The sequence below is a fragment of the Somniosus microcephalus genome, chromosome 20, assembly GCF_052327205.1.
Source record: "Somniosus microcephalus isolate GS21.2 chromosome 20, FLI_Smic_1.0, whole genome shotgun sequence".
In the NCBI taxonomy this organism is placed as follows: Eukaryota; Metazoa; Chordata; class Chondrichthyes; order Squaliformes; family Somniosidae; genus Somniosus; species Somniosus microcephalus.
Window position 1 is genome coordinate 39,916,441 of NC_141006.1, and position 144,179 is coordinate 40,060,619.

At 45.2% G+C, this 144,179-nt stretch overlaps 1 protein-coding gene across 4 annotated transcripts; it reads right to left on the reverse strand.

The window, feature by feature from the left end:
- Nucleotides 1–1,282: 1,282 nt before the first annotated feature.
- On the reverse strand, nucleotides 1,283–107,504 carry LOC147103139 (uncharacterized). Of its 4 annotated transcripts, none has more exons than XM_085962474.1 (9): nucleotides 107,329–107,504; nucleotides 80,519–80,600; nucleotides 73,960–74,040; nucleotides 71,643–71,752; nucleotides 69,732–69,824; nucleotides 67,669–67,834; nucleotides 60,775–60,956; nucleotides 14,029–14,127; nucleotides 1,283–6,714 (listed from the first exon to the last, which is right to left on the reverse strand). In XM_085962474.1, the coding sequence occupies exons 2-9, from the start codon at nucleotides 80,553–80,555 to the stop codon at nucleotides 6,454–6,456; spliced, it is 1,029 nt and encodes a 342-aa protein (XP_085818600.1). In that variant the 5' UTR covers nucleotides 80,556–80,600; nucleotides 107,329–107,504; the 3' UTR covers nucleotides 1,283–6,453. The 4 variants fall into 4 exon arrangements, with proteins under 4 accessions (XP_085818600.1, XP_085818601.1, XP_085818602.1 ...); XM_085962475.1 differs by lacking the exon at nucleotides 107,329–107,504 and adding an exon at nucleotides 81,705–81,793; XM_085962476.1 differs by lacking the exon at nucleotides 107,329–107,504 and adding an exon at nucleotides 81,681–81,768.
- Nucleotides 107,505–144,179: the final 36,675 nt, after the last annotated feature.

Genomic DNA, 144,179 nt, shown 5'->3' on the forward strand with positions numbered 1-144,179 from the left:
GAAATTTCTTCCTTTTTTTTGATAAAAGTGAAAAATTTAGCTCTGAGAAAGATCTTAACCCTGGGACAACCACATGGCATACTTATTCAGTATGTCAGACTTAAATACACAGTTTCGTGTCAGTCATCATATAATCATACTGTTAATGCCAAATATTCCAATGTTCTGGATCTAAACTTATATCTGGCAGTCAGTTAAGACATCTAGTTGGCTGTTAGTTGTCAATATAACTTATGGAAATGAGAGAATTGGCCTATGCAGATGATTATAATGTATTAACGTTATACTGGAAGTAATGAGTGGGAAATGGCAGCTATGAGGAAGGGACACAGGAAACCATGGAGGACAACCTGTTCTGGTTATATGTGCAGTGACCTCATGAATGCTTTCCTGGTGGTTTACTCTGGGCTGTGTTTCGAGCAATATCATAAACGTGTTTTTTTTATAATTAACACACTTACAATGTCGCTCCATATCAGAACAAATGCAATTCTCCTCCCACGTTTCAGTGAAGCAGGATTTTTTTTAATGAAAAAAATCCATCAAATTCAATGTAGCATTTTGTACAGTTTACTGTACGATAAATAGCTGGCCAATCGTTGTCAGTAATGGCAACAGTTACATTTCTAAAGTTATCAGAAATACAGAGAGGGCAGCAGAAGACACAGCATTTTAAATGTGTGTCTACATTTAAAATAATACACAATAAAAAGATGCAAACACAGTTCTATCACTAAGAAGATCCTTAATTTGGCCAAAAATGAATAGTAAACTCTACAGTCTTCAGGGGGAGGAAGTAAGCCAGCCCTGAGTGAGGAGACTTCATGAGAATGACCATCAAGGCAGAGATGCATGAGAAAGACACTTTTCAAGTAGAATGCTCTCCTATTTTTAAACGTACTTATTTGCATGTATAATACCCTGTGTCAGTAATCATTTGTTGTGCTTGGAATACCTAAACTGTGAAAACCTCCAATTTGTGCATAACCCAGCGTCAAATTTATTGAAATATTTTTGTTGGGCGCAAACAACTTTATCACATCTATTTCCTCAGTCACACCCATTACCCGGGGCCAAGTCCATTATGACCAATATGCTACCCAGACCAACTGAACCCCAGTGGACATGAACACACAAATTGCCCTATATGCACACCAAAATCAACAACAAGTATGATTATATATGACTCCCCAAAATAAAGGTATTTTTTTCTTTCTTTAAAAGACAAAATAATTTAAAAGTTCTGTAAAGTCAAGGCAGCAAAGTTAAACAGCACAGACCATTTGTATTTGAATTTAACTTTATTAAAGCTCATTTGATAAAACATAGATGCCACACAGAGTCGTACATCTGATAGTCATTATCTGAAACAAAAAGAATGACTTTATCCTAACAATAACACAGTTAAACAATTGCAGCCGCATTAAGTAAAACAATGTTCAACTGTGATTTCATTAGAAACTAATTAAAAAATATTCTATGGAAAATGAGAGTTAGCCAGTTCAATGTCGTATGGATATTGTGAATTTCTCTTCCTGTATTGACGTCAAAACTCAAAAATGACAGGAGGCCTTTTACCTGTTGTTGCTTTAAAAGACAGACCCAAGAAGTATTGAATATAGTTAAGTGCTGTGTTCACATAAATTCTGCATTCAAAATGTCATCAGCTTCCCTCCTTGATGATCTACCAGTCAAGTTGCACTGTTACAGCAACATGTACAGTAACATGATGTGAAACTGTATATTATTGGTCAACTATAGGCTGGGAATTACTACTGGTGATTTCAGCGTATGAACCCAGTGCATTTAATAGAGGCATGAACCTGTTTAATTTCATTTCTGTCCATAATCTCAAAAAAATTAACTAATAATCTACTAGTCAGAAAGAAAAATTATTTGTAGCCAAACTTGGTTATAACAGGCTAGGCTGGGTCTATATATTGCAATTAGTAATCGAATCCGGAACAAACTAGGGTTTTATTATTTCTTTGGATCTATAATTTTCAAATTGGAAGCTAGAATATAAGTGGTTTTCATTCTACAACACAATGGCTGTCATCACAAGAATCAATGGTAGGTTAACTAATTAATCAATGGTAAATCAAATTGAAATGTAATTAGATTTCCATTATCCACTCCCTCTTATTAAATGACCTCCGGTCCCCCACTGCCTGAAATTTAAAATTCTCATCCTCGTGTTTAAATCTTTTCCTGGCCTCACCTTTTCCTCCTATCACTGTAACCTTCTCCAGCCCTACAAACTCTGTGTTCCTCCAACTCTGGCCTCCTGTGCATTCCCCACTGCTTTCATCCCACCATTGGCGGCTGTGCCTTCAGTTGTCCAGGTCCTAAGCTTTGGAATCGCCTCCCTAATCCTCTCTGGCTCTCCACCTCCCTCTCCTTCTTTAAGACCCTCCTTAAAACTTGCTCTTTGAACTAAGATTTTAGTCAACCCTCCTTCTTTGGATCATCGTCGATTTTTGTCTGGTTATGCTTCTGTGGAACACCTTGTGTTTTTGTTATTGCTTCTTAAGTATGTTTTTCTTCTAATTGCATTCCCTGACAGTTCAGAGTGATCTGTTTTCTTAACTTCCGCCTCCCTTCTACCCCCAACCTGGGCAGGTCTTTTGTGAATTGATGCAAATTCCCAACCTTCTGGATCTGACACAAGTTATACCTTCCGAAGAACCTCTGACTTAATCCAGTCCCATTTATATATATATTGACCGTACAAATCTGACAGATATTTCACCAGTTAATGGAGAATGGAGATGATGGTAACTATAAGGCAGTAGTTGCAAGCAATTAAAAAGACAGGGAAATTTAGGAATCACCACAGTTAACTCCTTGGACTGTAAGTAAGGAGCAGTTCACTCCAATGTTTAGCTTTTTAAAAAGGCGAATTAGCTGGAAAATGATTGTAATAAAATAAAAGCTAACAGGGAGGTGTCTCAATGGGAATGATTTAGAATTTGGGCGATAGCGATATCGGATTGTTATACATTTCCCCGATTGAAATGAAAATCGGGAGGGATGTATAACGCGTGGTTGATTCAAATCGCCCGTTTTACACTATCGACCAAAGCCAAAGTTATTCCCAATGAGTCAGCATCTGTAATTAGTCATTTTAAAAGCTAATAATCATAAATCACAACTGAGGTTTCTGAAGCTCCTTACAATTGGTACTCCTCCATTTCATTTTCAGTATCTGTTTAAATTATGGTAAGCTTATTTTGATGTCTGTGGCTATTCAATCAAATGGAAAATAGCAAATTGTAATTTTAAAAAGTCAACCAATCTATTGGATATACCTACTCAATATAGATCAGAGGCCAGCTCTGAGACTCTAGGGCCAAGTGAAGAAAATCCTTCCACAGTGTGCCTGAAATCCCAAAACAAAATCCTTTCTAGTCATATTTCGTGTTGTAATTTTTTTTCCTATCGCTACTTTCTAAGGAGCTCACTTCCCATTGATGTGATCAGGGAGCAGTTTCTTACTGAATTGGAATACACCAGCACAACAAAGCCCCCAGCTACTAGTACCTGGTGCAAGGCTGATGTTTCTACTGTTGGTGCGGACTTGGTAAGATCAGAGTTACAAAGCCCCGAGTGAGGAGGCTTCATAAGAATGACCATTAAGGAAGAGAAGCATGAGAATGACACTTTTCAAGCAGAACACACTCCTATTTTCAAACGTTCTTATTTGGGGATGAGCCTCTCACAATGGAAACAGTAAAATGGTGAATGCTTGCAATGCTCACAGCGATATCTCCTGCTGTTTTCAGTTATTTCTCTATGAAAGGTGAAATTCCCCCTTTAACAAAAGCAGGAGAAAGTCTGCATTTCTTCTTAATTAGCAAAATCATGAAAGCATGCATCTTCTGAGAATGCAACATCGTTGTTTATGGAGAAAAGCAGGCTTTCTCTTGCTTTCATTAGAAGAGGAATATAATCCTTCTTATACTCTTTATTCATATTCCATACATTACTCTAAAGTTATACAAATATAATTCTGTTTTAATTTTATTACAGTCCAGTCAAACAAATATTTTATGGTTGAAGCAAACGTCACAAGACATGGGTTTAAACTGCATATTCACATATAAGCAGGGTGACCAGACCTTGCCAGAATCCGAATTCGCAGTGTGCTCTGCAATGACAGGGCTGGCAGTGGATACGACAGCAGCTACAACCGTTCAGAAATACATTCAACTTTGTTCATACAATTCTTAAAGGGCCTGCTCAGGAGTGAGTGTGCGCAGATTGAACGTGAAAGACAATGCCAGGTAGTTGAAATCACTTTTAGATAAGGACAGGAAACAAAAACGCTGCACTGACTAAATCATTCCATCTTGGATGTGGAGAGATGTTTGAACTGGGAAAAACATTCCTGAAGCAGGGGTGGGGTAGGAGTGGAATGTGGTCTTTCTTGCATTTACAGACAGATTTCTTTCCCTCAACATTTATGGAAAAACAGAAGGCTAAATAAAACTCTGAGGGCTTCCAATGCCAACATAACCACATGATAACATCTCTTCCATTCTCTGTGGAATTCACTTCCACTGTTAGTGGTTGAAGTAGAAACTCTATCAACATTGAAGATTGGATTGGAGAGGTAGGTGAAGACAAGAGGTTGAAAGGCTATGGGAACAGGGTGGGTAAATCTGATTAGGACTGTTTACTTATATGGAGGGTAAATATCAACATGGACTGGTTGGGCCGATGGCCTAGTTTCATGTTATGACTTCTATGTTTGTCTGTGTACATTTTCACTGCAAGACTTGACCCTCCCATTCCTTCTACTTTCCTTAATGGGAATATATGCCTTCATATTGCTTATTCTTTTTGTACTCACATGGTAGCTATTTGGATAAACCACATATGAGTATAAATATATGAAATTGATTCACATCTGTTGTGTTCAAACATGAATGTTATTCCTGTACACTTCTAATATTGCCTCCTTCAGGTGGAGAGAAACACAAAGTAATCAGTTTACCACCCTGCAGTTTGAAGTAGAGTGCCCTTTACCTATAACATACAGAAGAACGAGACAGAGCTCTCAAACTGATGGTGCTGAGTTTTACAAAGAAAATTATACCTCCTGTTTTTATTTTAAACCTCTAAGCCAACTAAAGAGGCTTTGTCTGTACATTGCTGACTGGAAAGTCCTATTCCATTATTACTTAGCCGCTGTGCATCAACTGAAATGAACTGTATCTGCCTTTGGTTCAGCACTATCTGCAGCATAAAAGTGATATTAGAGCAGAGAACATCAGCTGTTAGATGCTGGTCCTTCACATAGCAAAACTGGGACCCTCAGAGGACAATACTTTGTACTCTTTGAGATAGCACGCATATTCCACTTTCACACTTCCTTCCCCACCTCCCGTATTTTAATAATGAAGTGTAAGACCCAACAGACGTTTTTTTCTGCCATAGGAGCAACATTTTTTAAATCAAAAAAATTGTTGTTATTTACAATAACCCAAAAAGATTTCAACTCTGCGAACTCACAGCGCTGAACAGACCCTTTAACTAAATGTATCACTTTACATTACAATGATTTATGTCTATTTAGAACTGTTATGTACACTGCATAAGCCTTTTCTGTATAGTTCTTCAAGCATTCTATAATGCAGGGCTGTGGAGATGCAAATTTGAGAAAAAGGGAATAAGTTTCATATCACACCATCCGCAGTCTACACTTGAGGTTTCAAACTATTGATATCCACTTCGATGTTAAATATCAATGAACAAACACTGCTTTCTCTACTAGATTTGGCCTATGTTTGATTGTATCCATTTCAGATTGGCAAGAAGACAGTGTCCATTTTCTCACTCATTTTGTATCACAAGTTGAGAGGACCAAAATGTTACTCTTTGTTAGAACAGACTTAAACATTGGAGAAAATGGCTTAATTTTTCCACACTGTTAGAATGTATGTGGTGGTTATTTTCAATATACTTTGTTAAAGACACTACATAAATTGAAGATATATATACACGCCCAAAATGGTTTGTGACGATACCATTTATTGTTGCAAAATTCCATTGGAGACCTCAGGAGTGTTTGCAGTAGTAAGACATTCGTGGGACTTTTAAAATTCGGATTCTTCAGCTACAGAGAAACGTTTTTCTGCCTGTTCTCTTCTCAGACTTTGTATTTGAAACCCTTGATCTTATTGGTGATGATGCTCATAGACAGAGAGAGCTATTACCCCCATCTCAGAATTGTTACAGGGTCCCCTTAGGCCATCTCCTATTCTGAGACCCAATTGGTAGATGAAGAAAACAATTGCTTTAGCTATATTAAGGGTGATTATTCTCTTGGAAAAACTGCTCAGATTGAATACTGACATAAAAAGGCTTATGCAGTTTTATGCTGATGTCTGAATAAAAATTGACATAATTGAACATTCAAAGTCCGGTGTGAATTCTTGGCTCCCGCATTTAAAAACTAAAGGGTGCAAAGTGATTAGTCAAGACAAACATAGCAATCGTATACACCATCAGCTTCATGGACTGTGTCATACTTGCGGATCCAATTAAGTTTTCATCTCCATCTAATTTCAGACAGGACTCCGTGGTGGCCTGGCAACACTCCTGAATACATGTTGTCGAACTGCTACTGGATGAACAGCCAGAGGACACAGTGTTGCAACTGTTGTCACAGCTACTTGTCCATGTAGTGGATCCTGTATTCTTTTCCAGCTGGGCAAAAGAAGCAGAAACAACCAAGGATGGATGTCAGCATGGAGTGTAGCCATTCAAAACAGGACGACCGTTCTTTAACTTAACCGACAGAAGATTCATTTAACGCTTTGAATGCAAAGTTCAAAATATTTGCTCATTCTTTATCAGATATTGGCCTCGAAATTCGATAAGGCCCGATAACGGGCGGTGGCACTGTGGGGCAAGATTTGCTCGCACCCGTTTAGAAAGCGCAGGCAGCATGTTATTTTGGTGCTGCCTGCTGATTGGAATGATTTTAGTGCACAGCCCAGCAACGAACGTGCTGCCTCCGGCTGTGCGTTCAGTAGCAGGGTCAATGCCACGTCACTGTAGCATTGCTGGAGTGAGCCTGCATGCTCTTAAAGCAGGGCTGTCATTTTTGAAAGCAATCTTGAACCCTTAAAGCTCAACTGCCTTCTAAAAAAAAAGTAAAATCATTCCAAACTAGGCAGTCTCCAGCTCTTAAAACTGAACTGCCTTCTATTTGTAAAAAATGGTAAAAATGCTTCAGCACCAACACAAATGGCTCAACAGGCCAGGGAAAGGGCACCCAGGGTCTCAAAAGCAGGACTCGAGCTTTGTTCAGTGGTTCAACACTGGAAGTGAGGTCCTCTACCCACAGGGGGCCCGGAGGCCCTACAGAAAGAAGGATGTGGGACCAGATCGCCGAGGCGGTCACTGCCAGCAATATCGCCCCCAGCACCTGGCTCCACTGCCCAAAGAAGTGTCATGACCTCAGACGAGTGGTCAAGGCCAGTGAATGCATCTTTAAAAGCCATCTCCTACTAACTGCACCACTAGCCTCACACACTGCTCAATGCATGACCACCTCCCGCCCCCATCACTCACCTACCAACAATCTCTACCAAACATAAGGCACACCTTATATTCCTAGCTTCACCTCACCCACTTGGAGGAGACGGTGCTGGCCATTCTTGGCAGGGGCATGGCTGCGCCCTTGGCCAGCGATGGGGCTGAATGGATACATATGTTATCCTCCTTTTCACATCCCACTTCCCCCTCATCCCACTTTAGCTTCTGATGTACAAGCTGCACCTGGAGTAAGCATGCACCTCTTGCTTTCCCACCCTCCCCTTTGCACAACCCTGCCTTTCTCATTAAACACCCAAGAAATACAGTCTGCTCAGCCAGTGGTTGACTAAAAGAGGGAGTGGCGAGTGAAGAAGAAGAAGAAGAAGAAGAAGAAACACCATCACTCAATTTCACACTCCCAGGCACCAGCTCCTCAAGGTCATCCTGCAAGGCCATCTGCAGTCTCCCCCACTGAAAGTCAGCAGCCTTCCACCAGCCATGCTGCAGCCACTGGGGTAGCACTGTGTGACATCAGTAGGATAGGCAAAGGCACACAAAATTCAAGGGTGATTTGTTGATTTTTTTGATGTAATATTGGATGCATATATGGATAAAGTTGGATTGGAAAGTTTGCTTTTATTTCAGCATTGTGGCCAAGAGGATGCCATGATGGTCAGTAACAGTGGGAAGGTAAGGTGTGGGACAAATGTTGAAAGGGGAGTTGGGGTTGTGATCACTGGTACTGCAGGCAGATATCCTGGCCAGAAAGGGGCTGTCTGGGTTGCCTCCTTCCTTCCGCTTTCTCCTCTTCTGCTTTTCTCTCTTCTACTGCTTCCTCTCTGCTTTCTCCTCTTCTGCTTCTTCCTCTTCTGCTTCCTATTCCTCCCTCTCCATTCCCTCTTTTGGTCAACTATTGGCTGAGCATGTGATGTTGCAGCCCAAGGAGGATTGTAACTAGAGCCCCCAGGACTGTGAGCAAGTGATCTTCTCAGATGCCTTCCTTTAACATCCAAAGCATTGCAAGCATCCAGCAGCACTCCCTGCACACTTTAACACATTTTTTAATGTATTGCACCAAGCCACTACTCCAATAAAAATATCAAAGAAACACTCCAAAAGCTGAAATTGAAACTTACCTGAAAGATGTGTATGTCCCTTTAAGAAGTGCTGACAGCATTTCTATACAACTGCTGCACGCACGTTCTTCCGTGCATGGTTCGGAGAGGGCGATATGGAATGTGGCAATGTCCAAAATCGCAGTCGTGTGGCAATTCAGGCATTGCACGGCGATTGACTTCATGATTTGCACATTTACATGGGAGAGGCGAATGCAGACAACAGCAGCACTGCCTACCTCTCCAAAATGGTGGGCGGCATGTCCTGTGCAGGAAGCAGGTGGAAGCGAGGCGGCCGCCATTTTTTAAAAAATGGCCTTAACGGCCAACGCTACAACATCGAATTTCGCGGCCAATACCTATAAAATTACTTCCTATAAATTTCTAATGCTGCAACTCATAAAGTAGAATTGGATGATGGGCTGGTCACCACAACAACTTGCATTTATGTAGCATCTTTAATGTAGTGAAATGTCCCAAGGTGCTTCACAGGAGCGTGATCAGACAAAAGTTGACACCGATCCAAAGAAGGTGACATTAGGACAGGTGACCAAAAACTTAGTCGATGAGATAGGTTTTAAGGAGTCATATTGGTACATTAAAGTACTGTACTACAGAGAGGTAGGGCATTCATTTTTTGCTCCAACAATTTTTCCAAGGGAAGAGCTCCATATCTCACTTTAGTTATTGGGGGAGACATAGGGTTGTCACCTTGTTTGGACATATTCCTCGAGGCTTCATCACATGACCTCCTACCTCCAGCCGCCCCACCCCACACTCTCGCCATTGGTCGCCCGACATGTCCATTCTCATGGGCATCACCGTCCTACGCCAAACGCAATGTGAATAGACTCTTCAATGCACAACTAGATGATCCTTGAATGTCAATCAAACATCCTTTTCCCCATGCCCAACATTTTTATAACTAGTAAACCAAATTGTTCGGAGATCACAATTTTTTTTTATTGCCCCCTATGATTTTACTCTTGGGTTGCTCGCAGCAGTGCCCTGGAGGTTATTCTTTCACTCCTGGAGACTCCAGGGCAATCCTGGATGGTTGGCAACCCTAGGGAGACAGCAAGCAGATTGTGGGGGGGGGGGGGAGCTAATGGTACAATGATTAGCATTTAACTGGTCCCCTCACATGGTGGATGATATAGTGGCCTTGGAAAAGGTCTACGAGAATGATTCATAGCTTAAAGAACTGTAGCTACTTGGATAGGCTTAAGGAGCTGGGCCTATTTACTTTAGAGCAGCGTAGATTTAGAGGCGGCCTGATAGAGGTTTATAAAATAATGAGAGGGCTGGATTGCGTGCCTGTTGATAGATTATTCCAGTTTGACAGATTGGGGAAGATCAGGGACATGCGTTTAAACTATGCAAAAGTAGGAATAGACTGGATGTTGGGCAGTTTTTCTTATCCCAGGGAGTAGTGAGCCCCTGGAACGTATTACTGGCTGGTGTGGTAGGTGCTGACTCTCTGCGTGCCTTCAAGAGGGGATGGTAGGAGTGTCTAGTCATGATGCTCCAGGCATCGCAGCGTTCTTCTCAGTTTAAATGAATAGCCAGAAAGGAAGAGGCAATCAACACCTGAGGGCCCACTATATACAGGAAACTCTCTTTTAACCAGCAAAATTCAGGAGTAGGTTCAGGTAAGTTTTACTTCATATTAGTGGCAGTTCCTGGATCTGTGGCTGTGTAACTGGGGTTCGTGCACTTGTTGCTAAGCAACAGGGACGCTTGGTCTGTGGCCGGAGTTCCTGCACATGTTGCTAAGCAACAGGGAAGCCTGGATTTGTTGCTGTGTACGGAGCTCTCGTACCTTTTAACTATACCTCTCTGTAATCCGGACTTTTTGATAAACTGGCACCACGCCGGTCCCGTCGGTGCCGGATAATAAAGAGTTTCCTGTACAACTATTAGCAATTTTGAATTATACAGCAGCATTTCAACCCCTTTCAACAACCGCTTAGAGATTCCCACATTCTAATTTGTCACTAATGGTGCTCACTTTTCAATTGAAAAATCAGTTTGGTCACATGGGGTGCCTATAACTTTTCAAATCACACATCAAACTATTCCCGATCAGTGAAACCTTTCCAAACCCTCACATCCAAAACATGAAGTCACAAAAGCTGTCCATATCAAAAACCTTAGATATTTAACTCAGATTTCATGTTGAAAGTATGATTATTTCAAAGTCTTCTTCCACTCCATTTATTTCCAAGGCTTCATGCTAAATTTAGTTCCTCACCTCTCTTTAGGTAGCTATAAAGCACACCATTTCCTAGCCAACAAATCTGACCTTCGCCCAAGCCTTTCCCAATGTTGCTCCTGAGATGGATGCAAGGTGATGCACAGGATTGGTGTGGGCTAATTCTTCCTCTATCCCAATCTGGGGGTAGCTCACCTCCACTGTGAAGTTGTGACAGTGTGATCAGCAATTCTTTATGTGGAGATGAAACATTCATCATTCATCATCACCATGAACCATCATTCTATTATTCTTGGCAGAGTAAGGACTTCTTCTGTTTGACAACCAAAAAGGAAATGAATGCTGGGTCATAAGAACATAAGAATTAGGAGCAGGAGTAGGTCATACGGTCCTTTGAGCCTACTCCGCCATTCAATAAGACCATGGCTGACCTTTGACCACAACTCCACTTTCCCACCTGATCCCCGTATCCCTTGATTCCCCTGGAGTCCAAAAATCTATCTATCTCAGCCTTGAATATACTCAATGAATCAATTGAAATTTCCAAGACTGAGATCAACAGGATTTTATTAGGCAAGGGTATCAAGGGAATATGAATCAAAAGCAGGAAGTGGATTTGAGGTATAGATCAGTCATGATCCAATTAAATGGTGGAATAGGCTCGAGGGGCTGAATGGTCCAATCCTGTTCTAAAGGCCACAATTTTGCTGACCGAGGTGGGTCCAGTGTGGCCGGAGTTGGTGGTCGGGTGCGAGCCCACTGCTGGCTCCAGCCCACTCTGTGGAGTGATCTTATGTTGATTGTTAAGCCCACCCAGCGTGCTTCCCGGCCAATTGAAGGAAGCGGGTCTGATGATGTCATTTGATGATGTGTCATCAGCCAGTTTCCTTAAAGGAACCATGTGCAAATTGATTTTGACAGTTGTGCTGTCAGTGTTCTACAGCATTGAGGTGCTGCAAACACTGACAAGCACTGCACAGGAGTGCAGGGTTGCACCCAGACTCTCGCATGACTCGAGTCACAGTACACAGGGAGGTTCTCTTCCCTTCCCATGGAACAGACCTCCCCAGGAGATCAACACAGTCTGGTTGCACATTGCACAGGAGGACACAAGCAGGGATGTTGTCAGGAGGACCAGACTGCAGTGGCGCAAACCTTTCAATGATCTCAGCAAATCATCAAATGTTACTTCAAAGCCACACTCAACCTCATCCTCCTGTGCCACTCATCACATCCACATCACTCTGCCTTCCCTACCCTACTCCTGCACATCCTTACTCACACCAACTTACCTTGCACCTCCACCCATCCCTCTCTATCTACATTATCACTTCTCATCTCACTAGCCACCCCTCACATTCACCATCATCCTAGTTCAATCATACCAACTAACAACACACAAGGGTAGGCACTTGGGTGGTTTAGCCAATGTTCATGTCCATTCATGTGCTGTCAAACATTGAAATCTTTATTTTCAACACTTTGTGTTCTTGGACAGATCTGTGTGCACCTTTGGAAGTGTCGTAGTGAGCTGCAGTGAATGGTGAGACATAATGGAATCCCCTGCAATGGTGATGAGTGTGAAAGAAATGGCTTGGTCATTGTAGGGATGCTTTATGGTGTTGGTGTGGGGTGGTGCCAACCTGGCACATCATGTGGCAGCCAGGGTGTACAGCGTCAAGTGAAGTAAATCTGGCCATCGTGAAGCCATCCCTGGCATCCCGGGCAGCAATGTGGTCGGGTACTGATGCCTTGGGTCCTGTGCAACATCAGTTGATTGCGGAGAAGGTTGGTGTTGTTGGTGCTGCTGGTTTGCCTGGTGCTGCTGGCGTGCCTGGTGCTGCTGGTGTTGGGGCTGATCTGAGGATTCTGAGGACCAAGGTGAGAGAGTTTCACGGGCACCGATGCTGATGTAATAGATGGCTGGTGAAGTTGAGATGACAGAAGCAAATCTGCCAATGAGGTGGCACTGGATAGAGAGTTGGCTCCAAACACTTGCAAGCTGCATAAAGCTCAATCTGTCTTCCAAATGCAGTAAACAGCAGTTTCTGAGCTTGGAAAGTGAACAGCTGTGAGATGGGAGCTTTTATACCACTTTTGCAGCTGACAATTAATCAGATAATTCAATGCTGAATCCACTCACGACCTGTGGAGTGGACGTGATCCCCGAGTAGCGTATAACCCATGGGGGAACTCGTAAAATTGAAAGGTAAGCTTAAAATAGTATTTGTGCCTCTTAACAATATCTTAATGATCTTAATTGCCTCTCTGGCCGCTTGGTGTCAGGCCTGTTCAATGCTGACAGACCCGACATCTGGGAGACTAGCGTGGAGATGGGTTGACAGCGGGTTCCCTACCCGCTGCCAAAGAAAAGATTTTTCCCCACGACCCGCCACTGATCGTGCCTGCTGACCCCCCGAAAAATTCCCCCCTATATTCCTGACATGGCATCCAGTAGAAAACGTAGCTGATTGACGGCTTTATGTATACATACAAATGTGCTTCTGCTTGTAAAGTTTTACAATTCTGAAAATCTCCATTTCAACAGATAAGATCGCTCCCTATTTTGAAGTGAATATAACCAAATAATAAGGGTCGTGGAGTTGTATACTGAGGACATAGCACATCAAGTGGCAGGGCAATCCAGCAGACATAAGATTTGATTAAGCTCCACATCCATGGTTTACAAAGATTAAGGCTCATGGAATGAATGAAAAATTAGTTAATGGGATTGAAAATTAACTTGGTAATAGGAAACAAAGTTCTGGCTGGGAGCCAATGACTAGTGGGGTTAATCCTCAATCCCATTTCTAACCAGATATTCATCCAAATCTGCTTAAAGTGTTAACACAGGATAAATACAAATAGAGTTGATTTAAGACTGCATGCAGTATGCTAGTCCTGGGAGATCTGTCTATGGGAAGGTCTTGCTTTTTATGTACATTGGGGTCTCACGTTTGGGCCTCTCACTTTCTGTGTGTATGGGAGCTCCCATGCCCACTATTGTCATTCAGGATTAAGCTGTTTAAATCGGTTAATGTCTCCACTAAAAGAGTGGATAGAGGAATGCCATCCAAACATGTAAAGTATTTGCTCACTGATGTCACCAATTTTATTATAATATGAATAAATCTATTAGATAGAGCTCACCTTGCAGTAGTCCTGGCCGACAGGACAGTACATGTCTCCCGCATTTTGGTTTTTGTAGCAGTCATGTCCAGCACAGCTGATCACAGCGCACTTGTTTCCCTGCAGATTTTTAAAAAAAAGATCTCAGCTTGGCTCAATTATTTGCAGGACATTTTCATGAGCAGTTGTGAATATTTTCGACCCGCACTAAAGCAAAAAGCTTGTGTCAGAAAACACTTTTGCGGTTTTATTTTATGGCCTTTTAAATATATAAACAAATATGTAACACAGCTTTCTCATTTGCCAGGCCTGTTTCTGAACTAATTATGTAATAAAAGTGTCATCTGTAAATTTTCTATAGGTTTGTTTTTATTAATCTAATTATCCGGCTTTCTTTCACCAAAGTGTGTTGGGGTAAATGGCTCCACAGTCATTGGGAGCCCACTTGTACTGCACTGAGACTCTGCACTCCACCGAGGTTTTGTGTTCTGCTGCGTTTCTGGGGTAGAAGTTGCTGCAAGTGTGCGCAGAATGGGCGACATGCTCGGAGTGGCACCTGATCACGTGGATGCAAAGAAGGCCCCAATTTCATGCCCCTCATTAATTTAAATAAAGCAGATGGGCTGCCTGTGTTACTGACGCCCTTCATTGGCAGCTGGCCTAATCGGGGGCATCAATCCTGCATGTGCTGACGCCAATTAAAGGCAGCCTGTGCCTCTTAAAGGGGAGGGGCACTTTGGCTGCAGGCAACAGTGCACTGCACACTTCACTCCACCTCCTTCTGCTCCTACTGCGGCACTCTGCACCTGCTACTCTCCTCAATATTACTTCCTTCACCTCCTCGCACCTCTGCCATCTTTCACACGCCAGCAACACTATTCTACCCTCACTGGCACGTCCTCAAAAACCTCTCGTTACTCTAACGCTGACACACTTTCCTGCTTTGTTACAGGCCAAGCTCGCACACAACAGCCGGGAGCAGGCAGCCACAGCAGGAGGGCCGCCAGTCATCCGTGTGCTGTCCCCACTTGAAGAGCGAATGAGGGACATTGCGGGCAGGGAGCGTGTCAGCGGCGTGATGTCTGGCGAGGCTGGAGGAGAAGTCCTGCAGGGTTTAAACCATCTTTCCCTCATTTCCTTCTCACTTAAATGCCATCCATACACATGGCAAATTGCTGCTGCTTTCAAAAGCCAACCAATCTGACTATGCTTAGCCATGTCACTAAATGTTAACTCTTGTCCCTTTTTTTCCCCCAATTCTGCTCCAGAAGCTCCACTCAACACTCAGGAAACAGCAGAAGAAGACAAAGACAAATAGGGCAACACTGCACAACAGGAGCCTCCATTCAACCTTATGCTTGCGGACATGAAATAGGAGCAGGAGTAAACCATTCAGCTCTTCGAGCCTGCTCCGCCATTCAATGAGATCATGGCTGATCTTCTACCTCAACTTCACCTTCTCACCTATTCCCTATATCCCTTGATTCACTTAGCATCAGAAAATCTATCGATCTCTGTCTTGAATATATTCAGCTCAGAGCTCAGAGTCTGGCACCGCACATAGTTGAGAGGGTCGGCTAGAGGGGACTGCATGTGGAGATGCACTCATCACGAGTGCACAGGAGCAAGAGCAGGGAGATAGGATGGCCTAAGAAGTAGCTCGTTGGAAGGAGCTGAAGACATTGTGGTTCCACCATAAGAACGTAAGAAATAGGAGCAGGAGTAGGCCATTTGTCCCGTCGAGCCTGCTCTGCCATTCAACAAGATCATGGCTGGTCTTCTACCTCAAATCCACCTTCCCACACTATCCCCATATCCCTTAATTCCCTTCATTCCCAAAAATTTATCAACATTTGTCTTGAATATACTTAGTGACTGAGCATCCACAGCTCTCTGGGGTAGAAAATGCCAAAGATTCACAAACCTTCTCAGTTCTAAATGGCTGACCCCTTATTCTGAGACTGTGACCCCGTGTTCTAGACTCCCCAGCCAGGGGAAACAGTTTCTCAGTGTTAACTCTGTCAAGCCCCTTAAGAATTTTATATGTTCAATTAGATCACCTCTCATTCTTCTAAACTCTAGGGAATATAGGCCTAGTCTACTCAATCTCTCCTCATAGCGCAACCCCTCATCCCAGGAATCATTCTAGTGAACCTTCATTGAACTCCATCTAAGGCAAGTATGTCTTTCCTTAGGTAAGGAGACCAGAACTGTACATAATATTCCAGGTGTGGCCTCACCAATGCCCTGTATAATTGTAGTAAGACTTCTTTACTCTTATACTCTAATCCCTTTGTAACAAAAGCTAAGATACCATTTGCGCACCAGACATAAGAAGACTGGATGGCAATCCACAGAGACCTTCTAAGTGCACTGGGCTGCTTGTCTGCGAGCCTGTGCACAAGGTCGGAGAGCAGAGAGGAGTCCAGATCCAACTTGTGTGCATCAAGACCATGCAGTTAAACATGGGCAAGTGGTTAGCTCTATAAGCACTGCGGGGGGACCCACAGCAATCCAACCTCTGGTAACCGCTTTGATGGAAGCTCAGACTGCTGCCATTTCATTTCCAGCAGTCTGAGCTTCCACCAGAGGGTGTATCACTGTGGCTCCTCCTGCAGTGCATATACAGCATCTCCTCTGGCTTCCAAAGCCTGAAGGAGAGCATGGGTAGAGGCTTCCTGAGCCTCCCAGCACAGCCGTACTCTGTACTCATGCAGAGCAATGGGAGTGCTGAGGCTCAGCCCCCTGAGAGTGGGATTGGCATCTCAAGCAGACAGCCCGCCTGCTCCCCCGCCATCCTTTCAACCAGTGTCCTTGCTGGTGCCAGCCAGCCAGTTGGGCCAGATCGGCCCCAGGCCAAAGTTGAGTCCCAGCCCTCTGCAGCTGGGTCGTCCCACCACGGCCATCTCAAGTGTCCTCAACGGATGTTCAGCAGCCTTCCACCTCACAAGCTGTAGCCAGTGAGGAACCACCTCGTAGGAGCACTAGTATATGTAAAAGAACACACAAGACAGGCACTAGAGCTTTACAGTAGGGTGATTTGTAGATATGTAGCAGTCATGAAACTATTTGTCACATCAAGAATGGAGTCTGTTGGAAGTTAAAATGATTTGTTTTGGTATAGCTGTTCATCTTCATAATTTTAATACTGTAACAGGAACGCCCCCATGAAGGCGCACTGTTTGAAGACATTAATGTGGTGGGTGTCTGGACGGGGTCAAATGTAAGGAGGGAGTGTTGGTGTTCTGGGCAGGGGAGGGATTGTTCAGGAGAATATCTCCTCAATAATTTGCTGCCTTACAGCTCTGGCAGCTCATTGTGCTGCTGGACCAGGCTCTTCTTTTGCTTCCTCCAGCTCCTCATCCCCTATGTCACCTTCCTGCTCCATTTCATCCATCTGAGGCAGCCCCAAGGCAACTCCCCTTTGGATGGCAAGATTGTGGCACTTGCAGCAAATGATAACGAATCGTAACTCTTGGGCTGTACTGAAGGACCCCTCCCGAGCTGTCCAGACAGGATGCCAATGGTCTGACCAATCAGAACCCTTGTTGCTGTATGGCTCTTACTATATTGGCGCTCCGTATTTGTGGCCAGGTTCTTGACAGGTGTCATGAGCCAGTTGGCGAGGGGAATAGCCCTTGTCCACTAGCAGCCAACCTGCCACCCAATGGTCTGGATGGAACAGAGGGGGGTTATTAAGGACTGGCGCGGTATGAAAGCGTCATGACTACAACCAGGAATCTGTGCACAGACTTGCCTGGCTCTCTGCCTGTGGTCACAAACAAGTTGAACATTGAGCAAACGGAAGCCCTTGCTGTAGAGAAACAGAGCGGGTTCCTGACTGGAAGCTCACAGGGCTGAGTGCATGCAGTCTATGGTGCCAGGAATCTGTGGGCAAATCCCAGTGCTCCTTCTTTCTCCTCGTCAGCTTCCATGGGGAAGGTAATGAACTGTTGACCCCTCACAAGCTGTGGCCGTATGCATAGCAAACTGATTAAAGTTGCTGGCCTCACCAGCAGCAGTTTAGAAGGCACCAGAGCCATAAAAATTTAAAGCCACGGGGACCTTCACTGGCACGGGCAGTGCAGTGCTCACCCTGGTATTGGACTCTGAATCTCGCTGCCACAGGTGGCACAGGGAAGTGACAGTCCCCCTGTTGAATCACAGCCACCTTACATAAGAACATAAGAAATAGGAGCAGGAGTCGGCCATTTGGCCCCTCGAGCCTCCTCCGCCATTCAATAAGATCATGGCTGATCTTCTACCTCATCTCCACTTTCCTGCACTATCCCCATATCCCTTGATTCCCTGAATATCCAAAAACTATCGATCTCTGTCTTGAATATACTCAACGACTGAGCCTCCACAGCCCTCTGGGGTAGAGAATTTCAAAGATTCACCACCCTCTGAGTGAAGAAATTTCTCCTCATCTCAGTCCTTAAGGGCCGACCCCTTATTCTGAATCTGTGACCCCTGGTTCTAGTCTCCCCAGCCAGGGAAAACATCCTCCCTGCATCTACCCTGTCAAGCCCTGAAGGAACTTTGTATGTTTCAATGAGATCACCTCTCATTCTTCTAAACTCTAGAGAATATAGGCCTAGTCTACTCAATCTATCCTCATAGGGCAATCCCCCCATCCCAGGAATCAGTCTGGTGAACCATCGTTGCACTCCCTCTATGGCAAGTATATCCTTCCTTAGGTAAGGAGACCAAAACTGTGCACAATACTCCAGGCGTGGTCTCATCAGGGCCCTATATAATTGCAGAAAGACATCTTTACTCTTATACTCAAATCCTCTTGTAATAAAGGCCAACATACCATTTGCTTTCCTAATTGCTTGCTGTACCTGCATGTTAATTTTCAGTGATTTGTGTACAAGGACACCCAGGTCACTCTGAACACCAACGTTTCCCAATCTCTCACCATTTAAAAAATACTCTGCTTTTCTATTTTTCCTACCAAAGTGGATAACTTCACATTTCTCCACATTATATTCCATTTGCCATGATCTTGCCCACTCACTTAGCCTGCCTATATCCCCTTGAAGCCTCTTTGCATCCTGCTCACAACTTACATTCCCACCCAGCTTTGTATCATCAGCAGACTTGGATATATTACATTTGGTCCCCTCATCCAAATCATCGATGTAGATTGTGAATAGCTGAGGCCCAAGCACTGATCCTTGCGGTACCCCACTAGTTACAGCCTACTGTTACACTGCTCCTCTGTGAGGTCCAGGTTTGATGATCGGCTCCTGATTACCACGCATGCTGCAATGCCTCCTACGCCCTCTTCTTGCAGCCTGTGCTGCACTTTGCTGCCTTTCTTGCTGCTGCTTCTCCTCCTGATTTTGGTGCCTCAGCGGAATCCCCATGGTCAATAATTCAGAACAAGCAAAGCCTGTGAAACAGTTCTTGCCCTCCGTAAGCTCACTCTGCAAAAGTATTAAACAGAAAAAATGCGTGCCAAAAACAGCCAAAATCCTGGACCAAAGCAGCCTAGAACGACTAACCAGAGACTTGCCTTGATGGAGGTGAGGATGCCTTTAATATACCGCTTGTGAAAGCTGCCGACCAATTCTTGCCGCCGTCATTTGTAGGGGGGCTAAGAAAGTGACATTTCAGGCGTGCGTGGATGCCAATTTAACAAAAGGGTCCTGATTCAAGCACAGGACCCTCACAATCATATTAAAGTGATGTCTGTGCTTGCTGCAGGCAGCTACACTGGAAACAGCAGGCCAGTGATTTTACCCGACTGTCTGAAGCTTTTAGCCTGGTATTTTCTCCAGCATTGCATCGGTAGTATGGAAATATTTACAAAACTCAAACAAAAAAAAGGGCGAAATCATGCAAACAGTAAATTAATTGTGAGTGGTTTTGCTAGGTTCTTGTTTTCTGAGACTGATGTATTTCAAGCAAAATGTTTTGAATTCTCAGGAAGTTGGAAAAAATGAAAGTGCAAATTTAGAATCCTATTTGTAATATTTACTGGTTAATGACAGGATATTCACACATCCTGCTGCACACTCACTGTCGATTGTACACTCACACTGCCTACTGTATCCCCACACAGCCTACTGTATCGTCACACTGTCGACTGTATCTTCACACTGTCTACTGTATACTCACACTGCCTACTGTATCCCCACACTGCCTACTGTATCCCCACACTGCCTATTGTATACTCACACTGCCTACTGTATCCGCACACTGCCTACTGTATCCCCACACTGCCTACAGTATACTCACACTGTCTAATCTATACTCACTGTCTACTGTACGTTCACAGTGTCTAATCTGTACTCACTCTGCGTACGGTATACTCACTGCCTACTGTATACTCACACTGCCTACTGTACTCGCACACTGTCTACTGTATTCTCACAGCCTACTGTACTCTCACACTGTCTACTGTATCCTCACACTGCCTACTGTATAATCACACTGCCTACTGTATACTCACACTGCCTACTGTACTCTCACACTGTCTACTGTATCCTCACACTGTCTACTGTATACTTACTGCCTACTGTATCCTCACACTGTCTACTCTATCCTCACACTGCCTACTGTATACACATTGTCTACTGTATCCTCACACTGCCTACTGTATAATCACTGCCTACTGTACTCACACTGCCTACTGTATCCTCACACTGTCTACTGTATACTCACACTGACTACTGTATACTCACACTGCCTACTCTATCCTTACACTGCCAACTGTATCCTCACACTGTCTACTGTATACTCACACTGCCTACTGTATACCCACACTGTCTACTGTATCCTCACACTGATTGATGTATAATCACACTGCCTACTGTATACTCACACTGCCTACTGTATCCTCACACTGTCTACGGTATACTCACACTGCCTACTCTATACTCACACTGTTTACTGTATACTCACACTGCCTACTGTATCCTCACACAGTCTACTGAATACTCACACGGTCTACTGTATATTCACGCTGCCTACTGTATACTCACACTGCCTACAGTATACTCACTGCCTACTGTATACTCACACTGTCCACTCTATTTCACACTGTCTACTGTATACTCACACTGCCAACTATATCCTCACACTGTCTACTGTATCCTCACACTGCCTACTGTATACTCACACTGTCTACTGTATCCTCACACTGATTCCTGTATAATCACACTGCCTACTGTATACACACACTGCTAATGTATCCTCACACTGCCTACTCTATACTCACACTGTCTACTGTATACTCACACTGTGTACTGTATCCTCACACTGCCTACTGTATACTCACTGCATACTGTATACTCACACTGCGTACTGTTTTCTCAGTGTCTACTGTATACTCACACTGCCTACTCTATCCTCACACTGCCTACTGCAGCCTCACAATGCCTACTGTATACACAGTGTCTACTGTATACTCACTCTGACTACTGTATACTCACATTGCATACTGTATACTCACTGCCTACTGTATCCTCACACTGCCTACTGTATACTCAAAGTGCATACTGTATACTCACAATGGCTACTGTATCCTCACTGCCTACTGTATGCTCACACTGTCTACTGTATCATCACACTGCCTACTGCATACTCACACTGTCTACTGTATACTCACACTGCCTACTGTATACTCACACTGTCTACTGTTTACTCACACTGCCTAATGTATCCTCACACTGCCTACTGTATCCTCACACTGCCTACTGTATACTCACACTGTCTACTGTATCATCACACTGCCTACTGCATACTCACACTGCCTACTGTATACTCACACTGTCTACTGTTTACTCACACTGCCTAATGTATCCTCACACTGCCTACTGTATCCTCACACTGTTTACTGTATCTCACACTGTCTACTGTATACTCACACTGTCTACTGTACTCACTGCCTGTTGTATACTAACTGCCTACTGTATACTCACACTGTCTAATGTATATTCACTGCCTACTGTATTCTCACACTGTCTACTGTATCCTCACACTGTCTACTGTACTCACACTGCCTACTGTATACTAACTGCCTACTGTATACTCACACTGTCTACTGTACTTACACTGCCTACTGTAAAATCACACTGCAACTGTACTCACGCTGTCTACTGTATCCTCACACTGTGTACTGAATCCTCACACTGCCTACTGTATACTCACAATGCCTACTGTATACTCACACTGCCTAATGTATCCTCACACTGCCTACTATATACTCACACTGCCTACTGTATCCTCACACTGCCTACTCTATACTCACACGGTCTACTGTATACTCACACTGCCTACTGTATCCTCACACTGTCTACTGTATACCCACACTGTCTACTGTATACTCACACTGCCTACTGTATCCTCACACTGCCTACTGTATACTCACTGTCTACTGTATACTCACACTGCCTACTGTATCCTCACACTGTCTACTGTATTCTCACACTGTCTACTGTATACTCACACTGCCTACTGTATACTCACACTGTCTAATGTATACTCACACTGCCTACTGTATCCTGACACTGCCTACTGTATCCTCACAATGTCTATGGTATACTCACTGCCTACTGTATCCTCACACTGCCTACTGTACTCACACTGTCTACTCTATCCTCACACTGCCTTCTGTACTCACACTGCCTACTGTATACTCACACTGCCTACTGTATACTCACACTGCCTACTGTATACTCACACTGCCTACTGTATACTCACACTGATTCCTGTAAACTCACACTGCCTACTGTATCCTCACACTGCCTACAGTACTCACACTGCCTACTGTATCCTCACACTGCCTACTGTATACTCACAATGTCTACTATATCCTCACACTGTCTACTGTATCCTCACACTGCCTACTGTATACTCACACTGCATAATGTATACTCACACTTTGTACTGTATACTCAGTGTCTACTGTATGCTCACACTGCCTACTGTATCCTCACACTGCCTACTGCATCCTCACACTGGCTACTGTATACTCACACTGTCTACTGTATACACAGTGTCTACTGTATACTCACTGTCTCCTGTATACTCACACTGCACACTGTATACTCACACTACCTACTGTATACACAGTGTCTACTCTATACTCACACTGACTACTGTATACTCACATTGCATACTGTATACTCACACTGCCTACTGTATACTCACACTGTCTACTGTATACTCAGTGTCTAATGTATACTCACACTGACTACTGTATACTCACATTGCCTACTGTATACTCACACTGCCTACTGTATCCTCACACTGTCTACTGTATACTCACTGCCTACTGTATACTCACACTGCCTACTGTATTCTCACTGCCCACTGAACTCACACTGCCTACTGTATACTCACACTGCCTACTCTATCCTCACACTGCCTACTGTATACTCACACTGCCTACTGTATACTCATACTGCCTACTGTATTCTCACACTGCCTACTGTATACTCACACTGCCTACTGTATAATCACACTGCCTACTATATTCTCACACTGCCTACTGTATACTCAGTGCCTACTGTATACTCACACTGCCTACTGTATACTCACACTGATTCCTGTATAATCACACTGCCTACTGTATACTCATACTGTCTACTGTATACTCACTGTCTACTGTATACTCACACTGACTACTGTATTCACACACTGTCTACTGTATACTCACATTGCCTACTGTATACTCACAATGCCTAATGTATAGCACACTGCCTACTGTATACTCACACTGCCTACTGTACTCACACTGCCTACTGTATCCTCACACTGTCTACTGTATAGTCACATTGCCGACTCTATACTCACACTGCCTACTGTATCCTCACACTGCCTACTGCATCCTTACACTGCCTACTGTATACTCACACTGACTACTGTATACTCACATTGCCTACTATATACTTACACTGCCTACTGTATACTCACAGTCTCTACTGTATACTCAGTGTCTAATGTATACTCACACTGACTACTATATACTCACATTGCCTACTGTATACTCACACTGCCTACTGTATACTCACACTGTCTACTGTATACCCACACTGCCTACTGTATACTCACACTGTCTACTGTACTCACACTGCCATCTGTATACTCACACTGTCTACTGTATACTCACTGCCTACTGCATCCTCACACTGTCTACTGTATACTCACACTGCCTACTGTACTCACACTGCCTACTGTATCCTCACACTGTCTAATCTATACTCACACTGCCTACTGTACTCACACTGCCTACTGTATACTCACACTGCCTGCTGTATACTCACATTGCCTACTGTATCCTCACACTGCCTACTGTATACTCACTGCCTACTGTATACTCACACTGCCTACTGTATCCTCACACTGCCTACTGTATCCTCACACTGCCTACTGTATATTCACACTGCCTACTGTATACTCATACTGCCTACTGTATCCGCATACTGCCTACTGTATACTCACACTGCCTACTGTAAACTCGCACTGTCTACTGTATATTCACACTGCCTACTGTATACTCACTGCCTACTTTATACTCACACTGTCTACTGTACACTCTCACTGCCTACTGTTTACTCACACTGCCTACTGTATACTCACACTGTCTACTGTATACTCACACTGCCTACTGTATCCTCACTGTCTACTGTATACTCACACTGCCTACTGTATACTCACACTGTCTACTATATACTCACACTGCCTACTGTATATTCGCACTGCCTACTGTATCCTCACACTGTCTACTGTATACTCACACTGACTACTGTATACTCACTGTCTACTGTATACTCACACTGCCCACTGTATATCACACTGTCTACTGTATACTCACACTGCCTACTGTATACTCATGCTGCCTACTGTATACTCACACTGCCTACTTAATACTCACTGCCTACTGTATCCTCACACTGCTTACTGTATACGCACACTGCCTACTGTATCCTCACACTGCCTACTGTATACTCACACTGCCTACTGTATCCTCACACTGTCTACTGTATACTCACACTGACTACTGTGTACTCACACTGCCTACTGTATCCTCACGCTGTCTACTGTATACTCACACTGTCTACTATATACTCACATTGTCCACTGTATTTCACACTGTCTACTGTATACTCACAGCCTACTGTATACTCACGCTGCCTACTGTATACTAACACTGCCTACTGTATACTCACTGCCTACTGTATCCTCACACTGCTTACTGTATACTCACGCTGTGGACTGTATCCTCACACTGCCTACTTTATACTCACACTGCCTACTGTATCCTCATACTGTCTACAGTATTCTCACACTGCCTACTGTATCCTCACACTGCCTACCGTATACTCACACTGTCTACTGTATACTCACTGTACACTGTATTTCACACTGTCTACTGTATACTCACACTGCCTACTGTATACTCATGCTGCCTACTGTATCTCACACTGCCTACTGTATACTCACTGCCTACTGTATCCTCACACTGCTTACTGTATACTCACACTGCCTACTGTATACTCACACTGCCTACTGTATCCTCACACTGCCTACTGTATACTCACACTGTCTACTGTATACTCACACTGTACACTGTATTTCACACTGTCTACTGTATACTCACACTGCCTACTGTATACTCACGCTGCCTACTGTATACTCACAGCCTACTGTATACTCACTGCCTACTGTATCCTCACACTGCTTACTGTATACTCACACTGCCTACTGTATCCTCACACTGCCTACTGTATACTGATACTGCCTACTGTATCCTCATACTGTCTACTGAATGCTCACACGGTCTACTGTATATTCACACTGCCTACTGTATACTCACAGTGCCTACTTTATCCTCACACTGCCTACTGTATACTCACACTGTCTACTGTATACTCACACTGCCTACTGTATACTCACGCTGCCTACTGTGTACTCACACTGCCTACTGTATACTCACACTGCCTACTGTATACTCACTGCCTACTGTATCCTCACACTGCTTACTGTATACTCACACTGCCTACTGTATCCTCACACTGTCTACTGAATACTCACACTGACTACTGTATACTCAGGCTGCTTAGTGTATACTCACAGCCTACTGTATACTCACACTGCCTATTGTATCCTCACTGCCTACTGTATACTCACACTGCCTACTATATCCTCACACTGTCTACTGCACACTCACACTGCCAACTGTATACTCACACTGCATAATATACTCACACTGCCAACAGTATCCTCACACTACCTACTGTATACTCACACTGCCTACTGTATCCTCACACTGCCTACTGTATACTCACTGCCTACTGTATACTCACTGTCTACTGTATACTCACTGTCTATTATATACTCACACTGCCTACTGTATACTCACACTGCATAATGTATACTCACTGGCTACTGTATACTCACACTGCATACTGTATACTCACACGGTCTACTGTATACTCACTGCCTATTGTATCCTCACTCTGCCTACTGTACCCTCACACTGTCTACTGTATCCTCACACTGTCTACTGTACTCACACTGCCTACTGTATACTCACTGCCTACTGTATACTCACACTGCCTACTGCATCCTCACACTGTCTACTGTATACTCAGACTGACTACTCTATCCTCACACTGTCTACTCTATATGCACACTGCATACTGTATACTCACTACCTACTGTGTACTCACACTGTCTAATCTATACTCACTGTCTACTGTACGTTCACAGTGTCTAATCTGTACTCACTCTGCGTACGGTATACTCACTGCCTACTGTATACTCACACTGCCTACTGTACTCGCACACTGTCTACTGTATTCTCACAGCCTACTGTACTCTCACACTGTCTACTGTATCCTCACACTGCCTACTGTATAATCACACTGCCTACTGTATACTCACACTGCCTACTGTACTCTCACACTGTCTACTGTATCCTCACACTGTCTACTGTATACTTACTGCCTACTGTATCCTCACACTGTCTACTCTATCCTCACACTGCCTACTGTATACACATTGTCTACTGTATCCTCACACTGCCTACTGTATAATCACACTGCCTACTGTACTCACACTGCCTACTGTATCCTCACACTGTCTACTGTATACTCACACTGACTACTGTATACTCACACTGCCTACTCTATCCTCACACTGCCAACTGTATCCTCACACTGTCTACTGTATACTCACACTGCCTACTGTATACCCACACTGTCTACTGTATCCTCACACTGATTGATGTATAATCACACTGCCTACTGTATACTCACACTGCCTACTGTATCCTCACACTGTCTACGGTATACTCACACTGCCTACTCTATACTCACACTGTTTACTGTATACTCACACTGCCTACTGTATCCTCACACTGTCTACTGAATACTCACACGGTCTACTGTATATTCACGCTGCCTACTGTATACTCACACTGCCTACAGTATACTCACTGCCTACTGTATACTCACACTGTCCACTCTATTTCACACTGTCTACTGTATACTCACACTGCCAACTATATCCTCACACTGTCTACTGTATCCTCACACTGCCTACTGTATACTCACACTGTCTACTGTATCCTCACACTGATTCCTGTATAATCACACTGCCTACTGTATACACACACTGCTAATGTATCCTCACACTGCCTACTCTATACTCACACTGTCTACTGTATACTCACACTGTGTACTGTATCCTCACACTGCCTACTGTATACTCACTGCATACTGTATACTCACACTGCGTACTGTTTTCTCAGTGTCTACTGTATACTCACACTGCCTACTCTATCCTCACCCTGCCTACTGCAGCCTCACAATGCCTACGGTATACACAGTGTCTACTGTATACTCACTCTGACTACTGTATACTCACATTGCATACTGTATACTCACTGCCTACTGTATCCTCACACTGCCTACTGTATACTCACACTGCCTACTGTATCTTTATACTGTCTATTGTATACTCACTCTGCCTACTGTATACTCACACAGTCTACTGTATATTTACACTGCCTACTGTATACTCACACTGCCTACAGTATCCTCACACTGTCTACTGTATACTCACACTGTCCACTCTATTTCACACTGTCTACTCTATACTCACACTGCCAAGTGTATACTGGCGCTGCCTATTGTATACTCACACTGCCTACTGTATACTCACTGCCTACTGTATCCTCACACTGCTTACTGTATACTCACACTGCCTACTGTATCCTCACTCTGCCTACTGTATACTCACACTGTCTACTGTATCCTCATACTGTCTATTGTATACTCACACAGCCTACTGTATACTCACACTGTCTACTGTATATTCACACTGCCTACTGTATACTCACACTGCCTACAGTATCCTCACACTGCATACTGTATACTCACACTGCCTACTGTATACTCACACTGCATACTGTATACTCACACTGCCTACTGTACACTCACACTGCCTACTGTATCCTCACACTGTCTACTGTATACTCACACTGCCTACTGTATACTCACACTGTCTACTGTATACTCACACTGCCTACTGTATACTCACACTGCATACTGTATACTCACACTGTGTACTGTATACTCAGTGTCTACTGTATACTCACACTGCCTACTGTATACTCACACTGCCTACTGCATCCTCACACTGCCTACTGTATACTCAGTGTCTACTGTATACTCTCACTGACTACTGTATACTCACATTGCCTACTGTATACTCACACTGCCTACTGTATACTCACACTGTCTACTGTATACTCAGTGTCTACTGTATACTCACACTGACTACTGTGTACTCACACTGTCTACTGTATACTCACACTGCCTACTGTATACTCACACTGCCTACTGTATACTCAGTGTCTACTGTATACTCTCACTGACTACTGTATACTCACATTGCCTACTGTATACTCACACTGCCTACTGTATACTCACACTGTCTACTGTATACTCAGTGTCTACTGTATACTCACACCGCCTACTGTATCCTCACACTGCCTACTGTATACTCACACTGCCTACTGTATACTCACTCTGTCTACTGTATACTCACCCTGTCCACTGTATTTCACACTGTCTACTCTATACTCACACTGCCTACTGTATACTCATGCTGCCTACTGTATACTCACACTGCCTACTGTATACTCACTGCCGACTGTATCCTCACACTGCTTACTGTATACTCACACTGCCTACTTTATCCTCACACTGCCTGCTGTATACTCACACTGCCTACTGTATCCTCATACTGTCTACTGTATACTCACACTGTCTACTGTATATTCACACTGTCTACTGTATACTCACACTGCCTACTGTATACTCACACTGCCTACTGTATACTCACGCTGCCTACTGTATACTCACTGCCTACTGAATACTCACTGCCTACTGTATCCTCACTGCTTACTGTATACTCACTGCCTACTGTATCCTCACTGTCTACTGTATACGCACACTGCCTACTGTATACTCATACTGTCTAATGTATACTCACACTGCCTACTGTATATTCACACTGTCTACTGTATATTCACGCTGCCTACTGTATACTCACACTGCCTACTGTATCCTCACACTGTCTACTGTATACTCACACTGCATACTGTATACTCACACTGTGTACTGTATACTCAGTGTCTACTGTATACTCTCACTGACTACTGTATACTCACACTGTCTACTGTATACTCACACTGTCTACTGTACTCACACTGCCATCTGTATCCTCACACTGTCTACTGTATACTCTGTCTACTGTATACTCTCACTGACTACTGTATACTCACAGACTACTTTATACTCACACTGTCTACTGTACTCACACTGTCGTCTGTATCCTCACACTGTCTACTGTATACTCAGTGTCTACTGTATACTCACACTGTCTACTGTATACTCAGTGTCTACTGTATCCTCACACTGTCTACTGTATACTCACACTGCCTATTGTATCCTCACACTGCCTACTGTATACTCACACTGCCTAATGTATCCTCACACTGCCTACTGTATACTCACACTGACTACTGTATACTCGCACTGTCTACTGTATACTTGTGGTGATTATTCTTTATGTTTAGTAAGAAGTATTGTGATTGGTTGTTTGTTTCCTGCCTTGGGATATATGTTGTAATCTCATTGGTAGTTGATGTCATGTGATTTGCTGTGGCCATCTTAAATTCAGTTCTTTCCAGCCTTTAGTTGGGACTGGGTGTTGAAGATGTGCTACAGGATTTTTAAGTTAATAAAGCCTAGATTAGAAAGGCAAATCTATTCTTTATTTCAATTTATTAACTTTATGTCAGAATGGAGCGATATCTTCAACCAGAACGATTCAATGCTGACCCTAATTCTGCAGGAGTGGATGATAAATGGAAACACTGGTATTGTACATTAAAAAACTTTTTGGGCGTGTTGGATCAAGAGTCTCTAAATAAGCTGAATATGCTGATCAACTACATTGCTCCGGATGTGTATAAATATATTTTGGACTGTAAAACTTATGAAGTGGCTATTTCTACATTGAAAATATTTTTGTTAAACCAAAGAATGAGGTATTTGCACATCACCTTCTATCTGCCCATAGGCAGCAGGTGGGAGAATCTTTGGATACTTATTTACAAGCACTTCGGTGCCTTAGTGTTAACTGTAACTATAAGGCCGTGACGGCTGAAGAATATAAGGAAGAATCAGTACGGGATGCTTTTATTAATGGATTACTGTCTAGATCAATTCGTCAGCGGTTGTTAGAAAATAAGACTTTGGATCTTAAGAGTGCTTTTGAGCAAGCTTCTACATTGGATGTGGCTCAGAGAAGTTCGGATTCTTATGCTCTTTTTAATCGGCCTGTGACTGTGGTTTCAGCAGTTCCGGATGAAAAGGAATTATGTGGACTTAATAGGAGTGGTTTACTAGATTCTGAAACAGTTTCTACTTCAGCAGCTGTTGCCTCTAGGATTCAGAAGTGTTATTTTTGTGGGAACGTCCGGCACCCTCATCTGAAGTGTCCTGCTCGGGAGGCTGTGTGTAGTAAATGCGGCAAGAGAGGTCATTACGCACGTGTGTGTAAATCATCAGGTTTAATTACCTCCTCTGTGACTATTCAGCCTTTAGATAGGGCGTTTATTGCATCAATTTCTGCTGCATTTGCTCATGGCCTAAACAAAGCTATAGTTACGGCCCAAGTTAATGGGTTGGAAGTGAAGGCCCTTATAGATACGGGCAGTTTGCAAAGGAGAAGCATTTGAAAATTTCGCCTGTTTCCTATCAGGTGTGTATGGCTCAGACGACTCTCACTTCACAAGTAGCTGGTTGTTGCCTTGTGAAATTGATTCTTCTAGGTAATACGTATACTGATATACGCCTATCTGTTTTGCCTAATCTCTGTGCGGATATTTTGATTGGTCATGATGTGCTTCAGTTACACGAGTCTCTCAATCTTTCATTTGGAGGGACTAAGCCACCTTTATCTATTTGTGGATTAACCTCTTTATCCATTTCTCCATTATCACTTTTTTCCAATTTGATGCCGGATTGTAAGCCAATTGCTACCAAGTCAAGAAGGTATAGCAGTCAGGATAGAGAATTTATTAATTCTGAAGTTCAACGTCTCTTATTGGAAGGAATCATTGAACCTAGTTGTTCGCCTTGGCAGGCACAGGTAGTTGTCACGACTAACGAGAGACATAAGAAATGAATGGTGATAGACTATTCCCAAACTATTAATAGGTATACTCAATTAGATGCGTACCCTTTGCCTAAGATTTATGAGCTTATCAATAAAGTATCTCAGTATAAGGTTTTTAGCACTATTGACCTAAAGAGTGCTTATCATCAGATTCCTATTGTTAAGAAGGATCAACCATATACGGCCTTTGAGGCTGGTGGAAAGCTGTATCAGTTTTGCCGAATACCATTTGGTGTTACTAATGGTGTTGCTTGTTTTCAACGGGCAATGGATGCTTTTATAAGTGATAACTCTCTCTCTGACACCTTTTCATACTTAGATGACATCACGGTGTGTGGCAAATCAAGGGTGGAGCATGATTCTAATTTATAAAGATTCCTTCAAGCTGCGGAAAAAGTTAGTTTAACTTTCAATAAAGAGAAGTGTACCTTTTCGACCACTGAGGTAAATCTACTGGGGTATATTATCTCGGGAAACAAGATTAAACCAGACGCAGAACGTCTGCGACCATTGATTGATTTACCCTGTCCTACTAATTCTAAGGCTTTGCAACGAGTTGTTGGACTGTTTTCTTACTATTCTAATTGGATTGCAAATTTTTCACAGAAGATCCAGCCTCTTATTCGGGTTACGACATATCCTCTATCATGGGAGGCCAGGACGTGTTTTGATAATTTTAAAAAGGATATCCTTGGAGCAGTTGTGCATTCTATTGATGAGCAGGTTCCTTTTGTGATTGAGACGGACGCTTCTGATTTTGCAATTGGGGCTACTCTGAACCAAAATGGAAGACCTGTGGCCTTTTTCTCACGTACCTTGAACAATAGTGAAAAAAGGCATTCTTCAATAGAGAAAGAGGCATATGCAATAGTAGAAGCACTGCGTAAATGGAGACATTATTTATCGGGGTGACATTTTACGTTGGTAACTGATCAAAAGTCTGTGTCCTTTATGTTTGATGTCAAACATTTTGGAAAGATTAAGAATGATAAAATAATGAGGTGGAGGATTGAGTTGGCATGTTACCATTTTGATATAGTTTATCGTCCGGGGAAGGATAATGTTGCTGTTGATGCACTGTCGAGGGCTTATTGTTCTGTGATTCACGGAGATACGCTTATTAATCTTCACAATGCCTTATGCCATCCTGGGGTTACGAGGATGATACACTTCGTACGCAGTAAGAATTTGCCCTTTTCAGTTGAAGATGTCAAGCGGATGACTTCATCATGTTCTATCTGTGCTCGGTGTAAACCGAATTTCTTTAAGCCTCAATGAGCTCATCTTATAAAGGCTACTTCTCCTTTTGAACGTTTGAGCGTCGATTTTAAGGGGCCTCTTCCTTCAACTACTCAAAACCGATATATATTTACTGTTGTGGATGAGTTTTCAAGGTTCCCTTTTGCTTTTCCTTGCGCAGATGTATCAGCTGCTACACTTATCAAATGTCTGACTCAACTTTTTGTCATCTTTGGGATGCCTGCGTATATCCATTCGGATCAGGGAAGTTCTTTTATGTCTTCCCAGTTGAAGGAATACCTTCAGAGTCGGGGAATTTCTACGAGCAGAACTACCCCGTATAATCCCCAGGGTAATGGACAGTGCGAACGATACAATGGGGTGATCTGGAAGGCAGTTATGTTGGCTTTGACATCCCGGAACCTTAAGAATACACAGTGGGAAATGGTACTGCCTGATGCCCTGCATTCCATTAGATCATTGCTTTCAACGGCTACTAATGTGACCCCCCATGAAAGGCTCTTTAACTATCCGCGGAGATCTACTACGGGATATTCAGTACCTTCATGGCTTACTATGCAGGGACCTGTGCTGCTTCGACGCCATGTTAGATTGTCAAAATATGATCCTTTAGTGGAGGAGGTGGAGCTGTTGGAGGCAAATTCCCAATATGCTCATATTCGGTTCCAAGATGGGAAAGAAAGTACCGTTTCAATTAAAGGCTTGGCTCCTTGTGGTGGCCAGCCCTCTTCTGAGGATATTAACAATAGTCATGATTCAGATAATGTGGATGCTGTTACAGATACTACGAATATTTCCAATCCGACTGCAGATAATTATACTTCTATTAGTCAGCCCTCGATGGATGTTCATGACCGTCCCAGTTTACCTCCTGATGGGATTTCTAATCTGGAAACCGTTGAAAATCGGGATATGTATAGCCTTCTTGCAGAAGATACTTCTGTGTCTCCTGGTGTGGGAGGGCAAGGAATTTCACCAAGGTTAAGAAGGTGGACACGAACAAGATATCCGGTTGACCGATTGAAAATGGACTTTTAAATTGATAGTAATGTTTTAAAATTGTTGAAATATTATATTATATTGTTTTAGTTGAGAGATATTTAATACTTATGTGCAATGTTACTATTTGTTGTTGCTCACTTAGTATTGTCATGTTGAATAGTTTTATTTTGTCTGTGCATAGTTTTAGTTGTAAATAATTAATTATAAATTGTAAAGGTTATTTAGGTTGGAGTATATTTTAAAAGGAGAGGTGAATGTGGTGATTATTCTTTATGTTTAGTAAGAAGTATTGTGATTGGTTGTTTGTTTCCTGCCTTGGGATATATGTTGTAATCTCATTGGTAGTTGATGTCATGTGATTTGTGGTGGCCATCTTAAATTCAGTTCTTTCCAGCCTTTAGTTGGGACTGGGTGTTGAAGATGTGCTACAGGATTTTTAAGTTAATAAAGCCTAGATTAGAAAGGCAAATCTATTCTTTATTTCAATACTCACACTGTCTACTGTATACTCACATTGCCTACTGTATCCTCACACTGTCTACTGTATTTCACACTGTCTACTGTATACTCAAATTGCCTACTGTATCCTCATACTGTCCACTGTATTTCACACTGTCAACTGTATACTCACACTGCATACTGTATCCTCACACTGGCTACTGTATATTCACACTGCCTACTGAATACTCACACTGCCTACTGTATACTCACACTGCCTAATGTATCCTCATACTGTCTACTGCATACTCTCACTGCCTACTGTATACTCACACTGTCGACTGTATATACACACTGCCTACTGTATCCTCACACTGTCTACTGTATACTCACACTGACTACTGTATACTCACACTGCCTACTGTATCCTCACACTGTCTACTGTATACTCACACTGACTACTGTATACTCACTGTCTACTGTATACTCACACTGCCTACTGTATACTCACACTGCCTACTGTATACTCACGCTGCCTACTGTATAATCACACTGCCTACTGTATCCTCATACTGTCTACTGTATACTCACACTGACTGCTGTATATTCACATTGTCTACTGTATACTCACACTGCCTACTGTACACTCACACTGCCTACTGTATACTCACACTGCCTACTGAATGCTCACCGCCTACTGTATCCTCACACTGCTTACTGTATACTCACACTGCCTACTGTATCCTCACACTGCCTACTCTATACTCACACTGCTTACTGTATATTCACACTGCCTACAGTATCCTCACACTGCCTACTGTATCCTCATACTGTCTACTGTATACTCACACTGCCTACTGTCTACTCACACTGCCTACTGTATATTCACACTGCCTACTGTATACTCACACTGCCTACTGTATCCTCACACTGTCTGCTGTATTCTCACACTGTCTACTGTATACTCACAATGTCTACTCTATTTCACACTGTCTACTATATACTCACACTGCCTACTGTATACTCACACTGCCGACTGTATACTCACACTGCCTACTGTATACTCATTGCCTACTGTATCCTCACACTGCTTACTGTATACTCACACTGCCTACTGTATCCTCACACTGCTTAGTGTATTCTCACTGCCTACTGTATACTCACACTGCCTATTGTATCCTCACTGCCCACTGTATACTCACACTGCCTACTGTATATTCACACTGCCTACTGTATACTCACACTGCCTACTGTATACTCACACTGCCTAATGTATCCTCATACTGTCTACTGTATACTCACTGCCTACTGTAAACTCACACTGTCTACTGTATATTCACACTGCCTACGGTATACTCACTGCCTACTGAATCCTCACACTCTCTACTGTATACTCACAGACTACTGTATACTCACACTGCCTACTGTATCCTCACACTGCTTACTGTATCCTCATACTGCCTACTGTATACTCACACTGCCTACAGTATGTTCACACTGTCTACTGTATACTCACACTGTCCACTGTATTTCACACTGTCTACTGTATACTCACACTGCCTACTGTGTCCTCACACTGGCTACTGTATATTCACACTGCCTACTGTGTACTCACGCTGCCTAATGTATCCTCATACTCTCTACTGCATACTCACACTGCCTACTGTATACTCACACTGTCTACTGTATATTCACACTGCCTACTGTATACTCACACTTCCTACTGTATCCTCACACTGTCTACTGTATACTCACACTGTCTACTGTATCCTCACTGCCTACTCTATCCTCACACTGCCTACTGTATCCTCACACTGCCTACTGTATACTCACACTGCCTACAGTATACTCACACTGTCTACTGTATACTCACCCTGTCCACTGTATTTCACACTGTGTACTGTATACTCACTGCCTACTGTATACTCACGTTGCCTACTGTATACTCACACTGCCTACTGTATACTCACTGCCGACTGTATCCTCACACTGCTTACTGTATACTCACACTGCCTACTTTATCCTCACACTGCCTACTGTATACTCACACTGCCTACTTTATCCTCATACTGTCTACTGTATACTCACACTGTCTACTGTATATTCACACTGTCTACTGTATACTCACACTGCCTACTGTATACTCACGCTGCCTACTGTATTCTCACATTGCCTACTGAATACTCACTGCCTACTGTATCCTCACACTGCTTACTGTATACTCACACTGCCTACTGTATCCTCATACTGTCTACTGTATACTCACACTGTCTACTGTATACTCACACTGCCTACTGTATACTCACTGCCTACTGTATACTCACACTGTGCACTGTATACTCAGTGTCTACTGTATACTCACACTGCCTACTGCATCCTCACACTGCCTACTTTATACTCACACTGTCTACTGTATCCTCACACTGCCTACTGTATCCTCACACTGTCTACTGTATCCTCACACTGTCTACTGCATACTCACACTGTCTACTGTACTCACACTGCCTACTCTATCCTCACACTGTCTAATCTATACTCAAACTGCCTACTGTATACTCACACTGCCTACTGTATACTCACACTGTCTACTGTATACTCACACTGTCTGCTGTACTCACACTGCCTACTGTATACTCACTGCCTACTGTATACTCACACTGTCTAATCTATACCCACTGTCTACTCTATCCTCACACTGACTAAACTATACTCACACTGCCTACTGTATACTCACTGCCTAATGTATACTCACACTGTCTACTGTATACTCACACTGTGTACTGTATACTCACACTGCCTACTGTATACTCACTGCCGGCTGTATCCTCACACTGCTTACTGTATACTCACACTGCCTACTTTATCCTCACACTGCCTAATGTATACTCACACTGCCTAATGTATACTCATACTGTCTACTGTATACTCACACTGCCTACTGTATATTCACACTGTCTACTGTATACTCACACTGCCTACTGAATACTCACTGCCTACTGTATGCTCACACTGCTTACTCTATACTCACACTGCCTACTGTATCCTCACACTGCCTACTGTATCCTCACACTGCCTACTGTATCCTCATACTGTCTACTGTATACTCACACTGCCTACTGTATACTCACACTGCCTACTGTATCCTCACACTGTCTACTGTATACTCACACTGTCTACTGTATACTCACACTGTCCCCTCTATTTCACACTGTCTACTATATACTCACACTGCCTACTGTATCCTCACACTGCCGACTGTATACTCACACTGCCTACTGTATACTCACTGCCTACTGTATCCTCACACTGCTTACTGTATCCTCACACTGCTTAGTGTATTTTCACTGTCTACTGTATATTCACACTGTCTACTGTATACTCACACTGCCTACTGTATACTCACGCTGCCTACTGTATACTCGCTGCCTACTGTATACTCACTGCCTACTGTATCCTCACACTGCTTACTGTATACTCACACTGCCTACTGTATCCTCACACTGTCTACTGTATACTCACACTGTCTACTGTATACTCACACTGTCTACTGTATACTCTCACTGCCTACTGTATACTCACTGCCTACTGTATACTCACACTGTGCACTGTATACTCAGTGTCTACTGTATACTCACACTGCCTACTGCATCCTCACACTGCCTACTTTATACTCACACTGTCTACTGTATACTCAATGTCTACTGTATACTCACACTGACTACTGTATACTCACATTGCCTACTGTGTACTCACACTGCCTACTGTATACTCTCACTGTCTATTGTACACTCACACTGCCTACTGTATACTCATACTGCCTACTGTATACTCACTGCCTACTGTATACTCACACTGCCTACTGTATCCTCACACTGTCTACTGTATCCTCACACTGTCTACTGCATACTCACACTGTCTACTGTACTCACACTGCCTACTCTATCCTCACACTGTCTAATCTATACTCAAACTGCCTACTGTATACTCACACTGCCTACTGTATACTCACACTGTCTACTGTATACTCACACTGTGTACTGTATACTCACACTGCCTACTGTATACTCATGCTGCCTACTGTATACTCACACTGCCTACTGTATACTCACTGCCGGCTGTATCCTCACACTGCTTACTGTATACTCACACTGCCTACTTTATCCTCACACTGCCTAATGTATACTCACACTGCCTAATGTATACTCATACTGTCTACTGTATACTCACACTGCCTACTGTATATTCACACTGTCTACTGTATACTCACACTGCCTACTGTATACTCACGCTGCCTACTGTATACTCACTGCCTACTGTATACTCACTGCCTACTGTATACTCACTGCCGGCTGTATCCTCACACTGCTTACTCTATACTCACACTGCCTACTGTATCCTCACACTGCCTACTGTATCCTCACACTGCCTACTGTATCCTCATACTGTCTACTGTATACTCACACTGCCTACTGTATACTCACACTGCCTACTGTATCCTCACACTGTCTACTGTATACTCACACTGTCTACTGTATACTCACACTGTCCCCTCTATTTCACACTGTCTACTATATACTCACACTGCCTACTGTATACTCACACTGCCGACTGTATACTCACACTGCCTACTGTATACTCACTGCCTACTGTATCCTCACACTGCTTACTGTATTCTCACTGCCTACTGTATCCTCACACTGTCTGCTGTATACTCACACTGCCAACTGTATACTCACACTGCATAATATACTCTCACTGCCAACTGTATCCTCACACTGCCTACTGTATACTCACTGTCTACTGTATACTCACACTGTCTATTGTACACTCACACTGCCTACTGTATACTCACACTGCCTACTGTATACTCACTGCCTACTGTATACTCACACAGCCTACTGTATCCTCACACTGTCTACTGTATCCTCACACTGTCTACTGCATACTCAGACTGTCTACTGTACTCACTGCCTACTCTATCCTCACACTGTCTAATCTATACTCACACTGCCTACTGTATACTCACACTGCCTACTGTATACTCACACTGTCTACTGCATACTCACACTGTCTACTGTACTCACACTGCCTACTGTATACTCACTGCCTACTGTATCCTCACACTGCTTACTGTATACTCACACTGCCTACTGTATCCTCACACTGTCTACTGAATACTCACACTGCCTACTGTATATTCACTGCCTACTGTATACTCACACTGCCTACTGTATCCTCACACTGCTTAGTGTATTCTCACTGCCTACTGTATACTCACACTGCCTATTGTATCCTCACTGCCCACTTTATACTCAGACTGCCTACTGTATCCTCACACTGTCTACTGTATACTCACACTGCCAACTGTATACTCACACTGCATAATATACTCACACTGCCAACTGTATCCTCACACTGCCTACTGTATAAGCACACTGCCTACTGTATCCTCACACTGCCTACTGTATACTCATTGCCTACTGTATACTCACTGTCTACTGTATACTCACACTGTCTATTGTACACTCACACTGCCTACTGTATACTCACTGCCTACTGTATACTCACTGTCTACTGTATATTCACACTGTCTACTGTATCCTAGAACATAAGAACATAAGAACATAAGAAATAGGAGCAGGAGTAGGCCAATTGGCCCCTCGGGTCTGCTCCGCCATTCAATATGATCATGGCTGATCTGATCCTAACCGCCAATCCACTATCACAGAACCATCTCCTGAATCTAACTGAATTAGACACACGAAATAGGAGCAGGATCAGGTTACACGGCCCCTGGGCCCGCTCCGCTACCCACAGGGCCATGACCAATCCGAACCTAGACTCATGTCCAAATTCCCGCCCGCTCCCCATAACCCTTAATTCCCTTTACTTCTAGGAAACTGTCGATTTCTGTTTTAAATTTATGTAATGATGTAGCTTCTACAGCTTTTTGGGGCAGCATATTCCATGGACCTACCACCCTCTGAGTGAAGTAGTTCCTCCTCATCTCAGTTTTGAAAGAGCAGCCCCTTATTCTAAGACGATGCCCCCTCGTTCTAGTTTCACCCATCATCGGGAACATCTTCCCCGCATCCACCCGATCCAACCCCTTCACAATCTTATATGGTTCAATAAGATCGCCTCTCATTCTTCTGAACTCCAATGAGTAGAGTCCCAATCTACTCAACCTCTCCTCATATGTCCATCCCCTCATCCCCGGGATTAACCGAGTGAACCTTCTTTGTACTGACTCAAGAGCAAGTATGTCCTTTCTTAAGTATGGACACCAAAACTGTACGCAGTATTCCAGGTGCGGTCTCACCACTACCTTGTACAACTGAAGCAATACCTCCCTATTTTTATATTCTATCCCCCTAGCAATGAAAGCCAACATTCCATTGGCCTTCTTAATCACTTGCTGCACCTGCATACTAACCTTTTGAGTTTCGTGCACCAGGACCCCCAGATCCCTTTGTACTTCAGTACTTTCCAGTTTCTTGCCATTAAGATAATAACTTGCTCCACGATTTTTCCTGCCAAAGTGCATAACCTCACACTTTCCAGTATTGTATTCCATCTGCCAAATCTCTGCCCACTTAATTAGCCTGTCGATGTCCACTTGCAGGTTTTTTATGTCCTCCTCACTCACTACTTTCCCTCCCATCTTAGTATCATCTGCAAACTTTGATATGTTACACTCGGTCCCCTCCTCCAAATCGTTAATATAGATTGTAAAGAGTTGGGGACCCAGCACTGACCCCTGCGGAACACCACTAGTTACTGATTGCCAGTCTGAGAATGAACCATTTATCCCAACTCTCTGCCTTCTGTTAGATAGCCAATCCTCTATCCATGCCAGAATATTACCCCCAATCCCGTGATTTTTTATCTTAAGCAATAATCTTTTGTGTGGCACCTTGTCAAATGCCTTTTGGAAGTCTAAATACACTACATCCACTGGATGCCCTTTATCCACCCTATACGTTACTTCCTCAAAGAACTCCAGCAAATTTGTCAAACATGACTTCCCCTTCATAAAACCATGCTGACTTTGTCCTATTAAATTATGATTATCCAAATGTCCTGTTACTGTCTCCTTAATAATGGACTCCAAAATTTTACTTACCACAGATGTTAGGCTAACCGGTCTATAGTTTCCAGCCTTCTGTCTACTGCCCTTTTTAAATAAGGATGTTACATTAGCAGTTTTCCAGTCTGCCGGGACCTTTGCCGAGTCCAGGGAGTTTTGGAAAATTATTACCAATGCATCCACAATCCCTACCGCCACTTCCCTCAAGACCCTAGGATGTAAGCCATCAGGTCCAGGTGATTTATCCGCCTTGAGTCCCATTATTTTACCGAGTAATGATCGTGTTTAGCTCATCCCCCCCTTTAGCCCCCTGTTTGTCCACTGTTGGGATATTCTTAGTGTCTTCTACTGTAAAGACTGATGTAAAATATTCATTCAGTGTTTTTGCCATCTCCATATTTCCCACCATTAATTTCCCGGTCTCATCCTCTAAGGGACCAACACTTACTTTAGCCACCCTTTTTCTTTTTATATAACTATAAAAACTCTTACTATCTGTTTTTATATATTTTGCTAATTTACTTTCATAATCTATCTTCCCTTTCTTAATCAATCTTTTTGTTATTTTTTGCTGTCTTTTAAAGTTTTCCCAATCCTCGATCCTCCCACTAGATTTGGCTACCGTTTATGCCCTTGTTTTTAGTCGAATACTATCCTTAATTTCTTTAATTAGCACACTGTCTACTGCATACTCACACTGTCTACTGTACTCACACTGCCTACTGTATACTCACTGCCTACTGTATACTCACTGTCTAATCTATAAGCACTGTCTACTGTATCCTCACAGTGTCTAATCTGTACTCACTCTGCCTACGGTATACTCACACTGCCTATTCTATCCTCACACAGTCTAATCTATACTCACACTGCCTACTGTATACTCACTGCCTACTGTATACTCACACAGTCTAATCTATACTCACTGTCTACTGTATCCTCACAGTGTCTAATCTGTACTGACTCTGCCTACGGTATACTCACACTGAATAATGTATCCTCACACTGTCTAATCTATACTCACACTGCCTACTGTATACTCACACTGTCTACTGTATACTCACACTGCCCAATGTATACTTAAACTGCCTACTGTATACTCACACTGCCTACTTTATACTCACACTGTCTACGGTATACTCAGACTGCCCACTGTATACTTACACTGCCTACTGCATACACACACTGCCTACTGTATCCTCACTGCCTACTGTATCCTCACACTGTCTATTGTATACTCACACTGCCTGCTGTATACTCACACTGCCTAATGTATACTCACATTGCCTACTGTATACTCACTGTCTACAGTATACACACAGCCTACTGTATCCTCACACTGCCTACTGTATACTCACACTGTCTACTGTATCCTCACTGCCCACTGTATACTCACAATGCCTACTGTATACTAACACTGTCTACTGTATACTAACACTGTCTACTGTATACTCACACTGCCTACACTATACTCACACTGACTACTGTATACTCACATTGCCTACTGTATTCTCACTGCCCACTGTAAAGTCACACTGCCTACTGTATCCTCACACTGCCTACTGTATCCTCACACTGGCTACTGTACTCACACTGCCTACTGTATACTCACACTGCCTACTGTATATTCACACTTCTTATTGTACTCAAACTGCCTACTGTATACTCACACTGCCTACTGTATACTCACACTGCCGACTGTATCCTCACACTGCCTACTGTATACTCACACTGTCTACTGTATCCTCACTGCTTACTGTATACTAACACTGTCTACTGTATCCTCACACTGTCTACTGTATACTCACACTGTCTACTGCATATTCACACTGCCTACTGAATACTCACACTGCCCACTGTATACTCTCACTCTAATCTATATTAACACTGCCTACTGTATACTCACTGCCTACTGTATACTCACTGTCTACTGTATACTCACACTGCCTACTGAATACTCACATTGCCAACTGTATACTCACACTGTCTACTGTATACTCACACTGCCTACTGTACACACACTGCCTACTGTATCCTCACACTGTCTAATCTATACTCACTGCCTACTGTACTCACACTGCCTACTGTACTCACACTGCCTACTGTACTCGCACTGCCTACTGTATACTCACACTGCCTACTGTATACTCACACTGCCTACTGTATCCTCACATTGCCTACTGTATCTCACACTGTCTACTGTATACTCACACTGCCTACTGTATCCTCACACTGTCTACTGTATATTCACACTGCCTACTGTATACTCACACTGCCTACTGTATACTCACACTGCTTAATGTATCCTCATACTGTCTACTTTATACTCACACTGCCTACAGTATACTCACACTGTCTACTGTATATTCACACTGCCTACTGAATACTCACACTGCCTACTGTATACTCACACTGACTACTGTATACTCACACTGCCTACTGTATCCTCACACTGCCTACTCTATCCTCACACTGCCTACTGTATACTCACATTGCCTACTGCATACTCACACTGTCTACTGTATACTCACACTGTCCACTGTATTTCTCACTGTCTACTGTACACTCACGTTGCCTACTGTATCCTCACACTGTCTACTGTATACTCACACTGCCTACTGTATCCTCACACTGGCTACTGTATAGTCACACTGCCTACTGTGTACTCACTGCATACTGTATCCTCACACTGCTTACTGTATACTCACACTGCCTACTGTTTATTCACTGCCTACGGTATACTCACACTGCCTACTGTATCCTCACACTGCTTAGTGTATTCTCACTGCCTATTGTATACTCACACTGCCTATTGTATCCTCGCTGCCCACTGTATACTCACATTGCCTACTGTATCCTCACACTGCCTACTGTATACTCACTGCCTACTGTATACTCACACTGTCTATTGTATTCTCACACTGCCTACTGTATACTGACACTGCCTACTGTATACTCACTGCCTACTGTATACTCACACTGCCTACTGTATCCTCACACTGTCTACTGTATCCTCACACTGTCTACTGCAAACTCACACTGTCTACTGCATACTCACACTGTCTACTGCATACTCACACTGTCTACTCTATCCTCACACTGTCTAATCTATACTCACACTGCCTACTGTAAACTCACTGCCTACTGTATACACACACTGTCTACTGCATACTCACACTGTCTACTGTACTCACACTGCCTACTGTATACTCACTGCCTACTGTATCCTCACACTGTCTAATCTATACTCACACTGTCTACTGTGTACTCACATTGTCCACTGTATATTCACACTGCCCACTGTATACTTACACTGCCTACTGTATACTCACACTGCCTACTTTATACTCACACTGTCTACTGTATACTTACACTGCGTACTGTATACTCACACTGCCTACTTTATACTCACTGTCTACTGTATACTCACATTGCTTACTGCAGACTCACACTGCCTACTGTATCCTCACACTGTCTACTGTATATTCACTGCCTACTGTATACTCACACTGTCTACTGTATACTCACACTGCTTACTGTATACTCACACTGCCTACTGTATACTCACATTGCCTACTGTATACTCACACTGTCTACAGTATACTCACACTGCCTACTGTATCCTCACACTGCCTACTATATACTCACGCTGCCTACTGAATACTCACACTGCCTACTGTATATTCACTGCCTACTGTATATTCACTGCCTACTGTATACTCACTGCCTACTGTATACTCACTGTCTACTGTATATTCACACTGTCTACTGTATCCTCATACTGTCTACTGCATACTCACACTGTCTACTGTACTCACACTGCCTACTGTATACTCACTGCCTACTGTATATTCACTGTCTAAACTATACACACTGTCTAATGTATCCTCACAGTGTCTAATCTGTACTCACTCTGCCTACGGTATACTCACACTGCCTACTCTATCCTCACACTGTCTAATCTATACTCACACTGCCTACTGTATACTCACTGCCTACTGTATACTCACACTGTCTAATCTATACTCACTGTCTACTGTATCCTCACAGTGTCTAATCTGTACTCACTCTGCCCACTGTTTACTCACACTGCCTGCTGTATACTCACACTGCCTACTTTATACTCACACTGTCTACTGTATACCCACACTGTCTACTCTATACTCACACTGCCTATTTTATCCTCACACTGCCTACTGTACTCACACTGCCTACTGTATACTCACACTGCCTACTTTATCCTCACTGCCTACTGTATGCTCACTACCTACTGTATCCTCACTGCCCACTGTATCTTCCCACTGCCTACTGTATACTCACACTGTCTACTGTATCCTCACTGCCCACTGTATAATCACACTGCCTACTTTATACTCACACTGTCTACTGTATACTCACACTGTCTACTGTACCCTCACTACCTACTGTATACTCACACTGCCCACTGTTTCCCCACACTGCCTACTGTATACTCACGCTGCCTACTGTATACTCACACTGCCTACTGTATATTCACACTGCCTACTGAATACTCACACTGCCTACTGTATCCTCACACTGTCTACTGTATACTCACACTGACTACTGTATACTCACACTGCCTACTGTATCCTCACACTGCCTACTCTATCCTCACACTGCCTACTGTATACTCACATTGCCTACTGCATACTCACACTGTCTACTGTATACTCACACTGTCCACTGTATTTCTCACTGTCTACTGTATACTCACGTTGCCTACTGTATCCTCACACTGTCTACTGTATACTCACACTGCCTACTGTATCCTCACACTGGCTACTGTATATTCACACTGCCGACTGTATACTCACACTGCCTACTGTATACTCACACTGCCTAATGTATCCTCATACTGTCTACTGCATACTCACACTGCCTACTGTATCCTCACACTGCTTAGTGTAATCTCACTGCCTACTGTATACTCACACTGCCTATTGTATCCTCGCTGCCCACTGTATACTCACACTGCCTACTGTATCCTCACACTGCCTACTGTATACTCACTGCCTACTGTATACTCACACTGTCTATTGTATTCTCACACTGCCTACTGTATACTGACACTGCCTACTGTATACTCACATTGCCTACTGTATCCTCGCACTGTTATCTGTATACTCACTGCCTACTGTATACTCACACTGTCTACTGTACACTCACACTGCTTACTGTATACTCACACTGACTACTGTATACTCACGTTGCCTACTGTATACTCACAGCCTACTGTATACTCACACTGTCTACTGTATACTCACACTGCCTACTGTATACTCAAACTGTCTATTGTATACTCACACTGTCTACTGTATACTCACACTGCCTACTGTATACTCACACTGTCTACTGTATACTCACACTGCCTACTGTATACTCACACTGTCTATTGTATACTCACACTGCCTACGGTATACTCACACTGCCTACTGTATCCTCACACTGTCTACTGTATACTCACACTGCCTACTGTATACTCACACTGTCTACTGTATACTCACACTGTCTACTGTATACTCACACTGCCTACTTTATACTCACACTGCCTACTGTATACTCACACTGTCTACTCTATACTCACACTGCCTATTTTATCCTCACTGCCTGCTGTATGCTCACTACCTACTGTATCCTCACTGCCCACTGTATCTTCACACTGCCTACTGTATACTCACACTGTCTACTGTATCCTCACTGCCCACTGTATAATCACACTGCCTACTTTATACTCACACTGTCTACTGTATACTCACACTGTCTACTGCATCCTCACTGCCTACTGTATACTCACACTGCCCACTGTTTCCCCACACTGCCTACTGTATACTCACACTGCCTACTGTATCCTCACTGCGCACTGTATACTCACACTGCCTACTGAATACTCACATTGCCGACTGTATACTCACACTGTCTACTATATACTCACTGCCTACAGTATACTCTCACTGTCTACTGTATCCTCACACTGTCTACTGTATACTCACACTGACTACTGTATACTCACACTGCCTTCTGTATCCTCACACTGCCTAATCTATCCTCACACTGCCTACTGTATACTCACACTGTGCACTGTATTTCTCACTGTCTACTGTATACTCACATTGCCTACTGTATCCTCACACTGTCTACTGTATACTCACACTGCCTACTGTATCCTCACACTGGCTACTGTATAGTCACACTGCCGAATGTGTACTCACACTGCCTACTGTATACTCACACTGCCTAATGTATCCTCATACTGTCTACTGCATACTCACACTGCCTACTGTATACTCACACTGTCTACTGTATATTCACTGCCTACTGTATACTCACTGCCTACTGTATCCTCACACTGCTTACTGTGTACTCACTGCCTACTGTTTATTCAGTGCCTACGGTATACTCACACTGCCTACTGTATCCTCACACTGCTTAGTGTATTCTCACTGCCTACTGTATACTCACACTGCCTATTGTATCCTCGCTGCCCACTGTATACTCACACTGCCTACTGTATCCTCACATTGCCTACTGTATACTCACTGCCTACTGTATACTCACACTGTCTATTGTATTCTCACACTGCCTACTGTATACTGACACTGCCTACTGTATACTCACATTGCCTACTGTATCCTCGCAATGTTATCTGTATACTCACTGCCTACTGTATACTCACACTGTCTACTGTACACTCACACTGCTTACTGTATACTCACACTGCCTACTGTATACTCACGTTGCCTACTGTATACTCACACTGTCTATTGTATACTCACACTGCCTATGGTATACTCACACTGCCTACTGTATCCTCACACTGTCTACTGTACACTCACACTGCCTACTGTATACTCACACTGTCTACTGTATACTCACACTGCCTACTTTATACTCACACTGCCTACTGTATACTCACATTGCCTACTGTATACTCACACTGTCTACAGTATCCTCACACTGCCTACTGTATCCTCACACTGTCTACTGTATCCTCACACTGCCTACTGTATCCTCACACTGTCTACTGTATACTCACACTGCCTACTGTATACTCACACTGTCTACTGTATACTCACACTGTCTACTGTATACTCACACTGCCTATTTTATCCTCACACTGCCTACTGTACTCACACTGCCTACTGTATACTCACACTGTCTACTTTATCCTCACTGCCTACTGTATGCTAACTGCCTACTGTATGCTAACTACCTACTGTATCCTCACTGCCCACTGTATCCTCACACTGCCTACTGTATACTCACACTGTCTACTGTATCCTCACTGCCCACTGTATCCTCACACTGCCTACTTTATACTCACACTGTCTACTGTATACTCACACTGTCCACTGTATCCTCACTGCCTACTGTATACTCACACTGTCTACTGTATCCTCACTGCCCACTGTATAATCAAACTGCCTACTGTATACTCACACTGTCTACTGTATACTCACACTGCCCACTGTTTCCCCACACTGCCTACTGTATACTCACACTGCCTACTGTATCCTCACTGCGCACTGTATACTCACACTGCCTACTGAATACTCACATTGCCGACTGTATACTCACACTGTCTACTATATACACACTGCCTACTGTATACTCAAACTGTCTACTGTATACTCTCACTGCCTACTCTACTCACACTGCCTACTGTATCCTCACACTGTCTAATCTATACTCACACTGCCTACTGTATTCACACTGCCTACTGTACTCACACTGCCTACTGTATACTCACACTGCCTACTGTATCCTCACACTGTCTACTGTATCCTCACACTGTCTACTATATACTCACAATGCCTACTGTATCCTCACACTGTCTACTGTATATTCACACTGCCTACTGTATACTCACACTGCCTACTGCATACTCATACTGTCTACTTTATACTCACACTGCCTACAGTATCCTCACACTGTCTACTGTATATTCACACTGCCTACTGTATACTCACACTGCCTACTGTATACTCATACTGTCTACTTTATACTCACACTGCCTACAGTATACTCACACTGTCTACTGTATACTCACACTGCCTAATGTATCCTCATACTGTCTAGTGCATACTCACACTGCCTACTGTATACTCACACTGTCTACTCTATATTCACGCTGCCTAGTGTATACTCACACTGCCTACTCTATATTCACACTGCCTACTGTATACTCACACTGCCTAATGTATCCTCACACTGTCTACTGTATACTCACACTGCCTACTGTATACTCACACTGCCTACTGAATACTCACATTGCCAACTGTATACTCACACTGCCTACTGTATACTCAAACTGTCTACTGTATACTCACACTGCCTACTGTACTCACACTGCCTACTGTATCCTCACACTGTCTAATCTATACTCACACTGCCTACTGTACTCACACTGCCTACTGTACTCACACTGCCTACTGTACTCGCACTGCCTACTGTATACTCACACTGCCTACTGTATCTCACACTGTCTACTGTATACTCACACTGCCTACTGTATCCTCACACTGTCTACTGTATATTCACACTGCCTACTGTATACTCACACTGCCTACTGTATACTCACACTGCTTAATGTATCCTCATACTGTCTACTTTATACTCACACTGCCTACAGTATACTCACACTGTCTACTGAATACTCACACTGCCTACTGTATACTCACACTGACTACTGTATCCTCACACTGCCTACTGTATCCTCACACTGCCTACTCTATCCTCACACAGCCTACTGTATACTCACACTGACTACTGTATACTCACACTGCCTACTGTATCCTCACACTGCCTACTCTATCCTCACACTGCCTACTGTATACTCACATTGCCTACTGCATACTCACACTGTCTACTGTATGCTCACACTGTCCACTGTATTTCTCACTGTCTACTGTATACTCACGTTGCCTACTGTATCCTCACACTGTCTACTGTATACTCACACTGCCTACTGTATCCTCACACTGGCTACTGTATATTCACACTGCCTACTGTGTACTCACTGCATACTGTATCCTCACACTGCTTACTGTATACTCACACTGCCTACTGTTTATTCACTGCCTACGGTATACTCACACTGCCTACTGTATCCTCACACTGCTTAGTGTATTCTCACTGCCTATTGTATACTCACACTGCCTATTGTATCCTCGCTGCCCACTGTATACTCACACTGCCTACTGTATCCTCACACTGCCTACTGTATACTCACTGCCTACTGTATACTCACACTGTCTATTGTATTCTCACACTGCCTACTGTATACTGACACTGCCTACTGTATACTCACATTGCCTACTGTATACTCTCACTGCCTAATGTATCCTCATACTGTCTAGTGCATACTCACACTGCCTACTGTATACTCACACTGTCTACTGTATATTCACACTGCCTAGTGTATACTCACACTGCCTACTGTATATTCACACTGCCTACTGTATACTCACACTGCCTAATGTATCCTCGCTGCCCACTGTATAATCACACTGCCTACTGTATCCTCACACTGCCTACTGTATACTCACTGCCTACTGTATCCTCACACTGTCTACTGTATCCTCACACTGTCTACTGTATACTCACAATGCCTACTGTATCCTCACACTGTCTACTGTATATTCACACTGCCTACTGTATACTCACACTGCCTACTGTATACTCATACTGTCTACTTTATACTCACACTGCCTACAGTATACTCACACTGTCTACTGTATATTCACACTGCCTACTGAATACTCACACTGCCTACTGTATACTCACATTGCCTACTGTATACTCACACTGCCTAATGTATCCTCATACTGTCTAGTGCATACTCACACTGCCTACTGTATACTCACACTGTCTACTGTATATTCACACTGCCTAGTGTATACTCACATTGCCTGCTGTATATTCACACTGCCTACTGTACACTCACACTGCCTAATGTATCCTCACACTGTCTACTGTATACTGACACTGACCACTGTACACTCACACTGCCTACTGTATCCTCACACTGCCTACTGTATACTCACATTGCCAACTGTATACTCACATTGCCAACTGTACACTCACACTGCCTACTGTATACTCACATTGCCAACTGTATACTCACATTGCCAACTGTACACTCACACTGCCTACTGTATCCTCACACTGCCTACTGTATACTCACATTGCCAACTGTATACTCACATTGCCAACTGTATACTCACACTGTCTACTGTATACTCACTGCCTACTGTATACTCAAACTGTCTACTGTATACTCACACTGCCTACTGTACTCACACTGCCTACTGTATCCTCACACTGTCTAATCTATACTCACACTGCCTACTGTACTCACACTGCCTACTGTACTCACACTGCCTACTGTACTCGCACTGCCTACTGTATACTCACACTGCCTACTGTATACTCACACTGCCTACTGTATCCTCACATTGCCTACTGTATCTCACAGTGTCTACTGTATACTCACACTGCCTACTTTATCCTCACACTGTCTACTGTATATTCACACTGCCTACTGTATACTCACACTGCCTACTGTATACTCACACTGCTTAATGTATCCTCACACTGTCTACTTTATACTCACACTGCCTACAGTATACTCACACTGTCTACTGTATATTCACACTGCCTACTGAATACTCACACTGCCTACTGTATACTCACACTGACTACTGTATACTCACACTGCCTACTGTATCCTCACACTGCCTACTCTATCCTCACACTGCCTACTGTATACTCACATTGCCTACTGCATACTCACACTGTCTACTGTATACTCACACTGTCCACTGTATTTCTCACTGTCTACTGTATACTCACGTTGCCTACTGTATCCTCGCACTGTCTACTGTATACTCACACTGCCTACTGTATCCTCACACTGGCTACTGTATATTCACACTGCCTACTGTGTACTCACTGCATACTGTATCCTCACACTGCCTACTGTATACTCACACTGCCTACTGTTTATTCACTGCCTACGGTATACTCACACTGCCTACTGTATCCTCACACTGCTTAGTGTATTCTCACTGCCTATTGTATACTCACACTGCCTATTGTATCCTCGCTGCCCACTGTATCCTCACACTGCCTACTGTATACTCACTGCCTACTGTATACTCACACTGTCTATTGTATTCTCACACTGCCTACTGTATACTGACACTGCCTACTGTATACTCACTGCCTACTGTATACTCACACTGCCTACTGTATCCTCACACTGTCTACTGTATCCTCACACTGTCTACTGCATACTCACACTGTCTACTGCATAGTCACACTGTCTACTGCATACTCACACTGTCTACTCTATCCTCACACTGTCTAATCTATACTCACACTGCCTACTGTAAACTCACTGCCTACTGTATACTCACACTGTCTACTGCATACTCACACTGTCTACTGTACTCACACTGCCTACTGTATACTCACTGCCTACTGTATACTCACACTGTCTAATCTATACTCACTGCCTACTGTATCCTCACACTGTCTAATCTATACTCACACTGCCTACTGTGTACTCACACTGTCTACTGTATATTCACACTGCCCACTGTATACTTACACTGCCTACTGTATACTCACACTGCCTACTTTATACTCACACTGTCTACTGTATACTTACACTGCGTACTGTATACTCACACTGCCTACTTTATACTCACACTGTCTACTGTATACTCACATTGCTTACTGCAGACTCACACTGCCTACTGTATCCTCACACTCTCTACTGTATATTCACTGCCTACTGTATACTCACACTGTCTACTGTATACTCACACTGCTTACTGTATACTCACACTGCCTACTGTATACTCACATTGCCTACTGTATACTCACACTGTCTACAGTATACTCACACTGCCTACTGTATCCTCACACTGCCTACTATATACTCACACTGCCTACTGTATACTCACGCTGCCTACTGAATACTCACACTGCCTACTGTATATTCACTGCCTACTGTATATTCACTGCCTACTGTATACTCACACTGCCTACTGTATCCTCACACTGCTTAGTGTATTCTCACTGCCTATTGTATCCTCACTGCCCACTGTATACTCAGACTGCCTACTGTATACTCACACTGCCAACTGTATACTCAAACTGCATAATATACTCACACTGCCTACTGTATCCTCATACTGCCTACTGTATACTCACTGCCTACTGTATACTCACTGTCTACTGTATATTCACACTGTCTACTGTATCCTCATACTGTCTACTGCATACTCACACTGTCTACTGTACTCACACTGCCTACTGTATACTCACTGCCTACTGTATACTCACTGTCTAAACTATACACACTGTCTAATGTATCCTCACAGTGTCTAATCTGTACTCACTCTGCCGACGGTATACTCACACTGCCTACTCTATCCTCACACTGTCTAATCTATACTCACACTGCCTACTGTATACTCACTGCCTACTGTATACTCACACTGTCTAATCTATACTCACTGTCTGCTGTATCCTCACAGTGTCTAATCTGTACTCACTCTGCCCACTGTTTACTCACACTGCCTACTGTATACTCACACTGCCTACTTTATACTCACACTGTCTACTGTATACCCACACTGTCTACTGTATACTCACACTGCCTATTTTATCCTCACGCTGCCTACTGTACTCACACTGCCTACTGTATACTCACACTGTCTACTTTATCCTCACTGCCTACTGTATGCTCACTACCTACTGTATCCTCACTGCCCATTGTATCTTCACACTGCCTACTGTATACTCACACTGTCTACTGTATCCTCACTGCCCACTGTATAATCACACTGCCTACTTTATACTCACACTGTCTACTGTATACTCACACTGTCTACTGTATCCTCACTGCCTACTGTATACTCACACTGCCCACTGTTTCCCCACACTGCCTACTGTATACTCACACTGCCTACTGTATACTCACACTGCCTACTGTATCCTCACTGCGCACTGTATACTCACACAGCCTACTGAATACTCACATTGCCGACTGTATACTCACACTGTCTACTGTACACTCACTGCCTACTGTATACTCAAACTGTCTACTGTATACTCTCACTGCCTACTCTACTCACACTGCCTACTGTATCCTCACACTGTCTAATCTATACTCACACTGCCTACAGTACTCACACTGCCTACTGTACTGACACTGCCTACTGTATACTCACACTGCCTACTGTATACTCACACTGCCTACTGTATCCTCACACTGTCTACTGTATCCTCACACTGTCTACTGTATACTCACACTGCCTACTGTATCCTCACACTGTCTACTGTATATTCACACTGCCTACTGTATACTCACACTGCCTACTGCATACTCATACTGTCTACTTTATACTCACACTGCCTACAGTATACTCTCACGGTCTACTGTATATTCACACTGCCTACTGAATACTCACACTGCCTACTGTATACTCACATTGCCTACTGTATACTCACACTGCCTAATGTATCCTCATACTGTCTAGTGCATACTCACACTGCCTACTGTATACTCACACTGTCTACTGTATATTCACACTGCCTAGTGTATACTCACACTGCCTACTGTATATTCACACTGCCTACTGTATACTCACACTGCCTAATGTATCCTCACACTGTCTACTGTATACTCACACTGACCACTGTATACTCACACTGCCTACTGTATCCTCACACTGCCTACTGTATACTCACTGCCTACTGTATACTCAAACTGTCTACTGTATACTCACTGCCTACTGTATCCTCACACTGTCTAATCTATACTCACTGCCTACTGTACTCACACTGCCTACTGTACTCACACTGCCTACTGTATACTCACACTGCCTACTGTATACTCACACTGCCTACTGTGTCCTCACATTGCCTACTGTATCTCACACTGTCTACTGTATACTCACACTGCCTACTGTATCCTCACACTGTCTACTGTATATTCACACTGCCTACTGTATACTCACACTGCCTACTGTATACTCACACTGCTTAATGTATCCTCATACTGTCTACTTTATACTCACACTGCCTACTGTATCCTCACATTGCCTACTGTATCTCACACTGTCTACTGTATACTCACACTGCCTACTGTATCCTCACACTGTCTACTGTATACTCACACTGTCTACTGTATATTCACACTGCCTACTGAATACTCACACTGCCTACTGTATCCTCACACTGTCTACTGTATACTCACACAGACTACTGTATACTCACACTGCCTACTGTATCCTCACACTGCCTACTCTATCCTCACACTGCCTACTGTATACTCACATTGCCTACTGCATACTCACACTGTCTACTGTATACTCACACTGTCCACTGTATTTCTCACTGCCTACTGTATACTCACGTTGCCTACTGTATACTCACACTGCCTACTGTATCCTCACACTGGCTACTGTATATTCACACTGCCGACTGTATACTCACACTGCCTACTGTATACTCACACTGCCTAATGTATCCTCATACTGTCTACTGCATACTCACACTGCCTACTGTATACTCACACTGTCTACTGTATATTCACACTGCCTACTGTATACTCACTGCCTACTGTATCCTCACACTGCTTACTGTATACTCACACTGCCTACTGTATCCTCATTCTGTCTAGTGTATACTCACACTGCCTACTGTATATTCACACTGCCTACTGTATACTCACACTGCCTAATGTATCCTCAGACTGTCTACTGTATACTCACACTGACCACTGTATACTCACACTGTCTACTTTATCCTCACTGCCTACTGTATACTCACACTGCCTACTGAATACTCACATTGCCATCTGTATACTCACACTGTCTACTGTATACTCACCGCCTACTGTATACTCAAACTGTCTACTGTATACTCACACTGCCTACTGTACTCACTGCCTACTGTATCCTCACAATGTCTAATCTATACTCACACTGCCTACTGTACTCACACTGCCTACTGTACTCACACTGCCTACTGTATACTCACACTGCCTACTGTATACTCACACTGCCTACTGTATCCTCACATTGCCTACTGTATCTCACGCTGTCTACTGTATACTCACACTGCCTACTGTATCCTCACACTGTCTACTGTATATTCACACTGCCTACTGTATACTCACACTGCCTACTGTAGACTCACACTGCTTAATGTATCCTCACACTGTCTACTGTATACTCACACTGTCTACTGTATATTCACACTGCCTACTGTATCCTCACACTGTCTACTGTATATTCACACTGCCTACTGTATACTCACACTGCCTACTGTAGACTCACACTGCTTAATGTATCCTCACACTGTCTACAGTATACTCACACTGTCTACTGTATACTCACACTGCCTACTGTATACTCACACTGTCTACTGTATATTCACACTGCGTACTGTATACTCACACTGCCTACTGTAGACTCACACTGCTTAATGTATCCTCACACTGTCTACTGTATACTCACACTGACTACTGTATACTCACACTGCCTACTGTATCCTCACACTGCCTACTCTATCCTCACACTGCCTACTGTATACTCACATTGCCTACTGCATACTCACACTGTCTACTGTATACTCACACTGTCCACTGTATTTCTCACTGTCTACTGTATACTCACGTTGCCTACTGTATCCTCACACTGTCTACTGTATACTCACACTGCCTACTGTATCCTCACACTGGCTACTGTATATTCACACTGCCGACTGTATACTCACACTGCCTACTGTATACTCACACTGCCTAATGTATCCTCATACTGTCTACTGCATATTCACACTGCCTACTGTATACTCACTGCCTACTGTATCCTCACACTGCTTACTGTATACTCACACTGCCTACTGTTTATTCACTGCCTACGGTATACTCACACTGCCTACTGTATCCTCACACTGCTTAGTGTATTCTCACTGCCTACTGTATACTCACACTGCCTATTGTATCCTCGCTGCCCACTGTATACTCACACTGCCTACTGTATCCTCACACTGCCTACTGTATACTCACTGCCTACTGTATACTCACACTGTCTATTGTATTCTCACACTGCCTACTGTATACTGACGCTGCCTACTGTATACTTACTGCCTACTGTATACTCACACTGCCTACTGTATCCTCACACTGTCTACTGTATCCTCACACTGTCTACTGCATACTCACACTGTCTACTGCATACTCACACTGTCTACTCTATCCTCACACTGTCTAATCTATACTCACACTGCCTACTGTAAACTCACTGCCTACTGTATACTCACACGGTCTACTGCATACTCACACTGTCTACTGTACTCACACTGCCTACTGTATACTCACTGCCTACTGTATACTCACACTGTCTAATCTATACTCACTGCCTACTGTATCCTCACACTGTCTAATCTTTTCTCACACTGCCTACTGTGTACTCACACTGTCTACTGTATATTCACACTGCCCACTGTATACTTACACTGCCTACTGTATACTCACACTGCCTACTTTATACTCACACTGTCTACTGTATACTCACACTGCCCACTCTATACTTACACTGCGTACTGTATACTCACACTGCCTACTTTATACTCACACTGTCTACTGTATACTCACATTGCTTACTGTAGACTCACACTGCCTACTGTATCCTCACACTGTCTACTGTATATTCACTGCCTACTGTATACTCACACTGTCTACTGTACACTCACACTGCTTACTGTATACTCACACTGCCTACTGTATACTCACATTGCCTACTGTATACTCACACTGCCTACTTTATACTCACACTGTCTACTGTATACTCACATTGCTTACTGTAGACTCACACTGCCTACTGTATCCTCACACTGTCTACTGTATATTCACTGCCTACTGTATACTCACACTGTCTACTGTACACTCACACTGCTTACTGTATACTCACACTGCCTACTGTATACTCACATTGCCTACTGTATACTCACACTGTCTACAGTATTCTCACACTGCCTACTGTATCCTCACACTGCCTACTATATACTCACACTGCCTACTGTATACTCACGCTGCCTACTGAATACTCACACTGCCTACTATATACTCACACTGCCTACTGTATACTCACACTGCCTACTATATACTCACACTGCCTACTGTATATTCACTGCCTACTGTATATTCACTGCCTACTGTATACTCACTGCCTACTGTATCCTCACACTGCTTAGTGTATTCTCACTGCCTATTGTATCCTCACTGCCCACTGTATACTCAGACTGCCTACTGTATCCTCACACTGTCTACTGTATACTCACACTGCCAACTGTATACTCAAACTGCATAATATACTCACACTGCCTACTGTATCCTCACACTGCCTACTGTATACTCACTGCCTACTGTATACTCACTGTCTACTGTATATTCACACTGTCTACTGTATCCTCACACTGTCTACTGCATACTCACACTGTCTACTGTACTCACACTGCCTACTGTATACTCACTGCCTACTGTATACTCACTGTCTAAACTATACACACTGTCTACTGTATCCTCACAGTGTCTAATCTGTACTCACTCTGCCTACGGTATACTCACACTGCCTACTCTATCCTCACACTGTCTAATCTATACTCACACTGCCTACTGTATACTCACTGCCTACTGTATACTCACACTGTCTAATCTATACTCACTGTCTACTGTATACTCACACTGTCTAATCTATACTCACTGTCTACTGTATCCTCACAGTGTCTAATCTGTACTCACTCTTCCCACTGTTTACTCACACTGCCTACTGTATACTCACACTGCCTACTTTATACTCACACTGTCTACTGTATACCCACACTGCCCACTGTATACTCACACTGCCTACTGTATCCTCACACTGTCTACTGTATCCTCACACTGTCTACTGTATACTCACTGCCTACTGTATACTCACACTGTCTACTGTACACTCACACTGCTTACTGTATACTCACACGGTCCACTGTATACTCACTGCCTAATGTATACTCACACTGCCTACTGTATCCTCACATGGTCCACTGTATACTCACACTGTCTACTGTATCCTCACACTGCCTACTGTATACTCACACTGTGTACTGTATACACAGTGTCTACTGTATACTCACACTGCCTACTGCATCCTCACACTGCCTACTGCATCCTCACACTGCCTACTGTATACTCAGTGTCTACTGTATACTCACAGACTACTGTATGCTCACATTGCCTACTTTATACTCACACTGCCTACTGTATACTCAGTGTCTACTGTATACTCAGTGTCTACTGTATACTCACACTGTCGTCTGTATCCTCACACTGTCTACTGTATACTCACACTACCTACTGTAATCACACTGCCTACTGTATCCTCACACTGTCTAATCTATACTCACACTGCCTACTATATACTCACTGCCTACTGTATACTCACACTGTCTACTGTATACTCACTGCCTACTCTATCCTCACACTGCCTACTGTATACTCACACTGCCTACGGTATCCTCACACTGCCTACTGTATACTCACACTGCCTACTGTATCCTCACACTGCCTACTGTATCCTCACACAGTCTACTGTATCCTCACTGCCTACTGTATACTCACACCGCCTACTGTATCCTCACTGCCCACTATATACTCACCCTGCCTACTGTATACTCACGCTGCCTACTGTATACGCATACTGTCTACTGTATACTCACTGCCTACTGTATACGCACACTGCCTACTGTATCCTCACACTGCCTACTGTATACTCACTGCCTACTGTATCCTCACACTGCCTACTGTATACTCACACTGCCTACTGTATACTCACACTGTCTGCTTTATCCTCACACTGCCTACTGTATCCTCACACTGCCTACTGTACTCACACTGTTTACTGTATACTCACACTGTCTACTGTATACTCACTGCCTTCTGTATCCTCACACTGCCTACTGTATACTCACTCTGCCTACTGTATACTCACACTGCTTACTGTATACTCACTGCCTACTGTATACTCGCACTGCCTACTGTATACTCACACTGCCTACTGTAGACTCACACTGTCTACTGTATACTCACACTGCCTACTGTAGACTCACACTGCCTACTCTATACTCACATTGTCTACTATATACTCACACTGCTTACTGTATACTCACACTGCCTCCTGTATACTCACACTGCCTATTGTTGTAGGGGTGGTTGTTGGTGTTGTTGTTGGTGTTGTTGTTGGTGTTGTTGTTGGTGTCGTTGTCGGTGTCGTTGTTGGTGTCGTTGTTTGTGTTGCTGTTGTTGGCATTGTAGTTGGCATTGTAGTTTCAGTAGAAGTTTCTGTCGGTTGATAGGTTGTCAGAGGCATATCTAAAGTGGAAAAAAGAGAGGTGTGATTTAATTCCATGAATCAACACAACATACTGATTAACTGATCACAAGATCTAAAGGTAATATTCTTAAGTCTGCTTGTTTTCCAAATCAGAGTCATTGTTAGTGTTGCAAGAAAGAACTGAAAATGGTTTGGTAAGATTAAGTTTAATAGATCTCTGTTATGTCCAGGAGATAACTTTGATTATAACACGAATGCCTACTTTATGTTAAAGGAAGAGTTTCATCATTGGTAGGAAGATATATTAAAGTAAAAATCCAGAAGTATTGCCAATAACAAAACTGCATTGCTTCTTAAAGCCAGTCTCCACCCTGGGCCGATAATTCCCCCATGTGGCACTGTCAGTGCCGGTGCTCCGTATGCCTGTACTGGAAAGAGCTGATCTTGCCCGAAAGCACAATGTTGGCTCATTTGAATATTATTCTGGTGTGCCAGGTATATTGGTTGTGACATGCAGGGGGCATGGGGCTGGAATGTCAGGTGCCAGCAGTATTCAAGTCAGTCAAGGGCTGCTGATCTCCATAGAGTGTCAGCAGTATTCCTGGCATGGGAAGGGGTGAACAATGGCATTGTTGGTGGGGAATACGAGGCAAAGGTGCCATTAGAGGCAAGGTGGAACCAAGCAGGAAAGTTTTTAAATTAGGTTCTCCCTAGGAGCTCCTTCTTAAAATCATATAAACAAATGACCATTATGTTTCCCACATGCAATTTGAAAAACTCCACGAATGCTTCAATAAAGAAAACAAACCATAGATGCTTGTTGCCCCGAGCTCTGGAATTCCCTCCCTAAACCTCTCCGCCTCTCTTTCCTCCTTGAAGACGCTCCTTAAAACCTACCTCTTTGACCAAGCTTTAGGTCACCAGTCCTAATATCTCCTTTATGTGGTTCAGTGTCAAATTTGTTTGATGACGCTCCTGTGAAGCGCCTTGGGACGTTTTACTACATTAAAGGTGCTGTATAAATGCAAGTTGTTGTTGTTTCTTCATTTCAAAACTAAGAGCGATTTAAATAATAGTTAAATAACAGTTATGATTAGGAGCACCAAAGAGCTGCAACACATTAGTTGGGTGTGATTTTATGTGTGCAATTCGCACAGGATGTGTTTGTTGTACACTGTGCCATCACTTGGCAGCACCAGGTGAAGACTAGGTACAGCTCCACACAGAGACGGGAGGTGAATTAAGATGGACAGTTACCCAGATACTCTTGCATATAGCAGGTGCTTCAGCTAAATGGAATCAGAGAACACGACTGAACCCTCACTCTGAGCGCAAGAATATCGATGGCCTGTAATTTCCGATAGGAGGCTTCCTGCGTGCGGAGGCCTCCTAGCGGGAAAAAATCTACGCCCTTACCTGAGGGCTCCCGAGGTGCGGCCATTTCCGATCCTGGGCCTCTCCACAGTCGAAATGCGCAGGGCCCACGTATCCCATCGGCGCAAGCGTCCCTGGGATCACGTGGGCCAGGCGAGCCAATGGGAGAAGGGAATCTCCCTTCACACTTTTGACAGATAGACCTGTCAAATATATGAATGGAGATCACCCCAAAAACACATCAAAACATTAAATACATTTTGAAAAAACCACCACGTTTTAAAAATGAGTTCTGGAAAAAAAAATTAAAGTTTTTTATGGGGCTAAAAATAAACTTACCTTTTTTAAAAGTATTTTAAAATTATAAATGAATGCAAAAAATTTTTTTTTTTACTTTTTTAAACTTATGCTGGCAAAAGCAGGCCTTGCGCTTTTACCAGGCATAAGATTTTTAAGGGATTTCAGCGGGCGGAGGTTCTGCAGAAAGCGGAACTCTCCGCCCGCAGAGGCCCTTCTCCAGGGCAGGCGGAGGATCTGTCAAGAGGATTCTTGACCGATCGGAAATGCCGGTTTTCAGCACATGCGCTTGGTATGCCTGAAACCAGCATTTCCGATGTCCCTACGGGCCGATATGTTTTTACATTGCTTTTGGTTTTAATAAAGACAAATTAATGTAGAAAGGATTGGCTTGAATTGTGTTCTCAAAAACCCTTCTCGATATTGCTGATAAGAAAAGCTTTTGAAACACAGGCTTTCATCACGGCAGGGTGGAGTATGAGTGCATACCTCAAAAGGGTTCTTTCCAACAGGGCTATGGTTTAGGAGGGCAAAAATAGACAGTAACAGTGTGTAAAGAGGACCCTCTCATCTTTGTTTGGCAAACTTTTTGAAACAAATGGGTGGTTGTAAAACATGAGATAGGGCTGCATCCAGCAGGAAGAGAACCATAAACCAAAAGAGTGTCAGACAGATGCCATGTTTGTACTTAGTTAGAAAAAAGGAAGGAAAGAAAGTCGCAATCAAGACCCTGGGCTGTGAACAGGCTTGGAGAAGCCATATTCACCATTTCTCATTAAATCTACGCACAGTAAACTTTTGACGCTGGGCTAACGTGCGCGATTCTGTATGGTTGGTTAGGGTGTTTAAGATGAATGTTTTGTCGATAATAAATGAAGTGAATTATCAAACATATTACTGTCTCTAGTTGTACAAACCTATTTAAAGGATAAGGAAGGAATTATCCAACATTGAACATACCTCTTAATGCGGAATCAAAGAATCTAATTGCAGGGGATATGGTAGGTACAATGAACAGAGATTTAAAGGAGGCTATATCTATGCAGAATGAAAAATCAGCAGTAGAGTTCCTCAAAGTTGACCTCAAAAGTTGGAGAATCTATGTAGATCTGGTTATAAAAGGGCCAAGCAAACACTCTCCCATTGGTAGGGATGGGCAATTTTATCATTCAGCAAGGCTATTGGAAAGCCACACAACAGAGAGTGATGTGGTTTGCATGTTCCCAGCTGAAAGATTGTTACTTTTAGTTCTGTTGCAATTTTTGCAAAAGTAGCAAAGACCCTCCAGACCCTTCAGGTGGTGTCACTCGATGCAACATCTCCAGTTCCATGGAACTTCACCTGGACGTACCAAATGTTTGAAATAATGGGTAAGAGCTGGGCATTCATTCCTAATCAAACAAAACGTTGGATGACAGTGTAGATAAATACTGAAAAGGAGAAAGCCGCTGGCTTGTTGTTTTGAATATTTGGCAGCTATCATCTGTCTTCCAAGAGGAAATGCTGACAAAATGCATCAAGAGCACAATGACAACTTCCTGGCACAGGCGACACAAGTTTGATTCTAGTATGAATTAACATTTATAACAGCTGAGATAAAAAGTTGTTTGTGACAATTTAGGGGACATGATCCAGAATATGTTGAAACATAGAACCATAGAAGATAGGAGCAGGAGCAGGCCATTCGGCCCCTCGAGCCTGCCCCGCCATTCAATGCGACCATGGCTGATCATCCAAATTCAGTACCCTGTCCCTGCCTTCTCCCCATATCCCTTGATCCCTTTAGCCTTAAGAAATATATCTAACTCCTTCTTGAATATATTTAATGAATTGGCCTCCACTGCCTTCTGTGGTAGAGAATTCCATAGGTTCACCACTATCTGGGTGAAGAAATTCCTCCTCATCTCTGTCCTAAATGGCTTACCCCTTATCCTTAGACTGTGACCCCTGGTTCTGGACTCCCCCCGCCATCGGGAACATCCTTACTGCATCTAGTCTGTCTAGTCTTGTTAGAATTTTATAAGTTTCAATGAGATCCCCTCTCATTCTTCTAAACTCCAGCGAGTATAAGCCCAATCGACCCAATCTCTCCTCATACGTCATTCCTGCCATCCCAGGTATCAGTCTGGTGAATCTTTGCTGCACTCCCTCCATGGCAAGAACATCCTTCCTCAGATAAGGCGACCAAAACTGCACACAATAGTCAAGGTGTGGTCTCACCAAGGCCCTGTACAACTGCAGCAAGACATCCTTGTTCCTGTACTCGAACCCTCTCGCTACGAAGGCCAACATGCCATTTGCCTTCTTAACCGCCTGCTGCACCTGCATGCTTACCTTCAGCGACTGGTGCACAAGGACACCCAGGTCTCGTTGCACTTCCCCTTCTCCCAATCTATTGCCGTTCAGATAATGATCTGCCTTCCTGTTTTTGCCACCAAAGTGGATAACCTCGCATTTATCCACATTATGCTGCATCTGCCATGCTTCTGCCCAATCACCCAACCTGTCCAAATCATACTAGAGTTTCTCGGCATCCTCCTCACAGCACACACGCCCACCCAGCTTTGTGTCGTCTGCAAACTTGGAGATATTACATCTAGTTCCCTCGTCTAGATCATTTATATATATTGTGAATGGCTGGGGTCCTAGGACCAATCCCTGCGGTACCCCACTAGTCACTGCCTGCCACTCGGAAAAAGAGCTGTTTATTCCAACTCTTTGCTTCTTGTCTGCCAACCAGTTCTCTATCCAAGTCAGTACCTTGCCCCCAATCCCATGTGCCTTAACTTTACATGCTAATCTCTTATGCGGGACCTTATCGAAAGCCTTCTGAAAGTCCAAATACACCACATCCACTGGTTCTCCCTTATCTATTCTACCAGTTACATCCTCAAAAAATTCCAGTAGATTAGTCAAGCATGATTTACCTTTTGTAAATCCATGTTGACTTTGTCCGATCCTGTCACTGTTTTCCAAGTGCTCTGCTATTACATCTTTTATAATGGACTCTAGCACTTTCCCCACTACCGATGTCAGGCTTACCGGTCTATAATTCCCCATTTTCTCTCTACCACCTTTTTTGAATAGTGGGGTAACATTAGCTACCCTACCCTCCAATCCATGGGAACTGTTCCAGAGTCTATCGAATTTTGGAAGATGACCAGCAATGCATCTACTATTTCTAAAGCCACTTCCTTAAGTACCCTAGGATGTAGATTATCAGATCCTGGGGATTTATCGGCCTTTAATCCCATCAATTTCCCTAACACCATTTCCCTACAAATACTGATTTCTTTCAGTTCCTCCCTCTCATTAGACCCTATGTTCCCTGACATCTCTGGGAGGTTATTTGTGTCCTCCTTTGTGAAGACAGAACCAAAGTATGTAGTTAATTGGACTGCCATTTCTTTGTTCCCCATTATAATTCCCCTGATTCTGACCACAAGGGACCTACGCTTGACTTCACCAATCTTTTTCTCTTCACATATCTATAAAAGCTTTTACAGTCAGTTTTTATGTTCCCTGCAGGCTTACTCTCATACTCTATTTCCCCCCTCTTAATTAATTCCTTTGTCCTCCTTTGCTGAATCCTAAACTGCTCCCAATCCTCAGGTTTACTGCTTTTTCTGGCCAATTTATATGTCCTCTCCTTGCATCTTATGCTATCCCTAATTTCCCTTGTTAGCCACGGTTGAGTCACCTTTTTTGTTTTATTTTTATGCCAAACAGGGATGAACAAATTCTGTAGTTCATCCATGCGATCTTTGAATGTTTGCCATTGCCTATCCACCGTCAACCCTTTGAGTAACATTCCCCAATCAATCCTACCCAACTCGCGCCTCATACCATCATAGTTTCCTTTATTTAAATTCAGGACCCTAGTCTCTGAGTCAACTACTTCACTCTCCATCTTAATGAAGAATTCTATCATATTATGATCACTCCGACCCAAGGGGCCTCGCACAACAAGGTTGCTAATTAATCCTTTCTCATTACATAATACCCAGTCTAAGATGGCCTGATCTCTAGTTTGTTCCTCGACATATTGGTCCAGGAAACCATCCCGTATACACTCCAGGAATTCCTCCTCCACAGTATTGTTACTAATTTGGTTACTAATTTGATTCCAATCTTGTCTAAAAACATTGTGAAGGCAATGACATCCAGCTTCAAATCTTTCAATGGTGATGTTAAATTGTGCTCCAGATAGAAGTCATCAGGAACAAATGGATATGATGCTGAACTTCATGAGGATAACAGGCTCAGTGGTGTGATGATTTGTGTATAAACGCTTAAGAGAAAATGGTAGGATATTCACTACAACCCCTAACATCACCCTGGATGACTGTCGGAGTCATCAATGTAATAGTGCAACAATACAAAAAGTCATTAACTGAATGTGCGAACAAGGATTTTCCAAATGAATCGTTGAGATTCAATGTACTTTGTGCCCGTCATTGTCTTAGCACTATTATTGTAGGTGCTGAAAAATCATTACACTGAGCAACTTTGCAAATTTATCTATTTTCCAGCTTTTATACGTCACCGGAATGTTCCTCGTAGTCATGTAAAGGTGATGGTCAAATTCCAGTCTTGCCTTCAATGGGAATACAAAATGAATGTGCTCAAGGTTATAAGATTCCAGATAGCACTGGGGTCATTGGTGTATTCCTATCTGACCTCACTAATGCTGGGTATTGCTGACCTCATTAATGCTGGGTATTACTGACCTCACTAATGCTGGGTATTGCTGACCTCACTAATGCTGGGTATTGCTGACCTCATTAATGCTGGGTATTGCTGACCTCACTAATGCTGGGTATTACTGCCAGGACCAAAGTGAGGGGCAAGGGTTGTGACACAGGTAAATAATGGAAGATAACATTATAGAGGTACCGGGTACAACAAGGTTATTTTGCTGCCTATCGCTATCTTATGAACAATGGATACAACCTCATACCCAATTTCAGGCCATGTTATGTGGGGCCACTCAGATCATTGCAGTTGTTTCTGTGGGATTACACCGCATGTTTTCAAATAAGAATTCTGTAAATCAATGCAAAAAGATATCTGTACCACCTTCGCCGGGTAATTCTTGAATTTCGCCATTCAGCATCAGGCAGAGAGTTGTATTGCAGCACTCCATTGTACACATAGTCAGTGAGGTATTCCTACAGATGTTGGCTGTGCCTGCACAGCTGTTGCTACAACCTGCCCAGTATGAGGTGTTGGAGGAACGGTAGAGCTGTGAAATAAAACGGACGTTAATTAGGAGCAAGATTTGAGAAGTGTGTTGAAAGAGGTGCGATTTTCAGTAACACTACACAAGCAATTAAATGAACATTAAAGGGATAGCTCTGCCAAAGCTCCAGTTTGCCAAATAATCCATTGACCACTTTAATGAGCCAACTAGCCAGCATTTTCTACCTTCTGAATGGATGCTGTCTTCTTGAAATAGTGGGGGAGACTTTAACTCCCTCTGTCCAGTAGAAACGGGGTGCGAGCAGTGTTAAAATGGAGGTGGTAGACATACCGCCCTGTTCCCGCTCTGTGGTTATTGCTCCCGGGACCTTCCACTGGGTGGCCCCGACTTGAATCAGGTAGGAGCCTCATTAATCGATTCAAATTGGGGTCCTATGACGTACATAGGGCCCTGATACCCCATAAACGCTCTCCTCAGTAAAACCTGTCAGAACAGGTAAGTGCTCGAACAAGTCCTGTCTTTAGTCATCACTTTTGATCTAGTTTCTTTACATTTGTTGTCCCAGGTTCTGACTTCCCCTATTATTTTTGCCCAAATGATCTAACCATAAATGTAATAATCTGGACATTGTTGCAGTTCAACAGCGTGTAATAGGTCAGTGAGTGAACGAGGTGCTAGTGAGGAACCGGAAGAGAACTGATATATGGCAGCGTGAACTGTTGTTGGGTCTCCATTCCACAAAAAGTGAAGTATTTTGTTGCAACTTTCTTGACAATAACTATAGTGACGATATTTCTTTTCAAAGATGCCATAGAAAAAACTCACATTCCCTATCAAGGACTTTTGGAATTAGGAATAACAATGCACGCAGGATCAGTAGCACGAGTTCAGGGCCTTGTGTTTTAATCATATAAAGGGGCATTTTGCAAAAGGCAGTTAATATCTCCTTCGGTCAGAAATTTGGGATGCTGTTGGAAACACATTTCTCCTCACGTCTGGTGGTCGAGAAAGGCGCTATATAAATGCAAGTCTTTCTTTTCTCAAGAGTTTTTATGGCTGACTTTGGTCAGCTGTTGACATTGTGATTGCATCAGGAGCTAGCGGTGTTACAAAGATCAGTCATGTTCCCTCGCCACGTGTCCTGTGAGATATGGTCAAACTGGCTCTCAATAGTGAAGCAGATTCAAGTGATTGTGATACCTGACATTAAAACTAATACACATTATTACTCTATAAGAACTCTGAAATAATGCAGCATCCTGTACAGCCGTTTTGTCACTCACCAGGTTCCTATGCTTTGTCATTCAAAAATACTTGACTGGCATAACTTAATCTAAATAAATGCTTTAGATAATTTTTTCCATTTTTGCCTGAAATTAGGTATTCCATAATGATGAGTAAATATTTTATGGCATAGAATGCTGATTAATTGCCTTACACGACGGGACTTTGAAACTGTTTTTTCCAGAATTCCTCCTTTTCTCATCTCCCGAAAATAGTTCCACAAGTGCCAGCAGCTCTCTGGCATCTCACTCAACTGACAATTAGTCAGATGTCAGCAACGCCAGTGAGTACCAAGAGGCTATTTGACCACAGAAGGCACCATAGTCAAGCTCAGTCTCGACTACACGTGCATATTTTCCAGCAGAAATCACCGGAAAGCCACCAAGAGCAGGAACCCTGGCTGAATTCTGGGCTGCCTCATCTGCAGACACAAAGACCAGTTGCATTGCCAGTGGTTCTGGTCTGGCTGAGATCAGTAAGCTCAGCACAGATCAGGAAGCAAGCCTGGGAGCATTATGCTCTCAGTGGTTTAGTACTACACCATAGGGTGCCTATGGCTGCTGAGCTAACCGTGTCCTTCTTATGAAGATTGCGTACCAGTTTTCTCCAGCTTCTTGACTGGAAAGATTTTTTTGAACAAATCAAATGAACCTACCTCACAGTACATGTGAGTCTCAGGGCATTCCTCCCAGCTGTTATAATTCTCATAGCAGTCGGTTCCTGAACAGTTAAATGTCTGGCAGGAGAACTGTAAACAATTCCAAGAAAAGTATTTATTAAAATCAATCTTTAGCTTTGATGTCATTTAATTCACAACTAATATCTACCACTGTTATTTCATTGTGATAATAGATTATTGGTAGAGATGTTGGTCTGATCATGAATGTAAGCAATAAACACCATAAAGACCTTTTATGATCCCAGAGGTCCTTGCCTAATAATGCTTGTGGCAATGGGGAAATGTCTGCCCGTATTCCACACAGTATTTTTCAAAGCCTTTTCAGCTTTCTTTGTAAATTCTTGGATGACTTCCCTGACTCTAAAATCCTCTAACTCACTAGTTAAGTGTCACCTGTGAATTTAACTACCTTGCATCTGTTTTACAGGCATAAGAACAGGTGCCCGAGCAAGCAATATGGCGGGTGGTGGGTGGTGTGTGCTCCCACTTTCCATGCCAGAAGTGTGCTTTCCACCATATTGGTAAAGGCTGAAGTGTAGGTGTCCAAGGTCCATGCCTGGAAGCAGGCATTAGGCCCTTGCATATGCAAATATGGGGCCCAAAGACTGTTTCAGGACCCCTTCCCAAAATTGGACTGCCTGAACACTGCCGGCGCCAGACCAGATGCGTTCAGGATAATTAAACCTAACCAGCAGTTCTTAAAGGGACTGTAGGAGGTTGCCAGGCAAAAAGGTATGTTTTTAAAAAAATTACTTAATGAATGTGTAGCAGGAGTGCTCCTCGCAGCTCCATAGCAGTCCCAAAGACCGTTGCTAGTTCCTGCTCAGCCCTTTCTGATCACCTCTCCCTCTCTCTGCCCCAGGATCTACCTGAGGGCTGTTGCCAGCGACGCAGTGGGCCAAAATTTAAATCCGCAATTGCCAGCGAGCTGCCTCGGGTCTCATTTAAATGTGGCCCGAGGCCCAATGTCGACTGTGCCTCAGGCCTATCCAGCACAGGGATCGGTCCCTCTGCCCAATTTCACCCTTGAAGTGTCTGAGCACAGATCTGTGGGACATCCCATTCAATATGTTCTCCTCCACCCCCCTCCCATTGCAACCAAGAACCTCTTACCACTATACTCTGCTCCCTTCCTTTTAATCAGTTACTAGTTCATGTACATGCCTTATTCTTGGCACCCAGGCCCCGACTTTATCATAGGGCAGGATCACTCTGTGAGGGGGAGGGGGGCCTGGGCGAGCAAAAAGCTCACATGTTGAGGCCTGGGAAGATTTTAACTTCCAGGCCTCTTTTTCTTATCCAGGCTCCGACTCCCACCCGAACCCAACATAAATCATTGCCTGGCCGGCGGGAGCTAATATTCCGGCGGAAGTAGGCCTCCGCGCAGGAACATTCGCCGCCGCCCGGCAGTCAGTAAGTGGTGCGTGGTGTGCAGGGGGCAATCGTGGGAGGGAAGCCCAGGGTAAGGGGCAATCCTGCTCCTCCCGGCCCACAAGGAAACCTAAAAATTGTTTTTGAAAACTTGCCTTACTGGGCCTCTTCTGGCCCACGAACCTGCTCCTGGCAGGTTTGGCCTGGTGCGGAAGCCACTTCTACTCCCCTGCTCAGACCCCTGGTTAAAATATCAGATCAGGCCCCAGTGACATCATCAGAACCTAATCAGCGTATTAAAGAGGACTCCACTGGTCAGATTGGGGCAGCAAAGGAGTGGGTAATTTCCCCACTCCATTTTAACTGCCCCCCCCTGCACTCCAGCCTGGTTTCCACTAGGCAGGGGAATTAAAATCAGGGCCCCACTGACACAGATTGTAAAGGACTGTAGATGAGATATCTCTTCATTACAATCTGTATTTTGTAGCATTGAGTGTTAAACTGAAAATAACTTACATTAGCTGGAAATTCAGTTGTACTCATCATATTTCCATAAGATTCTGTCCAGGTCATGTTATATTCAGATGAATTAGAAGTCATATTCCAGTAGGATAGCGTTGTATTGACTACAATAAAAGAAATGAATTAAACATACTTCATTTTATACAAATTTATAAATGCATTTTCCTCCACTGTAATGCTCCCTTTGAGTGATGCTTACTGGCACACATTATGAAGCATCACTGTTTATTTATCATTGCCTCAGACGGTTTGATCATGAGGAGAGACGTGCCCTGAAACGTTATCTCTGTTTCTCTCTCCACAGATGCTGCCTGACCTGCTGAGTGTTTCCAGCATTTTCTGTTTTTATTTCAGATTTCCAGCATCCGCGATATTTTGCTTTTGCAGACGCACTTTCTACTTCACTTGTAAGGTTGAAATGGTCTGGACCGTTTGCCGCAGCCACTCCATAATGAACCAACCTATGGTACCAGCTAGGGGTTGTCCTGACTGGTTTCCTTCCTCTGAGCTAAGACTGTTGCTACCATGAAACGGTCTAAACTCACTGGGGTAGATCTTGACTTTGTACGATAGTGTAGAACGGGTGATAGCGAGACAGGCAGCCTGTTTTACTTCTCTCCCCATTTTTATTTCCGTTGACTTCAAACGGGAATGGGAAGAGGTGTAAAGCGGGACCAGCTATTACCCGTTTTACACGATCGCAAAAGATTTACCCCATTCAGTGAAGGACGGACAAGTCTGAATGGCTGGGATTGGAGCCTCTGGTCAGGGATTGGTGCTCTACTTCTACAGCCATTGGACAGCCCTCTGTTACTGTATTTTTTTAGTACTTGACCAATTATAACTTTCTATTTCAAAACCGTATCTTGGCATATTCTAACTCACTGGAAGAAGTGTAGATTGAAAATTCCGTTAGTCACTATGTGTGACATTATTGTAAATAGAAAGACACTGAAGGGTGTGGAGGGACAGAGAGACTTGGGGGGAGAAATTGAGTTGTGCCCCCTTTGGGGCGTTAACTTCGCTGGGGTGCTAAAAGCACCCCCGCAGCCGAAATTGAGTGATAGCGCCCCAAGAGGGAAGTGGGGTGCTACTAGAAACACCCCGTCTCCCTCTTGGGTTGCTGCGAGGGAATATCACGGCACGTCGCGCCGCGGTATTGCAGGCCTTCCTCCCCTTCTTAAAGGGGCGGGGCCTTGCACAGCATGACCCGAGGCCCAGCTGGGCCACCGAGGATCAGAGTGCCAGCAAAAGAGCCCGGCACTCAAGAGAAGTGCCGGGCTCATGGAGTGCACCTGGCACTCTGCGAGGGGCGGGGTGGGTGGGTCAGGAGGCCGGGGACGGGAGCGGAGGCAGGTGCTGGCAGCAACAAAAATGGCCGCCTGGCACCTCACCTTTAAATAGCGCCACCCCGGCCGCAGGTAGGCTCCCCTGACCCCGTCGGACATAGCGTCCGGCGGTAAGTCAGGGGGCGCTACCGAAGATCATGGCCGGGGCACGAGTGGGGCGCTGCACACGGCGCGGGGCACTAACGGTTAGCGCCGCCGCTAACCTCCCGCTGAATTTCGTGGGAGGCATTCACGGCGCCGTGCCCAGGCGCTAGTTGCTTTGCGCCCCGTTAGCGCCCTCTTAGGGTCCGAGGCCCGGGAAACCCAGAAGGCCAAGGTTAAACCTGGAAGACAGGTTAAATCTGCGGCACACAGCCTCGGTATAATATTTAAATAGCCGACCTGCCTCCTGGGAGTGGGTTGGTGACCACCTATGGTCCCGCTTCTGTTAAAACCGGAAGTGGGCGGGTTGGAGGCGGGCTGATGTTGGTTTTTAAATTTTCACATTCCGCCCGACCCAAATCCATCCAGTTTTGGGGTTTAAAATGAACCCATAAGGTTCAAAGACTTGGATGATGTCCGCTTTTCAATCTTGTTTTTCCCACTGAAAACAATTTCAACTCTGCGAGTCTCTTCCCATAACCCCGAGTTTAAAATCTGGCATCCTTGTGTGTTGGCTCCAAACTGTTCCTTAAGTATTAAAAGGCTGTTTGAATGCATGATGCTCCAAATTGAATTTGCTGCTCACTGAGAAACCAGATCATGCTGTTTAAAGAAATTAGACATAAACATTCATAGGTTCTCCATTCTGTTGACAGTGCAGTGCTCAGCATAACATGAAGAACCAGACCTCTTGGGCATATTGCTCCATGCACAGTTCCTTATGCTACACTTTCAACAGAGGGGAGAAAATAAATGAGACTCCATGCTAAAATATTTCAGGAAGGGCCAAATGTTTACAATTCATTTTCCAAGTGCTTTACCTTGATTTTCAGGTTCGCTGGTGGTGGATTCATACTTTTCCATCGCATTGCTGGATATCGCAATACAAAGCAGGAGCAAGCCTGTAGGAGAAAACACGAAGCTAAACACCAAAAATCATTATAATATTATAAACAATATAATATAATATTACATAGGATATACGGCACAGAAACAGGCCATTCGGCCCAGCCAGTCCATAACAGCATTTATGCTCCACTCGAGCCTCTTCCTGCCTTTCCTCATCTAACTCTATCAGTATAACCCTCTATTCCCTTCTCCCTCATACGTTTGTCTAGCCTCCCCATAAATGCATCTATACTATTCGCTTCAACCACTCCCTGTGGTAGCGAGTTCCACATTCTCACCACTCTTTGGGTAGAGAAGTTTCTTCTGAAATCCCTATTGGATTTTTTGGTGACTATCTAATATTGATGGCCTCTAGTTATGCTCTTCCTCACAAGTGGAAACATTTTCTCTGTATCCACTCTACCAAAACCTTTCATAATTTTAAAGACCTTTATTAGGTCACCTCTCAGCCTTCTATGTATATATAATATATACAATATAATATAATAAACTATAATGCAATATAAAGAACATAATATGGTCTTTTACTTACTGTACTATTCATAACTATAGTAAAACACTCAAAAGATTTATATTGCGCAACTTACATATAAAAGTTAGCAGCAAAATTACAACAAAACATTTTAAAAGTTGGCAATGTAATGCTTTGTTAAGGAGATGAGATGGGCATAAGGAAGTTAGTGATTGTGTTCAGCAAACCCTTTTTTTTTCCAAACACAGATGTTGCATAAGAAATAGTTCAGGAAATTAAAGTTTGTAAGCAGTAGTCATGTGATTTCTGGGAGAGTTGTTTTCCTGCACCCAGTACAAACCGGGCAATTAGGACTGTGTGGTGTCTCGAGGCCAGTTTCTGCAGCAGGCTCAAGCAAATACTGTGGCAATCGTGTTTAGGGCTGGTGAATGTCCCGATACTGTATAAAAACTGTGTTTTGTTTAGAAAAATCGGCTATGTTAGACTTTTTTGACAAGCAGCTTATTGTGGGCAGCCTTTCGCCCGCGTTTCAATGTTGCGCTTAGCCCACTTTTAATAACAGCTGTATAACACCTATCCGCCTCAACTAACTTATCACCTGACAGGTGTCGCAACTAGCTGTTAAGTGGCAGCTAACTGAACTGGTACACGGCCAGGAGTTTCCGCTCGATTGCGCTGGGTTTCTTCGCCACAATTCACCTGATAGCGGCATAACCGGCGCAAGAAAAAAATCGCGGCATTTTAAGCATAAATTGTGCTCAGCACTTACTCGAGTTTCCGTGATCTTTCACGCTAGTTTTAAAACCATCACGCTGCAAAGCAGGCCCCGCACACAAAAATGGCCACCTCCCCAGGGTGAACTAATCACCATTGGGAGTTTCCGCTAATTGCTCTCGTTTGCGGGCCTTCGAGACAAGGACAAGGACACTAACAGGAGCGTTTCGAAAGGTTGTGAATGAATTTCTTTTTTCAATTTACTAAGAAACTGACTACTGTACCCTAATCGAACTAGAAAATTGTTTTGTATATTTTTTTTAAGTCACTTTCAGTTGTTTGAAATCGGGTTACTCACGGGTGGTGGATTGACACTGATTTAAAATGCTTATTTTTTGTGATAAACCCATTTTCAGCTGTGTTAATCAAACTGCACCAAGTTACCACACTTAAATACATCAAGGAACATTTTTGAAAGCAAAATTAAAAAAAAGAAATTCACATTTTAAAACGCTGCCCAATTGCATTGGTTCATCGGCGATATGCAAATGAGTTTGAGCAGAAACTCGGGGGGGGAGGGGGAGAAAAAAACACTTTCAAAACGGGCGCAATTTTGGGCGGATCTTGTGCCGGAACCGCCGATTGCGCCCAAAGCAGAAACTCTACCCTGTAGTTATTTATATTTAAAGTTATATTAAAATTATATTCCAGAGATGAGGGGGTTGACGTATGAGGAAAGGTTGAATAGGTTGGGACTCTACTCATTGGAGTTCAGAAGAATGAGAGGCGATCTTATCGAAACATATAAGATTGTGAGGGGGCTTGATCGGGTGGATGCGGTGAGGATGTTTCCACTGATGGGTGAGATTAGAACTAGGGGGCATAATCTTAGAATAAGGGGCTGCCCTTCAAAACTGAGATGAGGAGAAACTTCTTCACTCAGAGGGTAGTAAATCTATGGAATTTGCTACCCCAGAGAGCTGCGGAAGCTGCAACATTAAATACATTTAAAATGGAGATAGACATTTTCCTAGCAGATAAGGGAATTAGGGGTTACGGGGAGAGGGCAGGGAAGTGGACGTGAGTCTAGATTCAGATCAGCCATGATCCTATTGAATGGCGGAGCAGGCCCGAGGGGCCGTATGGCCTACTCTTGCTCCTATTTCTTATGTTCTTATGTTCTTATGTTCAAACGCGGTGGTGGAGGTGGGGGCGGGGTGCATTTCTCTGGGGTCTTCAGATGAGATGTTAAACCGAGACCCCCGTCTGCCCCCTCAGGTGGACAATAAAGATCCCATGGCACTATTCAAAGAAGAGCAGGGGAGTTCTCCCCGGTGTTCTGGCCAATATTAATCCCTCAACTAACAGCTAAAACAGATGATCTGATCATTTATTTGATTGCTGTTTGTGGGAGCTTGCTGTGCGCAAATTGGCTGCCGCGTTTCCTACATTACGACAGTGACCACACTTCAAAAAGCACTTCATTGGTTGTAAAGCGCTTTGGGACATCCTGAGTTTGTGAAAGGCGCTATAGAAATGCAAGTCTTTCTTCTTTTAGAATGGCGAGCAGAGCTCAAACAGTAAAGGTGCTGCTCAAATTGAATTGCCCCATTTCAAACTAGAATCTAAGGCCTCGATTCTAACCGAAACCACTCAGTGAGAATGGAGTGGGTTTGGGTCAGATGCCGATTAACGATCAGCCCAATTTTAGACGGGGTGTAAACCAGGGGCACGAAATTCGGTTAGGCCCCATCTGGGGGCAGTAACCGAGTTAAGGCCGAACATTTAGCGCCAGGCTAAATTCGGCTTACTGACCCACACAGGAAGTGGAGCACAATGTCGGGCGCTCCACTTCCTGGTGGGGTGGTAACTGAGGTGATGTCGGGGCGTGATCAGCAGCGCTCCGCGGAGGCTCCTCATTTCAATGCCCCTCTCCTTCACTTAAAGGACAGGGACGTTGCATATTCTGCAGGGCCTCCGATGGCCCACACTAGGCCACCAGGGTGACGTGGTGCCATGGCAGCAGCCTGCCGCCGAGACATGGTGCCGGGCTGTGCGATGGCGGCCAGGGCCAGGACCACACCACGCACGGCCCACCACGGAGGGTCAACCTGGAGGTCGGCCAAAAAAAGAAAATAGCGGTGCGGGTTGCGGCCGTACCTCCCCTTTAACTACCGCCCCGCGAGCGGAGGTTGGCCCGGCTCGCGACCTGCGAGGCTGACGCTGGCATCGCCCATGGCGGCCTCGCGGGGCGCAGCCAAATTTTCGCCGCGGGACAGTAAGGGTTGCGGCGGGGCGCTAAGGGGTCGCCACGCATGGTGATGGCGCCACTGTCGGCGGAGCAGGCACCTGGGGCACTACCGGCGGGGGAGCGGCACTATCGGGTAGCGCCTCAGCAACACCCCGCCAAATTTCTCGGGAAGCACTTTTTTCACCCCCGGGGCAATTAGCCCTTTGCGTCCCGTTAGCGCCACCCTGAGGTGCTAACGGCAGGCGCAAAGGAGCCGAATTTCTACCCCAGGGCTTTAAATTCAAAATAGTACCTTCTAGTACATTTAAAGCACTAGTGAGTCCAGAAGTTATCGTAGACAGACAGATACAGTGAGCAGCTCATTTTACATTCAACAGCAGGTAGTCAGCTCAATGGCACATTGAACAAACAGGGATGTTGTCATTTTAAATGGGGAGAACAATGCTCAGGCTGCATTCAGTGTAATAGCAGATGCAACTTATAAATATGGCCACTGTAATATTTAAAGCACAAAGGCTGTGTCGAGCTTTAAGGTCTCAGAGGCTGGACTCAAAAGTTTCTGCATCAAACAGCTGAGATCAAAAATAACAGATAATGCTGGAAAAACACAGCAGATTAGTTAGCACATTTGGGGCCCTCCCTCAGAATTTATACTCGTCTTTTCTCTCTGAGTTCCTGCATATAGGAAGCGTTTTATTTCAGATTTACAGCAGTTGCAGTTTGTTTTTCTGTTGGATTTGAGCTGGCTGTAGTTAACTTAAGCTCTTGCAGACAATCACAGCTTTAAACAGCCTTGAATTATTTGTCGCAGCTGATAAACAAATGAAAGGGTGACTCACTCGTGGGTAGAATTTTCATGGGGGTTCCACATGAGTGCGAGTGTAAGAAACATGGATGAAAACATAGCGTGCAGGTGGATCTAGATGTGATGCAGGAACGGGCCCCTACCTGGCAGATGTCTTTTAATCTGGATTAACATACTTCAGTGAAAAGAAAATCGGGCGTGGTGTAAAGCAGACTGCCGATGCACTGTTGCCCGTTCCACACTACAGGCAAAGGCCAATTTCACCCCTTGCATCTTATTGCCTTTTTCATATCTTGCTCCTTTTCTCAAAATTGCATGATATGCAATATTGTGCAATAATATGCAGCAGTTTTGACAGGCTAACCCCAATAAGAACATCAGAAATAGGAGCAGGAGTCGGCCATTCGGGCCCTCGAGCCTGCTCCGCCATTCAATAAGATCATGGCTGATCTTCTAGCTCATCTCCACTTTCCTGCACTATCCCCATATCGCTGGATTCCCTTAGTATCCAAAAATCTATCGATCTCTGTCTTGAATATACTCAACGACTGAGCATCCACAGCTCTCTGGGGTAGAGAATTCCAAAGATTCACCACCCTCTGAGTGAAGGAATTCTTCCTCATCTCAGTCCTAAATGGCCAACCCCTTATTTGAGACTGTGACCCCTGGTTCTAGACTCCCCAGCCAGGGGAAACATCCTCCCTGCATCTACCCTGTCAAGCCCCATAAGAATTTTATGTAAGCAAATAATGTTTAACACTTTTATATGAAATTCTTTTGACTAAAATTTTAATAGAGGTGTTAACCCTCTTAAATTAATGGCTATGGTGTGAACAGGTAGTTAGATATCGCTGACTCTGTATCACAGAGACTATGACCCTGATCTGGACAGGGGCGGGATTACAGAGCGGGGGGAAGAGTTGTGTTCGGGAAACCAGGTTTCCCTGCGCGCTGTGCAGTTTTAACATCACAGCGTGCGTCTTTTTTTCCAGCAGGTTTCCTGCTGATTTACAGGCTTGGCTCCTTGTCGTGAGGGGAACACACCGGAGAAGGCCAGGAGCAGGTAGGGAGCCTGCAGCTGGGATAGTGATAGCATTGGGGGTAAGGGCTCAATCCTGAAGGGGGGAGGTCTGCAATGCTGAGGAGGGAGGTCAACGATCCAGGGTGGGGGGGGGGGGGTCCACGACGCTGGGGGTGGGAGAAGCAAGCTTGCTTTGGGGGCTGGGAGGAAACACTCCTGCTCCTCCTGGCCCACAAGCAGTGCTGGAAGGGCACTTGCCTCTTCCACGCACAGTCCTCGCCTCCCTTTAGCTGCCGGGTTTCCCAAGGCCCGGGAAACGCAGCCGGCCCGGGTTAAACATGTAAATCAGGTTAAATCTGAGGCATGCAGCCTCATTATAATATTTAACTGAGCAAATTGACTCTTGGGAGTGGGTTGGCTGTCTCCGTTAAAACCGGAAGTGGGCGGGTTCAAAGCGGTTTGGTTTGGTTTTGAGTTTTTCAAAATTTTCTCAGCCCACCTGACCCAAACCCATTCTTTTTTTAGAGGTTAAATTTCCCCTCTATGAGAGGGACTTCTAGTCCTATCGCCTTCCTTTCTCTCCTACACTATGAACACTGCGGCTTCTTACAGGCAGCTTTAACAATGGAGGTGATATGAAGTCAGATAGGAGAATGAGGCCAAGAACTACAATGAGTGACGAAGGGTAGAGCGATGTTTAAAAATCAGCTGAAAGACGATGTAACATACTGACATTTCGTGGCTCGTCTATAAAGTGACACATTACATCTTTTCACAGTGACGGTCACTAGCATCTCACTGAAGCACGATGGTCTGCATTTAAAATGTTCAAGCCTTGTCCACTTGAACTGTGGAAAACAGTGTGCAGGATTTCAAATGTTTATGCGGATTATGGATTTTGCCCTTCTCAATTTGGATGGTGCCTGCAGAATTTTTTAAGCTGTATAACACTAGAGGGTGCAGTACCGGTAGTTAAAAGTTCTATCATGTTGAGTTGTGGTGGTAATGGTGAGAGTAATTTGAGGTAACAAATTAAGAGGAAGCATTACAGCGTTACAGTGTATAAACTCAGGTGTGATCTTTTCCCATCGTGTATTGGTACCATAATGCTACAAAGGCCTAGGAATTACACTGTTTCCTTATGATCAGTCATCAGAAATATCCTTAAGAGATTGTTTATCCTCAAAGAATATAGCAATGGAAGATACCTATAAGATGTTCGATCTTGATGCTTCCGGTCACCATCCTTCACCCCTGAGAAAAATCCAGTGGGCAGGTCACCAAGAGAATCTGAAACAGAGTTAACTATTGTGAATAATAAGTCATCTGATGTGCACATACACTCACTTTTCCAAATACTGCTGGGCTTTCTGATGTCAACAGCAGGCAATCCAGAAGCAATTCAGTCATGGCTACATCTACCACGCAAGATTAACGACTACTAGCAAATGTATAAAGAATTTTCCGCAATTGAATACACGCTGACCAGGATGTACCCTTGAAGGGATACTATATATGAAAGGCTCACGGAAGTCAAACTGCCAATTTCGGATTTTAGAAACTATCTTTCATAGCTTAGTTTAGTAATCCAACTCGCATCCATTGCCCCCCCTTCTCCTGCTCATCTCAGAGTGCTAGGTTGATTCAAGCTGATGCCGAATGCCCGGAGAGTGAAAATCACACTCCTACCCTGCATCTGACCCAAGTGTTGACTGCAAATAGAAATGTTCTCACCGCAGTACGCTGCCGCCCCATGAGTTAAGAGGTGTGTCTGCTGGGATGGTGCTGTACTGCTATAATAAAACTGTATTTACCAAGCTCACTGCTGAGGTGCTTGCTGTCCACAACTCCCCCATCATTTGGGAGCTCTGTTGCATTTCAAAAATGAATGCGAGAACAGGCTAATTGTGTGATCACTGAGATTTGCAGGACAGTCATTGAATTTACAACAATAAATCATGCAAAAGTAAATGTAATCTTTAACCTTGAGAATTGCCATACGCTGAGTGAAGACTCACATATATGATTTTCGTCAGCCTTTTCTGGGAGTATTTCTTTAACATGAATTTCTTTCACTAGCAAAATATATTTGAAAAACATTGTCTTATGTTTCTTTCACAAAACAGGCTACGGCTTGCTTATACTAGTTGGATTCAAATGATAAACACTTATCTACAATAGGAGAAGGCGAAAGAATGAGAGAATCTAACACAACTTTCTATCCCGGGTATTAACTACACAGGGACTGGTACTCACTTATACCGAGACTGGTATTCATTTACACCGAGACTGATACTCACTTACACAGAAAGTGGTAATTACTTACACACCGCGAGTGGTACTCACTTATATACAGATACTGATACTCACTTATACACAGAGAATGGTACTCACTTATACACAGAGAGTGGTTCTAACACAGAGACTAGTCCGAACACAGAGAGACTGGTGCTCACCCAGTGACTGGTCCTAACACAGAGACTATTACTTATATAAGGCTGGTATTCACTTACACAGAGACTGGTCTATCACAGAGAGACGAGTGCTTGGACAGAGAGACTGGCACTTACACAGAGACTAATAATTATAAAAGGCTGGCACTCACTTAGACAGAGACTGGTACTCACTCACACAGGGACTGGCTCTCACTCAGAGACTGGCACTCACTCACACAGACTGGCTCTCACTTATAGATAAGACATCAGATTTGTAGGTTTGATTTTGTCATTGATTTTAGTTTAAAAAAGAATGAACAAACCCACGCTTTTTAAAATAAAAAGTGAAATATTGGTTTTAATCAGTATACAAATTTTGGTAGGATCAAATAGAATACTTTAGCAAATAAATGCTTCCAACTGCTGACAAAGTATAACAGTAAAAGAGGCATGCCTGATTAACAGCCTCCTCAACACCTCCTCCCACAGTTCACAAAATAAGTACCGATCAGCCAGGCCATTCGGCCCCTCTAGCCCATCCTTCCATTGAAATCTGCAATCCCCCCCATCATGGTGTCTTATTGCCTCTTGCCTTTGATTTTGGAGCTTTTGTCTCCATTACTCTACCTGTTACTGAGCAATGTTTCCTAGTGTCAGTCCCAAACTTGCCTTTTATCAGTTTACACCTATGTCCCCTAATCTTACAAGGTAAGCATGAGCCCTGCCAGAACCAGTCAAGAATGGTGGTGGACCATCAGGCAACTAATGGAAGCTCATGAACATCCCCATCCTCAATTAGGACAGAACCCAGTACATGAGGCTACATTTCCTACATTACAACAGTGACTCCATATAAGTATAAGTATTAGTCTCTGGACCAGTCTCTCTGTGTTCGGACCAGTCTCTGTGTTAGTCTAACATAATAGAGAATCCAAAGGTCTTCTATAGGCATATTAACAGTAAAAGAGTTGTCAGAGGAGCGGTGGGACTGATCAGAGACCAAACTGGAGATCTATTGGTGGAGGCAGAAGGTATGGCTGAGGTACTAAATGAATACTTTGCATCGGTGTTCACCAAGGAAGAGGACTTTGCCAAAGCTGCGGTAAATGAGGGTATGTGCTGGGATACTGAATGAGATAAAAAGAGAAAAATCCACATGGATCAGTGCTGGGACCACTGCTGTTCACAATTTACATAATGATTTAGGCTTTGGAATCAAAAACACAATTTCTAAATTTGCAGATGATACCAAATTGGGGGGGGGGATAATCAATACTGAGGAGGACTGCAACAAATTACAGGAGGGCATTAATAAACTTGCAGAATGGGCATATAATTGGCAAATGAAGTTCAACACAGATAAATGTGAGGCAGCACGGTGGCATAGTGGTTAGCACTGTTGCCTCACAGCGCCAGGGACCCGGGTTCGAATCCGGCCTCGGGTGACTGTCTGTGTGGAGTTTGCACATTCTCCCTGTGTTTGCGTGGGTTTCTTCCGGGTGCTCCGGTTTCCTCCCACAGTCCAAAGATGTGCGGGTTTAGGTTGATTGGCTATGATAAATTGACCCTTAGTGTTAGGGGGATTAAATACGTGGGGTTACGGGGATAGGGTGGGATATGTGTTGGTGTAGGGGTTACGGGGACCGGGTGGGATATGTGTCGGTGCAGGCTCGATGGGCCGAAATGGCCTCTATCTGCACTGTGGGGTTTCTGTGATTCTGTGATTACATTTTGGTAGGAAGAATAGGGAGGTCACTTATCACTTGGAGGGTGCGAGTCTAGGTGGAGTAGAGGAACAAAGGGATCTCGGAGTACAAATACACAAATCACTAAAAGTTGCGCCACAGGTTAGCAAGGCCATAAATAAAGCAAACCAAGCACTAGAGTTTATTTCTAGAGGTTTAAAATTGAAAAGTAGGGAAGTTATACTAAACCTGTATCGAACCTTGGTTAGACCACACTTCGAGTACTGTGTACAATACCGGTCACCATATTATAAAAAGGATATAGAGGCACTGGAGAGGGTGCAGAGAAGATTTACAAGGATGATACCAGAAATATGAGGGTATATCTGTCAGGAAAGGATGAACAGGCTGGGTCTCTTTTCTCTTGAAAAAAGAAGGCTGAGGGGTGACCTAATAGAGGTCTTTAAAATTATGAAAGGTTTTGATAGAGTAGACACAGAGAGAATGTTTCCACTTGTGGGGAAGAGCATAACTAGAGGCCATCAATATAAGATAGTCACCAAAAAATCCAATAGGGAATTCAGAAGAAATTTCTTTACCCAAAGAGTGGTGAGAATGTGGAACTCACGACCACAGGGAGTGGTTGAAGCGAATAGTATAGATGCATTTAAGGGGAGGCTAGACAAGCATATGAGGGAAAAGGGAATAGAGGGTTATGCTGATAGATTTAGATGAGGAAAGACGGGAGGAGGCTCGAGTGGAGCACAAACGCCGGCATGGAGTGGTTGGGCCAAATGGCCGGTTTCTGTGCTGTATATCCGATGTAATGATCCTAAAAAAGAGGAGGTACTATAAAGTCTGGCAGTACTTCAAGTGGATAAATCACCCAGTCAAGATAGGATGCATCCTAGGTTGCTGAGGGAAGTAAGGATAGAAATCACAGAGGTGCCAAAGGACTGGAGGATTGAAAATGTTACACCCTTGTTCAAAAAAGGGGCGAAGTATAAACCTGGTAATTACAGGCCAATCAGTTTAACGTCGGTGGTGGGGAAGCTTTTAGAAACAATAATCCAGGAGAAAATTAACAGCCACTTGGACAAGCATGGACTAATAAAGGAGAGTCTTTGTTCAGAGCAAATCGTGTTTGACCAACTAGATTGAATTCTTTGATGAGGAACAAGGGGTGGATGAGGGCAGTGCAGTTGATGTTGTGTATATGGACTTTCAAAAGGCGTTTGATAAAGTACCACATATTAGGCTTGTTAGCAAAATCGAAGGCTATTGGATAAAAGGGGCAATAGCAGCAAGGATAAAAAATTGGCTTAGGAATAGAAAACAGAGAGTTGTGGTGAATGGCTGTTTTTCAGACTGGAGGGAGGTATACAGTGGCATTCCCCAGGGTTCAGTACTAGGGCCACTGCTGTTTTTGAAAGACATTAATGACTTGGACTTGGAGGTACAGGGCACAATTTCAAAATTTGCAGATGACGCGAAACTTGGAAGTGTAGTAAATGGTGAGGAAGACAGTGATCGGCTTCAAGAGGACATAAATAGACTGGTGGAATGGGCAGATACATAGCAGAGAAGTGTGAGGTGATACATTTTGATAGGAAGAAAGAGGAGAGACAATACATGCTAAATGGTACAATTTTAAAGGGGGTGCACAAACAGAGAGACCTGACCTGGGGGTGTTTGTGCTCAAATCTCTGAAGGTGGCAGGACAGGTTAACAAAGCAGTTAATAAAGCAAATGGCATCCTGGGCTTTATAAATAGAGGCATAGAGTACAAAAGTCAGGAAGTGATGCTAAACATTTATAAAACACTAGTTCAGCCCAGCTGGAGTATTGTGTCCAATTCTGGGCACCACACTTTAGGAAGGATGCGAAGGCTTTGGAGAGGGTGCAGAAGAGATTTAGTAGAATGGTTCCAGGGATGAGGGATTACAGTTACGTGGATAGACTGGAGAAACTGGGGTTGTTCTCCTTAGAGCAGAGAAGGCTAAGAGGAGATTCGATAGAGGTGTTTAAAATCATGAAGGGTTGCGATAGAGTAAATAAAGTGAAACTGTTTCCAATGGCTGAAGGGTCGATAACCAGAGGGCACAGAGTTAGGGTGATCAGCAAAAGAGCCAGAGGCGACAGGAGGAAAAACGTTATTACACAACGCGTGGTTAGGATTTGGAATGCACTGCCTGATAGGGCGGTGGATACAGATTCAATAGTAGCCTTCAAAAGGGAATTAATTAAATACTTGAAGGAGAAAAAATTGCAGGGATATGGGGAAAGAGCCGGGGAGTGAGACTAACTGGATTGCTCTTCAAAAGAGCCGGCGCAGACTCGATGGGCCGAATGGCCTCCCTCTGTGCTGTACTATTCAATGATTCTATGATTTTACACTTCAAAAGTCCCCAAGCTGTAAAGCGCTTCGGGACGTCTTGAGGTCATGAATGGCGCTATATAAATGCAAGTTGTTTCTTTATGAGTGCAAGAGACAAGACTGAAATGTTTGCAAACATCTTAAGCCAAAAGTGCTCAGTAGACAATGCTTCTTAGCCCCCTCCTGTGTCAAGTGTCTAGCCAATTTGATTCATTCCACATGGCATTCAGTAGCAGCTGAATATGCTGGACACATCAAAGGCTTCGACTCTGACAAGAACCCAGCTGCAGTGCTGAAGACCAGCTGTCCCCTAGCCAAGCGATTCCACAGTAGCTATGACAATTACATCTATGGAACAATGCAGTCAATTGTTCAGATAGGTCTTATACACGAAAAGCAGGACAAATTTAACCTGGTCAGTTACCGCCCTATTATACATGAGGCTATTGGATTTCAGTCTTCACAAAAAAAAACACTATTAAAAATCTTGAAATCCAATGTAGTAAAGAGGAATCAGTTACCCTGAAGCAGTGGCCTTGGTCATAGAACTTTATTCAGAGCAGGTTCTTGGTTGTACCCTGTTTTCTCAGTTGTCAGTTGTTTTGGGGTTGTGTCAGCTTTTATGAAGCTGGTTGCACCTTTTCCAAGTTTCATAGATTGACATGTGTGATATATTATCTCCCTGTTTTCCTACATTCCTCTTTCAGGTGTGTAAGTAGTTCCTCCCCAGCTTCAAACAGCTCTACCCTCTCCTCCGAGGCCTATATCAGATAGGCCACTGAGAGGTCACTGATTCTCAGAAGTGAGAGACACACTTCAGCATACAGCCTGAAGGATGCCACGCTACCTAATCACTGTCTTTGTCTTCCTCCAAAGGGTTTTCTTAGACCGAGAGGCATCACAGCATTGCCCTATCCTGGGAAGATGTTTTTTGTTCATTCATGGGATGTGGGCATCGCTGGCAAGGCCAGCATTTATTGCCCATCCCTAATTGCCCTTGAGAAGGTAGTGGTGAGCCACCTTCTTGAACCGCTGCAGTCCGTGTGGTGAAGGTGCTCCCACAGTGCTGTCCAGGATTTTGACCCAGCGACGATGAAGGAACGGCGATATACTTCCAAGTCAGGATGGTGTGTGACTTGGAGGGGGTGGTGGTGGTGTTCCCATGTGCCTGTACCAAAGTACCAAACATAACAGTCAAAGGCAGCTAGTTACGTTACCCTCTTTGCTTAACCACTTCTAACTCAGCTGTCTGAAGGGATAGCATAGCAGTTATCAGTCAATACAATGAATTTGAACCTAAAGTATAACTTCTAAACATCTCAGGAACTGTCCATTTTCGGCCAACTGCTCTAATTTCAAGCTAATATGATTTTTGTCATTCTTCTCTGTGGTGTTAAACTGATGTGAATGATAACTCACCTACCTCCTTCCTGGTCCTGAGACACAATGGTACCCAGTCCCTGGTGGCTGGTGTAAATGTTATCTATAAATGGGCAGCTTTACCTGGTAGAATTAGTGCTTTAGCTCCCCAAATGTATGCTGATGATTGTCATCCCCCAGTTTCCTGAAAGCCTGTGGAACATCCCTACCTTTCCCACCAGAGATTAAAAAATAAATAGTTAACCAGACCATGGAGTGGGCCTCCAACTTAGACAACATAATCTCTAATCAGCCAAAAATAGCCTACACACATAAAAAAAGGACTGCGGTATTCAGAGTCTTCCTTTCTTCGACTCATTCTATTTTGTCAGGATTCGTGGCAAACCCATCTGCTGAAAAGAAATATCCCAGGTACTGAGCTTTCAGCTGCAGAAAGTGACAATTCTCTGCCTTTATCTTGACAGCCTTTCTAAATGTTTCTCAGATGTGCTTCAATTGACAACAGATCATCTAAATAAATAAGGAATATCTGATAGGTCAAATCATGCACGGTTCACTGCATAATCTGATGGAAGATTATAAGGCACAAGACACAGACCAAAAGTTATCCAGGCATACTCAAATAAATAATTAAAGTCAACTGTGACAAATGCGACCTTATGATGCATCTCTTCCCTCGTAGTCACTTGGTGATAATTACTAGGTCAGTCCATGACGGAAAATAATAGTTCCCCATGAAGCGCATCAAGGGCTATCCATGGGAGAGGAAATGTCTTGTCATGGCCTTCAGTCAATGATAGTCCAGAAATAGCAGTAACTCACTGTTTGACTTGATGAAGTGTAGACACTGGAGACCTCCCTAATAATCCCTTCCATATATACTCCTTCACCTCTTGATGCTGGGGGGGGAAAGTATCCTATGATGATTGAGCCACAGAGACATCATCCAGAATGAATATCCAACGTTCCATCTGTCAATGAACCCAAGTCCTCATCCTCATTCAGAAACACTGGCGATATTTATGCAGCGACTCCTCTAACTGTTACCTCTGTTTGGCAGTACAATCCTTTCTTAACCAGTCTACGAATATACTGAATTCTGAGTCTCTGGCTAAGGTATTTGCATCCCAAATTGAAACATGTTCCATAAGAACATACAAGAACATAAGAACTAGGAGCAGGAGTATTCGAAACGGCCCCTCGAGCCTGCTCCGCCATTCAATAAGGTCATGGCTGAACTTCTACATCAACTCCACTTTCCCGCCCTATCCCCATATCCCTTGATTCCCTTAGTGCCCAAAAATCTATCGATCTCAGCCTTGAATATATTCATCGACTGAGCCTCCACAGCCCTCTGGGGCTCCCCCTCTCTCCAAACCCCATTCCCCTCTTCCTGACCCCTATTCTCCTTCTCTCTGACCCCATTTCCCTCCTCCCGACCCCCATTCCCCCCCTCTCTCTCTCTGACCCCATTACCCTTGTGGTAATGTTACTGGCTTTCTCTTACAGGAGCTGCTTATGAATACTTAGTCAAGTCCATGGCTGAAGCCAAGCTTCTTCGCTGGACTGGTTAGCCACAAACACTGGCAACAATCTCTTGCTAAACTCAACCAGTATGGATACTAAAACCAAACCACCGGGTCCAGGGATTGATCGGACTCCACCAACAATTGGCAGTTAGCAACCTTGGCTCCTCCTCAGTTAGTAATCATTACAGTGGTCACTGCTTCAGTTGGAATTCCCACCCTGTCCCTCTGGCCACCTTTAATGCCCTTAGAGGTGGAAATGACAGGCATGAGGTAAAGTTTTCTATTCCACACTGTGGACTGAGGCTAGCTCTGCTTGTAGCAAAGCCTGATGCTCAGTAACAACATTCGTGCCCACTTTACCAAGCAAAATGACCCGTGGTTACAATAGCAAAAAACTGCGGATGCTGGAAATCTGAAATACCCTTGAGGATCGCAGACCTGAAATGTTAACTCTGTTTCTCTCTCCACGGATGCTGCCTGGCCTGCTGAGCATTTCCACCATTTTCTGTTGTCCCTTGGATGGCTGGGGGAAAGCCCGACAGGTCATTTATCACTAAAATAATGTACTTTGGGATAGCTGTACCCTTCGCCTGTACATTTATTTCCAGGTAGGATATCTCTAAGTTGAGAAAATCCTTTCTGAAATAACAATTAGCAATGTCACTGACCTGACTGCCTCTGTCTAATCAGCAGGGAATTTCTACAGCCTCAATCTTTATGCTTATCATGGCAATTATGCATTTATTAAAATAAGACTTCCCACGGCTCAAATATACTGGTCCATTCAAATTTAATTAGAAGCAAATAAAATGTAAAAGAGGAATACAGGAAAAGAGGGTGAAAGAAAAAAGACTTGCATTTCTATAGCGCCTTTCACGACCACCGGATGTCCCAAAGCGCTTTACAGCCAATGAAGTACTTTTTTGAAGTGTAGTCACTGTTGTAATAAGAACATAAGAAATAGGAGCAGGAGTAGGCCATTTGGCCCCTCGAGCCTGCTCTGCCATTCAATGAGATCATGGCTGATCTGATCTTGGGCTCAGCTCCATTTCCCTGCCCGCTCCCCATAACCCTTGACTCCCCTATAGTTCAAAAATCTGTCTATCTCCACCTTAAATATATTCAATGACCCAGCTTCCACAGTTCTCTGGGGCAGAGAATTCCACAGATTTACGACCCTCCGAGAGAAGAAATTCCTCCTCATCTCCGTTTTAAATGGGCGACCCCTTATTTTGAAACTATGCCCCCTAATGTAGGAAACGCAGCAACCAATTTGCGCGCAGCAAGCTCCCACAAACAGCAATGAAATCAATGACCAGTTTTAGTCGTGTTGGTTGAGGGATAAATATTGGCCAGGACACCGGGGAGAACTTCCCTGCTCTTCTTCGAAATAGTGCCATGGGATCTTTTACATCCATCAGAGAGAGCAAATGGGACATCGGTTTAATGCCTCGTCATTTGATGATAAATTAATTTTTGGATTATTAACAATTTAAATTTATAATAAGTAGCTAACTGGAATCACTACAAGTAAAGCTAATTAAGGGATAAAGGACTGATCCAAATACAGGAGATGCTGAAAGCTCCAACTGTTGGAAGTATTTCTACAGTCCAGCAGAGGGAGCCAGAGGGAAGAAAAATGTGTACGGTGGAATCAGAACTGTTAAGATCTTTGTTAATTTAAAGAGCGCAGGTGGCTGTATTTAAATTTTCTTCAGTAAAGATTGAAAATAATTTAATTACTTGATTCCTGTGCATTTCTAAGAAGCTGCCGCCAATTCCGAAGCGATGAGAAACAATGAAACAGTTTACTTTTCATGTCCTGGGGGAGGCGGTATCTGCAGCACTCCCAGATTGTGTAAACTTGACAGCTTTTGGGGGGGGGAGCCAAATCCTCGTTTAATAAGGGCATTAAAAAGCCCCTACAACTCATTGATGGTGCAGCCATCAAATCCTTCGATACCCTTGAGGTTCCATCAGAACAATACCTTCTAATACTTACAAATGAAACACTTCCTACCTCACCAGACCAATTGGGTCAGAGCCACACAGCCACGCACATCCCTAGACACCTTATGGCCCAGCCAACAAATGCACAGTAAAATTTATTTCCAGGTTATAAGGAATCCAGGAATATACAAACACAACAAAAACAGCCTGGGCAAAGACCTTGTCCAACAACGATTAGGATTCCATTGGTGAAGCAGAACCTCAACTGTAATAAACTGAAAGAGGGTCAAATGAAAATTAACCTGAGCACATCAGACACCCCGGCCTGCCTGCACAGAAGGTTCCCTGGACCCGTGGCAGAGTGCTGGAGAAGCTGTGGCGAGGAGGGCACAATCCTTCACACTTTCTGGGCATGCCCAAAAATCCCAGCCCTTCTCGGAGAAGTTGCTGCGTCACACTGATAAAATGGCCAAGCGCCCCATTGAACCAGGCCTGGCACACTCCCTTCTTGGCTTCCCCAGTGTGACCCCTTCAGCAGCCCAACATGGGTAAACTCTTGATATCATGCTAACTGCAGCCCATTGGTAGATCAGGTGATAATAGCAAGATCCCCCTCCTCCCACCTGGTCATTGTACATTGCTGCACTACGGAAGATAGATAACCAGGTTCTCCCTGAGGCTGAAACATAGAAACATAGAAAAATAGGAGCAGGAGTAGGCCATTCGGCCCTTCGAGCCTGCTCCGCCATTCAATATGATCATGGCTGATCCTCTATCTCAATACCATATTCCCGCTCTCTCCCCATACCCCTTGATGCCTTTTGTGTCTAGAAATCTATCTATCACCTTCTTAAATATATTCAGTGACTTGGCTTCCACAGCCTTCCGTGGTAGAGAATTCCACAGGCTCACCACCTTCTGAGTGAAGAAATTTCTCATCTCCGTCCTAAACATCTTACCCCGTATCCTGAGACTGTGACCCCTCGTTCTCGACCCCCCAGCCAGGGGAAACATCCTCCCTGCATCCAGTCTGTCTAGCTCTGTCAGAATTTTATATGTTTCAATGAGATCCCCTCTCATTCTTCTAAACTCTAGTGAATACAGGCCTAGTCGACCCAATCTCTCCTCATATGACAGTCCTGCCATCCCAGGAACCAGTCTGGTGAACCTTCGCTGCACTCCCTCTATGGCAAGTATATCCTTTCTTAGGTAAGGAGACCAAAACTGCACACAGTACTCCAGGTGTGGTCTCACCAAGGCCCTGTATAACTGTAGTAAGACAGCCTTGCTCCTGTACTCAAATCCTCTTGCAATGAAGGCCAACATACCATTTGCCTTCCTAACTGCTTGCTGCACCTGCATGTTTGCTTTCAGTGACTGGTGTACAAGGACAACCAGGTCCCTTTGTACAGGAGAGATCCCTACCAGACCCACTCATAGCAGCCCCATGACCAGCAAAGGGCTACCATGCCAGCAGCAGCCTCCACGGACATGCTAACAGTCAGTACTTCACCCTGATGATCAACGCTTCCTACGCTGTGTCTGCGTGTCAGGATTTGCTGATAAAAAATTAAAACAGGATTTAAACTTCCTGTGTGCCCAACAGTGGCCCAAAGTTGCCCAGAATGTTGCAGGGCAAATCCCTACCGCACATACATGGATCGTGTGCACATGTACGGTCACCTGATCAGCTGGCTCCTGCTCTCCTGACAATGTCATGCACTGGTGTGTAAACAATTGAAACCTTAAACGTTGTTGATTTAAAAGCATCAAAATGTAAGCAAGGCACTAAAAGCACAGAAGCACATCTATCGTAATGCATAACAAGTCAGCATTTAATGATGCGAACATTTAAATCCCCTTGTGTGGCTCAGATTAGTTCCTTTTCCATATTACGACTATGTAGCAAACTCCTCTGTTCAAACCCACACAGATCTCAAAATTACTATTGTGCAAGTTTATTCAATGTTCAGAATATCGCGACAAGCCAGTGCAGCATAGGAATGCTTATATCAAACCCTTTGTGTTAAAGGTTTTGTTTTAAATAGTTAATTTGGTTCCCTCTCTTTCATCGCTCCACCTGCAGTTTCCGAGTTAATAAAACAAGCAGCTGAAGAGTTCCACAACCGAATGATCTATAGGAGTGGACCTGGGATTCTCTAGACTTTGACTGCTTCATGATGCACAAGAATGAACCTGGAAGTCTATAGATGGTTGCCACTACCTGGTGCAAAGATTAGACCAGGGCAACTCATTCTCTAATATAGTTTGTGTCAATTGGTGGAGCCTTTGGACTCTGCATTTTGCCATTCCAATGACCTAAACAAAAATGGGAAATCACTGTGTAAAGAACCATGGCCATGATCTTGTGTTCATCACTCATGGTGCTGAAAACGACTGTGCCATTGAACAAGTACATGTTCAGCATTGACAGAGATATTAAGGAATTAAATGAAACTATTGACCTCAAGCTGCATCCCGTTCTGAGACTTGATAGCCAAGGAAATTGCACCAAAACAGTCTAAAAAAATCTAAATTTCCTGTGGGTAGAAACAGTCCTACACCAGCACACCACCGCCTCTCCCAAGGCTGTTGGAAAATGATGGGGAACATCCTGGGTGTGAATGGCATGCTCCAACACTCTCAATTTATCAAAATTCCAGGGTTCAGATCTGAGTGTGTCTTCATATTCTGAAAAAGGTGTTTAAATAACTCTGAATGAAAGAATAGAAAGAAATGAGTGAGCTTGGTCATTCAGTGAGACACAGATCGTGCACATATTGACCGTGAGGGTATGAGGAAGTGGCAGTGACACCGGTGCACAAATCTTCGTACCACCAGAGCTTTAAATCTTCATCCTCAGTGGTCACGTCTCCTTTGTAAATTTCCAAATCTTTCATCGCAAAAAGACACGCTTCTATGTGCTTTAGTTTTCCCCTGTAACACAAGTGATGGAAATTGAACATAACTGCAGCTTAAGTTATTATAAGCTGGTGTCCCTCTGTGTAACTATTTGTTTTCACATCACAGGCAAAGCCATTTGGTTATAACAACAGAAAATGCTGGAAAAACTCAGCAGGCCAGGCAACATCCGTGGAGAGAGAAACAGAGTTAACATTTCAGGTCAAAACCCTTCTTCAGATGCCATTTGGTTTCCGCTTTCACAGAAAAATAAATCAAATCACAGAATTTAAAAATCCTATTTTAACTTATTCAATCATCGTAAAAATCTTAGCCCTGGTCATAGGCTCATTTGTAGGGTTTTTTGAGTTTCTGGTGGTATTTTGATTTGGTAGCTTTGCTAGCTTCCTATTTTGGCATGTATGGCCTTCACTTGCTGCAGCACACTTCACTCCACTCAAACTGTACGCCAATCAAAGCTCTGGTGCTACAACCAAAACCCAGCAGGCACTGACACTCTGGGCAAGCAAAGATTTGAGCACCGGTGTCACTGCCGCTACCTCATACCCTCACTGTCAATGTGTGCACGATCTGTGTCTCACTGGATGACCAAACTCACTCATTTCTTTCTATTCTTTCATTCATAGTTATTTAAACACCTTTTTCAGAATATGAAGACACACTCAGATCTGAACCCTGGGATACTGATAAATTGAGAGTGTTGGAGCATGCCATTCACACCCAGGATGTTGCCCGTCATTTTCCAATAGCCTTGGAGTTTCTCCTGTGATGCAGTCCAACAGCAAATAAACCTGGGGAGATCGCAGAATCTAGCAGCGACCCAAGAGGTCTTCTTATTCTACTGATTTAAAGGAAGTGTCTTAAGCTACATCCTTTGTGTTGACTATAGGAAATTAAAATATTTAACTACGATCAATTCTAATGCTTTACTTCCCTTTCCTCTCAAAGTACTTGAACTTGTTGTCAGCTCCTGGATCCATGCCCAGCTCTCCTGCAACTCCCTGTTTGAATCCCTCTAATTTGGTTTCCACCTCTCCTACAACAGTAAAACAGCCCTAACAAGAGTCATGAATCACATCCTCTGTGACTGTGACCATGGTACGTTATTCCTCCTTGTGCTCCTCAATCTCGCTAAAGCATTCGACACTGTCAATCGCACCATCTTTCTCCACACCTCTCCTCCATTGACCATCTTAGTCAGACTGCCCTCGCTTGGATCCACTCTCGCTTATCTAATCATAGCCAGGGCATCTCAAGCAATGGCTTCTCTTCCCACTCCCACATCATCACCTCGGAAATCCCTCAAGAGTTTATCCTTGACCCCTTCCTCTTCCTTATCTGCATGCTGCCCCTTGACAAAATCAAGGGGCAGCATGCATCCAAGCAGGCATGGGGACAGCTTTCACGTGTACACTGAGACACCCAGCTTTACCTCTCCATCACTTTTCTCAACTCCTCAGCTGCCTCTCTGCTGTCAGACGGTTTGCCCAAAATCTAGTCTTGGATGAGCTGTAATTTTTGCCAATTAGGAAGATTGAAGTCATTATCTTTGGCCCCCACAACAACGATTCCATGCCCCTCCCTTGCTACTGTTCCCAGCTGAACCAGACTGTTCACAACCTTCGGATCCCGACCCTAAGGTGAGATTTAGAGCCCATATCGTCTCCATTACAAAGACTGCCTGCTTTCACCTCCATAACATCGCCTGTCTCTGCCCCACCTCAGTTCATCTGCCTCTGAAACCCACATTCATGCTTTGTCATTCCTGAATTGTTTAATTCAATACACTGCTGACCAGCCTTCCATTTGCCACCCTCTGTAAACTTCAGCTCATCCAAAACTCTGCCCTATCTCACACCAAATCCACTCGCCCATCACCTCTATCCTCGCTTACCTACATTGGTTCTTGGTATCCTACTGCCTTAAATTTAAATCTCTCCACGGCCTCTCCCCTCCCTACCTCTGTAACTTCTTCCAACGCTACAACCACCAATGAACTCTCTGTTCCTCTGACTCCAGCCTCTTGTGCATCCCCTCCCTTCATTCCACCATTGGCAGCTGTGAATTCAGCTGCCGAGACCCCACACTGTGGAATTCCCTTCCTAAATCCCGCCACCTCTCTACCTCCCTTTCTTTCTTTAGGACCTTCCTTAACCTCTTTGACCAAGCCTTTGGTTATCCTTCCTAATCTTTCCTTCCTTGGCTTGGTGTCCCATTGTCCTTACTACTTTGTGAAGCGCCTTGGGGCATTTTCTACATTAAAGGTGCTATACAAATGCAAGTTGTTGTCTGCAGTGAGGATCTCTTACGTGGATACTGGTAGGTTTCACTGGAGGCCGCTAGCCAGAAGAAGATTATCTTTAGTACCGTAGGCCACTGTATCAAAGTCATGGTGATCAAGCATTGATTAAATTTGTGCTAACGGACTATACTAGACAAGGTGCATCGTCTACTTGGAAAAATATCTGATCGCCATTTTGTGGAGTCTTCAGGAAGTATTGAACTGTTTATGAGTCTCTGGGTTTTACTTACAGTACTTAAAGTACAGGTGAGAGAGACAATTTGACCCATTCATCTCCAGAAACCTATCACAGCATATAACCACCTCTTGAATGATTCCAGAGACTTTGCCCTGGGCCCCTATCCAGGGCTTAGATGCTTCCCTGTGCTGAGTGACCAGGACTGATAGCAGTACTTGAAGTGCATTTGCAGAGAGAACTTTAACTTTAGCAATGGCAGTCTCAGACTGATTGGGCAGTATAACTCAGCATTCTGTATACTTGGCTAATTGCTGAATCTCTTTAAGCCTCTCTCCTAGCCAGTTCAATGCATTTCTTTAAGTATTTCTTATTTTATTGTTCCATTCTGTAACACCTCACACGTCTCTGTATCAGAGTGCGCCATGCAGCTGCCCAGTCTGACATTACTCTCCTAGCCAGTATTCATTGCTTCTTCTCTTCCATCCAATTTCTTATCCACCTCCAAGTTTTACCTAAACCTCAGCCATGGCTCAGTGGTAGCAGTCTCACCTTTGGGTCATTAAGGTTCCTGGTTCAAGTCCCATTCCAGGGACTTGAGCACATAATCTAAGCTGACACTTCAGTGCAGTACTGTCACTGAGGGAGTGCTGCACTGTCGGAGGTGCCGTCTTTTGGATGAGACATTAAACCTGCACTCTCCGATGGATATAAAAGATCCCATGACACTATTTGAAGAGGAGCTGGGGAGCTTCTCCCGGTGTCTTGGCCAATATTTATCCCTCAACTAACATCAATAAAACAGATTATCTGGTCATTAGCACATTGCTGATTGTGGGAGTTTGCTGTGTGAAAATTGTCTGTTGCGTTTCCTATATTACAACAGTGACTACACGTCAAAGGCTGTAAAGTGCTTTGGGGTGTCCTGAGGTTGTGAACAGTGCTATATAAATAAAAGTCTTTCTTTCTTCTTTCTTACCTAGGATACCCACTGCCCTAAGATTGAGTAGCAGCTTTTCACATTGGACTTTATCGAAGGCTCACTGGATGTCCAGGTACACATCATAGGGGGTTCCAACATCCCCTTGGGATGTCAACTTTTAAAAACTTCAGAGACGTTTGTCATATAGGATCTCCTATATCTGGAACAATATTAGTTTCATATAGGTAATGACGTAAGAAAACTACTAGGCACTTGGTCTGAGTATTAAACAAGGCTTTAATCAACTGTTTCTCAACATGGAGACCTAGTTGTGTCCTTCACTAGTTCCTGGTAAAGAATGTCCTGCACAAGCTGGGCCCGTGCCTGAGTATTTATACTCTCCCTGGACAGCGCCACCAGCAGGCCACCCAGTATTATTATATAAGTCTTTTTCACATGAATGACAGGTAATACTCAAGTTTGATCCTAATGATTGATTCCATTATTATTAATGTAAGGTGAGCTTCTGGATAAGTTTAAATTACTTTGGTCCGCAGTGGTTTTCCTGGAACACAAGCTATGCAAGCAAAGACTTTGTTCAAGGCCCAAAGTTGACTCTGTGGATCCACCATGATTCCTGCCTAGGGTACCTATAAATGTCATGCTTTCTTCAGACTCAAACCGTTAAATGTTTGGACCTAAATTTGCCATGTGAGCAGGGCTCTTACATCAAATAATCCAGATAGTGATTCCCTTTAAAAAAAGAAAGAATTGCATTTATATAACACCTTTCACAATCCAATGTTCCAAAGCACTTCACAGCCAATGAAGGACTTTTGAAGTGTAGTCACTGTTCTAATGTAAGAAATGCTTTAGCTGGACTCCTGAAAGTTAAGTCTGCTCACTATGTCCGATATTGATTTCAATCTGCCTTGCTGCTGGGAGGGTGGAGGGAGTCCATGTTATTCCAAAAACAAGAAAGCGAAAAAGGAAAGTGGAGAGGCTTTGCCAAGGCAGCTATAGCGTAGCTAGAACAGAGAAGAAGTGATCAAACAATGGTGATCAATGGTTGTAGATCTCCGGGAGGACTGTCACACTTTCCCTTCTCGTCATTTTATTTCCTGTCTCTTTCTAGGCTTTTGTGGGGATAATGCTGTCCCAGAGTTATTTCTATGTATTATGGTGTAGAATAATGTTTTTAAAAATTACTAGTTGCTCTCCTGTGGCATTGCACACAGAGGGGTAAATCTTGACTTTGTGTGGGAGTGTAACTTGTCCAATGCAAATAAAAATGGGAGAGAAATAAAACCGGCTGCTGATTCACTATCTACCCCAAGGAGTCACGGCCAAGTGTAGCTGAAGCACCATGAGAGGGCGGAGGGTAATTGGACCAGGGTATGTAGACATTTCTCTGCAGTACAGGCTAAGAAGCTGAGAGACACAAGGCTGAGGCCCTACAGTGTCGCCTTTGGTGGGAGGGTGTCATTACAGTGTGACAAGTTTACATAGGCATTATAAATGTGGATTTGGAATTTATTATAAGAAACATTGACACAGAAAGATGTCAAAAACAAGACAACAGGAAGTAAGGTTTTGTGGACAGGATGGGCAGGCAGACATAACATTTCTAATATATATTGTAGACTTTTTTTCTCCCGAATTTTTTTCTCCTCCCCTCCTCTCCTGAAGTAATTGACTCAATGCCAGGGTATGGTTCCATAAGCACAAAGCACCCTCTGGTACCTCACCCACGTGACCATTATCCATGCATGAACTTTGACAGTGATTGCCAGCCGGCTATTCAACTGTGGGGCATCACATTTAAACCGGTTCCTTTCCTCTCCATGCAAATGCATTTCTGATCTGGGTCGCCCAGACAGTGATCAGGAGTGGGAAGCCTAGCCCATTTTCTCTTCCCTAACCTTAGCAGTATGAATGTGTAGCCCTTAACAGCCACCCTGACTGAAATATAACACACACTGGGGTTAGACCTGGGACCATCCTCTGTATGGCTCATCTGCTCCTTGGATAAATTTGCTGAGCCATCGGGGGCGCACAGAGTACTTTTTAAGCATGTAATCCACAACTGGATCAGGTAGCCAAAGTAGTTAGTAAGTCTATTTTTAAAGCATAGGGTGTCCCTGAGCCATGACATAACAACTGGGGAGACCAGTTAACTCTCATTTCATGGAAATACTGTACCAATTAGCAGAAATGGCAAAGTCCGGTACATCTGCCTACCATCCTTGGGGGGACAGAATGGCTGATCGCTTTAAACAATGCTAGTGGATCAGGTGGCTACAACATACTTGAACCAAGGATAGCTGATGCATTATTCCAATGTCAGCTTGAGTATAACAAGGTTGCACTGTGGATGAGAACCTTGGTTGGCCTATTGCACAAGGTACTAACATAAGGACATCTAAAGCCACCGTAAGCTCACTGTTTTACAGAACGAGTTAGCATTGAAATTCGAAGAGACATTGCAAAACTAGGACTGGGTTGCTCCAGAAACCAACAACAGCAACTTGCATTTATATAGCACCTTTAACGTAGTAAAACGTCCCAAAACATTCCTGTCGTACAACAACATTTTTATAATATGTTTACATAGGCAATGCAGTGATATAATCGATCGAGCCATTGGGCATTCTCCTGCTTACAAGGCAGGTAAATTATCCGACACATTACCAGAAAGGCCCAGGTTCAATCCCTGGTCAGGGCTGTAGTCGATTGACCTCAGCCAGTGTAGCACTGGAAGCAGCCGCGACTTCCCATAGCTACATAAGGGGAAATCAGCCACGTTTCTTGCTTCTGATCGCAGTCCAGTGACCATCAGTGAGATGTTGAATGAGAACAGAATGCAATGCTCCCCACTCAAAACAGTTTGCCAAACCTCAAGTATCTGGGATCACATATGAAAAACGGGCCGCTTGGGCGAGGGATTGGAAAACTGCTGTTTTCCTGTGGAATCATACCCCAGCATCGGCTGTTGCCTTCAGGAGAGGGGCAGTCAGGGTAGAAGATTGGAGGGGCGGGGAATAATTGATAGGCACAATAAAGAACATTAAAACATGTGGCTCATATGACCAGTTAAATGCACTTTAATATTGGGTGTTTGAGTTGCAGTTCAAATGCACTTCATCTAATACTGTAACGGGTACGTGAGCTGTTTGTCAAATGCAAATATCAGAGGTTGTTTACTTGCTGTACAGTAGGATTGCTCAAGCTCAGATTTATTTATTTTTCCTCCTGAATCCTCCGGGAATTTCAGTTGCTGTGAAGCTGCCGTGAGTACAATAGACTGAAAAATATGATATCATCACCCATGGCAGCAATAACAGGTCACAGGAGGCCTGGGGAAAAGCTCCGTCACTATGGCAACCACTTCTGCAGGCCTGATAGCCTTTCCTCCCCTTGTGCAGGTGTCTTTGTAAACTAATCCAGGCCCCAGACCTGGGAAGTGTCAGTTCCGTTCCTCACTCTGACAGCTGGTGAGAACTCTTTCTTTCCATTTCAAATTTACATCTAGATGTTTAAAACCACTGACGGCCAGTCCTAAAATGAACAGTAAATTATGAAAAACTGCGAACAATTAACATTTTAGCCTTTGATCGGTTCTCATTTCTGCCCTCCTTCAGTTCTTTTCCACGCTGATTATTAACGGGTATGTTCAAAGGTTCAATATGTAGAGGAAGCACACTGGGGACTAATAGTTTATGGAAAATAAAGCACTAACTGGCACTCGTGAGTAATGTGGCCCCAACAGAAGTGGTTTGTTTTCTGTAAATCACCAGTCCCAAAATATTGCCTATTTATATATATTGTATGGAGCCCTTTTCATACACTTTAGAATGCCACTTTTTAGATGCACTAATTATTGGCTGTGGAGGGATTCACCAGTGATGTGGTCCTAAAAGTGTCTTGGGCATTCATTTGAGGCTAGAGTTTAAGAACAAGGGCAGCATCTTCTCTCTTTCTATGGGGCCATTTGAGGGATTGGTTTTCAGCTTCATGTGTAGGACAGGACAGCAGCCATTTTGTTGGGCAGCATTATCCTAATAACACCTGTTGTTTTTGATACAATCGGTGGGCGTGTGATTAATTGCGTGATGCTCCTGCACAAGAAAAATGTTCCATCGCTAGCTTGGAGGAAACATAAACTGGCGGGCGTAACCCATTGCAAAGGTCGCACACATTGTGCAAAGAAATTGCTCAAAGTAGCTGCTACTCGCACCAATGGAAATAAGTATTTGATATGCAGGGGAGTCTTCATAAACTCAAAACTGGTTTTTCAAGAAATCTCCTCTACTAATCAGCATTACACTCCGACCAGGATTTCTATAAGCTGGAGATAAAAACAAGTGAGTTGCAAATCCTTGTACCACAGCTTATTGAACAATTCATTCAGCAACTCAAATCAGAACAAAACAGCAGAAGGTTGTGTTTCACACCAACAGAATTAGACCTTTAAATGCATTGGGGTGGACTTTGATTTTGTGCGATAGTGTAAAATGGGTGATAGCAAATCGGCAGCCCATTTTACAGATCTCCCAATTTTTATCAATCAGGAGAGATGTAAAACGGGCAGCGAATTCGCTGTCACTCGTCTTATACTATCGCACCAGCTCAAAATTTATCACCCTGCTTTCTGTGGGTGAAAGCTGGTAGCAAAAGTAATTATTTGCATTGCTGTTCAGAACAGGGTAACATTTTCTGCTTGGTTAGGGAATTCTATGCAACAGGAATGAATGAGAATTGCTTTATGGCACAATGTAGGCTTCATCCCCTCCAGTTCTTTTATGTAGGCCTCTGTAGACAGTGAGATTTTGCGACCTGGACTATTGGTGGGAAAGCCTCAATTTAACTTTCTTATTTAAAGCAACACTGATTGGAAGATCTAGAATTGAGTGTCAATGGGCTATTGAACTTGGGGCCTATCAAACCAAGACTGAGCTAGGCCTCAACTAATGCCATACATGCACTTTTGGGTCTGAGTCAGAAGGTTGTGGGTTCAAGTCCTACTCCAGGGACTTGAGCACATAAATCTAGGCTGATACTGCAGTGCAGTGCTGAGGGAGTGCTGCACTGTCGGAGGTGCCATCTTTCGGATGAGATGTTAAACCGAGGCCTCGTCTGCCCTCTCAGGTGGATGTAAAAGATCCCATGGCACTATTTCGAAGAAGAGCAGGGGAGTTATCCCCGGTGCCCTGGCCAATATTTATCCCACAACCAACATCACTAAAACAGATTATCTGGTCATTATCACATTGCTGTTTGTGGGAGTTTGCTGTGCACAAATTGGCTGCCGCATTTCCCACAGTGACTCCACTTCTAAAAGTACTTAATTGGCTGAAAAGCGCTTTGAGACGTCCGGTGGTCGTGAAAGGCGCTATATAAATGCAAGTCTTTCTTTTAACAGTCACTGAATGACAATCAGAAGCTGGTGCCATGGCTGAAATTAACTGATCCACCATCGACTGTGATTAAACACAAGACTTTCCTGGCTTTATGCTCAGCACCACACTATCCAGTGCTTTTATTCATTGACTCAAAAGTCTTCAAAAAGAATATAATTGGTAGAATTGATGATATATCTGACCACTTCATGTGTCACAGATCCTTTTCTTTATGCAAATTCCCACTTTTGTTTCCCATTCCATTCCAGCTAATGCCTTGAAATTGTGATCTTTAATTATTAGCACTCAAATATTTGAAGTTTCTTTCTCTGCTAGTTCAATGGAGGTGTTAATGCATTTGTTTTGCTTTAAGCAAATTAGCACCTCTCTGATAGTAGCGGACAAATGCATTTCAAATGAACATTTCGGAGCCAGTTTTAACTGCCTCTGCCTGGTGTAAAGGTGCAGTATCAGGCTGGAAATGGTGTCGGGTCACTCACCTCCTGCCTCATTTCTGCTGGCCCCCCAGTCGCTGCCATCTCGGGTAGGGCCTGGAGACGGGCGGCTGCAGAGCTTGCCTGGGAGGCCACTTTTAATATGGATATTGGGGTTCTATGACATACATTGGACCCTGATTGCAATTTTGAGCTTAAAAATGGAGGACGTATGCACAGCGCACGCTCTGCTCACTTGTAGCAACGTGAACAGCCAAACCAGTGGTCCTCAAAGAGACCGCTGAAAACCATGCAAACAATGGCCCAAAGAAATGTTTAGCTTTTATTTTTGTGAGGCCATGAGAACCAGTAATGCTCCTCCTTACAAAAATACTCCAGCTTGATGTTGGCTTTTAAGTACCTGCCTCCCCCCCAGCAGCAACCCCCCCCAACCAAAGCTCTCATCGCCAGATGGCTCCGTGTAGCTGCTGGCTGATGTCCATCCTCCTCAACCGGTTAGCTGCCTCAGAGTGCTGGCTTGATGCTTGCAGCTTGCCGGCTGCATGCGGACGAGACCCAAGCCTCAAAATGGCTCAATCCTAACGACAGCTACGACGGGCGGGGCGGGGGCCGCACTCCACGTGCTGACCACCCATTGTGCAGCTAAACTGAAGGGCGGCTCTTGTAAACTTAATATGTTGGCAGTCAAAGAGTCCAAATTCAAGGCACAAGACTCTCACAAAAAGCCTTAACAACAATTGCACTTATATGACGTCTTTAGCTTAAGAAATGTCTCACGCGCTTCATAAATTTGTGTAAGGAAAACAGACGCTGAGTCAGAAGAAAGAGATTTGGAGGGGTGACCAAAAGCTTGGTCAGGGAGGACTTCCAGAGAGTGGGATTAAGTTGGCTGAAGGCGCTGCATTAATGGTCGGTCAATGGGAGGGGGCTGCATAGAACGCTAGAGGCAGAAGAATGGGACATTTGTAATGGGATATAGGGCTGTAGGAGATTGCAGAGCTAGGGTGGGGCAAGGCCAGGAACTTTACGTGGAACAGAATCCATGGGACACAGTTTTGGACAAATTGGAGTTTATGGAGGATGAGAGCCCAGCAAGGAGAGTGTTGGAGTTGGAGTTGAGTCTGGAAGCGACACAAATGAGTAAAGGTTTCTGCACCAGAGGTGCTGAGGTAGAGGGAGCGGTAAATAATGTTGAAAAGGTGAAAGTAAGTGGTCCTATTGATGGGTAGGATGTGGTGTTAAAAGCTCAGCTCGGGGTCAAACAGGACATTCAGATGATGGATGGTCTGATTCAGCCTAACAGTGTTGCAGGGGAGGAGGAAACAATCAGGGACAAAGGACCGAAGTTTGTCATGGGGACTGAAGATGTTAGCTTCAGTCTTCCCAGTGTTGAGCTGGAGGACTCGTCAAAGACTTGTGATGTCAGGCAGGCATTCTGACAGCACTGAGGCGGTCGAGGGGGTCGACAGAGGTGGTAGGAAGGTAGAGCTTATCGACCATGGCTGGACAATTTATCCACATTTGTGGGTGTTGTCGGTGCTATCCTGCTTCTGTCGGTGCTGCAGGCCAAGTCCTCCTTTCTCCCGGTGGAAGACTGCTCAACCACCCAACTGAAATTGGCAATTTGCTAGCCAGGAAAATATGGGGAGCCATTGTAAACTGGGATTCGAATCCAAATCTCCCTAGTCACACATAAAATGTACTACACAGAATGTACCCTCATAGAACTTGCCCTCTGTTCAAAGCATAAAAATAGAAAACATTTTTCTCAGCAGATGGTCACATTTCAAAAAAATACATTGGAGTCAACTTATTTTTGTCCACATAACGTCAGACATGCAAGTTTCTGTGTCACACTTTAATAAAAAGAAAGCCAGTCATTTCCTGTTGGTTTACTCTTACCTCTAATTACCTCAGTAGCTGCCTAATAGCAATTAGCTTATAACTGACCTCAGCAATTCAAAAGCAATTAGACCACAGAGGGACATAACAATGCTTTTTCTCTTTAATTCATTCTCGGGATGTGGACGTCGCTGGCGAGGCCGGCAGTTATAGCCCATCTCTAATTGCCCTAACAAAGTGGTGGTGGGTCTTCTTTTTGAATCATTGGCAGTTTGATACAATTGTCTGGTTTGCCAGGCCACTTCAGAGCGCAGCTAAGAGCCAACCACGTTGGTGTGGGACTGGAGTCATATAGAGGGCAGACCGAGTAAGGACGGCAGGCTTCCTTCTTTAAAGGACCTTTGTGCACCAGTTGGGTTTTTACAACAACCCAAAAGCTTCCTGGTCACTTTTACTGATACCAGCTTTTTATAAAACAGCTTCTTGTAAAACAGCAAATGTTCCAGTTCACCATGAGCAACACCATGGAGATTTGCCAGTATATTGTAATAGAGCGGTATTCTAATAAAATTACTAATGCAACAACACCAAGCCAATAAACAGAACCTGGAAGTGAGCAGGTGCTTTTACTTGTTTATCTGTCCCTCTCTGGTACAATAGCGTAATGACTGTGATACTGGACTAGCAACCAAGTGATGTCACATCCCACCGTGGCAAGTGGTGAAATAATTCAATAAATCTGGTCATTTGTGGCACATGGCACAGGGGAGGGGAGGAAGCGACCATGAAAGCTGCTGGTTTGGTGTCAAAACCCAACTGGCTCACTAATGCTCTTTAGGGAAGGACTCTTGCCACCTCTATCTGCTCTGGCATACGTGTGACTCCAGTTCCCTCTGAAGTGGTCTGGAAAGCAATTTGGTTACAACAGGGATGGGCAATAAATGAAGCCTTTCCGGTGTTGCTCACATTCTGAGAATAAATAAAAGCAAATCTGTGAGATTGTCAGTTTGTCTTGGAATTACTCAATGAATACAGTCGGTCCTGTAATGACCACTAGCACAGAAGCCCTACCCTGATGCGAGTCTCTCCACTATTCCCACACACCACCCAAGGCCATTTCCCAATTTCCATTGTGTGTAGTGTAGAGAGACATGTTGAATTTTTGGTTGTGCTTTGGGACACTGAGCATTGGTCATCTGCAATATATACTCCTCTAAAACAATTTTATAAGAGGAATGAAAAAAGAGCGGCCTGCAAATTAGTCAATGCATGAAGTACAGCCTCATTTTCTATTGCTTAGAAAAAGATTGGCACTTGTAGCTCATGTCCACAAAATGGTGCCTTGAAGATTCGAATCTTGCAGGTGTCCCGCAATGACCTACAGATGTGAACAACCTACTGGGAAATTAAATTTCGCTTCTGACTTTCCACCTCTCCCCATGTCAGGAGGAGGAGGTTTCTGATGAAATAGGACCTCATTTCCACTCTGTACCATCCCAAATGTCTGCTATTTAAATAAGGACCAACGACTCAATGAAAAACTTGCTGTGACACTGATCCACATTGCAATTGCTATTCTAGTTAATATGCACAAATGGAAGGGAAAACAATCCCGAAAACTAGCAAGTGAAACCTTTACAAGAATATCACTGGAAAGCTGGCTGAAAATCATGTAATAGATACCAGAGCGGAGATGAGGAGAACTTTTTTTATGCTGAGAGCTGTTATGATCTGGAATGCACTGCCTGAAAGGGTGGCAGAAGCAGCTTCAGTTGTAACTTTCAAAAGGGAATTGGATATATGCTTGAAAAGGCAAAATTTGCAGGGCTATGGGGAAAGAGCAGGGGAGTGGGACTAATTGGATCACACTTTCAAAGAGCCGGCACAGGCACGATGGGCTGAATGGCCTCCTCTGTGCTGTATGAATCAACGAATAGATCTTACTGACCAGACAGATGGGTTACATCGCACTTGAACATTATACATCGATTTTGCCTTCAAAATGAGCACATACGCAGTGAGTGTTTCGTCACATCTGTCTCACAATGAAGCACATCTATTCTGCTGCCTTGTTCAACGAAACACAGGTTAGATGAAAGTTACCAAAGCTAACCGCAATATCAAATCAGAGGAGACAGAAACAATTGAAGAAGTCATTTATACTCAGATGGAAGGTAGGAAATATACAGCAGTCAAAAGGTTCATGGCTAAAGCAACAGACAGCCAAACAGGTTTGGAGTTACACTTCAGCAGTACAGTGATTTTTAAAATGCTATTAATTTCTGAGCAGCCTAACCTCCCTCTACCTGATAGTGGAGAAGTGTCTGCAGTTATTCCAAACAGATCTCATTTTATTGTTAATCTTTCTGATTAAAAAAAGACAAGAGAGATCAGCAGCAGCTGGCACACACAGATCCCTCCACTCTCTGCTCCAGTCACCGATTCTAAACTTCAAATCTTTGCAGCAATGATGATCAACAGTGAGTGCCTCAGTAATCATGCAGTAAGACACCCCCACAAACCATTAATGTGAAATTCAGCTCACAAGTCTGCAATTCTAATCACGTAGGTCTCCCTCTAGTCAAATTATCATTTGCTTTAAAAGCCCTAAAATGCACACAAAGTAAAGAATTTCATAAACTTACCCTGTGTTCTTTAAACAAATCAGTAGCTGTAGGTTTCAGTCAAAATCACAGTGAAATATGGAAATTGCGTTAAAGCCTACAGGCTTTTAGCTTGATGCTGGTGTGTGCTGTGGAGGTGGAGTGGTTGAGAGTCGTGCAGGTAATTATTCCCCCTGTCTCTTTAGTGTCGGGCGAGTGAATCTAATTGAACAAAAGTACAGGAAGTTCTCACCTGCAGCTCATACCAATTACACAGCTCCTTCTGATTGGTGCTCACCTTGCATTAGTGATAGGGATGGTTCACGCACTGCAATGTCATGAAAGAAAAGTCCACTACTCACCGAGTCGATTTTTTTAAATTTCAGCTTCAGGAAGTGGCAGGTAGAAGGTGGCCATGAGATGGTGAAAGTATATAATTAACAAGGATGAACAGTATAATACGCAAAGTAATCCAATGAGGATTAGATTGTCCACCTTATGAACCCGAAGGACAAGAAACTATGTAGGCCAGCATTACGAATGAATGATTTCGCACGTTCCCCTACTCCAAAGTTGCCCCAGGCAGTTTTCAATTCTTAGACTTCAGGGCTCAGTATTATTTCTTGGGCTTATTGTTCTTCAGCCGGCTACTCAATCCCAATCTTTCTCAGGACTGCAATATTATGGAACTCCCTCACTTGCCTACTTAGAGTCATAGAATCATAGAAATTTACAGCACAGAGGGAGGCCATTTGGCCCATCATGTCTGTGCCGGCCGACAAAGAGCGATCCAGCCTAATCCCGCTTTCCAACTCTTGGTCCGTAGCCTTGTAGGTTACGGCACTTCAAGTGCATATCCAAGTACTTTTTAAATGCGATGAGGGTTTCTGCCTCTACCACCCTTTCAGGCAGTGAGTTCCAGACCCCCACCACCCTCTGGGTGAAAAAAGTTCTCCTCAACTCCCCTCTAATCCTTCTACCAATTACTTAAAATCTATGCTCCCTGGTTATTGACCTTCCGTACTTCAGTTTCTCCTTCTCCCTACAATCTTCCAGCATTTAAAATCCAAAGTTTGATATTATTTAATCATCACTTCCTGATTTACTACATCTTCACTTGCATGTTTTTTAAACTTTGATTGTGGCCTTATCTCAGCAACTTAATAACTCAATAAAAACAATAACATGGTACATTCCTCCCTTCCTCTCCCTACCCCTCCAGTCTGCTCGAGCATTTTTTTGGCAGATTCACCTGGTTTAAATCACTGTCCTCAGGAATTTCTGGATCAGGTTAAGTAGCGGCTATGCCAGTATAGTTGTATGTGGTACATTGGAGGGAATGGGATTGGTGGTGCTTATGTGCTTCCATAAATAGTACTATTGCCTTCACAATACTGTCCCAGCATCCTCCGTGCTGTGAAACTGGTTTATTCTAAGTAACTGACTGGTTACAAACCGTGGGGAGGTTGAGATACCCCTTTCCTTATTAGGAGAGATTGGGTCGATTAGGCTTATATTTGCTGGAGTTTAGAAGAATGAGAGGGGATCTCATTGAAACTTATAAAATTCTAACAGGACTAGACAGACTAGATGCAGGAAGTATGTTCCCAATGGCGGGGGAGTCCAGAACCAGGGGTCACAGTCTAAGGATAAGGGGTAAGCCATTTAGGACTGAGATGAGGAGGAATTTCTTCATCCAGAGAGTGGTGAACCTGTGGAATTCTCTGCCACTCAGGGCAGTTGAGGCCAATTCATTAAATATATTCAAGAAGGAGTTGGATATATTTCTTGAGGCTAAAGGGATCAAGGGATATGGGGAGAAAGCAGGGACAGGGTACTGAATTTGGATGATCAGCCATGATCTCATTAAATAGCGGAGCAGGCTTGAGGGGCCGAATGGCCTACTCCTGCTCCTATCTTCTATGTTTCTTTCAATAAGGAAGAGTAGCATTCAAAACAAGAGGCATGTAGTAGCCAAGACAGGAACTTGGAAGGACATCGAGGGTGACAGTGGACTCAAAGGTACATGTGGTGGGAGGGGGGTGGGGGTGGAGGAACAGGAGGAGAAAATTTGGCGACATTTCTCCAAAGCACAGTAATAGTAGTTGTGCTTCATGTAATTTGATTTGATCATCTGTCCCTATAAAATTCAATTCCATTCCTAACCAGATATGTAGGATCTATTTCTTTTTTAACTGGGTGCTCTGGATCGCCAACCTTAGCGAATTCCAGCAAGTTTACTTTTGGGTTGCAGCTGTTTGTGCGAGACCTGCATGTAAGGTAGCGGTACCACTCGCGTGGGTCTCGCTCAATATAAAGGCAAGGTTAAAAGAAGACAATGGCACCTCAGTTTACAATAGCAGACCCGAGGTGGGGCATCTGCAAGAAATGACAGTTTTATTTTGTTCAGCAATTGGGCTCTGTGGTGGAGTAGCCTGCTGACATTCACTGTGTGGGCCACATAGAAATGGTCATTTGGGTGAGTTACTGGAGAACTGCAAGCACTCATGGAACCACACCGCAACATAAACCAGAGGCTTCACACTTCACACTATCACAAGATCGCTTCGGGTGAAAAATACCCTTTAGTCCATTTGATTTCACCTGTCCAGAATACCAACCCTACCATCACCCCATTGCAGCATTTAGGCCTAGAAATTCGTCACGGGCGGTGATGCAAAGCGGGTGGTATCGGATCGCTCGCCCGTTACACGCAGCGTCTATTCAGTTCTATTACAGTCAATGGAGCTAAATATCAGGCACTGCGTATAACGGGCGGCCAATCCAATACCGCCCGTTTTACGCTACTGCCTGAGACGAATTTCTAGCCCTTAGTCTCTTGAGCCTGGCTCCAGCATCTGTTTCACTAATGTCAAAGTTCCAAAGCATACGTGAAGGGTCGTATATCGATAGTGTCCTCCCTGGTGAAAACAAACCTCCATGAGAGAGTTGTGGTGAATGGCTGTTTTTCGGTCTGGAGGGAGGTATGCAGTGGCATGTCCCAAGGTTCAGTACTAGGACCGCTGCTGTTTTTAATATACATTAATGACTTGGACCTGGGGGTACAGGGCACAATTTCGAAATTTGCAGATGACGCGAAACTTGGAAGTGTATTAAACACTGAGGAAGACAGTAATAGACTTCAAGAGGACGTAGACAGGCTGGTGGAATGGGTGGACACATGGCAGATGAAATTCAATGCAGAAAATTGTGAGGTGAAGTGATACATTTTGGTAGGAAGAATGAGGAGAGACAATACATGCTAACTGGTACAATTTATAGGGGGCGCAAGAACAGAGAGACCGGAGGGGTGTTTGTGCACAAACCTTTGAAGGTGGCAGGACAGGTTAACAAAGCAGTTAATAAAACACATGGGCCTAGAAATTCATTATAGCCACTTTTGGGGCGGTAAAGTCGGGCGGCCGCTAAAGTTTGCGCCCGGCGCAAATTCGAGGCCACTTCCCCGATATTCATTAGCTTCGCCCTAAGAGTTTGCTCGAGCGCTAAAACTGGCGATGCACGCCTCTCCTTAGGCGCTAAGCCGGAGGTGCTGAGCGATAGCGCCGAGGCCGGGCGGAACGCAGGTGCGGCCATTTCTTGATTGACAGCAGACACCCTGGCGCCGGCCAGCTCTTAAGGGGGAAGGGTCGACTTGGTCTGCTGCCACGCCCTGGATAGTGGAGCCCTGCAGCTAGGCCTGAACACTGCTGCTGGACCCAAATAGCGCCTGAAACCATGGAGAAGGCCCGTGAACGAGCGCAGCGCTTCTCAGAGATGGATCTGAGGGTGCTGGTTGGTGCTGTGGAGAAGAGACGCCATATTTTGTTTCCGGACAATGGCAGGAAGCCGCCGGCCCGTGTCTACAGAAGAGCCTGGAGGCATGTCGCCACCAAGGTGTCATCCAACAGCGAGGTCCCCAGGAGCGGTGTCCAATGCCGCAAAAAGCTGAATGACCTCGCCAGGATTGTCAGGGTGAGTACCCTTTCCAGTGTCCTCCTCATCCTTGCATGTGCACCTCACATTATGGGCAAAGGGACCTGAAAGCCCTAATGGCCAGCCCTCATGCAGCAGCTATGGGACACTCATGAACATCAATTGCACATTGTGCACTTAACACACTGGCCAGGCTATTCGACCATGGGAGGCAGTGCACACAAGATCAGGGCTACACAATTCACAATTCACAATTCAAATCGCTTTATTGGCATGATAAGTTACATCCTATGTTGCCAAAGCATCAAAATACATTTATGGTTTAGCACATAAACGCAGTTCTATTCATACAGTGTATAAACAGGTATATCCCTGAGTGTATAAATATACATTCGCATTGTTTATATATATTCTTTTCTTAGTTTACTGGTTGTCCCTCTGTTCATGGCAAGCTGTAACATAGTGTGCCGCCAGTGTTATACAGCTTCTCTCCTCTCCCAGTAGGAATGGGAGTTTTTGGTTGTCATTCAGATTTCTGAAATCAGGGCATATTTGTGAGAATTTTTGGTAGAAATTCTCCCTGATGCCCTGATATTTTCCGCAGGCTGTGAGGAAGTGCATCTCTGTCTCCACTACTCCCTGACTGCAGTGAGAGCATATCCTGTCTTCTCTTGGTAGCCTGGTCTGCCTGTGTCTGCCTTTTTCGATCGCTAGGCTGTGTTCGCTAAGTCTGTACCTTGTCAAGGTTCTTCTCAGTTTGTTATCCTTTACCATGGTCAGGTAATCAGCTATGTTGTATTGTCTGTTTAGGGCCAAGTAGCAATTGAGTTTGCTTTGGGTTTTTGTTGTTTCTGCCCAATATGTCAGATATTTTTCCTTTTGCTTAGCGACGATTGTGTTGGGTCGAATTCTTTGTGTTACCCTGTCACTGTCCTGGGGCTGGTTATTGTTAGTATTGTTAGTAGTTACTTCACTGAGTCCCAGGACTAGTTGACTGAGGGTATTCTTCTTTATGGTCAGCTCTTGGCATTTCAGGGCGTCGTAGTCAGGCTATTCGACCATGGGAGGCAGTGCACACAAGATCTGGGCTACACACTGTACTTAGAGGCCGTCCTTTCTCTTGCAGGCCAAGCTGGCCAATAATAAGAGGAGCCGGAATGCAACCGGGGGAGGCGGCCCCCAGATCCAGCCGCTCACCGAGCTGCAACATCGCGTGGAGCGCATCATGGGTGCCCGGGTGATTGGCCCCGTTGCATCTGGAGATGCCGACCCTGTTCTGGGCACCAATGGTAAGGACATCACCTTTTGGACCTCTCTCGTCCCACTTGCGCATCAGATCTACATCCTTTGCCACTGTCCGACCAATGCGCTGAATGCCACCACTCATGCATCCCTCGCCGACGCCCTCTCCTCACTCTAAAGCTACTCTTGTGCCTTCCTGCTTTCAGATGGTGAGGAGGAGGTCCCTGAAGTTGCCAGTGACAGCCCCTCAGAAGAGGAGGAGGAGGAGGAGCAAGAGGAAGGCAGCCCATCAGGGGAACCCTCAGCCGTGGCAACCCATGCCAATGTAGGGGACACGTCTTCCCTGGAGGGGAGCGTGGGGGAAGTGTCGGAGGGGAGGGTAGCTCCTGGGACCAGCGGCCTGCAGAAACGCGGGAGGGGGGTGGAAGCTCAGCGGCCTTCTCCCCAGAGGGGGGAAGGGTCGGAGGGGAGTCCAATTGCTGGGCCCAGCGGCGTCCAGCAATGCAGGAAGGGTCGGCCAGCTCGGCGGCCTTCTCCCCAGAGGGAGAGTCCGGCCTCCAGTCTGGAGACGGCCAACGCCGAGGAGATGCGCCGCATCGAGGACTTGTCTGCGGACTCGGAGCGCCGGCACACGGAGCTCATGGGGGTAGTGGCACGGTTGCCTGAGGCCATCGAGTCCCTGTCTCAGAGTGTGTCCGAGTTCGGGCCCTCAGAGGCCACCAGTCGGGCAGAATTCCGGGCAGATCAGGCAGCGAGTCGGGCGGAATTCGGGGCAGCTCTGGCAGCGACTGGCCAGGTGATCAGTGGTGCCGTGCAGTCACTGGCTGCTCTGATGCGGTCACTGAACAGGTCAACACGGGCACTCACTGCTGCCACACTCGCTGTGTCAGCCAGGCATCGCCAGGGCACCCGGCGCGCTGCAGCAGCACAGCGGTCTGTCCCTTGGCAGATTGGTGCGCATGCTGCAGTGCTGGCCCGGGCGAGTGCCAGTGTCTCAGGCGACCAGCGAGCACCTGCCATCCGCCAGTTTGCCCCCATTCCTCCAGCCGCCACTGCCACTCCCCCAGTGGAGCTGCCAGGAGCTGCTGCAGCGACTGATGTTGGCCAGCCACAGCTGCAGCATTCACCAGCCAGCCCCTCGATGGCCAGACGTCGTCTAGGCTGACCCCCAAGGGCATCTGCCGTCACGACATGTGCCCCTCAGGAGCCTGCCCCCAGCCTCGCAGCAGCCAATGGCCTCACTTTGAGGAGGAGCAGCAGGGCGGGCAGGGGCCACACAAAGATGCCCAAGGCATCGCCCTCGCGGGCCAAAAAGTAGAATGTGTGGGCAGTTGCGTTTGTTTTTTGAGGCCGAGAATTTGATGTTTGTTTTTTGAGGCCGAGAATTTGATGTTTGTTTTTTGAAGGCCGAGGATGTGATGTTTGTTTTTTACGAAGGCCGAGGATGACGGCCATTTTTGTTGCACTGTTTTGTTAATCCTCTCCAGGTTGTGGGAGCGAGTAATGTGTGTGAGTGTTTTTTGGGGGTTTCGTCTGTTTTTGGTTTTCATGTGGGAAGGGCCCTGAGTTTGTACAATAAACCATTTTATTTATTCACATTGTCCATGTTTGATCTTTGAAGTGTTTGTTGCCTTAACCGGCTGAGGGCTTGCGGAGCGGCTGCAATCATGTTCTTTCATTGGCACAAGCCATTCCCTGACAGGGGGCCTAGAAGTGACGGTCAATAAGCCGCCGACGGGCGGCCCTTGGACCTGCTGCCTCCCTCCTGGGCTGGTACTCCTCATCCTCCTCCTCCTCCTGCTCCTCCTCCTGCTCCTCCTCCTGAGGTGGTGGTCCAACGTGAGGTGGCAGTGCCTGAGTCCTGCGGATAGCCGGGTTGTGCAGCATGCAGCAAACGACGACGAATTGGGAGACTCGCTCCTGCGAATACTGGAGGGCTCCCCCGGAGCGATCCAGACAGCGGAACCGTTGCTTGAGGACGCCGATTGTTTGTTCTATGATGTTCCTAGTCGCTAGATGGCTCTCGTTGTATGCCTCTTCAGCAGGGGTCATGGGCGCGCGGAGCGGGGTCATGAGCCAGGTACACAAAGGATAGCCTTTGTCCCCGATAAGCCATCCTCTTGGAGGAGGCTGTGCCTGGAACATGTCAGCCACAGTTGTCTGTCGCAGGATAAAGGCATCGTGGCTGCTGCCTGGAAAGCGGGCATTGACAGCTAGGATGCGCTGCCTGTGGTCACACACCAGCTGTACATTGAGGGAATGGTAGCCCTTCCGGTTGCGGTAATCCTCGGCATGCTCCAGAGGTGCCCGCAAAGCCACATGCGTGCAGTCAATGGCGCCCTGCACCATGGGGAAGCCCGCTATTCTTGCAAATCCCACTGCACGCTGCTGCTGCTTGTCCAGGGTCATGGGGAAGGAGATGAATTGATGTCTCCTTCTGAAAAGGGCATTGGTCACCTGGCGGATGCAGCAATGCACGGCGAACTGGGAGATGTTAGCGATGTCCCCAGCAGCGGATTGGAAGGAGCCGGTGGCATAGAAGTTGAGAGCCACCGTCACCTTCACTGCCACCGACAGAGACGTCCTGCGCATCAGCTGTGGCTGCAGATCTCTCTGAAGCAGCCAGCAGATGTCTGCAACCACCTCCCTTCTGAATCGCAGCCTCCTAACACACTGCGCGGCAGACATGGTCAGATAGGAGGACTGCTGGTGGTATACCCTGGGTGGGTAAGGCCTCACTTGGCGACGCCTGTTGCCCCCTCTGCGTCTAGCCAGGGCTGCCACTCTCTCACGGCGTCTGTAAGCCCTTCCGGCATAAGGCTGAAACTCAGCGTTGGCACCCAATGCAGCCCCCATTATATGCTGGCAAACACTGAGATCTCAATGAAGGCAAAGATAATTGCTAAGCTCTGGCCTGAGCCAAAAATACCTGTCCTAGTGTTGGTCCAAAGCAGTAAGCTCTCCTCCTTGGTCTCTCTCCAAAAAACCGTTGCACAAGAGTGAATGCTGCAAAATGGCTGGCCTTTATAGTGCAGGGTAAGTGCCCTTTAAATTGCGCTCCCCGCGGCCCACCTCGGCTGTGTACCGTTCCACTTCACAGTCGTTAGGGCCGCCCGGCGCACAATGGGGCGGCGCGAGTGAAGTTCCGGTTCCGGGCGCACAAAGGGCGTTGCACGACGAAATGACGTCATGATCTGCGCGCGCAGCAGGGCACGCGCTAAGACTTTGCGCCGGCGCTAAATGTCTACTGAAGTTGGGGCGAGGCGCAGATCGCGCTGCGCCCGGGCGCTAAGCGCCTAGCGCTCGAGATCTACTCCTCCTAAGGCGCTAACGGCTGGCGCGCCCAACTGAATTTCTAGGCCATGGTATCCTGGGCTTTATAAATAGAGGCATAGAGTACAAAGGGCAGGAAGTGATGCTAAACCTATATAAAACACTAGTTTGGGCCCAGCTGGAGTATTGTGTCCAATTCTGGGAACCACACTTTAGGAAGGATGTGAAGGCTTCGGAGAGGGTGCAGAGGAGATTGCTGGAACGATTCCAGGGATGAGGGATTGCAGTTACGTGGATAGACTGGAGAAGCTGGAGTTGTCCTCCCTAGAGCAGAGAAGGCTAAGAGGAGATTTGATAGAGGTGTGTAAAATCTCAAAGGGCTTAGATAGATTAAATAAAGAGAAACTCCTTCCAATGGTTGAAGGGTCGATAATGAGAGGGCACAGATTTAAGATGATTGGCAAAAGACCAAAGGCGACATGAGGAAAAACTATTTTATGCAACGAGTAGGATTTGGAATGCGCTGCCTGGTAGGGCGGTGGATACAGATTCAATAGTAGCCTTCAAAAGGGAATTGGATAAATGCTTGAAGGAGAATAAATTGCAGGGATACAGGGACAGAGCGGGAGAGTGGGACTAACTGGATTGCTCTTCGAAAGAGCCGGCGCAGACTCGATGGGCCGAATGGCCTCCCTCTGTGCTGTACTATTCTATGAAACTATGAAGTAGTCATTTAAATTTTTTACTATCTCATGTTCCTGTTCCTCTTCATATTGAACTCCATATGGGTCCCTTAGAGTTTTGCTTTCCTCCATGACTTCCCTCCCAGTGTTATAATACGAGAATATTTTTTCTTCCATTATATTTTACATATTCTGCTATGCCCCTTTCCAGTTCCCCCTTGATACCTCAATCTCTGTTTGAACCTGCTGCTGTAAAAACCTTGAACTCAGCTCAAGGTCATCACTTTTCTCTTTACAAGTCTTCCTTTTTTCTTAATCTCTTTTAATTTTACTATTGATTGATTCGGAGCAATTTAAGTTACTTTGCTGCTATTGCACTTGGGTAACATTTGGCCCTGCATAAACTGTTTTGAAGGATGTTGTTACTTTTTTGAGTTTTTACACTAGATATTTTTTTGGGTTCAGTATCTCAGATCACTCCCATGGGACAGCCTTTGCTCCCTAGCACCCAGAATATACCCAACATCTCGGTCATTTTAGCAAGAACCCTTGACACTGTATTTCAGCACACAGCCAAATGAAGATGGCAAAAACAAACCATAGATTTACACTAATTATATACGTAACTGGCCTGGTCTTATTTATACAAAAGCAAAATCTGAAATAAAAACAGAAAATACTGCAAATACTCAACAGGTCAGGCAGCATCTGTGGAGAGAGAAACAAAGTTAATGGGCTGGATTTTGCCGGCCCTGGGAAGGCGGGTTGGGAGGCAGAACTGCCAGGAAAATGGCAGAATTTTGGGGTGGGTGCCCAACCCGTCTCCATGCCATCTTGCCAGGAGGCAGGTAACCATCACGCGCCAGGTCCCATCTCCTTGGAGGTGGGAAGGGATTAAACCCACTTAACTGCCTGTTAACAGGTAGTTAACAGGTAGATAAGAGCATTATCCCCATTTTGCCCACACAACTGCAGACTTTCCGAAGGCTCCGGAACCCGCCAGGGTCACCGAGGCGAGTAGTGGGTCTGCGGGGGTCAGAGGGGTCCAAAAGTGTGCTGTGGAGGTGAGTGATGGGTGCAAGTGTGGAGAGGTGAGTATCTGAGGTCAGTGGAAAGTGTTAGTAAAAGTGTACTTACCTTTGTTTCTTCCTGCAGGCTTCAATCGGTGAGTATGCGGAGAGTCCCGGATCTCCGTGGTAGAGATGACAGATGGCCGTTGCATTCTCCAATGCAACAACCATCTAATTTCTACAAAAGGAAGAAACATAAGAAACATAAAAAATAGGAGCAGGAATAGGCCACTTGGCCCCTCGAGCCTGCTCCGCCATTCAATAAGATCATGGCTGATCTTGGGCTCAAAGCCACTTCCCTGCCCGCTCCCCATAACCCTTCACTCCCTTATCTTGCAAAAATCTGTCTATCTCCACCTTAAATGTATTTAATGACCCAGCCTCCGCGGCTCTCTGCGGCAGAGAATTCCACAGATTTACGACCCTCTGAGAGAAGAAATTCCTCCTCATTTCAGTTCTAAAAGGGCGACCCTTTATTCTGAAACTGTGCCCCCGCGTTCTAGATTTCCCCACGAGGGGAAACATCCTCTCTGCATCTACCCTGTCGAGCCCCCTCAGTATCTTATATGTTTCGATAAGATCACCTCTCATTCTTCTAAATTCCAATGAGTATAGGCCCAGCTTGCTCAACCTTTCCTCATAAGTCAACCCCCTCATCTCTGGAATTAACCTAGTGAATCGTCTCTGAACTGCCTCCAATGCAAGTATATCCTTCCTTAAATAAGGAGACCAAAACTGTACGCAGTACTCAAGGTGTGGTCTCACCAATACCCTGTACAGTTGTAGCAAGACTTCCCTGCTTTTATACTCCAACCCCCTTGCAATAAAGGCCAACATTCCATTTGCCTTCTTGATTACTTGCTGTACCTGTATGCTAACTTTTTGTGTTTCGTGCACAAGGACCCCCAGGTCCCTCTGAACTGTAGCATTTTGTAATCTCTCTCCATTTAAATAATTTGCTTTTATTTTTTCCAGACGACACAAAGCTGGGTGGGAGGGTATGCTGTGAGTAGGATGTCGTGAAACTCCAGTACGATTTGGACAGGTTGGGTGATTGGGCAGAAACATGGCAAATGCACTATAATGTGGATAAATGTGAGGTTCTCCACTTTGGTGGCAAAAACAGGAAGGCAGATTATTATTTGAATGGCAATAGATTGGGAGAAGGGGAAGTGCAAAGAGACCTGGGTGTTCTTGTGCACCAGTCGCTGAAGGTAAGCATGCAGGTGCAGCAGGCGGTTAAGAAGGCAAATGGTATGTTGGCCTTCGTAGCAAGAGGGTTCGAGTACAAGAACAAGGATGTCTTGCTGCAGTTGTACAGGGCCTTGGTGAGACCGCACCTTGAGTATTGTGCGCAGTTTTGGGCGCCTTATCTGAGGAAGGACGTTCTTGCCATGGAAGGAGTGCAGCGAAGATTCACCAGGCTGATACCTGGGATGGCAGGAATGACGTATGAGGAGAGATTGTGTCGATTGGGCTTATACTCACTGGAGTTTAGAAGATTGAGAGGGGATCTCATCGAAACCTATAAAATTCTGTCAGGCCTGGACAGACTAGATGCAGGAAGGACGTTTCCGATGGCCGGGGAGTCCAGAACCCGGGGTCACAGTCTAAGGATAAGGGGTAAGCCATTTAGGACTGAAATGAGGAGGAATTTCTTCACCCAGAGAGTGGTGAACCTGTGGAATTCTCTGCCACAGAGGGCAGTGGGGGCCAGTTCATTAAATATATTCAAGAAGGAGTTGGATATATTTCTTAAGGCTAAAGGGATCAAGGGATATGGGGAGAAGGCAGGGACAGAGTACTGAATTTGGATGATCAGCCATGATCTCGTTGAATGGCGGAGCAGGCTCGAAGGGCCGAATGGCCTATTCCTGCTCCTATCTTCTATGTTTCTATGTATCCTGCCAAAGTGTATAACCTCGCACTTTCCCACATTATACTCCATCTGCCAAATGTTTGCCCACTCACTTAGCCTGTCTATATCCCTTTGCAGGTTCATTCAGTCCTCTGCACAACTTGCTTTCCCACCCATCTTTGTATCATCCGCAAATTTGGCTGCATTACAGTCGGTCCCTTCATCCAAGTCATTAATGTAGATTGTAAATAGTTGAGGACCCAGCGCCAATCCCTGTGGCACCCCACTAGTTACCGTTTGCCAACTGGAAAATTACCCATTTATCCCGACTCTCTGCTTTCTGTTAGTTAGCCAATTCTCTATCCATGCTGATATACTACCCCCAATTCTGTGAGCTCTTATCTTATGCAGTAACCTTTTATGTGGCACCTTATCGAGTGCCTTCTGGAAATCCAAATACACCACATCCACTGGTTCACCTTTGTCCACCCTGCTCGTTACCTCCTCAAAGAACTCCAGCAAGTTTGTTAAACATGATTTCCCTTTCATAAAACCATGCTGACTCTGCTTGACTGCATTATGGTTTTCCAAATGCCCTGCTACTGCTTCCTTAATGAAGGACTCCAGCATTTTCCCAATGACAGATGTTAGGCTAACTGGTCTATAGTTTCCTGCTTTCTGTCTCCCTCCTTTCTTAAATAGGGGTGTTACATTTGCGGTTTTCCAATTTGCTGGGACCTCTCCAGAGTCCAGGAAAATTTGGTATATTGTAACCAATGCAGCCACTATCTCTGCAGCCACTTCTTTTAAGACCCTGGGATGCAGGCCATCTGGTCCAGGGGACTTGCCATCTTTTAGTCCCATTATTTTACCAAGTACTATTTCCTTAGTGATAGTGATTGTCTTTAGTTCCCCTCTCCCTGTGGCCCCTTGATTATCCATTAATGGGATGTTGTTAGTGTCTTCATCAAAGAGGTTTGATGAGGTCTTGAATTTAAGAACTCATCAAACTACAGAGAATGTCACTGTTTGACAGCTTCACAGAGCTGTCAAACGATGATAATTCATCTGTCAAAAGTTTTTGACAGATGAAATGTCATACGTTGACAGTCTCTGTAACCGGCTTTCCCTTAATTGGCCTGCTAAGCCAGCTGGGTGGGCTTAACAAGGTCAATCAAGGGAAAATAGCGTGGGTTGGCCAGAAGTTGATGGAGGCGGGACTAAAACCCAACAAGTGGGAGTCCCGCCTCCAAAAGCTCCCCATTGGCAAAATCCAGCCCAACGTTTCAGGTCGATGGCCTTTCATCAGAACTGACCCTATTTATGATGGCTTCAGACTGATTCCTGAGCTAGGAAAATACTACAACAACAACTTACATTTATATAGTGGCTTTAAAGAAGTAAAACAACCCAAGTCACTTCACAGGAGCATAATCAGACAATAATTGACACCAAGCCAAAGAAGGAGCTATTAGGATGGATGACTAAATGCTTTGTCAAAGTCGTAGGTTTTAAGCTGAGTCTTAAAGGAGGAGAGAGAGGTGAAGAGCTGAAGAGGATTGGGGAGGGAATTTAAGAGTTTAGGACCTAGATGGCTGAAGGCACGCCCACCAATGGTGGGGTGAAGGAAGTGGTGGTGTGCAAGAGGTCAAAGTTGGAGCATTGTGGAGATCTTGGAGAGTTGTAGGGCTGGAGGAGGTTACAGAGATAAGGAGGGGTGAGGCCATGGAGGAATTTGAACTTGAGGATGAGACTTTTAAAATCAAGGCGTTGGTGGACTGGGACCCAATGTAGGTCAGCGAGCACAGGGGTGATGGGTGAACGGGACTTGGTGTGAGTTAGGATATGGGCGGCAGAGTTTTGGATGAGCTCAAGTTTATGGAGGGTGGAAGATGGAAGGCCGGCCAGGAGAGCTTTGGAATAGTCCAGTCTGGAGGTAACAAAAGCATGAATGAGGGTTTCAGCAGCAGCTGGGCTGAGGCGGGCGGAGACGGGGGATAGTACAGAGGTGGAAGTAGGCGGCCTTTGTGATGGATATACCCACACCAAGCTGCTCCTAGTTACAAAAAAAATAACCCCAGGCCTGACTCGAGTCTCCCTTTGATTCTCAAGGACAAAGATGTTCAAAATGGTGTTTGCCCAGTTACAGCTGACATTTACATTAGGGCATCCCCCAGCTTGTGTTTGCCTTGGTGAGTTGTGTGAAGGATATTTTTGGCTGTTTTGAGTAGAAGGTTGGGTTCATGTGCTCCAAGTCCCCAGAGTAGAAATAAAGCATTCTATGGAGGATGGAAAAATCAGAGGGCAAACCAACCTGCAGTGCTTCCGTCCACAATCTAGCAGCCTGCTATTAATCCATACGGATAAAAGGCTGGGAACAGGGAGCTGCCCGTGAATCAGCTGGGGAGAGCAGTGTGGTAAAGAGGGACTTCAAGAGATGAGAAAATAACACTCAGATATAAATAGCAAAAACCTGCTGGCAAATATTTTATACAAACTACTAATAATAATTCATTATAATTTTTAACTCCACGAGTGAGTTTTTCTTTTCAGTGTCTTTGTAATGAGTTTTCTATTTATTTTGTGATGTGTTTATACATTTTGCTCTTCATAACCCTGTGGTAAATTAGTTTCAGCCACTGGCAAGTATTCTCCTTTGAGTCCCAGCAGGATGTGTGAAAAGCTTGTCTCAAGTGACTAAATAGAAATAAACAATCAATTACATAAATTATTCTAGGGCAATGCCTGAATTTAGCATTGAAATGGTAGACAATCACTCTAAGCTATTCCAATAAGTCCTATTAGATATTCTTGGACGTTTTAGTTACATTTCACTGCCATTCTTCAAAATAATAGAACAATGATGTTTGTTGCTTCAGAAGAACATTTGAGTATTATCACATTTTAATTAATTATTGGCCAGCACACGAATGATATCTCAACTGTACTGATTGCATTTCCAATGTCTGTTTCCCTGACCAGATTCCCACTCATTTTGCTGAAAAGACCTAATTTAATTCTGCACATTGTATTCACCGACAATCAACAAGCTTTTAAAACCCAAGTGTGGGGTCATCTAATCACTATTTCTTGATTGACCTTTTCTCCTATACTTTGGTAGCATCCCACCCCATGGGCCTTGGCCCTTCACCTGGATTTTTCAATTGAAACAAAACAATTAAAACATTTTAATCTGGCTTTAAGAAGTGTAACTCTTTCCATGTTAGGCATAAGTTCATTCTTTGTGTGGGGCTATTTTTAAAACACAAGGTAAATGCTACCCAGAGGACTTCGTACGGCAAATCTTTACTGGTCAAGTAGCATTCTGAGTCACTCCAAGACATTAAGCCAAGGTTAAGCACCTGTCAATTTCCAATCATGCAATAAATGTTTCCATTACATAACTCACACCAGGTCCACGTACCTGAAGACATGAATCGTGGCCATTCAGTCAATTTGAAATGATTTCGTTGCCTAATCCTATTTATTTGTTTCACTTGTTCATAATTGCTCCCGAAGGTATTCTTTTTAAATGAAGTTAAATCAGTGCAACCACTTTTGATTTTCTGCCCATTTAAAATTTTCAGAATTAAGATTATATAAGAAGCCAAAGATGGGGGAACAGATGGGGGTAATTTTGTGAGCCTATATCCTTGGTATGAAACCTTATGAGCAGCGAGCACAGTAACTTCTGCTAAGATGGAAAAGAGTGGAGGTTCTGCCTCAGATGGTCTTGGAGGTGCCATACACTTTAGAGTGGACTTTAACTTCAAAATACTTCACTCCCCCATCTGGCTGCCATTTTTTCGGCCATGTGCACAGTTATTTGTCTCCTATTTCTCATCCACCTGCTGCCCCTTGAAGACATCGTCCGAAAACACAGTGCTGGGTTCCACATGTATGCTGACGACACCCAGCTCTACCTCTCTTGACCCCTGCACTGCCTCTCTCGACACCCAGCTCTACCTCTCTCGACACCTGCTCTACCTCACTCGACCCCTGCACTGCCTCTCTCAACCCCTGCACTGCCTCTCTCGACCCCTGCTCTACCTCTCTCGACACCTGCTCTGCCTGTCTCGACCCCTGCACTGTCTCTCTCGACCCCTGCTCTGTAGTGTATGTACTTTGAAGAAGGAACTATATTCTGCAGCCCCTGTATACTGCAGTACCAGTAGTGACCACCCCGGTATATAAGCCTGTGCACTAACTTTGTATAGTAGTTCCAGTTTTGTCTCCATTCAGTAAACACCTGTTATAACCAACTCCTGCAGTCCGTGTCTCAATTACACACGGACGTTACATTGGCGACGAACAGATCCGAACTTACCTACAGTTCTGCACCACCTCACGGGGATCCATCCCTGAAGCGAAGTTGTTAGAGGTCGAGGCCAGAAGGAAGAAATCCAAAAAGAAAAAAAAACAAAAGAAATGGGCGTCAACCGTGGGCAACCGCCCTCTGATTCATCGAATTCGAAGATTTGCAGGAGAGGCTGTCGAGAGCTGGGCTTGGTTATCCAGTCTATGGTGTTCCAGCTAATCGGGCTGGTGGCAGGTAGTACACTGATCCTTCCTGGGCTGTGGCAGGCTAGAGCTCGATCGGGCGGCTTTTCAACGGGGCCAAGCAGCGTTGTCGGGAAGAGGAGAGAGAGAGAGAGGGTGGAGCACACAGGGCGCGGCCGGTGCTACGAAGCCGGGCAGCGTACAGACCCGAGAAGAGGGAGGAAAGTGTCCCATAGGGTCTGCTCTGACGACGGGAACAGTAATTAAAATAAAAGAAATTAGAAGCGCAGAAAGCCGCGAGGAGCTGCAGTTTGCCACGGGGACCGCGGAGAGCGGCGTTGGCAGCAGCGCGGGGGGGAAGTGCACGAAGACCATAGGGCGTCGCCATCAAGGCATAAAAACGCCAGCAACAGCGCTAGCAGCAGCGGAAAAGACAGAAAGCGCGGGAGGCGCCATCTTAATCCAGCGGGGAAGAAGGCAAAGCGCAGGAGGCGCCATTTTGTTCAATCGGGGAAGAAGGCAAAGCGCGGGAGGCGCCATCTTAGATCTCCAAGATGCCGAAGACTGGCAATATCACTGCCTTCGATAATGCAATAGAAGACTGGACCACGTATGTGGAAAGAGTCGAAGTATATTGTAAGGCAAATGAAGTAGCCGATGAGAAAAAGGCATCGGTACCACTAAACTTAATGGGCGCAAGAATGTACGGCCTATTGCGGAACCTGATCACTCCAGTCAAACCGATGGCGAAGAGTTATAACGAAATTGTTGATATCTTACAGGAACACCTAAATCCTACACCGCTGCTGATAGCAGAAAGATTTAAATTCCACAAGAGAAATCAGCATAAAGATGAGAGCAATGCTGATTACCTTACGGAACTACGCAAGCTATCAAAGCACTGCCAGTTCGGAGCAGGACTGGCAGATACCCTACGGGACAAATTTGTCTGTGGACTCCTGAGTGAAGGAATCCAGAAGAGGTTACTCTCAGAGAAAGAGCTGACGTTAGATAAGGCTTTCAGTGTAGCAGTATCGTACGAAGCAGCAGCAAGGGGAGCTGCGGAAATACAGCAAAAGCCACAGGAATACGGCACCCATGAAATGACATGGGATTTGAAAAATGTTATCGCTGCGGCAGAACAACCCATGACCAGAAGGACTGCTGGTCCAAGGACAAAACATGCAGGCAATGCGGAAAGATGGGACACATTGCACGAGTTTGCAGGTCCAGGAAGAAGACTAATGACAACAAAAAGACTACTAAGGAAAAGTACAGGAAAGTACAAAAGATGACGGACAGTAGTTCCGAAGACCAGAAGAGCGATAGTGAATCTGGGAACAAGAGACTAAGCTGTCTCAAACTACACAACGTAATCACAAAAGAGGATCACCGAACCATTTGGGTCACCCTCACGATAGCAGGGTCCCAAGTCAAAATGGAATTGGATACAGGATCAGCCCTGACCGTCATGAATCGACGAGACTACGAGCGGCTATTCTCACACATACCCTTGAAAGACACATCCATTGTCTTGAAGACATATACGGGGCAGAAAGTATACCCCAGAGGGAAAATAAGGGTGCCTGTCGAATACAACGGCAAGGAAATACAGAAATTTTATCTGTACATACTGCAAGATGGTGGACCACCGTTATTGGGACGTGAATGGATCAGAAAGATAAGTTTAGACTGGCACTCCATTCAGGCACTGACGGCAGCTGATAAAAAGGATGACGACGTCACACCTGGACGATTGTCAAAAATCCTGGCTAACGCTAAAGAGGTATTTCAACAAGAACTGGGAACTCTTAAAGGCGTAACCGCCTCGATAAAAATAGAAGGGAATGCAATTCACAAGTTTTTCAAAGCAAGACCGGTACCGTATGCAATTCGCCCAGCCGTCGAGGCAGAGCTGGAGAATCTGGAGAATGCAGGCGTGCTAACTAAGGTAGACTGGAGCGAGTGGGAGACACCCATCATTCCTGTCATGAAGAAAACGTTAAACAATAAGTCTGAGGAGCCAAGGAAGGTTCGCATCTGTGGGGACTTCAAGGTGACTGTGAACCTAGTCCTTCACACAGTACAGTATCCTCTTCCGAGGATAGAAGATATTTTCGCCTCACTATCTGGAGGGAAACGTTTTACAAAAATTGACCTAGCGCAAGCATATTTGCAGATGGAGGTTGAAGAATCCTCTAGGAAATATCTCACGATAAACACTCACAAAGGTCTTTACCAGTATAATTGACTGGTATTCGGAGTTGCATCAGCTCCGGCTATATGGCAAAGAGCAATGGAACAAGTCCTGCAAGGGATTCCGGGGACTCAGTGTTACTTGGACGACATCCTAATGACAGGTGAAAATGACAGTGAACATCTTGCCAACCTAGAGCAGGTGCTCACTAGACTAAGAGAACATGGGCTACGAGCCAATCACCCCAAGTGCGAGTTTTTTAAGAAACAAATATCGTATTGTGACCACGTGATTGATGAAGAGGGGTTACATAAGTCCCCTGACAAAATTGAAGCGGTAGTTAAGGCTCCAGCACCTGAAAATGTGTCGCAACTGAGGTCATTCCTCGGATTGGTGAATTACTACCATAAGTTTTTGCCGAATTTGTCCACAATTCTGCACCCACTGAACGCCCTGCTACAAACTGGAGTAGCATGGAAATGGAGCGATGAATGTAAGCGGGCCTTTCAGAAGTGTAAAGGCCTGATCACTTCAAGAGAAGTATTGGCTCACTACAACCCATCACTACCGATAAGACTGGCGTGTGATGCGTCTCCCTACGGCGTTGGAGCGGTACTGTCACATAAATCCCTTGATGGTTCAGAGAGGCCGATAGCTTTTGCGTCACGCTCGTTAACTGCAGCCGAGCGTAACTACACCCAGATTGACAGAGAGGCCCTCAGCCTGGTGTGGGGGGTGAAGAAGTTCAATCACTACCTGCACGGACAGAAATTTACTCTACTAACTGATCATCAACCTCTTGTCTCCATTTTCAACCCTAAGAAGGGCGTCCCGATAATGACAGCACAACGGCTACAGAGGTGGTCCCTTTTCCTAGGGGGCACACCAATATGACATCGAGTACAAAGGAACTAAACAGCATGGGAATGCTGATGGATTGTCGCGCCTACCGTTGCCGACGGTGGAAGAAGCACCTGCAGTGGATCCTGTGGAGATATTCCACTCAACCATAGTCGAATGTCTCCCTGTGACGAATGCAAACATAGAAAAGGAAACACGAAATGACCCGACACTCTCCAGGGTCTAAGATTTAACGGTGAAGGGATGGCCAGCACATGGCGAACCACTGTTGCCAGCATTCTCGCCGAGAAGAGAACAGCTGTCAGTGTGCCGAGGAACCTTGATGTGTGGATCCAGAGTAGTAATTCCACCCAAATTGAAGGATAGAGTGCTCAATGAGCTTCATGAGGGTCATCTGGGAGGGGTAAAAATGAAGAACTTAGCCAGAGCGTTTGTGTGGTGGCCGGGAATCGATAGAGAAATTGAAGAGATGACCAAGAGCTGTACAGGATGCCAGAAGGTCCAAAACGCCCCACCACAAGCCCCTCTACATCCATGGGAGTGGCCCTCATCTCCATGGCAAAGGGTACACATTGATTTTGCTGGTCCATTTATGGACTCGATGTTTTTAATTGCGGTGGATGCACATTCAAAGTGGCCAGAGGTAATAAAAATGTCTTCAACCACCACAGAAAAAACCATCACAGTCTTACGAACCATATTCGCCAGAAATGGGCTGCCTGAACAGATTTGCTCCGACAATGGACCACAGTTTGTGTCCGAAGAGTTCCGGAGGTTCTTAAAGAACAATGGTGTTAAACATTACACATCCGCCCCATATCATCCAGCCACCAATGGATTGGCTGAGAGGTTTGTTCAAACATTCAAGAAGGCTATCAAGGCAATGTGTAATGAAGATATACCCCTACAACACAAGGTGGATAACTTCTTGTTTGCCTACCGGAATGCGGCACATGCGGTTACCAACCAAACTCCAGCCATGATGTTCTTCAATCGAAGACTAAGATGCTGCTTAGATTTGGTTAAGCCAAACATCAGAAGAGATGTGGAGAACAGGCAGTTTCAGAATATGAATGAAAGTCCAACCAGGAGTTTTAAGATAGGTCAACCAGTTTTGGCCCGGGACTACCGCACAGAGAAATGGCAGCCAGGAACGATCTGCACACGGCAAGGACCTCTAATGTATACCGTGGACGTTGGAGAGAGCATTGTAAAACCCCATGCTGACCAGATTCTAGAGTCACTGGAAAACGTCAAATCCACACCACGATCCGATACACCTGGTGATGAAACCGAAGTACCAATTGCATCTACCTCAGAATCAGTGATATTGGAAGCAGACGAACCAAACAACAACGTTGATCCCGAATCAACTTTGCCAGAAGAACCTGATACCCCAAAGAGGCGTTATCCGGACAGAATCAGGAAGCCTCCTCAAAGACTGAATTTATAATTGCTTAACTTCAGCTAATGTATATAGCAACTGTAATTGTAAATATGTTATTTAATTATTAATCGAATGTTATGTACTGTTTAGCTAAAAGGGGAGGAATAGTAGTGTATGTACTTTGAAGAAGGAACTATATTCTGCAGCCCCTGTATACTGCAGTACCAGTAGTGACCACCCCGGTATATAAGCCTGTGCAGTCACTTTGTATAGTAGTTCCAGTTTTGTCTCCATGCAGTAAACACCTGTTATAACCAACTCCTGCAGTCCGTGTCTCAATTACACACGGACGTTACATGCTCTACCTCTCTCGACCCCTGCTCTACCTCTCTCGACCCCTGCACTGCCTCTCTCGACCCCTGCACTGCCTCTCTCGACCCCTGCACTGCCTCTCTCGACCCCTGCACTGCCTCTCTCGACCCCTGCACTGCCTCTCTCGACCCCTGCACTACCTCTCTCGACCCCTGCACTGCCTCTCTCGACCCCTGCACTACCTCTCGCGACCCCTGCACTGCCTCTCTCGACCCCTGCACTGCCTCTCTCGACCCCTGCACTGCCTCTCTCGACCCCTGCACTGCCTCTCTCAACCCCTGCACTGCCTCTCTTGACCCCTGCACTACCTCTCTCGACCCCTGCACTGCCTCTCTCGACCCCTGCTCTACCTCTCTCGACCCCTGCACTGCCTCTCTCGACCCCTGCACTGCCTCTCTCGACCCCTGCACTACCTCTCTCGACCCCTGCACTACCTCTCTTGACCCCTGCACTGCCTCTCTCGACACCTGCACTGCCTCTCTCGACCCCTGCACTGTCTCTCTTGACCCCTGCACTGCTTCTCTCGACCCCTGCACTGTCACTCTCGACCCCTGCACTGCCTCTCTCGACCCCTGCACTGCCTCTCTCGACCCCTGCACTGCCTCTCTCGACCCCTGCACTGCCTCTCTCGACCCCTGCACTGCCTCTCTCGACCCCTGCACTGCCTCTCTCGACACCTGCACTGCCTCTCTCGACCCCTGCACTGCCTCTCTCGACCCCTGCACTGTCACTCTCGACCCCTGCACTGCCTCTCTCGACACCTGCACTGCCTCTCTCGACCCCTGCACTGTCCCTCTCGACCCCTGCACTGCCTCTTTTGACCCCTGCACTGTCTCTCTCGACCCCTGCACTACCTCTCTCGACCCCTGCTCTACCTCTCTCGACCCCTGCACTGCCTCTCTCGACCCCTGCACTGCCTCTCTCGACCCCGCTCTACCTCTCTCGACACCCAGCTCTACCACTCTCGACCCCTGCACTGCCTCTCTCGACCCCTGCACTGCCTCTCTTGACCCCTGCACTGTCTCTCTCGACCCCTACACTGCCTCTCTTGACCCCTGCACTGTCTCTCTCGACCCCTGCACTGCCTCTCTCGACCCCTGCACTGCCTCTTTTGACCCCTGCACTGTCTCTCTCGACCCCTGCACTGCCTCTCTCGACACCCAGCTCTACCACTCTCGACCCCTGCACTGCCTCTCTTGACCCCTGCACTGTCTCTCTCGACCCCTGCACTGCCTCTCTCGACCCCTACACTGCCTCTCTTGACACCCAGCTCTACCACTCTCGACCCCTGCACTGTCTCTCTCGACCCCTGCACTGCCTCTCTCGACCCCGCTCTACCTCTCTCGACACCCAGCTCTACCACTCTCGACCCCTGCACTGTCTCTCTCGACACCTGCACTGCCTCTCTCGACCCCGCTCTACCTCTCTCGACACCCAGCTCTACCACTCTCGACCCCTGCACTGCCTCTCTCGACCCCTGCACTACCTCTCTCGACCCCTGCACTGCCTCTCTCGACCCCTGCACTGTCTCTCTCGACCCCTGCACTGCCTCTCTCGACCCCTACACTGCCTTTCTCGACACCCAGCTCTACCACTCTCGACCCCTGCACTGTCTCTCTCGACACCTGCTCTACCTCTCTTGACCCCTGCACTACCTCTCTCGACCCCTGCACTGCCTCTCTCGACCCCTGCACTGCCTCTCTCGACCCCTGCACTGTCTCTCTCGACACCTGCTCTACCTCTCTTGACCCCTGCACTGCCTCTCTCGACCCCTGCACTGCCTCTCTCGACCCCTGCACTGCCTCTGATTTATCGCGCTGCTTGTCGGACATCTATTTCTGGATGAGCGGAAGTTTCCTCCAATTAAATTTTGGGGCAACCCAAAGCCATTGGCCGGATTCTCTTTACCCGGGTGGGTTGGGTGCGGGCGGTCGGTGTGGTGGGTCGCGACCCCATTCTTGCTTCCATCCCACTGCAGAAATCGACTTTGCGCTAATGGGGCCTATTTAGCCCGCCCTGTGCATTACCCGGCCCTATTAAATGGTGCAGGTCTGATGATGTCATCGATAACGTGTTTTCAGCGGGACATTTAAATGAGCCATGGCCACATTGAAGGTTCATCTAGGAGTGTGCAGTCATTGCATTGGTGGCTTTGATTGCTCCAAACACTTGGACTGCACAGAGGCAGAGGGCTGCACCCAGGTTCTCCGATGACAGTCAGAGCACGCAGGGAGGTCCTCTTCCCTTCGAATGGGTGGAAGAGACCTCCCCAGGAGACAAAAAAAGCCTGGCTCCAAATTGCAGAGGAGGTAAACAGCAGGGATGTGGTCAGGAGGACCTGGGCGCAGTGCCGGAAACGTTTCAATGATCTCATTAGATCAGGAAAGGTGAGTACAAAGCCACACTCAACTTCATCCTGCTGTGCCTCTCATCACATCCCCATCACTCTGCCTTCCCTACCCTACCCCTGCACATCCTTACTCACACCTGTAGTGTATGTACCTTTAAGAGAGAACTACTTTTACAGCTCTTGTATACTGTAGTACCGCCAGTGACCACACCTGTATATAAGCCTTGAGCATGCCTCTGTACCCCCAGTCTTGAGACTACCCTGCTCCAGTAAATACCTGTTGATTGTTAAGTTACAGCATCTGTGTGGTTATTGAAAAACATCATGCTCTCAGAATCACGGATCTAACCGTTGGGACGAGTATCAATTCGAATCTACCTGCAACTCTGCATTTCCCTTCGAGGATTCGCTCCGGGAGGGCTGTGGAAGAAAGTCGAGGCCAGAAACACGGGCGTCGACCACGAGCAACCGCCCAGTCGTCCGGCAGAGAGTGAACATCGCAGGGGAGGCTGTGGAGAGCCGGGCTTGGTTCTCCAGCCACGACGATCAGCAACAGACTGACGACAGGTACCAGGTACAACGCAGACCCTTCCCGGACAGCGGCGGCTGGAGCCGACCGACGGCAGAGAAAAAGCCGAGCAGTGTCGACGGGGTAAGATAGAGGGTGAAGCGCACAGGGCACAGCCGGGGGTTGAAAACCGAGCGGCGTCGAGGAAAAACAAAACGGAGAGAGAGAGGGTAAAGCAGCAGCCGGGTTCAGGACCGAGCGGCGGAAACGGGAAAGGCGCACAGAAAAACAAAACGCGCAGAGCGCAGCCAGGGCTCAAGGGCTGAACAGTGTCCGCGGGGAGAAGAAGGGAGAGCGTGGGAGATGCCATTGAGCTGCGGAGAAGAAGGAAGAGCGTGGGAGACGCCATTTTTAGAAGCCGCAGCGGAGAAGAAGGGTGAGCGCGGGAAGAAAGGAAAGCGCGGGAGACGCCATTTTGTGCCAGCGGAGAAGAAGGGAAAGCGTGGGAGACGCCATTTTTGACAGTTAAATCACAACCAGGGATGCCGAAGAGTGGCAGTATCTCTACGTTCGACAATGAAGTCGAAGATTGGGCGACATATGTGGAACGTATTGAGGTGTACTGCAGGGCGAATGAAGTGCCAGATGCTAGGAAAGCACTGGTTTTGTTAAATTCCATGGGTGCAAAAACGTATGGGTTACTGCGAAACCTAATAACCCCAGAGAAGCCTGTGAATAAGAATTTTGAAAGCATAGTAGAAATCCTACAGGGCCACTTAAACCCCACACCACTGCTGATAGCAGAACGATTTAAGTTCCATAAAAGGAACCAACACAAAGACGAAAGCAATGCTGCGTACTTAACGGAACTGTGCAAGCTATTGAAACACTGCCAGTTTGGAGCGGGACTAGCAGATACGTTAAGGGACAAGTTTGTGTGTGGGCTTCAAAGTGAAGGAACCCAGAAACGGCTTCTATCAGAAAAGGATCTTACGCTGGACAAGGCTTTCAGCATGGCAGTATCACACGAAGCAGCCACAAGGGGCGCTGCAGAGATACAACGGAGACCGCAAGAATATGGCACCAATGAAATGTCCTATGGAACAGGGAAGTGTTATCGCTGCGGCAGAACAACACATGACCAGAAGGATTGTTGGTTCAAGGACCAAGTGTGCAGACAGTGTGGAAAAGCAGGACACATAGCAAGAGTCTGCAGGTCTGGGAAGAAAACCAACAGCAAGAAATCGCCACAGGAGAAGTACAAAAAGGTACACAAGGTGATGGACAGTAGTTCAGACGAACAGAAAAGTGATACAGACTCCGGAAGCAAGGAGCTGGGTTGTCTGAAACTACATAAGGTAACCAAAATGGAGGATCACCAGACTATCTGGGTTCCACTCAAGATAGACGGAGTCCAAGTGAAAATGGAATTGGACACAGGATCAGCCCTAACAGTCATAAACCAAAGGGACTACAAGCGGCTATTTTCACATATACCCTTGAAAGCTACAGAGATTGTCTTGAAGACGTACACGGGGCAAAAAGTCTACCCCAAAGGAAAAATAAGGGTGAAAGTGATATACAAAGGCCAGGAAATACCTAAAATGGACTTATATGTACTGCCAGATGGAGGACCACCACTGCTAGGACGTGAATGGATCCGAAAGATACAATTAGATTGGCATTCCATACAGGCACTGAAGGTTGAGGCCAAAAAGGATGACGACATCACACCTGGATGACTGTCAAAAATGCTAACTGACGCAAAAGAAGTGTTCCAGGAGGGACTTGGAACACTAAAAGGCATAACAGCAACGATTAAAATAGAGGAAAATGCAAGCCCAAAGTTTCTTAAGGCCAGACCAGTGCCTTATGCGATCAGACCAGCCGTCGAAGCAGAGCTGGAAGGGTTGGAACGTTCAGGAGTACTGTCCAAAGTAGACTGGAGCGAGTGGGCTACACCCATCATTCCTGTAATGAAGAGGTCATTGAATAATACGCCTGGGGAACCAAAGAAGGTCCGCATCTGTGGGGATTTTAAGGTGACAGTGAACCCAGTCCTTCACACGGTACAATATCCGCTTCCACGAATTGAGGATATTTTCGCCTCGCTATCTGGAGGTAAACGCTTCACCAAAATTGATCTAGCCCAGGCGTACTTGCAAATGGAGGTAGAAGAAGCCTCGAAACAATACCTCACGATCAACACTCATAAAGGTCTCTATCAATACAACCAGCTGGTGTTCGGGGTAGCATCGGCTCTGGCTATTTGGCAAAGGGCGATGGATCAAGTCCTGCAAGGGATTCCAGGGACCCAGTGTTATTTGGACGACATCCTGGTCACGGGCAAAAATGACAGTGATCACCTCGCCAACTTGGAGAAGGTGCTCACCAGATTAAAGGAATATGGGCTACGAGCTAATCGCCACAAGTGCGAGTTTTTCCAGAAGCAGATCTCGTATTGTGGCCACGTCATCGGTGAAGAGGGGTTACATAAGTCCCCTGAAAAGATTGAGGCAGTAGTCAAGGCTCCAGCACCGGAAAACGTGTCACAACTGAGGTCGTTCCTCGGGCTGGTAAACTACTACCATAAGTTCTTACCAAATTTGTCCACGGTATTACACCCACTGAACACCCTACTGCAAACAGGGGTACCATGGAAGTGGAATGACGAACGTAGACGAGCTTTCCAGAAGTGTAAAGAATTGATCACATCAAAAGAGGTGTTGGCCCATTTCAACCCAGCACTACCAATTTGTTTGGCATGTGATGCATCACCCTATGGTATTGGAGCAGTGCTGTCGCACAAGTTCCCAAACGGGTTGGAGAGGCCAGTAGCCTTTCTGTCTCGGTCACTAACCTCAGCCGAGCGCAACTACGCCCAGATTGACAGGGAGGCCCTCAGCCTAGTATGGGGAGTAAAAAAATTCAACCACTATCTGCATGGGCAGAAGTTCACCTTGCTGACTGACCACCAACCACTTGTTTCCATCTTTAATCCTAAGAAGGGCGTTCCAGTGATGACTGCACAATGGTTACAAAGATGGTCCCTGTTTCTAGGGGCGAATCAATATGAAATAGAATATAAAGGCATGAAACAGCATGGAAATGCTGATGGGCTATCGCGCCTGCCACTGCCTACTGTGGAGGAAGCACCAGCAGTGGACCCTATCGAGATATTTTATTCGTCAATAATTGAACGATTGCCAGTAACGAACGCGAATATAGAGAAGGAGACCCGCAATGATCCGACACTGTCTCGGGTATATGATTTGACGGTGAGGGGATGGCCAACACATGGCGACTCACTGTTACCAGCATTCTCATCCAGAAGAGAACAGCTGTCAGTATGCCAGGGGACAGTGATGTGTGGATCCCGAGTGGTGATTCCACCCAAGTTAAGGGAGAGAGTGCTAAATGAGCTTCATGAAGGTCATCTGGGAGGGGTGAAAATGAAAAGCCTTGCTAGGGCTTATGTGTGGTGGCCGGGGATCGATCAACAAATCGAGGACCTAACCAAGAGCTACTCAGGATGCCAGAAGGTCCAAAATGCACCACCACATGCCCCTCTACACCCATGGGAGTGGCCCTCCTCCCCATGGCAATGGGTGCACATTGATTTTGCTGGTCCATTCATGGACTCAATGTTCTTAATAGCAGTGGATGCTCATTCGAAATGGCCTGAGGTGATAAAAATGTCCTCAACCACTACAGAGAAAACGATTGCAGTCCTACGGACCATATTTGCCAGGAACGGCTTGCCAGAGCAGATTTGCTCTGATAATGGACCACAGTTTGTGTCCGAAGAGTTTCGGAAATTTATGAGAAGGAATGGGGTCAGGCATTACACATCCGCCATGTATCATCCAGCCACAAATGGATTGGCTGAGAGGTTCGTACAAACCTTTAAAAAGGCTATAAAGGCCATGTGCAACAATGAAATTCCACTACAGCATAAGGTGGACAATTTCCTATTAGCCTACAGAAATGCGACACATGCAGTCACCAACCAGACCCCGGCCATGATGTTCTTTAACCGAAGGTTGAGATCTCGTCTGGATTTGCTCAGACCAAATGTGCGAAGAAATGTTGAGGATAAACAATTCCAGCACATCAATGAGAAGCCGACAAGGAGCTTCAATGTAGGACAACCAGTCTTGGCCCATGACTACCGAACAGAGAAATGGCAACCCGGAACGATATGCACAAGGCAGGGGCCATTAATGTACACAGTGGATGTCGAGGAGAACATTGTGAGACGCCACGTCGATCAGATCTTAGCGTCACAGGAACGAGTCAACCCCATGTCTCGAGTACCTGGGGATGAACCCGACATACCGGTAGCATCTACCTCAGAACCAGTAGCAGTGGAAACCGATGAACTAACCGACGAAAAGGGGCCAGAATCGCCTCCGCACCAAGAACAAGAACCTCAGGAAAGGCGCTATCCCGAAAGGATCAGGAAGCCGCCCCAAAGACTGAATCTATAAATGGACTATTGTTGTTTAATGTACATGTTAAAGTGTTAATTGTTATTTGAATATTATGGGTACTGCTAATCTAAAAGGGGCGGAATTGTAGTGTATGTACCTTTAAGAGAGAACTACTTTTACAGCTCCTGTGTACTGTAGTACCGGCAGTGACCACACCTGTATATAAGCCTTGAGCATGCCTCTGTACCCCCAGTCTTGAGACTACCCTACTCCAGTAAATACCTGTTGATTGTTAAGTTACAGCATCCGTGTGGTTATTGAAAAACATCATACTCTCAGAATCACAGATCTAACAACACCAACATACCTTGTACCTCCACCCATCCCTCTCTCTCTATCTACATTATCACATCCCCATCTTACTAGCCACCATTCACACTCACCGTCATCCTAACGCAATCATACACAAGGAGGCCACTTGGCATTGCCACCCCACCCCATCATAGTCTCTCTTTAAAGATGTAACCCCTCCATTCCTTACACCCATTCCACCACTCTCACTCAACCCTCTCTTCTTTCCTTTCTTGCAAGAAAAGAGAGCGCACAATACGAGGGAGAGGGAGAGAACTGGAGGTGGGCCTCCATCATTTGCAAACCTTACAACAGCAGAGAAGGCTGCGTTAGAAGTATCGGGAGTGGCCGAGCAGCTGGAGATTGGAAACGGAGTGAGGGGGCCATCTCAGCAACCTGGTGACAGAATTACATATCATACAGCAACATGGCATACACCATGTACTCATATGGGGACTGATATAATCAGCCACTTAATGGTCATCATGTGCATAATGGTATCTGTACCCATTATTCATATGGCATATCTAACTCATCTCTTTACTCTCCCATAGATTATTCAAGAGCACCGCCCCCCCCCCCCCCCCCCCACTGTCCAAGAGGAAGAGCAAGATGACTCCTCAGAGGAGCCTCCAGCCTCTGTGGGCGCAGCGTCACCAGACATGAGTGCACCCAGCACCAGCGCAGAGATGCACAGCTCAGTGGGACCCACGTGAGACAGAGTCATGTTGTCACCGGGCCAGTCACAAATCACAAGTGAGCAAGAGCAGATGGTGGAGACAGGGGCAGCAGTGGAGACTCCTCGCTGGAGGGCACAGCACGCTCCCAGCGCTGCTCAGCTGCATGCAGATGCTGAGCTCGGGGGCCATCCAGAATGAAGGCGATCCTGGAGGTGCAGGAAGAAGTGCAGGGGGCTCTGACAGGTTTTGCGACCGCGGTGTCTGTAAATGTTCAGAGAATGGAGGAGTCCATCTCCAACATGAGCACCACCATGTTGTAGACAATGGTGACTGTAAGCTCTTCCATGGAAAGGATGGCCACCTGCATGGAGCAGCTAATGCGCCACTCACAGGAGCACATGGTCGCTATGGAGAATAGATGGCAGACACTCATAGACCTCCTGTCTAGGAGGGATGTCAGCATAGACTTGGGTCCTCATGGCTCCACTGATGTGCAGCAAGGTGTTCTCCAGCTCTTTGCTAGCAGGCAAGTGCGGGTGGCCCATGAGAGGGATGACGATGAGAGGGGACATGGAAGTGTGGGCTCCTCTCAAAGCACTTATACTTCTCCCCCATTGCCACCCCCTCAGTCAGAGCCCCAGATGCCTCCTCGGACAGCGATGGCCGAGTATGCCCCTGCACAGATGCAGGAGGAGCAGATTTTGGTGGGGCCATCACAGGGTCCAAAACCCAGAGGACATCCGCCAAGAGTTTCTAAGCAGTCGCAGCGGGGAAGTGAGCAGGCTGTATCTACCTTGCTGAAGCCATAGGGGTAGCACCCTGTAGAAGCACACGGAAGAGAAAGATGTTACACAAGTAGATTCACAAGGGTAGCCACTTGGGTGTTTTATTCAATGTTAATGTCAAGTTTCCGTTAATGTAATGTCAACCATAAAAATCTTTATTTTCACCACTTTCTGGTCTTGGACAAATTTGTGTTGTCCTTTGGAAGTGGCTTAGTGAGTTGGAGTGAATGGTGAGACATAACATTACCCCCTGCAATGGTGCTCAGTGTGAAATGAATGGCTTGGTCATTGTAAGGATCCTTTATGGTGTTGCTGTGGGGTGGTGCCAACCTGGCGCAGCATGTGGCAGCCAGGGTGTACGGCATAAAGTTAAGTAAATCTGGCCATGATGAGCCCATCCCTGGTCTCCTGGGCAACAATGTGCTCGGGTGCTGATGGGATCTGGCCTGTAGGTTTATCCAGCTCCTGCTCCTCCTCATCTTCCAGCTGATACTCCTCTGCCTCCTTCTTCTGCTCCTCCTCTGAAGAGGCTGTGCACTCAGTGCCTTGCTCCTCATGCAGCGCTAATCCTCGCTGCTGCGCTATGTTGTGCGTGCGCAGCAGACCACGACGATTTTGGAGACCCTGACTAGTGCGTACTGAAGGGCTCCTCCAGATCTGTCAAGGCATCTGAAGCACATTTTCAGCATGCCTATTGTCTGCTCTATGACACATCTGGTGGAAATGTGGCTTTCATTGTATCTCTCCTGGGCCTCAGTACTTGGTCTCCTCAAGGGTGTCATGAGCCACGTCTTCAGTGGATAGCCCTTGTCTCCAAACAGCCAGCCAGAAAGCCTGTTTGGAGGAGTGAAGAGCTGAGGGCGGGTGGACTGGTGAAGGACAAAAGAGTCATGGCAGGTGGCAGGGAATTTGGTGCACACATGCATGATGATCTTCCTATGGTTGCAGATCAGCTGCACATTGAGGGAGTGGAAGCCCTTGCGGTTGACAAAGACTCCTGGGTTATGGTGGGGTGCCCTGATGGCCACATGTGTGCAGTCAATGATGCCCTGCACCTGTGGAAAGCCAACCAGAGTGGCAAAGCTGAGCACCCACTCAGTAATATTACCTTCATCAGTGGCAAAGTTGTTATAATTGGCTGACTTGTCAAACAGGGCATCGGTGACCTGTGTGATGCATCTGTGGGCAGCCGACTGTGAGGTGCCACAAATTTCTGCTGCAGATTCCTAGAAGGAGCCTGAGGCGAAGAAGTTGAGGGCGCTGGTGACTTTGACAGCCACTGGTAAGGTGTGTCCACCCGCACCTCTGGGCTGCAGGTCTTGCTCCAGTAATGTACAAATAGCTGCGGCGACCTGGTGTAATAGCCTGAGCCTCCTTTGGCACTGCTGCTCAATCATGTTTAGGAAGCTCATCCTCTGCCTGTATATCCTGTGTTGGGGATATCGCCTCCGGCACGGTGCAGCCCTGTGCTGATGCCCTCTGTCCTGTGCAGCATCAGGTGGTTGAGGAGAAGGTTGGTGGTGTTGTTGTTGGTGCTGCTGGTGTTGGGGCTCATCGTGGTCCGATTCTGAGGACCAAGGTGAGACAGTATAAATGGCACCCATGCTGATGGAATAGATGGCAGGTCAAGTAGAGATGAGAGAAGCAATCTGTCAATGGTGTGATAGGTTGTACCAATGAGGTGAGACTGGTTGGCGACTTTGCTGCAAACACTTGCAGCCTGTAGAAAGCTAAATGTGTGCTGGTAATGCAGTCAGCAACAGCTTCTGCCTGAGGAATGTGCCCAGCTGTGAGGTGGGAGCTTTTATAGTACATTTGATGCTGTCAAGTAATCAGCTGGATCAATGGCCACTCAACTCTCGCTTCAGGCTAACAGACGTGGTTCCCGAGCTACGTGAATCCTGTGGGCAGCTAGGGAAATTCGAAAGGTTGGCTGAAAAAGGTGCTGAAGGGCCTGACAACTACCTGTTAATGACTTCAATTAGGTCGCCGCCTCTGCCGTTTGGGTCGCTGTCGCACTGGCAAACACGCCAGAGGGAAAGGCACATAGGGACGGGATGACGGTGGGTTTCCGACCCACTGCAACTTATTTCAAATTTCCCACCTGACCTGCCTCCGATCGTGCCCGCACGGACCCCTGAAAATTCCGGCCATTGTCTTTGGTCCCCGCCACAAACTCTGTTCCCTAGCACCGACTCCATCCCTCTCCCTGGCCACTGTTTGAGGCTGAACCAGACCGTTCACAACCTTGGTGTCCTATTAGACCTAGAGATGAGCTTCCAACTCTATATCCTCTACATCACCAAGACCACCTAATTCCACCTTTGTAACATCGCCCGTCTCCGTCCCTGCCTCAGCTTATATGTTGCTAAAACCTTCATCCATGCCTTTGTTACCTCTAGATTCAACTATTCCAATGCTCTCCTTGCCAGCACCCTCCTTGCACCCTCTGTAAACTTGAGCCCATTCAAAACTCTGCTGCCCGTTTCCTAACATGCACATTTAGCTGAGGAATATTACATCACAAAGGGCATGTCTGTGATTTCCCTCACCATCAGTGAATATAAAATGGAAGGTTACAGTCTGTTTATTTTAATTGAGTTATAATGTAGAATTTTTTTCTTCTGAATATTTGCTCATTTCCTGTTCCCCAAAGTGACTCGCTGCATTGTAATGAAGGGTTCAGGTAAACAGCTTCTTCTTTTCCATCCCAGTAAATGTACAGAATAGCATCAATTCAGCAAGTCATTCTGCTAGTGAAAGGTTGTGACATTGATACCTTAAAAAAGGGGCCGTTGGAACAACATAAAGAGAAAATTGTGGGAGCCAAGCTTTACATTAAATGAAAGCTTTGCCGTTTAATTTATTCCAGGTCAAGTTACAGTATTCTGAAATAACAAAGTTCTGAGGAGCTGAGTTTGTAACTGTGGGAGAAATAGCTGAAACAGTAAAACAAACACAGAGGACCCGATATTAACGTGGAGGCGGGGAGCGAGCGGGCGGGGAGCGAACGGGGGGGAGCGAGCTGGGGGGGGGATGCAGTTTTGTGGTCTGGAAACCTGGAAGAACAAGTTTCCCACAGGTCCTGCCGAATCTAACGGCAGGACCTGATTACCATTTCTGAAATCTGTTTCTCAGTCACAGCCAGCCAGATTGAAAGGCTGGCTGGCAGTCGGGCACCAGGCCACAGCTAGAGAGTGGAGAAGAGAGGGAGAGATCGGGGTCAGTGGGGGGGACATTGATGAGGGTGCCAGAGAGACCCTGGGTCGAGGAGACATTGATGGGGGGACTGGGAGAGATCACGGGTCGGTGACTTCTTTGGGGGGTGGGGGCAGAGAGATCAGGGGAGGAGGGGAGAAGATCGTGGAAGGGGCCGGAGAGACCGGAGGAGGAGGGGAGAAGATCGTGGGGGCCTGTTCAGGACATGGGGGACTGGAGGAGATTGCGGGCTGTGGAGGACATGGGGGGTGGGGGGTGGGGGGGGGAGGTGATCGCAGGGTGTGGGTGACATCGGCGTGTGGGGGAGGATTCGAGCTCTGGGGAGGTTAACAGGATTTCTTGGTGGGCTGGGGGGAAGCACTCCTGCTCCTCCTGGCCCACAAGCAGTGCTGGAAAGTCACTTCCCTCTTCCACGCAGCAGTCCTCACCTCCCTTTAGCTGCCGGGTTTCCCGAGGCCCAGAAAACCTGTCCGGCCAGCATTAAACCTGGAAGAGAGAGAAAATCTGAGGCACGCAGCCTCATTAAAATATTTAAATGAGCAACCCATCTCCTGGGAGTGGGTTGGTCGCCCACTCCCCATCCCATCTCTGTTAAAACCGGAAGTGGGCGGGTTTGAGGCGAGTGGGTTCGGGTTTGAGATTTTTAAGATTTACATGGCCCAAACCCAAATTCCCCTCAAAGTAACTGAGTGTTTATAAAATATATTAGTCTGCAACAGAGATGATAAGGAATGATTTAAATGTGATGTTTAGTTTGTGGTATTCTTTCAGGGTACAAATATAATTCTGACATTAATTGTATGTTTGATACTTTGAAGTGCTTGTCATTATGAATTAACCAACCATTTTTCTCACATTACTATACAGGTTACTGTATAGTCAGCTGTGGCTCAGTGGGTAGCACCCTCACCTCGGAGTCAGAAGGTTGTGGGTTCAAGTCCCACTCCAGGGACTTGATCACATAAAGCTAGGCTGATACTCCAGTGTAGTGCTGAGGGAGTGCTGTACTGTCGGAGGTGCCATCTTTCAGATGAGACGTTAAACCGAGGCCCCATCTGCTCTCTCAGGTGGGCGTAAAAGATCCCATGGCACTATTTCGAAGAAGAGCAGGGGAGTTATCCCCGGTGTCCTGGCCAATATTTATCCCTCAATCAACATAACAAAAACAGATTATCTGGTCATTATCACATTGCTGTTTGTGGGACCTTGCTGTGCGCAAATTGGCTGCCGCATTTCCCACATTACAACAGTGACACCATTTCAAAAGTACTTCATTGGCTGTAAAGCGTTTTGAGCCATCCAGTGGTTGTGAAAGGCGCTATATAAATGCAAGTCTTTCTTTCTTACGGTTAGGCAGACACCAGATCCAGACTGTTTAGCCAAAGTTTCACTTTTTTAAATCAAACCCCAATACCAATAATATTTATATTAAATGCTGGATGTACACAGCCACACTTCCAGCTGATAAATGTGAAGCCCTGTCTCTGGCTATATGGAGAGTACAGTAAGATTCACTGCAGTCAATCCCTGATAAGTGAAATGAAATTGAAAACTCCAAACTATTTGCGAGCTGCATTTGTATTTGCCCCTTTGAGCTGAATCATCCTAGCTGTTATGTCTTCTGGATGCCCCAAAGTGCTTTACAGCTGATAAATTACTTTTAAAATGTGGTCCCTGTTGTTTTGTGGGCTGCAGCTAGTTTGTGCACAGCAAGGTCCCAGAAACAGCAATAAGATAAAGGGCCAGTCAATCAGTTTTTGGAGGAGGCATAACTGTTGGCTGGGACACCTCCTTGCTCTCCTGCACCTGAGAGGACACAGGCCTCAGTTTCATATCTTATTTGAAAGACAGCTCTTCCAAAAATGCAGCACCCCCTCAGTACTGTAACAACAACTATTTGCATTTATATAGCGCCTTTAACATAGTAAAATGTCCCATGGTGCTTCACAGGAGCGTTATCAAACAAAATTTGACACCGAACCACATAAGGAGATATTAAGACAGTTGAGCAAAAGCTTGGTCAAAGAGGTAGGTTTTAAGGAGCTTCTTAAAGGAGGAAAGAGAGGTAGAGAGACGGAGAGGTTTATGGAGGGAATTCCAGAGCTTAGGGCCTAGACAGCTGAAGGCATGGCCACCAATGATGGAGCGATGAAAATCGGGGATGAACAAGAGACCAGAATTGGAGGAACGCATAGATCTCAGAGAGTGCAGGGCTGAAGGAGGCTACAGAGATAGAGAGGGGCAAGCCTATGGAGGCAATTGAAAACAAGGATGAGAATTTTAAAATTGAAGTGTTGCCTGACTGGGAGCCAATGTAGGTTAGCGAGCACAGGTGTTGTAATGTATTATCACATGGTTTCTCACATGGTTTAATATGAGCATACTCAGTTCACTCTGGCCTAGTAAACTAGTTCCTGGACTGACAACTCATCCTGTCTCTGTCCTTCATATACTCACATATATTACATTTTGGCGACGAGAATGTGATCCCAAAGCCATTTTAGTGATCATGGAAGGACACAGTGTTCAACCCTCGAGTGGAAAAGTTTAAGGTGAATTTGTGAAACCTAAACTGAATTTTTGCGATGTTTTACTGTTAATGCTGATGCAGAATTGTCTGTGCTTCGCCTTCGTGTGTATGTATACACAGCAACAGCGGCGTTGATTCTCACAGGTACACAGGTAGCGTGCGGAGTCACTGTTCGACGGGATCAGGACAATCATGGCCGCGCCTACGGGATTCATCAGAAGCCTCGGCATGTATGACCGAGCTCGCGAACCATTCAGTTCTTACATTGAGCAGATGGAGATGTTTTTTAAGGCCAATAACATTATTGAGACCGAAGGTGCAGATGAGAATGTTCAAGCTCAAAAATAAAGTAATTTGTGAATGTAATAAAGCAATTTTTCTAACGGAGATCGGGCCAGATGTCTACGGAACATTAACAAATTTACTCGCACCAGGGAAAGCGAAGGATGTGTCGTTTAAAGACACTGTCGAGAAACTCGAGGACCATTTCGACCCAAAGCCATTAAAAATAGCAGAGAACTATAAATTTGGTACCAGAAACCAAAAACAAAGTGAAACCATCAGTGAGTACATTGTAGCTCTTAAAAACCTATCTTTGCATTGTAACTTTGGCACATTTTTGGATCGTGCGTTGCGAGATAAGTTTGTGTGTGGACTGGTT

Excerpts from the sequence above, each read along its gene's own strand:
- LOC147103139 (XM_085962474.1), bottom strand. The coding sequence starts at position 80,555 with ATGGTGACCGGAAGCATCAAGATCGAACATCTTATAG. Across the intron at positions 71,753-73,959 it reads CAGCGAACCTGAAAATCAAG|TCAATACAACGCTATCCTAC; the intron begins GTAAAGCACTTG and ends CTTTTATTGTAG. Across the intron at positions 14,128-60,774 it reads CCCCTACAACAATAGGCAGT|GGAAACAAGTGCGCTGTGAT; the intron begins GTGAGTATACAG and ends AAAAATCTGCAG.